General features: G+C 51.4%; 3 protein-coding genes across 8 annotated transcripts in view; 2 read left to right on the forward strand and 1 right to left on the reverse strand.

Moving 5' to 3' along the window:
• Positions 1–12,091: 12,091 nt before the first annotated feature.
• On the reverse strand, positions 12,092–43,344 carry C11H6orf89 (chromosome 11 C6orf89 homolog). Of its 6 annotated transcripts, none has more exons than XM_051153416.1 (10): positions 43,227–43,293; positions 33,200–33,291; positions 31,112–31,340; positions 30,331–30,538; positions 29,715–29,928; positions 20,622–20,776; positions 20,379–20,518; positions 17,916–18,045; positions 15,160–15,283; positions 12,092–12,261 (listed from the first exon to the last, which is right to left on the reverse strand). In XM_051153416.1, exons 4-10 carry the CDS (start codon positions 30,517–30,519, stop codon positions 12,167–12,169), a joined length of 1,047 nt encoding a protein of 348 aa, XP_051009373.1. In that variant the 5' UTR covers positions 30,520–30,538; positions 31,112–31,340; positions 33,200–33,291; positions 43,227–43,293; the 3' UTR covers positions 12,092–12,166. The 6 variants fall into 6 exon arrangements, with proteins under 6 accessions (XP_051009373.1, XP_051009374.1, XP_051009370.1 ...); XM_051153417.1 differs by lacking the exon at positions 43,227–43,293 and adding an exon at positions 42,242–42,343; XM_051153413.1 differs by lacking the exon at positions 31,112–31,340 and having other exon boundaries at positions 43,227–43,299.
• Positions 43,345–47,307: 3,963 nt separating this feature from the next.
• On the forward strand, positions 47,308–65,910 carry Ppil1 (peptidylprolyl isomerase like 1). Its single transcript, XM_051153418.1, has 4 exons — positions 47,308–47,827; positions 50,971–51,125; positions 64,930–64,998; positions 65,522–65,910. The coding sequence occupies exons 1-4, from the start codon at positions 47,772–47,774 to the stop codon at positions 65,740–65,742; spliced, it is 501 nt and encodes a 166-aa protein (XP_051009375.1). The 5' UTR covers positions 47,308–47,771; the 3' UTR covers positions 65,743–65,910.
• Positions 65,911–80,138: 14,228 nt separating this feature from the next.
• Cpne5 (copine 5) overlaps positions 80,139–110,000 on the forward strand; it is an 84,277-nt gene continuing 54,415 nt past the window's right edge. The window contains exons 1-3 of the mRNA XM_051153423.1: positions 80,139–80,414; positions 92,899–92,939; positions 93,807–93,853. Coding sequence (XP_051009380.1) covers positions 80,320–80,414; positions 92,899–92,939; positions 93,807–93,853 — 183 coding nt within the window. The 5' untranslated portion in view covers positions 80,139–80,319. The remainder of the gene's footprint in view (positions 80,415–92,898; positions 92,940–93,806; positions 93,854–110,000) is intronic.

The raw sequence follows: 110,000 nt of genomic DNA on the forward strand, positions 1-110,000 counted from the left end.
AACTAGCTCTGTAGACTCGGCCAGCCTTGAACTCAGAGATCTTCCTGACACTGTCTCTGGCGGGCTTGGATTATAAGTATAAGCCACCATTGATTGCCAGGAGAACAATTTGAATAGATGGCTTGAGATAGTCACAATTTTTTAAAGGCCAGAGTTATAACGCAGAAAATGATCTATATAGATATACTCAAAAGCAGTTGTTCCCATGAAGTTAAAATCAGGACGCATTAAACAAAACAAGACAGGGGGAATGGCTCAGCAGTTGATAACAATTGCTGCTCTTGCAGAGGACCCAAGTCTGGCTCCCAGCATCCACGTCTGGCAGCTCCCAGCCAACTGTAAACCCCAGCTCAAGGGGACCCAGTGCCTTCTTGTGTCCTCTGCAGACACCTGTGACAGACATGTAACATACATGTGTATACAGTAGAGACGGCTGCTGACCGTCTCTGGCAGCCCTGGGTGCTCTTCCAGAGGACCCACATTTGATTCCCAGTACCCAAAAGAGGCACACAAGTGTTTGTAACCACAGTCTCAAGGGCTCCGGTGGCCTCTTTTGGCCTCTGCAGGCACCAGATACTCACGTGGCATGCAGGTATGCGCACAGACAAAACACCACACACACACAAATAACTAAAAATAAAGGAATGTGTGATTTTTGACAAAAATAAGCTATTATGCTGAAAAGAATGACACTTGGTGAAATATCTGTTTTGAGCAGGGTGTCCAGAGGCTCGTCAGTGGGACTATTAGGAAAGCCTAAAGACTGTGTCATGCTGCAGGAATGTGCAGTCGTAAACTAGCTTCAACTGAAGAAAAAAGGACGTACTCAGAGTAAGGTTCAAAAATGTGATCACAGGATGGGAATCCTACCTTCTAATTCAACTGTCCTGGGGATGGCACTCAGTAGTGGTGTGCACGCCTGCCATGTGTGCGGCTATGGGGGTTGACCCTAGCATCACAACCTCTCTCTAATTCAAAAACAATTTTAGACTATTTTATGCATGTGGGTGTTTTGTCTGCACGTACATCTGTGCACCATGCACATGCCTGGTGTCCATGAAGCCAGAAGAGGACTTCAGATGTCCTGGAACTGGCTGTACAATTCTGAGTCTCCATGTGGACGCTAGGAGCTGAACTTGGGTCAGCCAGAGTTCTTAAGCGCCGAGCCACCTCTCTACCCCTCCTTTTTTATTTGAGACCCTCATATATTATAGGCTGACAGCAGCCAAGGACGCCCCTGCATTTCTGGTCCCCCTGCCTCCACCCCGTGCACACTGTGCCGACACCCTGCTGGGACTGAACCCAGGTCCTTGTGTATGCTCGGGTGCCTTAGTTAACTCTACTTCTGTGGCACACACGATGACCCTCCCTACTTGGGGAGGACGGGGTGTAAGTCAGCTTACAGTTGTAGCCCATCATTAGGGACTCTCGACAGGAACCTGGGGACCACGGCGGGGTGCTGCTTATAGCTTGCTTTCATGGCTTTCTCAGCCTGTTTTTTTACAGAACTCAGGACCACCAGCCCAGGGCGGCCCTACCCATAGTCAGCTGGTCCTTCCTCAACAATCATTATTTAAGAAAAATGCCACATAGACTTGCCTACAGGCCAACATGGTGGAGGAATTTTCCCAGTTGACTTTCCCTCTTCCTAAATGTCCTTGCTTGCTAAGTGGAATAAAGCTAGCCAGCACACTGGCCAAGGCCTACATCTCCAGTCCCCTAAAATAACCGTGTGCGGATCCAATTCTACAGCTTCCACGAACTCCCAGCCAAACTTGAGGCACCTGTTTTGTAGATGCCAGCATCTGACTCTCAAGTTCACACTGGGCGAAGTACTCGGAAGACACCACTCAATACAGAAGGAACAGTTGGCACCAGGGTTTTCTGTAGAGCTACGGACGTCAAACAGCACCATCCTTACACAAGATTTCAGAGAGAGCAAGGAGCACAGGAGGGAACCGGAAGGAGACCTGTGTAAACACCATCAGCAGCAGTAGCTGGCAGGGAGCAAAGGCATCTGCTGTGTGGCAAAGATGGTCTTTCCAGAATCAGGGCCAGGAGGACCAGGAAGCCTGACCTGGACCTTTCACCCATCGCAAAAGTGAACTGTTTGCTCCCAAGCACTGAGGAAAACACAAATGGACAAAAACAGGAAACAAAACCCACACAGTGGATTATGCAGAGGGAGACACTTAAAACCAGAAGAAAACCTAGGTGGTCTTGAGTACAGAGGTGATGTTTGAAAATATTTTTATTTGATGTGTGTGGATATTTTGCCTGCATCCATGTCACCACATGTGTGCAGTGCCCATAGAGGCCAAAAGATGTCAGCTCCTCTGGAACTGGGGCTATGGACAGTTATGAGCCAACGAGTGGGTGCTGGGAACTGAACTCTGCAAGGACGTGGAGCCATCTCTCCAGCCCCAGAGGAGACTTTTGAATCCAACAAGAAAGGCTCAATCTATAAGGCAGCCTGACTGAGAACCACAGCTTCTCAGCGGGGTATGGAAGTTCAGACTTGCCTTTCCCATGCTCAGAAAGGCGAGGCAAGAGGGTCAGGAGTTTGAGGCTAACCTGGGCTTCAGTGGGACTTTTCAGGAAAACCACACACAAAAAGGGTAAACCTTTTCTCTAAAAAGACAATATCAAGAGAGTACAACAGGCCACAGGCTGGAAAAAAAAAAACACAGAAAAGCACAGTTAGGGGGCTGGAGAGATGGCTCAGAGGTTAAGATGACTAACTGCTCTTCCAGAGGTCCTGAGTTCAATTCCCGGCAACTACATGGTGGCTCACAACCATCTATGTGATACGATGCCTTCTTCTGGCCTGCAGGTATATATGCAGGTAGAGCACTGTATACATGATAATAAATCTTAAAAAAAAAAAAAAAAAAGACACAGTTAGTATGGAATGATTACCAACACATACAAAGAACTCCTAAACACAACATGAGAAAACAAATAAACTACCTTGAAAATGGCCGAAGACCAGAGGGGACTTCCTAATGAAGACACACAGACAACAAATAGTGACAGTGTTCTTCATCATATGTCATTGAAGATGGTAATACCAGCAATACAGACCAGACAGAAGGGCCAAAATCCAAATGTGAATGTCACCAAATGCTGGCAGAGATTGAGAAGCAGCAAAAACTCTCATTGCAGCCGGGTGTGGTGGTGCACACCTTTAATCCCAGCACTCTAGAAGGCAGAGGCAGGCAGATCTCTGTGAGTCCAAAGCCAGTCTGGTCCACAAAGTGAGCCCAGGACAGCCAAGGCTACACAGGGAAACCCTGTCTCGAAAAAGCCAATAAATAAATAAATAAATAAATAAATAAATAAAATAGCCCCCAAAACAAACAAACCCAAAATCTCTCTCATTGCTTGGGCTGGAGTTAATGCAGAGACTTGTGACTGGTGGGTGCTGAGTCCGCGTGTCCACTGGGGACTGAGCCCCAATTGAGGTTTGTATCATTCATTCCAAGGCTCAGGGGACATTGCAAAAGGAGTGGAAAAAACATAAGAGCTAGCTGGGTGTGGTGGCGCAGGCCTTTAATCCCAGCACTCAGGGAGGCAGAGGCAGGCAGATCTCTGTGAATACTAGGCCAGCCTGGTCTACAAAGCAGTCCAGGACAGGCAAGGCTACACAGAGAGACCCTGTCTCAGACAAAAAAAAAAAAAAAAAGAACATAAGAGCTGGAGTGTGGACAGGAGGGCTGTGAGAAATTGACTTTAGGAACTGACACAGCTATTGCACTTGTGACAGTCAAAACCTGCATAAAGACTGGGGCCTGCCAGTATTCCATCACGGGTGAGAGAGGGGCTAACGTGCCCTACCTGGCTCTGCAGAGCCGTGTTAGCAGTTTCTGGTTGCTGGGGCGGAGTCTGTCATTCCTTATCTGGGTAGCTGATGGTACATGGTCCACATGCCAACACATAACATAACCCAAGCTATGCTTAAGCAGGCAACCCTAACTAAACAACAAAGTACATGAAAACAGGAGGGGGCTCCTTAGGAAGAGCAGATCCAGTGGGAATGGGGGAGGGACAGAGAGAGTAATGGAGTGAAAACAAAAACGCATTATATACATGTATGAAATTGTCAAAGAATTAAAAAACAAAATAACCAACCAACCAACCAACCAACCAACCAACCAGCCAACCAACCAACCAACCAACCAACCAACCAACCAACCAGCCAACCAACCAACCAACCAACCAACCAACCAACCAACCAACCAACCAACCAACCAGCCAACCAACCAACCAACCAACCAACCAACCAACCAACCAGCCAACCAACCAACCAACCAACCAGCCAACCAACCAACCAGCCAACCAGCCAGCCAACCAACCAACCAACCAACCAACCAACCAACCAGCCAGCCAACCAACCAACCAACCAACCAACCAACCAACAGACCCACATCTTGTTGGTGGTGGGAACGCAAGATGGTTACAACCACTCGGTAAGGAAATCTGATGGTTCATAAAAATTAAGTACTTGCCAGGCGTGGTGGCATACATGCCATTAATCCTAACACTTGAGAGGCAGAGGCAGGTGGATCGCTGTGAGTTCGAGGCCAGTCTGGTCTACAAAATGAGTCAAGGCTAGCCAAGGCTACACACAGAGAAACCCTGTCTCGAAAAACAAACAAACAAAAATTAAGTACTTGACTGTAGATCTAGCAATTATATTTCCAAGTGAACTGAAAACGTGTCCCCATAAAGCAGCACACAGCACATTCTAGATTTACAACTGTTCAAACCTAGAAGCAACTAAGAATGCCTGCCAGGGGATGAGTCGGGAAGCCGCGAGAGGACGCGAGCCGTCAGACCAAGACGTGGACAGTCGTGTCTGTGTTTGAAAGCTACCTACTGTACGGCGATGCTACCACAGGGCACTCTGCGATAGGCTAGCCTATGAGGATAGCCTGTTGGGGAGGGGATGACTCCAGGAGCCAGGGAGTGGGGAGGATGGATAGCTAGATCTGACCAGTAAATAGAAAACTACTGCGTGTGCCAGGTGTGCCGATGCAGGCCTGGAGTCCCAGCAGAGGTCAAGGCAGGCAATCTCTGTGATTTAGAGGGCAGCCTCATCTACATAGCGAGTTTCAGGAAAGCCAGGACTATGTAGAGAGACCTTGTCTCAAAACCAACAACAGAAATCCCAACCTACTGCATGCAATACTATCATGATGTGCATGCCACATGCTTGTTCAAGCCATACAGTGTAGGATAGTAAGGGTCAAGTGAAGCTAGGGCAGCAGCCAGTAGGCTGCAGGTGGTAGTGACAGGCCAGCACAGCCTCCTCCTCGTCAGGACACTGGGGTGAGGGAAGGCTGTGCGTGGTAGAGGAGGGTGTGCATCTGTTGGCACTCCCTGTCTTCACTTGATTTTGCTGTGAACCTAAAGGCTGCTCTAAAAGTTTATGAAAGCCAGAACCTCAGCCTGGAATCCCAATGGCCCAGTAGACGTGAGCACAGCAGGTGAGGATGGGAAGTGACGCTGGGGGTGGGGGCGAGGGGAGGAGGCAAATGGAGAGACGACGACGGCTGTGGCAGCTTGCTGGACAACTGGTGTGGAAGGAAGTACACAGTCACAAGCCAGCGATGAAGAGACTGTACAGCAGTGGGGCTGGATTCCTCACAATGGGGTCCTGATCAGTAGAGGATGAGAGAGAAGAGTGGCAGCCAGGGTCACTGTGGATATGGTACAGGAGAGGGCTTCAGAGCATCAGGGATGAGCTCTGGGCACTGGGGTACCCAGGGCCAGCCTTGGGAGAGCTGTGCACTGAGGGGAGCCCTCTCTGGGCAATTTGTGCAGAAGACAGAGTAAGTGCGAGGGTAGAGCAAAGGGAAGGCCATGCTTCCTCAGGTCCTAGAGATAGAGGCAAGGCCTAGTGGTGAGGGTGAGCACCTGAGGGAGGGTGGAAGGAGAGAGTGGGGGCTGTCAAGTCACTCTCCAGTGCTCTCAAGGGCTAAGATTAACACAGAAAACAGGCTACCTCACATCCCTTCAACTTGAACCAAATGCTAACTGGGGGCAGAGGTGTTCCATGTTTAATTCTGAGCAGGCAGATCAGTTATGACTATGGGGTGCAATGACTTCTGAAATGCAAACATTAGAGTGGTAATGACCAGTAACGTCCGTTTTATACAAATAAATACTTAGCACAGGCTGCTCAAGTGTACGATGTGACAGTCGCTCTGCAGGCCATGGCTCACGGCACAGCTGGAGAAACCAGGTATATCCACACCGCAAAGTATCAACCGCGAGAAAGAGCGAGAGGGATCCGTGCTAGCAGCCTGTGGGGAACCCCGTGGGGAGCTGAGCGCTGTAAGGCACAGGGTGCCCCAGGAAGATTCTGAGGGGCTGGTGGTGGGGCTCACCTGGCAAATATGAAGCCTTGGGTTTCATCCCAGGTATCTTCATACCTGAATTAACCCCAGTACCTGAAAGTGGGGGCAGGAGCTTTGAAGTTGAAGATCATTTTTTAGCTACATGAAGAGTTCAAGGCCAGCCTGGGCTACATGAGACCCCTGCTTCAGAATCCATATATGATAAAGCAATACGCCCCTGCCCCCATCCTTATGGTCAGAGCCCGTGAAGGAACTATGAGAAGATGCACAGTGGAGCATGGCTGTGTGCGCACATTAGCAGGGGAAGCAGTAGGGGGAGAGGATGATGTGGGGAAGAGGGAAAAGGACGAAGTAAGTAATAAGATGAATTGATGGCCTTGGAGCTGGGCGTGGTGGTGTGTCGCTATAATCTCAGCACTTGGGAGCCAGACACAGGTAGAGCTTTGTGAGTTAGAGACCAGCCTACATAGTAAGTTCCAGGCCAGCCAGGACCACATAAAGACCTGGTCTCCAAACAACAACAACAAAGAGAGAGAAAAAATATGGCCTGCCCTGCTATACATTTATATATAAAAGAACTCATGATATATAATATATATGTATACATATATGTTTGTGTGTGTGTATATATACACACACATGCACACAAGCACACAATGACTTGACTTAACTTAAAGCCACTTTGAGCTAACAGTGCCACCTGAGCCAGCAGGGGACTTGGGGGCCTCCACTTGTGCCACTGTGAGTGGGGTAACCTAAGGGCTTGTGGTCACAAAAGGTTCTGTGTGGCTGCCTGGTAAGGACAAAGCAATCTTGTCTCATTTGAATTTTGAGTAAAAAGTGCAAGGACAAGGGAGGGAGGGCTCAAAGCACTGGGACTCTGGCCTTCTGGGTTAGCACATGAGAAGCCCTGGGCAAAGGCTGCAGGAGGAGCCAGGGCTGTGAGTACAAGTGCAGCCCTAGGAGAGAGAGACAGAGGAGCAAAGCCAGTCAGACGCCCCTAGGGAGAGTGTCACAGACCTGCTTCAAGAGCCTGCTCACTATCCACCTCCTGGGGAAAAGAGAAAATGGGAAAATTAAAGGACACCGAGAACGGGATAGTCTTCACCAAGCCATATACACACTTTTAATTGCAAAACTTGAGTTTACACCCATTCTCTGCCTTCCTGTGTCCACGGCCTATATGCAACTATATGCAACCACTCCTGTGGCTAGACCCGGTGACTGCCTCCCTCCTCACACCTTGATTTCCTAGACTGCATTGGTCCCTGAGGACAAGACAGCAGGAACAGGCTGTGCTTTGAGCATCCCTGGCTACCTTGTGCCTTTCCCCCCTGCTTTGGGCATCTGTCACTGCTCTTTCCATAGGAGACAGGGAGGGAGGGGTAAAGGCCACTGTTAGCTCCTTTCTGAGGAGAACTACGGGAAGATGTGGAGGGATGCTGCCTTGGTGAGAGAGGCTTCTCTGGAAATGCCCGTGTCCACTGGGTCCTGCACCGAGTGCAGCGTGAGGGAGGGACACGGGAGAGTCAGGATGGCTGCCCAGCAGGACCCCACCCCACAGTGGCTATGCTGGAATGAAGTAAAGCTTGGTGCAAAGCAGATGTTCTGACTCCCCAATTTGTTTGAAACTCAAAACGCAGTGGGTGGGGCCCCTTTCTCTGCAGGGTGCTGGCAGCTGAGGCTCTTGGACTAGTGACCACTGTCTGACTGACAGGCACCGAGCGGAGGCGAAAGGGTCCCTGCTTGGTTACACAACATTCTTTCACCCCAGTTTGCTTCTAGAGTCTGGACATTCCAGTCTCTAGAGGGAGGAAAACGGCAGATGGATTTAGCACTAATGCTGAAATTATGCAGGGCAAGGAAACCAGACACTGAGGGGCCTGGACAGCCGACAAACTGGCTAGAGGGCTTCTCCAGAGCTCAGAACCTGGAAGTCATATGGTGCCCAGGCAAGATGGCTGCCTGTCCATCAGATGAACACCTGTCCATCTCCCTGCTACACTTTTCTGGAGACTAGGTGAGGGCAGGTCGCTGGCCCAGAGCCTTGTTCATTTGCTGCACAGCTGTCTCCATAAGCACTTACTGCTTCCTCGCCGACATGCATGGATTCTGAAGCACCACAGTAAAAGCACAACGCCTCGTCACTGGCTGTGAGCTGGGTGAACTCCCTTCTCCTGACAGCCTGGCCTCAGCTCGGCAAGGAGACACTGACACTTGAAGAGTTGCTGTGGAACACATCCACACCACAGGGACAAGGCTGAGGTCACCTGTGGGGAAGGAACGTGATAACTGGCTTTTGAAGCAACAGTTCCTACACTGAGGCCTCTGCTGGGTTTTGGAAGAAGAGACTAGAAAACCAAGAACTGAAAAACAAGTGATGCAACTCCAAAGGGACCCACAGCTGGAACTGGACACACATCTGGAAATGCAGTGATGGGAAAATGGCTGGATGCAATTGTGCTTCAGCTACATGCTGTGAAAAATAAGCTTTCAAATGGGAGGCGCACAGGGAAAGGATTTTTATCAAGATTGTATGATGAAATCTCTCTCCAGCATGTCGTCCCCATGGAACTCCTGTTTTGCTGACCTTCCCAGTCATAGTCTCCCACCCCTGCGGAACAAGGCCAAGAAGGGCACTCTTCCTGGGTGCAGCTGCCTGCCCACCTGCCAGCAGCTTCCTGTTCTAGCTTCAGTTTCCTTTCTTGTGAAATGGGGATCCGCCCTGACTTCGCAGGACCATGTGATGGTTGAAGAACAGAATGTGTGTCTCGAGATGCACCGGAGGCTAGAGTGACTTGGGATGTTACTCTTTTAGAAAACAGACTCTGCAACCCTGGCACTTGGGAGGCACAGACAGGCAGAGCTCTGTGAGTTGATGCCAGCTTGCTCTACATAGTAAGCTCCAGGCCAGGCAGGGCTATGTAGGGAGATCCTGTCTCAAAGGAACAAATAAACCACACCACCCCCGAACTGGCTCGGAATTGCACCAAATTGGTGGATTCTAATCTCCCAAATCATTGTTTGTCACTCCCTCTCCTCCTTAATAAGATGCAGAGTGGGGTGAGGGCAAGCCCTGCCTCTTCCACTGGCTACAACAGCTGTGGTGTCTATTCAGGAGCTGATTGCTTAAGCAGCGGCCACATGGATTCACACATGGCTTCAAACAGGCTCAGAATATTTGTCTCCTCAGAGAGCTGATTCTAAAGCCTGACTCCCACAGGCAAATGAACCCAGGCCACACACACAGAGGTCACCATGTCACTGCCTAGTAAACACTTCATAAACTTGTGGGCAATGCCATCTTTCTGGAGTCTCCCTGCTAGTTCCCATGGACACTTGAGGTGTCCTGCCCTTCCCAATGCCAGTTCCTCATCTTGTCAGCACCCCCCCCCCCCCGCCTTCCTTTCCAGGCATGCAGAGGGGCCTCAGTCTGCTGGAGAAAGCCCACTGGTAGCCCTCGGCCCTTCCTGAAGAGCGGAGAATGTTGCCTTTACCCCACTCTTGCGAGTATGTGGTCAAGACTCAGCTGAAACTCCCCTCACCCCTCCCCCCAAGCCTGGTCTGGTCTCTGATCCTTCTCTGTGGAATTTCTGAGCGGCCTGGGAAGGTCAGGGCTTCTGAGGTGCCCCCCAAGGCCAACATAGGCAGGGCTTTCTTAGTTTTCAGGTTTTGAGTTTAAACATGGAGTCAAACTGGGAAAGGCACAAGGTGAATCCCAGACTGCGACAGTGGCTCTGCACTTCACCTCTGAGCCTGCTCTCAGAGCCCTCTGGTTAATCCCAAGGATCGAGTTTCAGTGGCCAGGCCCAGGGCATCAGAGCAAGGACACTGGCAGCTCAGAGCTGGCCTCTACATGGTCCTCTGACTTACAACCTCTGAAGTCCTAACTGCTTAGCAGCGGGGCTTCTGTGTGTGCAAAGGTTTGTTTTTCCTCCATCAGCCACACAAAGGGTCCATTCTTTCAGGAAAAGCTCCCCAGGTGCAGTTCCTACTTGAGCCTGAGGAGGCTCTGAGCCATTCCACCCTGAGCTCTGTGAAGGCTTGCCTTTCATAAGCCCACAAAGCACCTCCCGCCGAGCCCTCTTTGGCTAGCCCCACTCGTGCTCCATTGCTGTTCATGAGACACACGGGAATGAGGGCCTAGGAGAAGGTACAGGCCCCTCAGGAGTGGAGAGGACCCCACAGAGGGCCACAGTTTCCTTCCATTACCACTGGCTGCCTTGGCCTATACAGGCCTACTGTGCAGCCATCTGACTGCTGTATGTGGAACCAGACGCCACTCAGCTTGGCTTTTCTTCATCTGTGCCAGGCAGCATCAGAGGCCAACTACCTAATCATGTCAATAAAGGACTAATAAGAGGGTGTAGTGGTGCACACTTTTAATTTCAGCACTTCGGAAGTAGAGACAGGTAGATCTATCTGTGAGTTTGAGGCCAGCCTGACCTAAATGAGTCCGAGGCTAGCCAGAGCTGCACAGCAAGACCCTATCTAAAAAAGAACAAAACAAGAGGGCAGAGGGAGCAAAAGGAGCATCCTTGTCTGCACTGTTTGATGAGGACACCCAAAAAGCACTTGGGAGAGCAATAGCACAGCAGATCACTAGTTAGGATAATCCCATATCCATACCCTGACAAAACCAGCATCTCACCTTGCCTCAGGGTACAAAAACAGGCGCCATGGTGGGGCCAAGCACCGCTGGGAGCTGCACTTTGGCTCTACAGCTCCTCCCTCTACCACATTACATCGACATTACCTCAGCATGAGTCTGCTGACAGTACCTCTGTAGAAAGTCAGGCCTAAAGATCAAACTCAGGGAGGTGCCCTGTCTCCCTCAGGCCAGTTATTCTAACTTATTCTTTCTGAAGGGGGTGGGGCGCAGTAGCAGCTGACAAAGGCTCTGCTGCCTTAGCAATGAGGGTGCTGGCCAGCTAGGGGAGGCTGAACTTCTGAGAAACCCATGTGGTGGGCAGTCGGGGAGGGGCTCAGGATTTAGTCAGATTTACAATTGTGAGCCAGGCCCCAGCATCCATTACAAAACTCCAGGAACCATGGACATTATGAAAGAGGCACACTTTGCTTCCTCTAGGTGATGTTAAGGGCTAAACCCAGGGCTCACACATGCTAGGCAAACAGTCTACCACTGAGCTAACCCTAGATCTAGGAGGTACTTTTTCTTGGGATGTGGGAGGTTGAGACAGGGTCTCACTATGTAACCCTTGGCAAACCTAGGGTTTGCCACTATGCAGACCAGGCTAGCCTACAACTCATAAAGATAAGGGTGGGCCTGCCTCCCGAGTGCTGGGAAGCAAAGGTGTACGCCACCAACCCAGCTGTGGTAGCAGGCACTTTTAAAAATGAAATTCTGGCCATCTGATCCTCCCAACACTGGTTCTAAATTCATTCTCCTTGTCAAACCGTGATGATTTTTAAAGTTAGTCATGGCTTTCCCACAAAGCATAGAGTGATGTGGCCAGAAGAGTTGACAAACAGATGCGACCTGGGGAAGGATGTGGTGTCAGGGCCTACTGCTGCCCTCCACTGCCAAGAAGGCAGCAGAGGAACCATGTCCACACCCACGGAGGGAGCCAGCAGCATTCACCAGAGGCCTGGGGGACCACAAACGTGGGCAGTCTCTGAGGAATCTAGGGCTAGGCCCAAGCCTCTGTCTCCAGCATACAGCTGACAGCCAGGGCATCCAGGACAGGTAACTAAGCAACCAGCCCGTGGAAAGTGTTTCAGTGTTTTATTCCCCGCTCCCCACTCTCTTCAGCCTGGTTTTCAGCTCTTCAAGCAGTTGTTTCCTACAGTTCTGAGAGAGTGGTTCCATCGCAGATGACCAAAGGCTGGACCCCTCTGGCTACAATGTGGACCTTCCAGTGGGCAGCACCGGCATAGCCTTGGAGGAAACAGCAACAGGGAAGCAGTGAACGTCAGGGTGTGGACACTGTGGGCAGAGCCATGGGTCTGCAGTCCAGCTGCTCTTGCAGATGGCGTGCATCTTGCTCTGACGGTCTCTGGGCTCTTTGAACCTTAAGGAAAGATTCCTTGCTCTCCCTAGTTTGCTGACCTGGCATTCAAAGAGACACTCCGAATACAGACATTTTCTCCCCACCATTTTTTCTGGGTAACTGAATCACATTTTGTCTGGTCTCAAAGGCAGCTTGATTTAGATGAGGGGGAAAGCACTAGCCATCCTTCTTTTCGCTTCTGCAGAAGTGGAACATGTATGATAGTTTCCTGCCATGTAGCCTAGGCTGACCTCAAGCTTGACATCCTCCTGCCTCAGCCTCTTTTTGTTTTGTTTTGTTCGTTTTGTTTTTGTTTTTGAAGACAGGGTTTCTCTATGTAATAGCCTTGGCTGTCCTTAAACTCAGAGATCCGCCTGCCTCTGCCTCCCGAGTGCTGGAATTAAAGGTGTGCATCACCAGGCTGAGCTCCCAGCTCTGCCGCCTGATGTTAAGGTTTCAGGTGTGTGTCGCTGTGCCCAGGACTGGCTTTACCTTTCACTTTTTAGCAAGGCAGGGTGGGTTGTATGGGGAACACGAGGCTATTTCTAAGATGACTTTACTATAGCACACACAGATAAACTGAAATCAGCATTTCCCAATACAGGCTCTGTAAACACTGTCCTGAAGGGATTCGGAAGAAAGTGGCTCTCATGGCTCACCCACAACTTCTCAGAGGCTCTGCATAGCGTGCCCACTGGCTGTTGAGAGGGCTGTATATCCAGCCATGAAGACAGCTGCTTCCAAAGTCCTGACTCAGGAAGGCTATTGCCAGGACCTCCTTGGATGCTTCTGTCTCCACCCCGGGGTCATGAGTGATGTGAAGAACTGTTCAGAGAACTCAGACCCAGATGATGTGAGAGGGTGAGGAGGATGCCTTGCCACTCCTGCGCAGCACTGAGCCTGTGCCTTAGAGCGCTGCCCTGCGTGTGGAGCGCGCTGGGTTTCTTGCTGTGTTCCTAGCATGGGTGAGGCTGAGGTGCAAAGACTTTGGGTTTTAGGCCAGCCAGACCTCATCTCAAAAAGACCAAAAATAAGTTAAGTAAATGAAGAGATGCATAAAAGCGGCAGCTGGGGGCGGTGGCACATACTTGGAATGCTAGCATTACTCGAGGCAGAGGGACTACTGCAAGTCTGCAGCCAGCTTAGGCTGCACAATGATGTCTAGGCCAGCCAGAACTACACAGCGACTCTGTCTCAAACAACTGTAATTAAAAGCATCTCAGCCAACTTTTTCTTTTAAACATAATCCAAGACTAAACAGTCTCAATGGGTGCATCTAGAATCTGAAGGCGGACTCCTGTCTAGACACTGACCATTACCTGCTGGCTGAGGAATGGTCACACGCTCTTGCTAGGACTGTGCCATGACAGTTGATGCTGTGCTCGACACTTGTCATCCTTGATAATGTCTTCACCCCAGAATTCCTAGTGATCTAAAATTCCTCCCCTCTACCTCCAGGTTAAACAACGTTGGTAAAAAAAAATAAAATAAAAATAAAGATGAATCATAGAGCAGGCTTCTCCCAGGGCAGCTCTCAAGAGTCCTAAGTGGCCATGGTACCTCCCCCCCCCCCCCCCCCCCCCGCCACATTACTCTTCCTCACCAACAGATCTGACTCCATCTGCAGCAGTGGTGCCACAGCCTCCATCCCCCACCACCCCAGGCTTGCGCTGCCCCTCCTCTGTGCCTGCGTGTAGCTGGCCATTTGGGCTCTCCCAGCCAGGAGACTGCTCTGTGCTTTAGGCTGCTTTTGCTTATCAGTGCTTGCTTGGCAGCTGCTAGACGCCTCTTCATTGCAAACTCTATAACTGTATTCTGGATGTTTGTGGGAACCGGAAATCTATATTTGGGGAAATTTAAGGTGCTTCTATAGTTGGTCTGAACAATGGTATTTGTAAAAGACAAGACTGAGAGACCTGTGCAAGTATGACACAAATTTCAAACCCTGTTTTCCGTAATAGCCACCTTCAACGTGCGGTCATTCCACCACAGGAAATAGGGCCTCCTGTTTCCATGCACACTCCTACTTTCCCATCTCGCATGGCTGGGCCACACCAGCTGGATCTCATCATTACTGCTCAGTTGTGCCATTCTTACGCCCATCCCTAAACTAAAACAAAGGCTCTGGGCGTGGAGCTACACTTGGCACAGCGCCAGCTCCTGGCCCTCACTAGGTGAGAGCTTTCCAGGCATCTTGGGACTTCTGGTGGCCAATGGTAAAAAGACCCAACTGGAAGCTGGCAGCCTAGCAGGGGCTGCAGACCTTACCAGGCCTTGTAAGGCAACACAGATAGGGCAGAGTGGCATTTGCTGCGCCCCCTGCTTCTGCCCGAGAGGCCTCCTGTCAACTGGCTGACTTTGGAATAGAGTCTGAGGCTACACGGTGGGAAACAGGGTGGCTGTGGGACGGACATAGGAGGCTCCCCCTTGTGATGGTGGCCCTTCACTTCATACTGTCTTATTTACACAACAGGTATAAAGGCTTCCTCTGACCTTGCCTTGGCTCTGCCCTGGCTGACCTTTGTCAGGCAGAGACTTGAGGTTGCTGCCCTGATGGTGGGGCACTTCCTCATCTATAAAGTGATGCATTATTTTAAACAGCGTCCAGAATCCCTTCTAAGTTCAAGTAGCCATGACAAGAGACATCATCATGCGCAAGCCCGTTCGTGCCCCCATCTCCCCACGCTGCCTTATCTGTTCTCCTTTTAAGCACTGACTCTGCTAATACAAAGCTACTTTTAATTCATCTGGACAGAGCCTTCTAGAAGGCAGTGTCTGACACTTACCAATATCCCCAGGCTCTATGGGCATGGCCACCGACTGACAGTGTCTCCGGCACTGGAAGGGCGGGATGAGCTGCAGCATGGCCTCCCCGCTGCCAACAGCAAACAGGTCATGTACCTTATGCATCTGGGGTAAAGTGGGTACAAGAGAAAGAAAAGACTGGATGGTCAGCAGACAGAATCCTTCACACGGATGGCCTTGCTCTACTGAGACAGGCTCTGTCTGTCTTGGAACTCTATGCTCATCAGGCTGGCCTTGAACTCACACACATCCACCTCCTCTGCCTCCTGAGTGCTGAGATTAAGGGCGTACACCAAAATGCCTGGCCTTACAAATGGTCTTTAGTTTCCTAGCAGGCTGAACAATGAGGAAAAACATGACCCATAACAACAATTTTTACAAATATGACCAGAAGACAAAACAAACTAGTTTCTCCTAATCATGTTATCTCCTGCAACTCAGACCAGAGCAAAATCTCTTCTATGGGTTATTTATTTTTAATATTTTTATCTTATTATCTATATGTCTATGTGTGGGTACTCTTTTTTAAAAGATTTATTTATTTATTACATATACAGGGTTCTGCCTGCATATATGCCTGAACTCCAGAAGAGGACAGCAGAACTCACTTTAGATAGTTGTAAGCCACCGTGTGGTTGCTGGAACTTGAACTCAGAACCTCTAGAAGAGCAGACAGTGCTCTTAACCTCTGAGCCACCTGGTCAACCTCCTTTGTTTCCTCCCCCCAAAATAGGGTTTCTTTATGTGTATATCCCTGGCTGTCTTGGACTTGCTTTGTAGACCAGGTCAGTCTCGAACTCACAGAGATCTACCTGCCTCTGCCTCCTAAGTGCTGGAATTAAAGGCATGTGCCACCATGCCCAGCATGTGTGGGTACTCTTGGAAGCCAAAGAGGAAGCCAGAATCCTTGGAGCTGGAGTCATAGGAGTTGTGAGCTGCCTGCTGTGGGTGCTGGGAATTGAACCTCGGTTTCCTGCAAGAGCAGAGGTGTTCAGAACCACTGAGCCTCTCCACAGCCACCTGTGGGTTCTTTTCTTTTCTTTCTTTCTTTCTTTTTTTTTTTGTTTTGTTTTTTGGTTTTTTGAGACAAGGTTTCTCTGTGTAGTCTTGGCTGTCCTGGACTCGCTTAGTCCTGACTCGCCTGGTCACAGCAATCCACCTGCCTCTGCTTCCCGAGTGCTGGGATTAAAGGCGTGCGCCCCCACGCCCGGCTTCGCCTGTGGGTTCTTAAGGAGAACTGTGTGATATGCTGCTTTGTGCCCTGCAGTCTTGAAAGGAGGCCCATAAGACCACAGCCAGGTAGGTGCAGCCCTTGCTCACAGGCTCAGAGGCTCAGGCTGTGCCCTTCATGCCCAGGATGGAAAGAAGACTGAGCGACGCCCTAGGCAACAGGGCTCTGTGACGACCAGACCCTTCTTCTTCTCTATCCCAGACTGCTCTGGGATACTGGGCCTCGGCTTTACCAGGGCCTAGGGACCGGGAGGAGGACAGCAGGGTGGAGTAGTAAGGCCTGGTGGAAGGAAAGTTGGGGCCAGGGTGCGGATACACATACTCTAAGAAGTCAGGCTCTCAGGATCCCTCCTCTGGGGCCACTCCTTCCTCAAAACACACCCTCAAGAGGACTTCGATAACCGTCTGAATGGCTGCATTTATTCTTCTGGCTGGATTCTCCTGTATTCAGCAAGCTGATGAAATTCACTTCAGTATTCAAGTGGGAAAATCAAGATAAGGCCCTCGCCCAGAAATCTATCATATTTATGAAAATGAGATCATACTGGGGCCCCAAGTTCTAGCAGAACACAGCAGGCCAAACCAGCGAAGTCTGAGGTGAGAGCCCAGCCCTTCTCCATGCTGCAGGCAGGCGTCCTTACTTCCACATAAAGTGGGTTTTATAGGCTTTTAAATTCCTTCAAGACAGTTCAGCAAGTTTGGAACAAATGAGGAGGCTGCAAACACAAACCAGAGCTGGTAGAGGCTACAGGTGGGAAACTTTATCCCTTTAATTATTTGAATCAATAAAAATTCAGAAACATTCCTCAGCAATGGAATTTAAAAAAAAAAAAAAAAGGCAATTCAGGGCTGGAGAGATGGATCAGAGGTTAAGAGCACTGGCCAGTCTTCCAGGAGGTCCTGAGTTCAATTCCCATAAACCACATGGTAGCTCACAACCATCTATAATGAGATCTGGTGCCCTCTTCTGGCATCTAGGCATACATACAATCAGAGCACTGTATATATAATAAATAAATAAAAATTTAAAAAGTAATTCAGACAAAGCTGGTAGACCCAAACACGTAAAGGCTTCTCCTTACCCACGGCCCTGACCACTGAGAAAGGGCAGGACGGGCAGGTCAGCTGCCTGCCTTCATGTGCCACTCAGATGTCCCTCGTGTTGGCCTTTCCCATTCTCTGCCTTGACTCTCGTTTGTGGGCGGAGTTTTCAACGTTCTGCTAAACTTGGGTAAAAGGTTTCTCTCTCAGGTTCCATTTCTCTATTTACTAAAGAAAGGACTGGGCCTACAGTGTCACACTGTGTCACAGCAACTTCCACTGCTTTAGTGCGGAGAAGCAGCAGGACAAGATCTGCAGGCAGCGAGTCTCTGGGCACGTGCCTGCAGACAAGGCGCTGGCAGCCGTGGGAGAGCCTGCACGCATAGGCCTGCATTCATAAGCCTGCCCAGCATCAGTCCATAGCCAGATGGAAACTTCAGATCCGAGCCCACCCAGCATGGCCTACCTTGCTACCCACCACAGGCTCCGGGGGGATCAGGAAGCATTTGTTTAAGGAGGCGTCTTTTGGAAATGGAAGTTGGGTAAAAACAGGAAAAAGCTCCCGTAAAATTTGTGATCTGTTCAGAGGTCTTCTCCTGAAAAGTGTGAAACAGAAATAAGTCAGCAGCCAGGTTAGCCAGTCCACTGCAGGAGGGACAGAGTAGTAGGGTGGGCGACAACGGCAGGTGCAGAGGGAGAGACCTGGGCTACACTTTTTGTTTTGTCTTTTAATGTTAGCATTTATTTAAAATTTTTATTTATGTAGCTGGGCATGGTAGCACATGCCTTTAATCCCAGCACTCAGGAGGCAGAGGCAGCCTGGTCTACACAGTGAGTTCCAGGCTACATGATGGGGCAGAGTTAACCCCCTGGAGTCAGAGTTAAAGGAGCCCTGCTGTGATGTTGTGAACCAAAGCCTGGTTCTCTAGAGCAGCAAGCACTCCTAACTGCTGTCTCCTCAGACCCTGGTTAGTCTTTTTGGGACAGGTTCTCATGGGTCCCAGCTGGCCTCCTATTCACGCTGTCACTGAGGATCTTTACCTGATCCTCCTGCCTCCACAGCCCAGTGCTGCGATTCCTGCAATTATCACCTCATCCACCAGGACCTTGTCTTAAGCATCAGATCCATAATGACAGGCACGCAGATTGATGAGCTGCACCATATGCGGGGCGGGCGGGGCGGGCGGGGCAGGCGGGCGGCACCGAGAGAAGCCCTAGGGCTATTTGTATGTGTGGGCGGAGTTTAAGTCCCAGCTGAAGCCATACAGAGGACAGGAAGTCTATCTTGGAAAAGAAGCTGAAGCTGATGTGACAGCAGCCTAGATGTAGTGGAAAGAGGCTGGCGAAGGGAGGAGAAAGGGAGCAAAAGAATGGCTTTCCTTTGAGGCAGAATGGGAGGCAGTGAAGAGCCCAAGCCGCCCGTTAAACCAGGCATCCTATCACACAAACAGATGACAGCTTTAAAGGAAGGTGGGGGCAGGGAGGGGGCTCAGCAGGCAGAGGGGCTTAAGTGTGAGCCTGACAACCTGAGCTCGCCCTTGGGTCTCATTAAGTGGTGGGGGAGAACCAACTCCAAGAGCTGCCCTCTGACCCCACAACTGAGGGCCTAGATGGCTCGGAGGTTAAGAGCTTATTTAAGAAAAAAATAGAAAGGTGGAGGCATTAAGAAACTGTCCAGCAAAAGGGCTGGTGAGCCGGCTCGGTGAGTAAGGTGCTGCCGCCACATATGACAACTGAGTCCACCCCAGGACCCATATGATGGAAGGTGAGAACTGACTTTTCCTAGTTGTCCTCTGACCTCCACACATACATGATAGCAGGGCACTCACACACATGCACACAATAAATAAATGAATGTGATAAAATTTTTTTGAATGTAAAAAAATTGTTTTAAGATGTTATCCAACAAAACTCCTAAAGTGCAATTTTAATTTTCCTTTGAACCGGTTCTTCCTTTCCTGCCTTCATGAACGGCCCACGTTTCTGCAGGACAGAAGGACTGGAAAGGAAACTGGTTTTAATTGGCCTGCGTGAGCTAGGACAACTGACTTAAGCTCTCTGAATCTACCCTTCTGCTCTGCGAACTGGCGTGAGAATTCCTACCATGCGCCATGGCCATGGGATGCCCCCAACCCTCCCGGCCCCTCTGTATTAGGTCAGAGGTTACGGGGATGGGCTCAGGTTCACGATGGTATGAATGAGAATGTCCCCATAGCCTCAGCTATTTTCTCCCTTTGGCTTTTCAAGACAAGGTTTGCTTCTCTGTGTAGTCCTGGCTGTCCTGGACTCACTTTGTAGACCAGGCTGGCCTGGAACGCACAGAGATCTGCCTGCCTCTGCCTCCCAAGTGCTGGGATTAAAGGCGTGTGCCTCCACACCTGGCTCAGTTTCAGGTATTTGACTTCTTAGTCTTCAGTTATTGGCACCCTTTGTGGCCTTGCTAGAAATGCGTCACTTTGAGAGTTTAAAGACTGGGCTGGGTATGGTGGCGCACGCCTTTAATCCCAGCACTCGGGAGGCAGAGGCAGGTGGATCGCTGTGAGTTCGAGGCCAGCCTGGTCTACAAAGTGAGTCCAGGATAGTCAAGGCTACACAGAGAAACCCTGTCTCGAAAAAACAAAACAAAAACAAAAACAAAAACAAAAAAAAGAAAGAGAGAGTTTAAAGACTGTTTGTTTAGTGTAGGAGAGCGGCTGCCATTCCTCTGGACATACAAGCACAGATGAATGCTGTGGTCGTGCGTTTTATTCCAGCACTAGAAAAGTACCTGGTGCAGGGCTTCTGCACGCCAGTGTCCTCCCTTAAACGCCCTGCTCCCCTCATGTGCTTCACGCAGGCTGACCTGACTGATGACAGGGAACTGGCTCTCACTGCTTTGACAGCTGGCAGGCCCCTGCCCCACACGGGGCTAAGCACCCTTTGCACTCACCATGGGTAAGAAAACGGGAACCACCTCTCAGGAAAGCAGCGCCACCACTTGGTGAAAAAGCTCTCAGTGAAGCCCTCTGTGGCCTCAGGGTACTGGCATGAGAAACGCTGAATCTCTGCAGACAACAGAGGCTGTCCTGTCTTGGTGAACGAGAAGACAACAGTTAGGTACCACAGCTTTGCAGGGCTTGATCCAGCCTTTCATGGGCAGGCTGTCCACAGGAAAACCTGGCTTCCCGCCTACCTTGATCACCAGAGGACGGAGTCTCTCAAAAGTCTTTGGAGTATCCTCGGGGAGGGTGACCTTGAGGGGCAATATCTGCGCACAGCCGGTGCAGTTGGCAGGGATGGGCTCTGACTTGTTCTGCTCACAATCATTAGATGCCCAGGGGTCAAAGTCTAAGAGGGAGAGGCAGAGGGCAGACAGGAACAGAACAAGTGGTGAGCCTGGCAGCCCCAGGAACAAAAGCAAAAGCAAAGCAGCCATTGCCTCTGGAGACCTCTGTGAGGAGGTATGGATGGCAAGGTTCTGGGAAGGAGAGGCGCTTTTCCTCATTCTATACTTTGTGGGAAGAATCTTTTAACAAGCACATGCATTTCCAAAATCAAACCCCTTAGTAGAGCAGAACAGTTGCAACAAGCACTCAGCTACCCAGCTCCTCTGCTCTCTAAGCTGGACCTGCCTGGCATGTCTGACCATCTCTGGCACAGGGTGGGACAGTACACAGGTGTCCCCACGTCAGGAGGATCCTGAGGCCTAAGCACATGCATGCGTTCTGGTGGGGCCTAGACCCTCAGTTCTTATGCACACCTGTCTGGTGGCCAGGATGACTCAGGGAGGAAAGGTGAGGTAAGGGCTCACTCTAGAAAGAAGGGACAGAGACTTTCTCTGGCCATTTTTGGTACACAGTGAACTGTCTCTGTCTATAAGACAGCACTCAACCTCAACTCAGAAGGGAAGTGCTACTACCGCTTGCTGCTTCTAACCCTGAGGATGGCAATGCAGTCAGAACTGGAGTCCTACCAAGACTCAAGCCTAAGTGCCACCTAGCTAGGGCTGACACTCCTCCTTGGCTTCCCTGAGGAGGTCCGATACCCACAGCCTCTTTTTATCTCATCTTACTCTGCTTCTAACCTATTGCATTATTTCTTGTTACACGGTCTATCTTTTCTAAGAGCTGAGTTTGTTTTCAAAATGTTTCACAAGATGGTTCGGAAGAGAGAGCCTAAAACAAAGAAGCCACAGACAACCAAAGGTGCCTGAGACACAGGTAGCTTTTTTTGCTTGTTTGTTTTTTTGTTTTGTTTTGGTTTGGTTTTTCGAGACAGGGTTTCTCTGTGTAGCCTTGACTGTCCTGGACTCGCTTTGTAGACCAGGCTGGCCTTGAACTCACAGCAATCCATCTGCCTCTGCCTCCCAAGTGCTGGGATTAAAGGCGTGCACCACCACTGCCCGGCTCTTGTTTGTTTTTTTGAGACAGGGTCTCTCTGTGTAGCCTTGACTATCCTGGACTCACTTTGTAGACTAGGCTGGCCTCAAACTCACAGCAATCCACCTGCCTCTGCCTCCCAAGTGCTGGGAATAAAGGCGTATGCCACCCATAGGCAGCTTTTAAATTAATATGCACATATGGAAAATTGTTCCTCAGTCGGTCCGGTGGCATATGACCTCAATCCCAGTGTGAGGCAGGAAGACCTCTGAGTTTCAGAAAGACCTCCTAGTTTGAGGCCAGCCTGGTCTACAGGGAGTCCCAGGACAGCCAGGGCCACATACACAGAGAAATTCCAACTCAAAACAAAACCAGACAGACAAAACAAAACAAAACAGACAAACACAAAAAAGGAAACTCTTCCCCACAGAACACTGAGTCAATCAAGCAGCACACACAGCTTTTCTAAAGGTGGTGGCAGGTGCAGGGATCTCACCTCACCAGGAGGGACTGACTGCATTGTGCACTCCCTGTCCCCTGTGTCAGCCACCATACACAGCACCTATTTTTCCTTGAGAGCTGTCTCTACTTCTAGGACCCTCAGGTAGATGCTACACCTTTCCTGTGAGGAGCCTCTCCCCTTCAGGGCTCTCTAGGGTCAGTTGGAAACCATACAAAGCTACCCGTTCACATGCCTTATAGGGGGCTGCCAAGTTACAGTTTTCTTCCCTTCTGGAATATCTTCAAATGTTTCTTTTGTTTGTTTGTTTTTGTTTTTTGAGACAGGGTTTCTCTGTGTAGCCTTGGCTGTCCTGGAGCTTGCTCTGTACACCGGGCTGGCCTGGAACTCACAGAGATCCTCCTGCCTCTGCCTCCCCAGTGCTGGGATTAAAGGTGTGCGCCACCGCTGCCTGGCCTTCAAATGCTTTTTGTTTTGTTTTGTTTTTTAATGATTCCTTGTCAAAATATAAGAATCCCTCCTAGGCAATACACAGGAAGCATAAATAATAATAAGTTACAATGATAAGAAAAAGGTTAAGGGCTGGAGAGATGGCTCAGCAGTAAGAGCACTCACTGTCTGCCCCTCCAGAGGTCCTGAGTTCAATTCCCAGCAACCACATGGTGGCTCACAACCATCTATAATGTGATCTGATGCCCTCTGCTAGCCTGTGAGTGTATATGCAGGCAGAGCACTGTGTACATAATAAAAAAAATTAAAAAAGAAAAAAAAAGAAGAAAAAGAAAAAGGTTAAGAGCTGGGCACAGTGGCTCAGACATGGAGTGGAAGCCTGTCTCAGCTGCCTGCCAGCGTGAGACTTTCTGTCTCCTTTCACAGAACAGACTTCCTATGGAGGTTAGTGCATAAGAAGTTCCCAGAGCACCTGAGGAAAGGGGCGGTCACTAGAGACACTGAGCAGGGACAAAGGGGACAGAGCTGCAGCAGACCGTGACAAGGGCTTCAAGGGTTCCTCCCACAGGAACAGTCAGTGGCTTTTGAGCACTGGTTTCCCCATGTTTCAGGAAGATAGTCTACGCTGTGACTAGGATGTCCTGGGAGGCCGGCAAGGAGCACCTGAATGGAAGTGAGTGCCTTGAGGAGCCAGGGGTGTGGCAGTCTGGACAGAAAGTACGGGCTCAAGAACCATGAGGAAGACACTGATGGAACTACATGGCATTCCCAGGTGTCTGCAAGGGCTGACACCACCAATGTCCAGGGAGCAGCACCGTGGGAGATCTGCAGATCTCCTCACAGTGAGCACCACATTGCGAACTTGTTCTACAGTAATGTCATCTGGTCGGAATCAATTCATTATGAAAACCTTCCCACGAGGTGAGTGTCGGGACCAAGGGGAATCTTCTAATCTGCACAGATGCTTGGTGGGTAGCAGCTCTGAACCTTTAACTGTAACATGGGGTTTGTTTGGTTTGGGGGTGTTGGAGATGGACTCTCCTGAGAGGTTGAAGCTGTTAGGCAGGCACTCTACTCTAGGCCTGTGACTTGTGAGGTGATGTCCAGGTGACGGCTTTGACCAGTAAGCACTGACAGAAAATTAAGAGACTTGGGAACCAAGAGAAAACCTGGGGTGCCGCACCCTAAGTCTAGCAAGACACACCAGTACTAACAGGGGCTTGACACAGGGGAGCAGTACAAGAGGTAATATCTCAATGTGTACAAGTTATTTGCTTCCTGGTCAGGCAAGGTGGCACACAGCTGTATAATCCAAGCTTCTTGGAAGGCTGAGGCAGGAGGATTATTGAGTTTGAGGCTAGGCAAAGCCACACAGCAAGGCCTCACCTCAAAAATAAAAGTTAAAGGCTGGCCGTGGAGGCACACGCCTTTAATCCCAGCACTTGAGAGGCAGAGGCAGGCAGATCTCTGAGTTCTAGGCCAGCCTGGTAACAGCCAGGGCTACACAGAGAAACTGTCTTGAAAAACCAAAAAACCAACCAAACCAACCAACCAACAGCTTTCTTACTCTTCTAGCCTTAAATCAGCTGAAGCTAAAGTGGAAAATGACCCGATTTCATGATAGCAAACAGGAATTTACCAAGGGGGAAGGACTAAAGCATTTATACAAAAGACAACCGAGTAATAAATACACGTGCTATGATCCTGACGGTAAGTGGAACGCAGTGTGGACAGAAGCTGCTCTCTGTGCTCTCAGCTCCTCCTGGCTGAGCAGGGGACCTCTGTGGAGATGGCCCTGGTGATGCCCTGCTCTTCCTTTCACATGTCACACCATGGTGCCCAGGGAGGCAGCAATGGGTGGCGGCAGAGGCTGTGTGTGTGAGAATTTGCTGTACTTTGCCCACTTAATTTTGCTTTGAACTCAAAACTACTCTACAAGCTAAAGTTGTCTTGTTTTGTTTTGTTTTTCAGAGACAGCGTTTCTCCATGTAGCCTTTGCTGTCCTGGAACTCACTCTGTAGACCAGGCTGGCCTTGATCTCAGAGTTCTGCCTGCTTCTGCCTCCTGAGTGCTGAGATTAAAGACATGCGCCACCACGCCTGGCAGGACATGATTTACTTGTATGGGTGTGTTGCCTGCAGGTATGTTTGTGTACTATGTGCATGCCAGGTTTCTGAAGAGGCCAGAAAAGGGTGACAGATCCCCTGGAACTAAAGTTACAGAGACTGTGAGCAGCTACGTGGGTGCTGGGAATTGAACCTGGGTCCTCTGGAAGAGCAGCAAATGCTCTTAACTACTTTGTTTTTTGCTTTCTTTTGAGATAGGACAGCCCTTTAAATTTATCTTTAAATTAATTTTCTATTATCGTCTCTGTGTGTATGCATGATACGTGTGTGGGCGTGCTTGTCACAGAGAGCACGTGGAGGCCAGAAGACAACTTTATGGAGTCAGTTCTCTCCCTCTACCTTTCCGTGGGTTCTGGGGATCACTCGGGCCGACAGGCCAGCATCTTCACCCACTGAGCTTGTTTGTAGGCCCAAGAGTATTTCAAGACAGGGTCTCTCTGTGTAGCCTTGCCTGTCCTGGACTCACTTTGTACACCAGGCTGGTCTCAAACTCACAGCAATCCACCTGCCTCTGCCTCCCAAGTACTGGGATTAAAGGCGTGCGCCACCATCGCCAGCAAGAGTGTTTTTCTTAAAAACAAAATCTTCTGTCTCTTCACCGAGTTTAGGCTTGCTAAGTGTCTTCCTAGTGAAAATGTCCTTGGAGACCAGGAAAGCTTAAGCCAAGACTATCAACTGAGACAGCTCTAATCTGCCCTAAGACAACCCGCAGAGGCCCTGCAGGAGCAGAGCAGGTGGCCAGCCTGGTGGCTAGCAAAGTGAGGGGAAAGATGACCTGAGGAGCGGGGACACGGCTGCCCAGATGCCTACAGCTCTGAGATCCTTGAGGAGATATAGTCAGCCATGGGTTGTGGTGGTTCATGGAGTTCGGGTTCACCCTCCATAGTATCCCAGCAGTACAGAGGTATGGCCAGACTCCAGCTGGCCTCTTATCTCTACAAAGGTTTTGTGTGATGTGTTCTCTGTAAAAATGGCAGGAGTTGCCATGCCAGCGAACAAAGGCCTATCTGGGAAAACAGCTAGCAGCAGCAGCCAGGGCACCAGGCTCAGAACCTGCCATCAGCTCTATAAAATGCTGCTTCCTGTTTCTGCCCCACCTGCTTCAGCCTGCAGCAGCAAGGGAAAGGCCACCCTGGGAAGGCACTCAGCGACTACTGATCTCTCCCTAACTCAGGCGTCTGCACTCCAGACACCCTCCTCTAACAACTAGTTAGCTTAGAAAACAAAACCTCGCCTGACCCAGAGGAGAAGCCTTGGGAGCCAACTCTCCTGTCAGGCAGTCAGCCCTCAGCCCACCCTCAGGATGCCTTCGCCATGATTTCCCCACATGGTTTTTCATAGTAGAAATATGCTCAATAAAGCTCACAACCTGTATTCCAAGCCCTCCCCAGGGTTGGGATCATTCCACTGTTTGAAATGTCAAAAATCATGTCTCAGACCAAACCCAGCCTTGCAGTGTGTGTGCAGAAACCCGAACCTCCCACCCTTTTTCACAGATTGGGCACCGTGCAGAAGAGTGGGTGGGCTGACCACTGTCAGGAGGCGTCTGGATGACGCCTACGAGTTGTTTACAAAGAAAACTGAGTCAGACTGGCTCCATACGGATAGCCATGGCACAGCCTAGAATTCTCAGCAGGGAAGGCCTTTCACACGCATTATTAACCTGGCAGAAAGCAAGACTAAATCCCCTTCTGGACAAAAGGACACTGAAGAAAACAGAAGCACAAAGCTCTAGCTCTGTGGGCCAGGGACAGCCGGTGCCTGCGGTGCTCAGGGAACAGCGCAGTGTCCTCATATATGGAGGACGAGCGAGCGCCTCTGACTTCAGAAGCTTCCCCTGGAGAAGACCATCAGTGAGCAGGATGGCAGAAACCTCCAAAGAACGCTGATAAGAACAGCCTGGCCCCCACACTTCTTACTCTAGAAATGTGCTCAGAAGGCCCTGCAGAGCCCATGACAAAAGTCCCCTCATTGTCATGGCTGTGTGCTCACTGTTCAATCAGCCTACACTGGCAAGTTCCTGTTGCACAGAGCCGCTCTAGCATCCGGGGCGTGCGGCTGGAGCGAAGCCTGTCGACCTTTTCAAGGTCCCTGCGTGGGAGGCAGCTCACCCAGAGCCACTCTCACACAGCGCGGGAATGGAGAGAGCCCTCTTGCCAGGCAATTTGCTTCAGGAGCACTGCCCTGTCCTCATGAACTCTCACAGGCAGACAAGCTCTCCAGCTTTGGGCAAGCCAGTCAGTCTCCAGCAGGGCACTTTCCTCATTCTGAGGTGGAAACAATCATCTATGAGTCTGTGAAGGCTGAGAGAGGAGCATGGAGTCCACAGCACAGCGCCTAGTACCCAGGAGGTGCTTGTCAGAGCTCAGCACAGGAGACGGGCCTATTTTGCAAGTAGGAGAGTGAGGTGAGGCTGGGGGTGGCTCAATGCTAGGACTTAGCACCACCCCAACTCCCTCCACACCATGAGGAAGAAGGCTTTTTCAAATCCAAATTAATCCCTTAGTTCTGAAGCAATGAAAAGCCTGCTGTTTCCCCAACTCCTCGATGACCCTGGATCCATGCCCTCCTTCCTCTGGAGGTGGACAATGCAAGAAGCTTCACCTGAGGACAGATCCAGCCTCCCTGCAGGAGGGCCAGCCCACGCCTTCACACTGCCAATGTGTTCTGACCGACAGCTGTGCCCTGAGCTTGGTTCACGGGTCCGTATCAGCACAGGGGCACGAGCAGCAGTGGCTGTCCCATTGAGGAAAATGCTGCCCCCGCCCAGCAATAATTCCGTGCCATAGCTTCTCAGGAGCCCCTCATTTATAATGGAATGATGCTGGCTCCATCTTGTGCAGGCAGCCACAAGTGTCTGGTTTTGTTTGTTTTTTAAGACATGGCTTCTCTGTGTACCCTGCTTGTCCTGGAATTTACTCTGTAGATCAGGCTACCCTTGAACTCATAAAGATCCACCTGCCTGTGCCTGCCAAGTGCTGGGATTAAAGGCGTGTGCCACCACTGCCTGACAGCCAAAAGTATCTTTAATGTGAGTGTTTTCAGTAACATCCCAATTCCTGTATGTCAGAAATCTGTGAGAGAAATTGTCAATTTGCAGCCAAGCGTGGTGGTGCACGCCATTAAACACCTTTCTTCCAAGCAGATTAAAGGTGAGCCAGAGGCAAGCAGATATCTATGAGTTCAAGTTTAGGACAGACAAAGCTACACAGAGAAACCCTGTCTCGAAAAACCAAGAAAAGAAAATGTCAATTTATGTACGTTGTGTATAAACTTTCAAATGGAATTGTTAACTGTGGTATTCACTGTATGGCAATAAATAAACATGGTATTTCCAGTCATTTTAAAACCATAGTGTAGCCGGGCGTGGTGGCGCACGCCTTTAATCCCAGCACTCAGGAGGCAGAGGCAGGCGGATCGCTGTGAGTTCGAGGCCAGCCTGGTCTACAAAGTGAGTCCAGGATGGCCAAGGCTACACAGAGAAACCCTGTCTCGAAAAAAAAAAAAAAAAAAAAACAAAACTAAAACCATAGTGTAGAGTTCTTATCATACAATGCTCTCTTTCTCTCGTTTTGGTTTAATTTGGGAAGTCTCTTCACAACTTCCGCAAGTGTACACAGACAGCTTTCAAAGATGACTAATCCAAGAGGCAACTTTTATGACTGATAAAGTCAGACTTTAAGGAATGATATTATGATTTTATAAAAAAAAAGTTGTCTTGAACTAATAAAGCTTTCTTTTGGAAACATTTTCTAAAACTTATTCTGGATTCTTAATTCAGAATTTGTTCTGGATTCTGGATTCAGAACAAAGTTATAAAAAAAAAAGTAGGCAAATGAGATTAATATCACACTCAAAAACAAAAACAAAATAAAAAAACAAAAAAACAAAAAACAGCGCTTGGGCATGCTGGCAAGATGGAACAGTAGGTATAAACACTTGCCAGGCAAGCCTGATGCCTCAAGTTCAATCCCTAGAACCCAGTCAAAAAGGGAAAATTGACTCCTAAAACATGTCTTCTGTCTTGTACCATTGTGAGTGCTGTGGCACACGCGCGTGCGCGCACACACACACAAATACACACATTTTCTCAGAACTTAAGAGGGTTTGGGAGTAAGCTCAGCAGACGGGGCTAGCACAGACTTCTCGCAGTGCTGTGTTTAGTCTGCAGTGTGGAGGGAAAGCGAAAGGGAGGGGAGAGAACTCAGGACTCATTTCCTTCCGTTCTTTCTCAAAAAGTCGCTCTGGCGTAAGCACGTGCTCGCTGTTCTCTAGCAGAGGCTCCTGCCCACCTGTAAGGCTGGGAGGCCCCGCTGTGCTGGCACAACCGCCACGCTCAAGGCCCACAACGCACTGTGGTAGTGGGAAAGAGCGCGGTGAGGGTGACAAATACCAGCCCTTAGGCTCACAGTGGTTCGAGGACTGGTTAGAGCCGCCCACTGTGGGCAGGCTATTCTGTGGACACCCATGCCTAACACGGTGTCCTAACATCAAAGAACTTGAACCTGGCTTCACCAGACATGCTTCTCTGGCAAGCTTAGCTTCTCTGAGCCTCAGTTTCCCTGTCTGTAAAACATGGACAATACAGCTCACCCCACAGTCGTAGCAAGGGCAGTGCTGCTTCAGTCACTACAGTGTAGGCAGGTGTCTCTTATTAGATCCAATAATCCTTTTCCATCAAACACTGTCAAGAAAACCTGTCTCCAGTTGGGCATAGTAGCTCATGCCTGTTATCCCAGCACTAGTGGTTCTGAGGCCAGCCTGAGACACAAATCAAGTTCTAGGACAGCGACGTGAGACCCTATCTCCAACAAACCAAACAAAAATCAAAGCAAACACAGCATCTCTAAGCAGTCGGTGCAGCCTTCTACCTGGGAAGGGTCTGTCCTCCTCTCCTCCTTGCAGAGGAACGCCCTTATTCTCTGGCATATACTTCTTGGTAATAGGCAAGGACATCAGCCGAATGTGATGGATGAGTGAGCGCCAGGTGTGAGCTCCAGAAAGCACGGGCTCAGGTGCTAATGAGCTAAAAGGCTGAATTACAAAGTAGGCAGTGAACAAGAGTAATCCCAGAGTTAGGAGGACCTAGAAGGAAAGACAAGAGTGACATTAAGAGCTGCCCCAACAAAGGAAGTCCCATACCACCTAGGAGAAAAATAAGCCCCTTGGCTATTTCCAGTGTGCCTGGAGCTAACCCACTTTCATAAACGAGCCATTTGCACACACTTCAGAGGCATCTAAAGTCCAAGAACTCTGAGGCCCGCGAGGCTCCCCAAGCTCCCATCCCACAGCCAGGTGCCACCTCCACTGTGCAAACACACAGCTTTCACTTATTGCCAATCGACAACACAGTCACATTTCCTAGTAACACACAACAAGAACAAAGGCCAGCCCATACTAGAAAAGTCCAGTTCAGTACTGAGACCAGTCAGTAGCAACTGGAAGGGTGCTGAAGTTCTGAGATGGGCTCTCCAAGCCACACTTTACCTTATACACGGCTATAAGGAGAGGGTACTGGGGTGGTCCCCTTTGAGGTTCATTCTTTTCCAGGAGCTGTCTGATAAACTTTTCGATTGCCTTCTCTGACATTCCACATTGATGGCCTGTCTGTCTCACCAAATCAACAGTCTCTGAGAGTTTGTCATAGATGCTGATCTCATTAGCAGCAAGATCCATGTCTTCCAAAATGAAATCCCTGAGAACAAAAGTAAAACGATGGGTTCTTTAAAGTTCTTCCTGCACAAGGCTACTCCCTGTCAATAATGTTTCTTGACCCTGAGAGAACAAATGTTTTGGTTTTCCTCCTAGACCATATCAGACAATACAATGAGCTTGTAAACACAACATCAAACTGTATTACAACACTTTTCAAACTGCTGTCTTCTGTTCTGGGCCCAAATCATGCTATGGTACTCAGGGAGTTATGGCTGTGGGGCTTCAGTGACTCTCTTGACTCGGGCTCTCCAATGCTGAGATTACAGCCACAGACGGGCCACTGTGTCCAGTGTATGAATGAGCCGTAGGATGTCACTTAGCTAGGCTGTGCGGGGTTATGTATACTTCAATCCTAGCACTCAGGGGCAGCAACAGGTGGATCTGAATGAATTCAAGGTCAGCCTGGCTACAAAGAGAGACCCAGACTCAAAAACAATGTTTAATTAAATGCCTTCACTATTTTTCTCAAATGGAAAGACTGCTTAGGACCTCCCAACCCCTTAGACACATTGGGTCCTCTTATTTGCCTGCTTCAGTCCTAAGTGTGTCTAACCTTGAAAAGCACTGACACGGTGCCTGTGGAGTCCTCAGGAAGAGATGCTGACTGGTAGGTACATCAGCAGTCAGGCAGCTCCACAGAGAAGCTGTGGCCTGACATGTCACCGCTCAGGGCACACATGGATGCAGCTCCTCTTCCTGCAGTGTGCCTCCTGCCTCCCACGGGCACCTTCTGTTTTGTCTTCTTTCTGCCTAAACACTTGGTCCACTGGTCTGAACACAGCCTGCACATCAGAATCACCGAGAGGTTTTACAAGGTTGTTCCAACTTGCCCACACTTGTGGGCTGCTCATCTACACTACAGCAGCAGGCAGGAGCCCACAGTGAGCTTATAGAGCTCTATTCCTCACACGCGGTGGCTCACCGCGGTTCTGATCGGCATTTCTCTGAAGGCTGGTGATGCTGAGCATCTTCTTGTGTGCCTATAGGCCATTTAGGTCCCACTTCTACAGGAAGGCTGCCTTTTGTGCATTTCTTGATTTGTTTTTGTTGGCTTGTTTTTCAAGACAGGGTTTCTCAGTGTAGCCTTGGCTGTATCTTTTATTTTGTTCTCTGTGTAGCCTTGGCTGTCCTGGACTCGCTTTGTAGACCAGGCTGGCCTAGAACTCACAGGTATCCACCTGCCTCTGCCTCCCGAGTGCTGGGATTAAAGGCGTGCGCCACCACTGCCTGGCTATAAAGGATTCCTTTAGAAATCCACAGGATGTAGCTCCGTTGGCAGGCTGCTTGCCTAGCATCCATGGTGACACACATCTGTAAGGTGGAAGCAGGTGGATTATCAGTTTATCCTCAGCTCATAAAGTCTAGGCTGGCTTAAGATGTCCTGGCAGAAACACCTGGAACTCATGGAGATGCTCCTGTCTCTGTGTGGAATCAAAGGCATGCATGAGGGCTGGAGTAATTGCCTGGTGGCTAAAGCACTGGCTTCTCTTCCAGAGGACACGGGTTTAATTCATAGCACCCTACGGCAGCTCATGGCATCAGTTAACCCAGTCCCAGGAGATCTGATGGCCTCTCTGGCCTTTGAGAACACTGCATGCATAGAGTGCCTACACAGACAAAACACACATACACACTACAAGTGAAACATTTAAAAATAAAGCTATTTTAAAGGTATGCCCCCCCCCCAAGCTTGGCCCCTCTAACACAGATTCTCTCACTGCATGTGTTCCTGGCTGTAAACTGCTTTTGAGCATGTGCGGAACACAACAATCATTTGAAGTTACCCAGGTCAACGTCTTAATTTCTGAGTGAAGAAAAGATAATCTGAGCCAGTTGGCTGCATGGAAACTTCACTGTCCATAAAGCCTTTAACCAGAAGGGACTATAAAACATTAAAAGCCACTCTAAGGACAAACCAAACAAATCAAAACGTATCATTTCTAAGCCAGGTATCGGTGGCATAAACCTTGTGATCCCAGAAAACTGGGAGGGGCTGGGGGCTGGGGATGTAGCTCAGTGGGTAGAGCAATTGCTTGGTTTGCACAAAGCCCAGCACTACAGGAAAGAGCACTTGGGAGGTGCAGGCAGTTCAAGGCCAGCCTGGAATATATAAAGCCCTATCCTCCTTCCCCTAAGAAAAGGACCATTTGCAAAGAACAGCAAGTTAGGGGAGCTCTGTGGTGATTCTGTGACCTTAGAGCCCCTACTGCTACTGTTATGGAGGGGCCGTCACTGGGCACAAAAGCAGTGAGCGTTGTGAAGGACAGCCAGCCAGGGCACGCCACAGCAGACCTGTGACTGCTCTGGGCAAACTCAGGGTGAGAGCCGGGGGACTCAGAGCAGTGGTGGCAAGAACAAGGCTCTGGGCCCAATCCCCAGCACGCACGCAAAAGAGAATAACATCACAAAAACCGAAGACGCCTTTGTGACTAGCAGAGACGTTCTTTTTCTGTTTAAACTGGAGACTTTAACAATTCTCATACAGAGAGAATATTAGTAGCTGGATACAATGTTAATTAGACATCAGCATCAGCAATAACAACACACTTGCCCACTTAAAGCACGGGACACATAGTCACGGCTAGGCACCGAGCAGGGGGTGGGATCCGCTGAGGCTGACGACGACAGACAATTCATTTACCTCCAGAAAGAGGGTCCAGCCTGGCAGAGAGGAGCTTTGCCTCGGAGGGAAGTTCGGAAGAGTGAGCTTGACTCGTTAACAGTGGTTTAACCCTGCAAGGGCACAAGCAGGGTCACCAGGGGAGTTAGGAAGCAAGGCCTCGGTCCCACCCCTGACATACAGCCGTCCTCCATTAGTGATGGGGGACAAGCCTGAACGCACACTGTGCTGCGCTGTTAGACACACCAGGCTTTCCTCATACACAGTCATCAGGGAGTTTACAAATGAAGTGCAGCAACATGACAACACTAATGACAACTAGAACAATGACAATATGCTCTTACAAGTCACAGGATCAAGTCTCACTCTCAGAGGTCGTGCGTGTACTTACCCTCTTATGAGTCTGTGAGGTGCTGAATGCCCACACAGATCACGTGAGAGAAACAGACACCATGACAGCTTTAGGAAGGGCTACCCTTGGGACAAGGCACACACCCAGGAACACTGAACAAGAGATGACTTTGGCCCAGGCAGCTCAGTGTCAGATCAGCATCTCAGAAGGGCACACAACTGACAGTGTACACACTGCTCATTTTTGCAATTGTCCAACGAGCATTCAGAGGCACGGACGGGCAGAGTACCATACTGAGTTCCCACAGGCTCAACACAACACGGAAGCTTTCATGCCTCTCCTCTGCTGAATGAAGGCACACTGGGGCCAGGGGTTTAGCCCAGCATAAGAGCCCTCAGTTCAAGCCCTAGAACTGCAAAAGGAAGGGAACTAACAAAGGCACACCCCCTTAAAACGCAGCTGCTTCAGGGCAGTGCTCTCAACCAAGAGTGCCTGCTCTTTGTGGGGGCATTTGGTGATGTCTGAAGGTTTGGGGGTTATTATTTTTTTTTTTTTTATTGTAAAAATTAAAGGAGACCTATTGGCATCTTGTGGGTAAAGAGCCTACACTGCACAGGGCCCAGGCACTCCTCCACAATGAAAAATTATCTTGCTCAAAGAAACAAGATCTGACCCTGGATTTCAAGAGAGGCCTGTCAGAGGTGAGCCAGGGTGCTGGGTCACAGAGGAGGGACAGAACATGGCCTCAGTCCCTGTGGGAACAGCATAGGAGCATGGCTCATGGAACTGCCGGGACAATACTTGTTAGCAAAAAGGTTTTGGAGGAGCTGAGCATGGTGGCACTATTCCATAATCCCGGAAGATTATGGAAGATCAGGAGTTCCAGGCCACTCTCAGCTATAACTAAAGTTCAGGGCCACCTTGGGCTATGTAAGATCCTGATTCAAAAACTGAACAAACGGGTTGGGGAGAGATGGCTCGGCCATTAAGAACACTTGCGGCTCTTGCTGAGGATCTGGGTTGGCTCGCAGCACCCACGTCATGGTTCACAATCACCTGTAACTCCAACTCCAGGGAATTTAGAACTCTGGAGTACAAGCATATAGTGTACAAACACACACACACACACACACACACACACACACACACACACACATAGAGAGTGAAAGAGGGAGAGGGAGAGAGAGAGAGAGAGAGCACAAATAAATTTTATATAAAAGCCAAACAAATTTGTTGAAAGCAGAAAAGAGGCCAAGAGAGCAGAATAAATTAATTGTCCCTTTTGAGCAGGGCGTGGTGGCGCACGCCTTTAATCCAGCACTCAGGAGGCAGAGGCAGGTGGATCGCTGTGAGTTCGAGGCCAGCCTGGTCTACAAAGTGAGTCCAGGACAGCCAAGGCTACACAGAGAAACCCCGTCTTGAAAAACCAAAACCAACCAAACAAAAAAGTCCCTTTGCACTGGCCCCTCCAGTGACATGACACGAACAGCTGTGGTAATCCAGCGACTCTAAGACACAACGCTGGTGCATTTATTGAAAGCACACGTCCCGCTGCTAAGGTGAGAGGAAGAGTTCTCTCTCCTGCTCAGCTCCCTAGCCAGCTGTGGGGTGTGGTGTGCAGCCTTCATGAATACATTCCATTCAGTGTCATCCCAAGGCTCTCATGACTGAAGACACAGTCTACTAAAAAGAGCGATACATCCATTAGACTGCAATTAAAAACTACCAGGAGCCAAGCAGAGTGGTGTATGACTTTAATCCCAGCACTTGGGAGGCACAGACAGTAAGATCTCTGTGGGTTTGAGGCCAGCATGGTCTACATCTTGAGTTCCAGAACAGCCAGAGCTACATAGAGAAACCTTGTCTCCAAACAAAACAAAACAAAACAAAACACAAATAAACAAAAACTACCAAGAAAAACCAAATATACCTAAGGGAAAATAACTGGTAAAATATTAGAACGATTTATGTGATTCAAACAGAAATAATTTAAAACTGTATTTAAAATTCACAACACTAACCCTTCACTGCTCGTGAACACAAAAGCAGAAATAACACAGACGTGTTGGAAATGAGCAACAGAGCTGTTAGCACCCAGCAACCCTACTCGTGGATACATATTCAGTGGAAAAGAGATGCGGCTTTTGAGGAGAGAGCTGCACTCCCCACCCCCCAAGCTCATTGCAGGATTCAGACAAGAGCAACCTAAAGTCCACTCATAGGCTAGTAGAGTTAATACACACTGGATGAGGAAAGGGTGGAAGTCGGGTTCGGTGGCACGTGCCTGTAATCCCAGCACTCAGGAGGCAGAGTGAGTTTGATCTCTGTGAGTTCGAGGCCAGCCTGGTCTACAAAGTGAGTCTAGGACAGGCAAGACTACACAGAGAAACGCTGTCTCAAAAAACAAATACACAAACAAAAAATTATAGAGATCTACCATGTAACAGACTTAATAATATATACTAAACAATATACTATACTAAAAATATGCTTTAAGGGCTTTGAACAGTGACTAAGTACTTTCCTAGCACATAGAAGGCCCTAGGTTTAATCCTCAAGCCAGAAACAAAAGTAAAACAGGTTTGGGGAGATGGCTCTGAAGGTGAGAATGTTTGCAATACAAACCTGAAGACTCAAGTTCAGTCTCTGGAACCCATAGGGAAGAAAATGCCAGATAGAGTAGTATGCAGTCCTATGGGCAGATGGGAGCCAGGAGCTAGGCTGCTGAGCACAGTGGCTGCCTCCAAGTGGGAGAACCGAACCGACTCCCAGAAAGCCGTCCTCGTCCTCTGACCTCCACATGTGCTCTGTAGCATGTGTGTATCTGCACTCAGACAATACACTAAATAATTAAATATTCAAAAATAATTTTTTAATATGCTAAGATAGATCTTGCAAATAATGAGGCAGGAGAAGGCTTTCTGAGATGATGGACAGGCAAGGGCTGTGTGGCACTGGCAGGGTTTACTTCCTGCCAGGCAGCATGCCTAATATCCCCCCAGGGGGATCTCTGTGAGGTCAAAGCTTGTGTGGTCTACAGAGTGGGTTCACCTATGTACAGAGTCCCAGGACAGCCAGGGCTATACAGAGAGACCCTGCCTCAAAAAAACAAAAGGGAGAAAAAGAAAGAAAAGTAGTTTAACACTACAGAAAAAAAATTACAATCAAGCCGGGCGTGGTGGCGCACGCCTTTAATCCCAGCACTCGGGAGGCAGAGGCAGGCGGATCGCTGTGAGTTCGAGGCCAGCCTGGTCTACAAAGTGAGTCCAGGATGGCCAAGGCTACACAGAGAAACCCTGTCTCGAAAAAACCAAAAAAAAAAAAAAAAAAAAAATTACAATCAAGGAAAGTTTACATTTTTGCACTCTAATGTGTGATCTAATGACCCTCTTTCTATGCATCTCTGTCTGGCAAGACTTGAGGTTTTCTGGTTTTTAAAGATTTATTTATTTATGTATATAGGTGTTTTGTCTGTATGTACAATTTGCACACCAGAGAAGGCATTGGACCCCTGGATCCCACGAGACTATGGTTATAGATGGTTGTGAGCTACTACGTGGATGCTGAGAATTGAACTCAGGGCCTCTAGAAGAGCAACCTGTATTCTTAACTGCTCTCCAGCAAGACTGAAGGGTTTTGTTTTTTTGTTTTTCGAGACAGGGTCTCTCTGTGTACCCTTGACTCGCTTTGTAGACCAGGCTGGCCTCGAATTCACAGCAATCTGCCTGCCTCTGCCTCCCGAGTGCTGGGATTAAAGGCGTGTTCCACCATGCCCGGCTTCAAGACTTGAGTTTTTAAAATCGCTTCTGTATTCTTGGCAGATCTATCCCTTCCTAACTCAGAGCCACCCCATGGATATATCTCAGTTCTTTATTTTTCCAAACTTTTTATTTTGAAAGATTTCAAACTTCTGGAAAACAGAAAGAAAAATAAATATCTACACAGTGCTTTCTCTGCTGTCAACACAGGCCCACCTCTCCCCGCACACCCCGCCCCCTGTTGTTCTGGGGTTTCAAGGCAGGGTCTCTTTGTGTAGTCCTGGTTGTCCTAGAAGTAGCTCTGTAGACCATGCTGGCCTCTAATGTACAGAGATCTGCCTGCCTCTGCTTTCCAAGGGCTGAGATTAAAGGCGTGCCCAGCTCTGTTTCCTTCAGAATCATTTGACACATTATTAAATAACCTCTAAACATTTCAGCATCTCATAAGAATTTCTCACTTAACAACAGATATGCTTCATTATCAAAATGGTAAAATTACTAATTCTCTAACATTACCTAATACTTAGTATGTATTCAAATATCTACACACACCCACTCACACACAATACCTTTTTATAGATCCAAGATCCCAGATAGCTTCGGCTGCTGGCTCTGATCTATTCAACACAGAACATTCCTAGGTTGCCTTGTTTTGCTTTGTGACCTTGCAGAAGTCTGAACATCTTTAAACTTACCTCTCCTCCAAGCCTTGCTTTCCCGTGCTACCATTAAAAAATCTGCCCCCTGCAGCGCTGTAATGCTCAATCTCTCTGGCCTCTCCTTTCAGAGCCAAATCCGGGAGGGGATGGTCCTCTTCCTCAGGCCTCCGCTCCTTCACTGACCTGCTGAATCATATTCCTGCGTTCTCTCTTGACCAAGTTGGCTCTCACTAGTCACCAGTGGTTTTCCTGGTGCCAAGTCCAAAGGGCGTTTTCCAGTGACTGCTTTATCTGACCTCTGCCAAGCACCTGCCATTGCTAGCCATGGTCTCCCTAGTCCTCTCAGTCCCATTCTCATGCCGGAGAGGAACACTCACCAGTTGTCCTTGACCTTCTCACTCCCCCCCCCCCCCCCCCCCCACTCCCGCCCCTCAGGGCTTCAACTACAGCCAATAATGATCCTCCAATCTGCTTCAGGCACAGTGCTTTATAGAGCTCAAGGGCCAAGCATTTACTTACCCACTGGGCTAACCCAAGTTTTCCACTGTGGAAAGTGTCCCTGTCAGCTCCCTTTCCCACATGTCCTTCTGAAATGCTTACTTTCTTTTGTGTGTGGACATGAGGTCGGTTCCACCCTCCTACACATAGGTCCCAGGATGAAGCTCAGGGCATCAGACTCGCTGGTGAGTGCTCTTGGGCCCTCTATTTCTTTCTTCTCTCCTTATTTGAATGAAAACACTAGTCCTCTGAATTTAAATGAACACTTTCCCTTCTGCCTCCTTCGTGCCTGTGAGCTCACCGCTGAATCCTGTGATTCAGGTGTGATGTCCTCAGTGCCAACGCAGAGGAGCAGAGGCAGGAAGATCTCTGCATGTCTGAGGCCAGCTTCAGCTACACAGTGTTTCAAGGCCAGTAAGACTTATAAGACAGAGATTTTAATCTAAGAAAAAGTGAATTAATTAAATTTTTTCTACTGTGAACCATCAGAGAGATAAAGTTGGTCTCTGTACTTCCAGCCTTTCTCTTCAGCCTAGCCTTTTTTTTATTCACAAGCTATTTTCCTGAAACATAATGTGTAGGGTTTAAGCACCTTTGAAGATGCCCGATGCTCTTCTGGGGCACAGTTTAGCATGGCTGCTAAGGGCACAGGAGCTAGAGTAGGAAAAAGCTGGACCCGGCTAGCTTTTTCTTTCTTTCTTTCTTTCTTTCTTTTTTAAGTTTTAGTATTATGTATACACTACTCTGCCTGCACGTACACCTGCATGCCAGAAGAGGGCATCAGATCACATTATAGATGGTTCTGAACCACCATGTGGTTGCTGGGAATTGAACTCAGGATCTCCAGAATAGCAGTCAGTGCTCTTAACCTCTGAGCCATCTCTCTAGCCTCATAGCTTTTTCTATTTATTGATAACCTTAGAATTTTTCACTTATAAAATAGGGATAATAAACCAGATGTGGAATACACACCTGTAATTCCAGCACTCAGGAATTAGAGTCAGGAGGATCATCAGTTCACTGATACAGCAAGTTTCAGGTTAGTCTGGGCTACACTGAAACCTGTCCCCCCCCCCCAAAAAAAAAAAAACAATGGGGATAAGGCCCTGGGCATGGTGGGAGGCAGAGTCAGGCAGATCTCTGTGAGTTCGAGGCCAGCCTGGTCTACAAAGTAAGTCCAAGACAGGCAAGGCTACACAGAGGAACCCTGTCTCGGAAAACAAAACAAAACAAAACAAAGAAAAAACAAAATAAAAACAAAAACAATGGGGAGAGTTATAGCTACTCCAATTGAGGATTATACAATGGTATATATAAAATTTGTTCCAATATCAATGTAAATAAATACTTAATGATAATTGTTATAAGATGAAGTCTAAACTACTTGCCAGAGCCTACTGTGGTCTGGTCACCACCTACTTGATCCACCTTATTTTTCCACTAACCCTTCCTAACCTTCTCCAATGCCATGCTAGTTCACAGCTCTAGGCTTTGAACACATAATTTCCTCTTCCTAAAAAGCCTATTTTCCAGTGCTTTGCCTAATAAATAAACTCTCTAAGCCCTCAACCTGGACTTTGTCCTCTGAACCTCAGACAATTCTATTGCTTTGCACTTTCTTTTCCATCCCCCTCCCAAACTACACTGTGCATTCTTCAAAGCAAATAAATGGAGAAAAATGTAGGCTGCAGAGATGGCTCAGTGATTGAGAGCGCTTACTGATATTTCAGAAGACCGGGGTTGGTTCTCAGTACCCACATGACAACTCACAACTGCCTATGACACCCCCAACTCCAACGCCCACTCCAGGGGACCTGGCACCCTCTTCTGGCCTCATGCACGTTCACGGGAATTAAAAATAATAATAATAATAACTTGGGGCTAGAGGGATCGCTGGGCATTTAAGAGCACTGCCTGCTCTTGCAGAGGAACAGGGTTCAATTCCTAGCACCCACATGGCAGCTCACAACTGTCTGCAACTCTAGTTCCAGGGGACTAACACCCTCACACAGACACACATGCAGGTAAAACACCAATGCACATAATAAAAGTAACTTTTAAAAAGTTTTGTTGTTTTTTTAAGATGGAGAAAATAACAGCACAAGCCCCCCATCCCACCCCCCAAGAGCCCAGTGAAGGACCAGAGTCACAGAAAGGACCCACTGAGCACTGCTTCCGGTGTGCATCTTGCGTTTTCTTCGCTGCACTTCCTGTGATGTGCACCGGCCTGCTGAGGGCAGCTGAGCAGCGGCTTGGAAGCTAGCACCTGTACCTTTCTGGTGTTAGCGAGCGATGGGGAGTACAGGGGCTCAAACAGAGTCATGAAAATTGTTTCAAGGCAGAAAAGAAGCCGTGTCAAAGCAGGCAGATAGGCATGGAAAGTGCGGCCTACCGAGGTAGCTTAGTGGGTTAAGAGCGACTATGGCTGTTGCAGAGGGGCCTGCGGTTTGTTCTCTCTGGTAAACAAGTTGGGGTACATGAACATTCAGCCTGAACTGCAAGGCAGCAAGGGTGAATGTCCACACAAATACACACCTGTCTGTACATGTATACTTGGAGGTCTTGGGCGGTGGGTTGTTTGTTTGAGATAGGTTTCATGTAGTCTAGGCTGGCCTTGAACTCCTGATCCTGCCTCTATCTCCTAAGCACTGGGATTAAAGCCATTCATCACCATCTTGACTTATGTAATCTGTTTTGTTTCCCTTCAGTACTGGGAGCTGCACATAAGGTCGTGTGCATACTAACCCGTCCAGCACGCTACCCCGAGCCAGCCACAGCCCATTCCCAGCATGGTCTTAAGAGAGAAACTGAAGTAATTCAACCTCAAGGTAATGGGGAGAGGGGGGAGAGAGACAGACAGACAGAAGGGGGGGTGGAGACAGACAGACAGACAGAAGGCCAGGGGGGAGGGGGGGGAAACAGAGAAGGGAGGCACGTAAAAAGCTCCACACTGGAGCTACCAAGCGGCCAACAAGAAGGATCAGAACACCAAGATGTGGGGTGTGTGTGATGACCGGGAGAGCGCTCGATACCCAGGTTAAGCGGGCTTTCAGAGGCTGCAATCAGGCTGTCTGCGCCCTGTCGTCTGTTACTATATATTGTGTGAAGCAGCAGTTTCCAGGCTGCGCCTTGCCCTGGATGACTGCACTTTAAGCAGCATCTGGCTGTAGTCTAAGGGAAAATGCACAGGCGAGGACACTGTGCACCTCCCTGTGCATACGACACCATTTGCCGTTAACACCTCTCACATGCACAGACTGACAAATCATTTTTTCTAAAAGTAATAAAACAAACTTTTTCACCTATAAACTTATCAAAGTGGCCAGATGTGGTGGCACAGGCCTTTAATCTCACCCCTTGGGCGGTAGAGGCAGGTCTCTGTGAGTTGGAGGCCATCCTGGTCTACACAGACCAGCCAGGGAGGAAAACCAAAACAAAACCAACAAACAAAAAACCAACCAACAATAACTTACCAAAATAAACTGGGACCCTATGATCTCATATCAGAAAAACCATTATCAGAGACACTAGATAAAAACAACTTATCAGATATGCTAGGATGAGGCAAAGATCCAGCACTCTCACTTGGACCCACGAAGAAGAGGAAGCCCTCTAACACTGTACCGGTGTCACCCCCCCCCCCCCCCCACTGACCTGTCATTTGACCATGAATGCGTTCATGACAGCAGAGAACTCCTACCCATCCCTGCAGCTCACGCCTGGCCAGATCCTCCCTCCGCCCACTGCTGATGGGGCCACCTGCCTGGTTGCCCTTCTGAACGTCTTCCAAGCTCACCTCAATGGTGAGGTGGAGCGCCAGCATCCCTCCAGCCCTAAGGCTTTCTTCACATCTTATCTGAACCCTTGTCTTTTTCTTTCCGTCTGTAACACTCTCTTCTGACTCATGTGAGGCAGCCCTGAACTCCACTTTGGTCTCTTTAGCCTTTTTGTAGCCACTCACTAGCCTGTGTAGACACAGAATTACTGTGGGCTGTGTAGCGTTATGTGAGAGTTAATATCACCAATCAAGATTGGAGGAATACGATCTATTTTTGGAAACTGGCCAGCTGTCAGGGGAAATCTCCAGTTCTTAGCAAAATCGCGGCCAATGAAATCCAGTTTGCGAACCTGTTCTTCGCGGTAAAGCCTGACACTGTGAAAAGACAAACGTGTCCCTTTATGTTTCTGACATGACATACTCATGACACGTGGCCTGCAAGGTTAAGTCTTAAAATGCGATGAAACACCAGGCAGGTGATTTTTCTTGTACTGACAGGCGATTGCAAACAGTTCTTTTACTCAGGTCAGTACACCAAGACACATTTCCTTTCTGACATCTGAGACGCCAGGTTTATCACGTTAAAGTCCTCGTTATAATAAATAAATAAATAAATAAATAAATTCCTCCTTAACAATTAAGGAAAGATGTCTAAGAAGGGGTCAGGGATGGAGTCCGGTGATGCTAAGGTATCCGTGACAGGGTGGCGAGCTGGGTCGGGGCTTTCGAACACGGCCGCGACGCCTGCGAACCACGTTCAAGCAGGGTCGGACCCCGTTTCCCTCTCCTCCGCGGGCCTCCGAGAGATGTCTGAAGGGAATCAACCCCGAGGGAACGGCAGGGGGTGGGGTGGGGGTGGGATGATGTCAGTCAGCAGAATGCCGGAGGCTCTCGCAGAGGGGGAAAGTGGCGACAGCGGCGAGAGGGGCGGCGCGAGGCTGTGGCGGCCACGGAGGGCGGCGGGCCTCCTCCCCCCTCCCGGCCTCGGGCCCCAGTCACTCACATGCGGGCCCGCGCCCTCTCGGGCTCCTCCCGCCTCGGGGACACCAGCCGCCGGGCGAGGAGGATGGGCCAACAACTTCCTGCTTCCGGCAGCTCGACCCGGAAGCGATTCTCACGCCTCCGGTCAGGCCCCGAACACAAAGAAAAAACCTCTTTGCGCCCCACGCTCCAAAACAGATCCGGCAAGGGCTCGGGACCGGGGCAACTCTCGCGGTATCTGGAAAGCTTGTGCTCTTGCGCTCCCTGGCGTCCATATCTCACTACTGCGCCTTCTCAGTCCTAGAATATTCTTTCTCTTTCTCTGTCTCAGTCTCCCTCTATGTCTCTCTCTGTCTTTGTCTCTGTCTCTCTCTCTCTCTCGGTCTGAGCTCACGGACTCAAATCACTTACTTTTACACTCGGCTTACTCGTTTGTATCTACTGCCCGCTGATTCTGTGGTAGGCATTACTAAGCGCTTTACTTTTTAAAAAAAAAATATATTTTATTAATTCATTCATATTACATCTCAATTGTTATCCCATCCCTTGTATCCTCCCATTCCTCCCTCCCTCCCATTTTCCCCTTACTCCCCTCCCCTATGACTGTGACTGCGGGCGACCTCCTCCCGCTGTATATGCTCATAGGGTATCAAGTCTCTTCTTGGTACTTTTTTTTTTTTTAAGCGTTTTACTCTTACGAAACTGCTTAAGCAGTTCTGTTACAACATAAACATTCTCACAACATTTAATCTTGCACCGGCGGAACGGGTTTATGGAGCTAGTTAACTTGGAGATTTCGCTCACAAATAGAGAGTGGCCGTCAGCATTTGATGCCACACTCCTCAGTCCGGAACTGTGTGTAACGTTAGAACTTCAAAAAGAAAACATATATATTACTTTTTACTCTTTTTAATTATGTGTATGTGTTTCTCCATGTAGATATGTGAATGCATGGATCCTCGGAGGCCACGGGCGCGGGTCCCTGGATCCCCGGATCCCATGAATCTGCACTTACAGACAGTTGTGAGCACAATGGGAACTGAGTTCAAATCCTCTGGAAGAGCGGCTTCCCAGGGCTCTTAACAGCTGAGCCATCTCTCCAGCCCCTCTGTCAGAGCCTTGAACTAATGTCCACATGGGACCTGCAAACAAAATACTGGGGCTCAGGCCTGTTGCTGCAACTACAAAGTCATTGTGATTGTGAGTCGGGGTCAGGCAAACCAGAGAAACAGCCACCACCCGACTTTATTCCCTCCCCAGTAAGGACACAATCAAATCCCTCCTGGCACCTGTCATTACCTGTCCCTTTAGTGGACACATCAAGACTGTTGGAGCTGACTCTTTGTCCACTCCTTAAAATCACAGTTACACGGGCTGGAGAGGTGGCTCGGCGGCTATGAACACTGGCTGCTCCTGCAGAGGACCCGAGTTCAGTTCCCAGCACCCACACAATGGCTTAAAACTGTAACAGAGTTTGTCCAGGACTTCCAGCAAGTGGCTCAGACAACATTAACTCTTCAGGGACAAATCGACTCTTTGGCAGCGGTGGTCCTCCAGAATCGACGAGGACTGGACCTCGTTATGGCTGCAGAGGGTGGTCTTTGTCTCTTTCTCCAAGAGGAATGCTGCTTTTATGTCAGCCGGTCCGGTATAGTACAAGATAAGATCCAAGCACTTCAGGCAGAGCTCCAAAGGCGGAGGGAGCAGCTTGCAGCAGCATCTAACTCCTGGACCTTCGAGAATCCCGCATAGGTGTGGGTCTTACCCTGTCGACACCCCCACCCCCACCCCAAAGTGAAAATGTTAGTAATCAGGCAGCAATGCAGCCACCCCCAAAGGCCCTGGGACCATGGAAAAACAGACAACTTCAAAGCCATTCTGGAATACGTCACTGACAGCCGGCAGGATTTACGTCCCCTAACCCACGTCTGCATTTTCTGCATATGCTTTGGGTCATCTTATTAAAAGGAATTCCTCCCATCACCCCCTCCAGAGACCGTCTCTGTACACCCCCTCCCCACAGTAATGAAACCTCTCACATGGATCTGCTGTGTGGGGTGATTTCTCTTTCACCGTAGCACACCGCCCATACATCCTAATATCAACCTGCACAACTACAGGGAAGTCTGACAGGTTGGCTCACACAGCACACCATGTAAAATGTGAGTCAGAAATTACTGTCAATGGTGCTGAGTCGAGGGCCACACTCGACCCTGGGTTTTTAAGTTGACACGGGATCACCTTGGTATAGCACAGTTGTAGAACACACTGAAAATGCCAAAACTTTAAAGATGCTTCAAAACACTTCCCAAAAACTTTTTTTAAAAGATAAAAAGGCCGGGCAGTGGTGGCACACGCCTTTAATCCCAGCGCTCGGGAGACAGAGGCAGGCAGATCTCTGTGAGTTCAAGGCCAGCCAGGTCTACAAAGTGAGTCCAGGACAGCTAAGGCTACACAGAGAAACCCTGTCTCGGAAAAAAAAAAAAAAAAAAAGATTAAAAAGTACCTATGATTTCAGGCTATAGAAGCTAGCCACTTTGATAGTTTAGTGTGAGCTTTTAGCATGCTGGGTAAGTGCTCTACCACTGAGATATAGGCCCTGAACAGAGAGAGAGAAAGAGAGAGAGATTGAGATTGTCTGTCCCGGGTCTCAGTTCTGCTGTGTAGGTCCCAGGTTGAACTCAGGCCATCAGGTAGCAAGCATCCTTGCCCTCTGAGCTAACTCCCTGCCCAAGAGACTTTTTAATCTTTTTCCTTAATCATGAAAAACAACGTTCTTAGGGATGGGGAGATAGCTCGGGTGTTAAAAGCACTTACTGCTTTTGTGGAGGGCGTGGGTTCTGTTTTCTAATGCCATATGCCCGCTCAAAAATCACTTTTGTTCATCTAGCCTTTGACAGAAGAGTTCCCCAGGAACACTTAACCCCAGCTTTGTTGGGCTTGTAAGTCCTGGGCAGGCTAAGTGTTCAGAGCTACCTGTAATATCCTTTGCTCAGTTTTCTTGGGAACCGCGGGTCGTCAGGGTTTGCATTTGTTTTGGTTTTGCCTTGCTGCACAGAAAGTGGGCGGGTGGGAGGGAGGATGCATCTGAGAACTGAAGACGGGGTGTAAACATCCTCTTACTTCTGTGTTGTTAATTATGGGATGTTTAATATAAAACATATATTTCCCAAGTAGCTCACTGATCTTAGAGCCAGCTGTTTGGGCTAGACTGGACAGCCAACCAGCTCCATGGATTCTTCCATCTGTGCTACCCCAATGCTGAAGTCACGGTCACAGGTGCATACAGGTGCATACCTGACATTTGCATGGGTGCTGGGCACTTAAACTCAGATACCTGTGCTTGTACAGCAGGCACTTTACCAACGAAGCCCTATTAGGCAGTCTACCAACAAGCCTACAGCTCCAGCCTCAACAATACTAGTTTATTCACCCTGCTTCTATCTTGTTTTTTGTTTGTTTGTTTGTTTGTTTCAGATTTTTGTTTTATTATGTATACAGCATTCTGCCTGCAGGCCAGAAGAGATGGTTGTGAGCCACCATGTGGTTGCTGGGAATTGAACTCATGACCTTTGGAAGAGCAGTCAATGCTCTTAACCTCTGAGCCATCTCTTCAGCCCCCAGCCTCTATCTTGTCCTCCCACTATACCTCTCCATTCTTTGTTTCTCCTGTCACCCTGAACAACTTTGGGGTGCCAACCTATCATAAGCCAGCCCTTTTGTGTGGGGGGGGAGGGGTGTTTGAGACAGAGTTTTTCTGTGTAGCCCTGGCTGTCCTGGACCTCACTTTGTAAACCAGGCTGGCCTTGAATTCTGAGATTCTCCTGCCTCTATTTCCCCGAGTGCTGGGAGCAAAGGCGTGGACCAGCACCTTCTGGAGGAGTCATTTTAAACCTTGTCGTTCTCTTCCCGCCCTTTCCCTATTTCCACGTAGTCCTTGCTTTGGGAATCTGGAGGATCAGATTTGTCAAGTGACTGTTACGTGACACGTAACTGCGGAGTATCAATTTTCACATCTGAAAACCACGACTACTATTAACAACAGGATTGCTTTATGGAACAGATTAAATAGGAAAGTGTGTTTGGGCGCGCTAGTCCACGTCTTTAGTCCCAGCACTGGGGAGGCAGAAGCAGGAGGATCTCTGAGAGTTCGAGGTCAGCCTGGTCTACATAGTGAGTTGTAAGACAAACACGGCTGCGTAATGAACTTCTGAGACATGCAAGTCAGGGAACTAAGAAAGTCTTTGCTGTTTGGACAACCCTCCAATCAGAGTGAAGAAGGGTGTTCCCGCCTTCCGGGCCGAAACAGACCAATCACCGTTACGGAGCATCGCGCGAAACTCCGCTGAAGGACCTTGCATTTGTTTGCGTCCCTGCACCAGGTATCTCGTCTTGCAATCCCCTTCCCAGCCTCCAAAGAAGAATCCTTCATCTTCCTTGTCCCAGCGCCCTAAATCCTAACACTCAAACCGGCTGGTCGGCGGGAGCCGGAAGTGTGCGCCGCAGGAACGGGTCCCCAGTCAACGCCGCCGGAAGTAGTGATTCCTACGGGATACCTTCACTCAGCATGGCGGCGATTCCCCCTGACACCTGGCAGCCGCCCAACGTCTACCTGGAGACTAGGTGAGGGATGGAGTGGGATGGATTGGCCCGGGAAACGCGGGTTCGTGCCTCAGCGGCCAGGCTAGGAAAGGCCGGTCTGATTCGCAGATGGACCGAACAGAGCCGCGGCCATGAGTTCTGAAGGGAGGGACCTCAGGGGAGCCCCCATCGCGGGAGAGCTCGGCGGCTTCTGTCTGCGGTCCTGTCCCCTCGCCGTTCATTAGTTCATTTATCTATATCCACCTTCGTTCATTCACGCACTCACTTAATCTCAACAATTGAGTGTTGGGTCCACAAGCCATGCACGTGGGACCTGGACTTTTGAGGACACAGATCTAGATAAAACAGTATATTACGGCGAAGGAGACGGACGTGTAAACAAACACTACGAGACATGTAGTCGGACGGTCTGATCAGATTGCTTTGAAAGTAGAGGGAGATTTATTTCCCCCACTATCCAAGGGTGATCTTTGCGCGGGGGACATGGCGCACGCAGTTGGTAGAGTGCCCCGCATATACTCGAGGTGGTTGGCACATGCCTGCAGTCCTAGCACTCTGGAGATGGGAACTGGAGAGTCAGGAAGGCAAGGTCTGGGCTCAGGTGGTAGAAACCTTTCGTGTATCGTATAGTCCCTCGGGTGAACTTCCAGGACCACAAACAAAAGATACGTGTTACCTAGGGTTGTGAGATACGTTTTCAGTCCCAGCACCAGGAAGCAGAGGCAAGTAGATCACTTTTGAGTTCAAAGCCAGCCTGGTCTACATAGCGAGTTCCAGGCCAGTCGGGACGCCATAGTGGGACCCTGTCTCCAAAAGAGAGAGAGAGGTACAGATCATTTTTGGCTATGTATCTAGTTGAAGGCCAGCCTTGGCTACAAGAGACCATGGCTCAAAAAAGGAAATGTGATCTAACGGTATTTATAATTAGTTAAACCCCCCTTCTCCTGGTGCATGCGATTGCATTCTGTTTAAAGTCGTCAGCAGCTCGCCATGAAGGCATTTTTTCGCCATCACTCCCCACTCCAGTTTGAATGAAGAGAAATGCCACCTTTTACAGATTTGCCGGTAACCTGAGTTTCACAGTAAGTGGAGGGAACCTTGCTTGGAGCCTGGTCAGCCTGCTTCTGCCTTCTGAGTGCAGGCATTAAAAAGGCATGTACCACCACGCCCCGCTCTACGTAGAGCCCTCACATTGCCGGGGCCCTCTGAATCTGGGCCTGTACAGACTCAACTCAGTCCTCATGTCCCTAGAGCTCAGTGGGTGATGACATACAGCAGATGACATGCCTTCTCTGTTGCTTCTGTTCTATCCTTAAAGGGACCAGGGAGGAAGAATAAGAGCGCTTGTACTGGGCATATGCAGACATGTGAGGAGACAACCAGTGTTGGCATTTATTTTACACATTCTCTTTAGATTTTAATTATGTGTGTGGATGTGTGAACATGGGTGTAGAGGCCAGATCTATTGAAAACCCTGGAGCTGGAGGTACAAGTGGTTGTGAGCCTCCTGCTAGGACTGCAGGGAACCAAACCCCCATCCTCTGTAAGAGCAATATGCGATCTTAGCAGCTGAGTTATCTCCAGCCCTGTTTGACCCTCTCTTTAACACACAAACTCCTTTCTATCTTTCTATTTAAGTTTTGTTTTGTTGTTGTTGTTGTTATTTGTTTGTTTTTCAAGACAGGGTTTCTCTGTGTAGCCTTGGCTGTCCTGGACTCGCTTTGTAGACCAGGCTGGCCTCGAACTCACAGCGATCCACCTGCCTCTGCCTCCCGAGTGCTAGGATTAAATGCATGCGTGTACCACCACTGCCTGGCTCTTAAGTTTTTTAAAAAATAGGTGATTATATTTACATGATCGAAAATATAAAAGTTAGGGGGCTGGAGATGGCTCGGAGGTTTGCTCTTCCAGAGGTTCTGAGTTCAGTTCCTAGCAATCACATGGTGGTTGGCTCATGACCTTCTGTAATGTGATCTGGTGCCTTCTTCTGGAGGACAGGCATACATGCAGGCAAAACATTGTATATATAATAAATAAATAAATATTAAAAATAAAAAAGTTAGAAGAAGTATTTACTGAACATCTTGCCTCTTCTCTGGTCAGCTGCCCCTCCCCCACCCCAGACTGATACAAATGTATATAAAAGCCCTCGTGCTTTAATGCCCTCCAGGTGGAACGTGAGGTCTTCTTTCTAGTTTGGGGTTGGTGTCAGAGCAGCAGTATATGCTCTGAGAATTTTGCCTGGTCTGTGGTTGTTTCGTTTAGAACGTATGCTGTCCTGCATCACACTTAAGTGATGGGCTTGTTGCCTTGTGGGTTGTTTTCCTTCTGAGTGTGAGGTCTGGTCACAGTGCCTCACAGGGTTGAACAGCAAGAGTCCTTGAGAGCGCTTCTGCGTGCGCGCTCTGACCTTGCTGACTGGCCTGTGCTGCTCACTTCTGCGCGCTCTGACCTTGCTGACTGGCCTGTGCTGCTCGCTTCTGCGCGCTCTGACCTTGCTGACTGGCCTGTGCTGCTCGCTTCTGCGCGCTCTGACCTTGCTGACTGGCCTGTGCTGCTCACTTCTGTGCACTCCGACCTTGCTGACTGGCCTGTGCTGCTCGCTTCTGCCCGCTCTGACCTTGCTGACTGGCCTGTGCTGCTCGCTTCTGTGCACTCCGACCTTGCTGACTGGCCTGTGCTGCTCACTTCTGTGCACTCCGACCTTGCTGACTGGCCTGTGCTGCTCGCTTCTGCGCACTCTGACCTTGCTGACTGGCCTGTGCTGCTCGCTTCTGCGCGCTCTGACCTTGCTGACTGGCCTGTGCTGCTCGCTTCTGCGCGCTCTGACCTTGCTGACTGGCCTGTGCTGCTCACTTCTGTGCACTCCGACCTTGCTGACTGGCCTGTGCTGCTCGCTTCTGCGCGCTCTGACCTTGCTGACTGGCCTGTGCTGCTCGCTTCTGCGCGCTCTGACCTTGCTGACTGGCCTGTGCTGCTCGCTTCTGTGCACTCCGACCTTGCTGACTGGCCTGTGCTGCTCGCTTCTGTGCACTCCGACCTTGCTGACTGGCCTGTGCTGCTCACTTCTGTGCACTCCGACCTTGCTGACTGGCCTGTGCTGCTCACTTCTGTGCACTCCGACCTTGCTGACTGGCCTGTGCTGCCTGCCGTCCTCTCTGCAGCATGGGGATCATAGTGCTGGAGCTGTACTGGAAGCACGCGCCCAAGACCTGCAAGAACTTTGCGGAGCTGGCTCGGCGGGGCTACTACAACGGCACCAAGTTCCACAGGATCATCAAGGACTTCATGATCCAAGGCGGTGACCCGACAGGGACAGGTACAGTGAAGCCACCACATACAGTTTAAGTGTCACTCTGTCGTGACTGGATGGTAAGGCAACCACAGCTTGCTTTCCCATTTGCTGGCTCTGGTTCGTTTTTGTTTTGAGACAGGGTCTCATAGCCCAGGCTAGCCTCTCACTCACTGACTGAGTGGGAGCTAATCCTCTGATCTTCATGCCCTAACTTCCTCAGGGCTGGGATTTCTGTGTGCTGCCGTGCTCAGCGTTTGCTGGGCTGGGGATCGAACCCAGGGCTTGGAGGACACTGGGCAAGCACTCTGCCGATCGGGCTGCATCCGTAGCACCCCATCCCGTGCCCAGCCCTCTGCCAACTGGGCTGCATCAGTAGCCAGCCCCGCCCTCCCCACCAGAGGACCGGTGTAGCTGAGGTTGTGTTGAACCCCTGACCCCCTGCTTCTCTCACATGTTGGCTCATTGCTTCTGCTGACAGTCCTGCTTTCCTCAGAGTCCCGTGTGTAACTAGTTCACTGCAGAATAATAGCCATTCCAGGGCATGATACTTTTCCTAACTTTCCTGTGTCATTCATTAAAAGCAAATGGTAACTGCTGGAATCACAGTGACGTGGAGCTGAACCAGTCCGAAGTCAAATAGAGACAGTCCTGGGTCAGAGACTAGGATATCGGGCTCGCTTGTTTGGTTGGTTGGTTGGTTTTGGTTTTTCAAGACAGGGTTTCTCTGTGTAGCCTTGGCTGTCCTGGACTCCCATTATAGACCAGGCTGGCCTTGAACTCACTGGGATCTACTTGCCTCTGCCTCCCGAGTGCTGGGATTAAAGGCGTGCACCACCACCGCCCAGCATGGGCATGTGAGCCCTGCTTTGGGTGCGAGACTCTGCGCTCTAGGGGTATAGCTGTGAGCAGTGAGACAAACGCCCGCTCTCCAAAGAGTGGGGAAAGGTATGGGGATCCAAACCCGAAAAGGCCCCATGGGATGCTGTTGGAGTGAAGAGCTGACCAGAGAAGCAACTGGAACCTCGGCACTGGGGGTGGGGTGCACGAGGGCCTGAGGGCCTGAGGCAGGAGCCTGTGTAGACGGTACAGAGGGGACAATAGACTGGATGTCCTGAGCAGGACCACAGCCGCTGCTGTGCTTTGAATACCGTGATAGGATTTTGTCTGTGCTTTCAAGGGTCACTCTGTTGCTGCTTGGAGAATGAATAGAAAGGAAAGAAAGCAGGCCTAGGCCAGTCGTGGTGGCGCACGCCTTTAGTCCCAGCACACAGGAGGCAGAAGCAGGCCAATTGCTGTGAGTTCGAGGCCAGCCTGGTCTACAAAGTGAGTCCAGGACAGCCAGGGCTACATAGAGAAACCCTGTCTTGAAAAACCAATTAAAAAAAAAAAAAGATTGTAGGTCTATATCAGGGAGAGTCTGCCATCCCCATGCAGGCTAAAAGTAGGCTGCTGCACCAAAAACTGTTACATGTCCCCTGCTCCCGCCTGGGAGTGCAGGCATGTGCACCAGGTCCTGTTCACATGGTGCCGGGAGTCCGGGGCCTTGCATGTGCTCGACACTCTCCACCTCAGCTGCGCCCCCCGTCCAGCAGGTTACTTGTGTTGAAGATTTGCTGACAGACTTGAAGGGATGGTACGAGAGAGGGCGCTGGGCAAGGGCGTCTGAGGCCTTTGGTGAGGGAGGAGGAAGGCTGAGTGGGGAGCCATATGTGTGGAGCGAGGGCCAGGTCTAGAACAGGAAGTCTTTGTGAAGAGTTTGGTTGAAATTCTTGAGAATCCTTCAGGATAACACGAGGTCGGTATTTGGAAATGACGTGGAGTTATGGGGAGATCTGGCATGGAGGTATGAACTGGGGGTCACAGGTACTTAGATGGCATTTTGTTGTGTGTGTGTGTGAGGGTGTTGTGTGTCTTCATGTGTGCGCATGCCTGTGGAGGTCAGAGGTTGACATCCGGTGTCTTCCTGAATTGCTCACCACTGTCTAAGGGGTTTCTCACTGAACCGGTGCCTTGGCTGGGCAGGGTGACCAGCGAGCTCCAAGGGTCCATCTCCCTCCGTCCTCCCTGTGCTGGAGTGATGGAGGTGTGCCCCCACGCCTGGTTCTTCCCGTGGCCTCCCTGTGCTGGAGTGATGGAGGCTGCCCAGGGCCCCAACTCAGGTCTTCAAGCTTCTTCGGCAGGCATGCTCCTTGCTCAGACACCACCCCTCTTTTATAAGGCTGGGTCTTGTGTAGCCCAGGCTTGCCTTGACTCAGTGTAGCTAATGATGGCTCTGAAGTGTTCTGAACCCCAGCCTCTGCCTTTGGAGTGCTGGGGGTACAGGTGTCCCCCACCATCTAGGCAGGTGAAGGGCTTTTTTCTTGGGGAACCTGGTGGAACACTTACCCTCTCAAGAACCTTTGCTCAGCTCGCCTCTTCTCTTGTAGGTCCGGCTCTTTTTTTTTTTGTTTTGTTTTGTTTTCTAGACAGGGTTTCTCTGTGTAGCCTGGGCTGTCCTGGACTCACTTTGTAGGCCAGGCTAGCCTTGAACTCACAGAGATCCGCCTGCCTCTGCCTCCTGAGTGCTGGGATCAAAGGTGTGTGCCACCACCACCTGACCTAGTTCCGGCTCTTAAACAAGCCTGGTTTTCTCCTTCTCACCCTGACTGCTGTTACCCCGGTTCTCTGAAATATCATTCAGTTATTTCAACCCCCAACGATATTTCAGGAAAGCAAAATGTGGGAAAGAGGGAGGGAATCTCAGAAGTGTCGATCCTGAAGTTTCTTTCCTTTGTTGGCTTATCCACCAGCCCTCCTCTCAAGGAGAACAGAGCTCACTGCAGGAGGACCTCTCTCTAGAGGCCTTTTAGGTACTACACTAAAGCCAGGTTGGATCAATAACTAGACAAATGGAAATACATTGAAAAGAATGGGGTATGATTGGGTGGTGGCCCACACCTTTAATCTCAGCACTTGGGAGGCAGAGACAGGCAGATAGATCTCTGAGTTCGAGGTCAGCCTGGTCTGTAGAGTGAGTCCGGGACAGCCAGGGCTACAAGCAAATAAAAAGGAGTGGTATGTGTCTTATAATTACAGATTTCTGTTCATTTTTATTCTTCCACCCTAAATTTTTTTTTTCCTTTTTTGGTTTTTCAAGACAGGATCTCTGTGTAGCCTTAGCTGTCCTGGACTCACTTTGTAGGCCAGGCTGGCCTCGAACTCACATCAATCTGCCTCCTGAGTGCTGGGATTATAGGCATGCGCCATGACACCCAGCCCTAAATTTATTTTAATGACTTACTTATTTTTATTTTATATTGGTGTCTTGCTTGCATGCATGTTTATGTGAGGGCGTCAGATCTGGAGCTGGATTACAGACAAATTGTGAGCTACCATGTGGGTGCTGGGAATTGAACTCGGGTCCTCTAGAAGAGCAGCCAGAGCTCTTAACCGCTAAGCCATCTCTCCAGACCGCACCTTAAGTTTTTTAAAGTTAAAAAAAAAAATTATGGTAGTTTTAAAAATATTATTTTTTATGTGTATGAGTTTTGCCTTCATGCATATTTCTGCACCGTGTGCATGCTTGGTGCTCATGAGGGCCAGAAGAGGCATCCGATCCCCTGGGACTGGAGTTACACACAGTTGTGAGCTGCCATGTGACTACCAGGACCCAAACCCAGGTCCTCTGCGAGAGACGCAGTGCTCTTAATGGCTGATACATTTCTCCAGCCACAAAGGGGTTTGTTTTTTTTTTTTTTTTTTTTTTTTCTTTTAATGTGTATGTATGTACACTATTTGAATAGTGCCCACAGAGCCCAGAAGGGATGTCAGATCCCTTGGAACTGGAGTTACAGGCAGTTGTGAGCCACCTGATGGGGTACTGAGAACTGAACCCAGGTCCTCTGGAAGAGCAGCTGTTATTCCTAACCACTGAGCTGCACTTCCTTCCGCACACCCTAATTTTTGTTAGTTTTATTGTTTTCTCATCTTTACCCAATACAAACCTGTGGGGTCTGCATTTGGGTGGACGTGGTACTCAACCACTCAGTTATCAGAACAAGGGCTGAGGGCAACGTTCCTCTTTTCAGATATTTACTGGGCACATGCGTGCGTGCTACACTGCTCATGATGGAGTCCAAGGACTTCTGGAGTTGGTGCCCATCTTCTCACTTGGGCAGCTCTGCTTACTCCAGGCTAGCTGACTTAGAAGCTTCTAGCAGATTTTTCTACTCTGTCCCATCCTGCGTGGGAGGGTTGGCTTTACAGGCGTGTGCCACCACGCCTGGCTTTGAACTCGGGTCTTCAGGTGCACAGCAAGCCCTTTCCCAGCCAGACTGTGTCCCCACCAGAGGTCCTCCCTCTTGCTTTCTGTTGCAGGTGTTATATTTTTAGGTTCCTGTTTCAGACTTCCTGCCTGTTGCCTTTGTACTTTAAAAAAAGACCATGAGTAGATAGCGTATCTGTTGGAGCCACCGCATTCATCCCTTCAGCGCCTTTAGAAAATTCTGCTCAGTGCCTTCTAGTTTGAACACCATCTCAGGAAATCCAGATGTGTTCCCCTCCGGCCCAGTGAGTCAGAGAAGCCTGCGGGAGCCTTGCCCTGGCTAGCCAAGCTTACCAGGAAGCTGCTGGGCCCTGCCCTTTCTCGTCCCTGTCTGTCATGGTTCCTGCGGATGTGAGATGGTTTTCTTCCTTTTCCCTCTCAGACTCTGGCTTACTCCATTTTCAGCTGTGTCTGTTCTAGAAGGTTTCGCTGTTCATCAGCTGTGTTACTCTTTTATTAGTGCCATGTGGCTCCTGGTGTGTGTCCTCAGCCCAGCTGTGTCCTCTCCCCTCAGTGTGTTCACCATCTGTGTCTGAGCTGCTGACATACTGGGGCCTCACCTCTGCTGAGCCCTTCATGTTTGAGGGCCTCAGAGATGGTGCCCCCCCCTCCATGCCCCCATCCCCTGCCATCCTTCCATCGGCTGTGGCCTGCCCCATACTGCCCAGGACATTTCTGTGACATTGGTATCAGCACCTGTGTGTCCCTCTCTTGGTTTTGGTCAGGTACAACGGAACAGATTCCTGTCAATTTTCAAACTTATCTGGGGCCACGTGTCTTCTCCGCTGCATATTCACGGTTGCTGGCTCTCCACTGCCTCCCAGCCTGAACAGGAACTGAGGAGCTCACGTGGGATGCCAGTGAATTCAGTCATCCCTCCAAGTCCAACCCTGGAAGATAGACAGCCCTCCACACACACTGTGTGCAGTGTGTGGGCTTTTGCCCCTGGGCTGCTCGATGGCGCCCTCTGTTGGCTTTTCAGAATTGCAGGGTGTGTGGCTCAGCCTGGCTCTGCTCTAGTCCCCCTCAGTGCGGGAGAAGAGTCTTTGCTTGGCCAGTTCTTCAGAATTTAAAAAAATACTTGTTTCCCATTATTTAACAGGGTCTCATGGTGTAGCCCTGGCTGGCCTGGAACTCACAGATCGGTCTGCCTCTGCCTCCCAAATGCTGAGGTTGGAGATGTGTGCCACACCAAGCTGTTTGTTTCCCTTGATTTTTGCCTTTGAAAAATCGTTGTGAGGCCAGGCGTGGTGGCGCACGCCTTTAATCCAGCACTTCGGAGACATAGGCGGGTGGATCCCTGTGAGTTCAAGGCCAGCCTGGTCTACAAAGAGAGTCCAGGACAGCCAAGGCTACACAGAGAAACCCTGTCTCAAAAAACAACAACAACAACAAAAAATCATTGTGATTTGTTCGTTTCACTGGATATTGAGGCAAGGCAGGGTTATGCTGATATTCAAGGCTGCCCTTCCTGACCTTTTATTTTATTATTATTATTTTTTTAACAGGATTTTACTGTGTAGGCTTGGCTATCCTGAAACTCACTTTGTAGAAAGGCTGGCCTTGAACTCACAGAGAAGCACCTGCTTCTTACTCCCAAGATGTGGGATTAAAGGCGTGTGCCCTGCTTCTCCCTCTCATTGCTATAATGAAATGAATTTTAATCTGTAACACTGGTGTGCTGACAGCCAGCGCTCGGGGAACGGGACGTGACTCTGAGGTGACCTGTTGGCACAGTGCCTCCCCGGTCTCTGTAGTTACTTTGCTGTCTTTCCTAATGTCACATTTCCATGATGTACTTTAGATGAAATTGAAGCACTCAAAAGATTTCCAATAACGTCGCAGCCTCAAGTATAACAAATGTTTGCACAGCCTGCCAGCAGGTCTGTGAGAAAAGCAAGCAGGACCCCCCCCCCAGCCCCTCCCCCAGGCAGTAGATCACGCCTGCCAGCCAATGAAGAGAAAGGTTTGGCTAAATGTCTCAGGCGGGTAGCAGGTAACATTGCAAGTTCTCTGTCAGTTGGGTGTTTCTTCCCCACTTCCGCTCCCTGCCGCCGCCTAGCTGCTTGGGAGCCTTTCTTCCCACAGCCCCCTGGCACCCATCCTTGGCAGACTCACTCTCAGGTCAGATGCCTTCTGGCTTCCTGCGTTTCACTCTGAGCATAGCCTCTCCCTCACACTGCCCACCCTGAAATGACCACGGCAGCCCTTTCGTTTCTGCTTAGCCACGCTCGCTCGCCTCCAATTAGAACCCCACACCCTGTCGCGCTCCTGTGAAGTCGGCTAGCTCTGTTCTTGGCCCTGATTAGTTGCACATGGTTACCTTTCGTGGCCGCTTCCCTCCTTCATCTCTCCTCTTGGTAGCCCCAGGAACACCTGTCATTTGTCTTGTGGAACAGCAAGCCATTAGTAATTTTACTCATTTAGTGAGTATTTGCTAAGAATCTGCTGGGTGCCCTGCGCTGTTGCAGAGCCTGTGAAGAGTGTCAAGGCTCGGAAGCTGGGGCATTCTCTTTCCTCACGGAGATCCCAGCTCCACAGGAAAGAAGCCGCTCCTTTTAAGACACAGGAGAGGGCCTGGAGAGATGGCTCAGCGGTTAAGAGCATTGGATGCTCCTCCAGAGGACCCTGGTTCAATTCCCAGCACCCCCATGACAGCTGACTACTGTCTGGTTTGTAACTCAAATTCCAGTGGGTCCTACTCTCTCACTCAGACCTATATGTATGCCAAACACCAAATGTACATATACCAAACAACAAATGTACATATAAGTAAATAAAATTAAACACACACACACACACACACACACACAGAGGAGAGTAGTGAGGCTATGAGTGTGTATCCTGGGCAGGTTGGGTAGTTCATGAGAGGACTGGTCCCATGGGGTGTGATTTACTGGAGAGGAGGCTTGTGGATGGGCCTTGAAGGAATTGTAGAAGCCAAGGGCATGGCCCTTTGGTATATCTGCAGGGACACATAGGGAACCTGCTGTCCTGGGAACCCGTGCTGATTTGCGTCACTGGTCCTGTGAAGGAACCCCACCATCGTTTGCTCCTGAGATTGTAGTTGAATGCCTGAGGCCTCAGTCACACATCTCTGAACTGCATATGCAGGGGACAAGAGAGGAGCCGTTTGGTCACATGGACACCAGTGAGGAAACACACCAGTGGGATGAGGGTAAGATGGGTGCGGCTTATGCAGGTCCCGCCGACCCAGGGTGCAGGGTGCTCCAGTGTGGGCACTAGGGACCCTTGTGACTGGAGGAAAGACAAGTATCTGAGAAGCTGAGCCCTGCTGGCATCCATGGCAAGGTCAGGTCAGGACCAGGTGCCTGGCAGGGATGGGGCCCAGTGTCCTGGCCTCACATGGTCACTCGTCACACACACAGGTTAGGTCACTTTGTAGAGCGCTCTTGTCAGGAGGTGGGGAGCATAGCCGTCCGTTCCTCCCAGGGTTATTGTGGCAGCTAAGTGTGCTCCTATTGGAAAAATGGCTGGCAAAGGCTCGGCACAGAAACAGTTCAAAAGATTTTGTTGTTGTTTGGTTTGGTTTGGTTTGGTTTTTCAAGACAGGGTTTCTCTGTGTAATAGCTCCAGCTGTCTTGGACTTGCTTTGCAGACCAGGCTGGCCTCGAACTCACAGCAATCTGCCTGTCTCTGCCTCCCAAGTGCTGGGAATAAAGGTGTGCACCACCATGCCCTGCTTAAAAGATTGGTTTTTTTTTATGGTTAATTACTTAGCTTGTCACAGGTTCCTGCTAGGCTCACTCTCTCTGCTGCCTGGCGCTACAGGCTGGAGTCCAGCAGGGAGAAAGTCCAATGAGAAGGCAGAAGGTGAGCTATTCTGTGTGTACTGTCAAGTGACTTGAAAGATGGCTGTGGGAAGAGCGGGGCGTCTCCACCTTGGCATTATCAGTCGAGGCTAGATAGTTCTGGGGTGGGCTGCATTGGCATCGAGGGGTGGTTAGCAGCCGGCATGGCGTAGTATAGCATCTGCCTGCTAGATAGTAGACTCTTCAGTTATGACAACCAAAACTGTTCCTGACATTAACCAGCATCCCCAGGGCCACAGCCAACCCTGTTGACAACTGCTGGGCTAGAGGATGGAGTGGTGCTGTTAGGGATGACGAATGTAGGAAAGGCCTCTCTGATAAGATGGAGTAGAGAGAGCTCTGAGTGCCAGGGTGGGGCAGCGAGCGAGGGAGGCAAAGAGGGAGAGGGGAGCACCAGCGTCCCTGGTTCCTGAGCTGTGTCTTGGCAAGCACCCTGGTTTAAGGCCTCCGACTACTGTTCTCTTTGGAGTGTTTCTGCCCCGACCCTGGTACTCAGAGCTCTACTGGACCTTATCAGAGAGGCCTTTTGTACATGTATCATACCAATCCAGAGCGGCCTCTGCATGGTGGAGCTGGAGAGTTGTGGCTTGCACCAGGGGTAGTGTGATCCCTGGGAAGCAAGCACACAGGCGGGTTCAGATGTTCCGAGCTTTACAGGGAGAGAGAGAGCTGGAGGGGAAGAGGTGAGCTCTCAGGGCACCATCGGCCAGGGCTCAGTGGAGCAGTGGGACAAGGTGTGTGGAGGCCTCAGGATGGAACACGGACGGTGCTTCTTATCCTGCGCCAGTCAGAGTGAGGGAGCGACAGGAGATAAGCCAGGTTCCTGTGAAGGGGACACAGGACATAGAGGGACTGTGGAGCCGGGGTTGTTTTCTGAATAATAATAATAGGAAATAATAATGAAGTGCTGACAGGAAGAGGAAAGCTGAGACAGTTGTCGCTGCAGCTTCCTTACAGCTGTGGCCTCGGGTACATGGGGGTGGGTATCCAGTGGTTCATAGGGAGCATCAGTGACAGGAGGAAGTGAGGGAGGAAGGACCCTAGGTTCTGGAATAATCTCCAGGCTAACTGAAGATCAAGGAGAGCCAGGAGTGGTGGAAGAGGGGAGTGGGCCAGGCTGACTGCTGGCCTCTGTGGATGGTGACTGTGTCTGCTGTTCCAGGGGAGGCACATGGCACCCTTGGTTAGTGAGCTCAGCATCCCTGGTGCCCTCTGTGCTCGCTTCCTGTGTACCTGCATGACTCCTGAGATGGGCTCTGGGCTGCTGTCACTAAGCGGGTGTGTCGTTGGGTAATACTTTGGGCTCTAACAAACATGGCAGCCATCATGGCTGTGCTGTTTCTCCCACAGTATAAAACACCCTGAGGAAAGCCGTTGCTCCTGCTGCCTCACTTCCTGGCACAGTTAATGAGGGCAGAGCTCACTCTATCTTTTTCTGCACCACTCCTAGCTTTTGGCCTTTGATCTTGGGCTCGTGTCTTCTGGTTGCACAACGGCTGCAGCTGCTTTTGAAGGAAGATGAGAAAAGGCTACGGGGAAAAGCAAAGGAGGCGCTGTCTGTGTGTATACGGAAACCGCTGGCTTCTTGAAAGAGTGACCTAGCAGGCTTGTTTATGTTGTAAGACAGAACTGGGCCATTGGCCCCAGCTGGCCACAAGTGCCCTGTACATGTCTTTGAGGCCAGGGAAGGTGGGGACAAAGCACTGGGAATGCCCAGGGGACAGTGTCCTGAGGTGCCTGTTGGAGGTTTTGTCACCAGAGCAGAGGAGAGGCTTTTGTTGGTCAGCTGACCTGGTGTCCAGTGCCCATGTGGCCCTCCTTATGGGCTACTGCCCACCGTGGTTCCTTTAGGCCTGGTTATCAATCTGCTCCCTGTCATGGGCTGGATGGGGACAAGTCACACTAAGCACAGTAACCGTGTGTCAGCCCACGCTTCATGTGTCACGCCTTAGACGTCAGTCTGTTCCTCCTGGGAGTTTTGGGGGGTGGGGGACGTAAGGAAGATGCTGGGGAGTCTTGGATAGCTGTATTTGTTGTTTTCACTCTTCAGCTGAGAACAATGATTTATTGTACATGAGTTACAGCTGGCCAGAGGTGCGGCTAGACCTGGTCCAGAGCTTAGGGCCAGCAGCTGTTCTGGTTGTCAGGCAGTTAGTCTCTCAGGTGGTCTTGGCAAGCAGATGGTGAAGTTCTAGGTCTGTTGAGACTTCTAACCAATGGTCGGACACAGTCCAGTAACTTGTGCAGCGCCCCAGCCGCCAGCATCCCTTTTCCATCTGTTTGGTTGGTTGGTTTTTGGTTTTTTTTGAGACAGGGTCTCTCTGTGTGGTCCTGACTGTCCTGTACTCGTTTTGTAGACCAGCCTGGCCTTGAACTCACAGTGTTCTGCCTGCGTCTGCCTCCTGAGTGCTGGGATTAAAGGTGTGCGTCACCATGTCCGGCCTGGTAGCTTTATCTTTAAGAACAGCACAGATCATCTGTAAACACCTCCATTCCTGGTGACCAATCCTTGGGACCTACAAGGTGAAGGGAAAAACAGACTCCTCTGATGTCCACTTGGGCACCATGGTAGGCATGCACACACACTCAGGAACAACACATAAATAAGTGTAATTAAACATCACCCAGAAGACATTGCAGGGCTTTGACTGACAAGGGGCCAGTCACGGAAGCCTGATGACGGCTTCAGAGAAGCCTCAACCCACCACGAAGGGCTGCGGCCCAGCACGTGCAGCACTGGGGTTCATGGCCCCTCCCCCAAACCCAAGTGTCCCCAACATGGCAAAGTGTGAGGGGACCTTGGGTGAGGCGAGTGAGCAGCACACTAACATGGTGTGCCATGCACACACACCCTTTGAAAAAAGATTTATTTGATATTATGGTGTTTGATCTGCGTGCTTGTCTGTGCACTGCAGGCCTGGTTTAGGGATATGAGTATCTCAGTGACCAAAGAAACTGGAGCTTGATGCGCCCCTGGTGGAATAGAGGTCGCTGCTGAGGAAATGTCGGCCTCTAAAGCAGCTGCTGACATTTGGGAGAGGCCTCTGGGGCTGGCGACTGGAGAATGGCATCTCGATGGGCTTTGGCATAGCGGTTCCTTGGTCAGAGGAGGCTCCTGACTTTGTCATGTGTCGTGTGTCTGAGATCTGTATTGGATACGTGTTCCACAGAGGCCAGAAGCCTGTCCTTCAGCCGGCAGCCTGGGCCCAGGGACTGTGGAGCCTGTGTGGGCCTGTGTCTGTGTGCAGGGGTGCACTCTGCTGAGGTCGCTTGTCCTTCCTGCCTGGCCACCTCGCCCCAGCTCTCTGTGCCACACTGGGATGTCCTGAGGGCCTTTTCCTCAAACCCCTCAGAGTTGAACTTAGTTATGAAAGGAGAGCAAGTTAATGCTGTTCTGGAAAGGCCAGCTCATAGTTCCCAAGATGCCTAGTGATTAAAAGGGCCTCCGCCCGCTGTCCTTTTGTCTCCTTGGTTATTTAAAGTCTCCACTGTGTCGCTGACTCTTGATTAGCCTGTATCTTAATGTTTGCGGTGGCATTTATGTGGCAGCTTTCAGGTCCCTGTGTTGGCTAGTTTTATGTCAATTTGACACAAGCCAGAGGTATTTGAGAGGAGGGAACGGAGTTGAGAAACTGCCTCTATAAGATGAGGCTGTAGGCGAGCCTGTAGGTACTTTTTAAAATTAGAGATTGATGTGGGTGAGGCCATCCCTAGGCTGGTGGTCCTGTGAGAGAGCAGGCTGAGCAAGCCAGTGTGCAGCCATCTTCCATGGGCTGTGCATCAGCTCCTGCCTTTAGCTTTCTCCCCTGTTTGAGTTCCTGTCCTGACGGCTTCAGTGAGGAGCTGTGATACAGAAGCATAAAGCAACACAAACCCTTTCACCCCCAAGTTATTTTGGGCCTTGGTGTTTCATGTTAGCAATAGAAACCCTCACTAGGCCGGGCGTGGTGGCGCACGCCTTTAATCCCAGCACTCGGGAGGCAGAGGCAGGCGGATCGCTGTGAATTCGAGGCCAGCCTGGTCTACAAAGCGAGTCCAGGACAGCCAAGGCTACACAGAGAGACCCTGTCTCAAAAAACCAAAAAATAATAAATAAATAAAAGAAACCCTCACTAGGACAGTTCCCCAAGAACCTTGGCGTGCAAGCTGCACTTTGTAGGTGCAGCCCTCATTCTGGGCAGAGGAAGTGAGTTAGGGAGCACACTGGGGGCCGCAGTGCTGTTGGAAATGCACTGAGGGGCTGCCACTGTGAGGACAAGCTCGGACATGGTGGGGTTTAGTTCCCTCATCTTCCAGAAGTGGATCGACCCTGGCCCAGGTGGGAGGCTTCCCCTACCTGCTGGGTCTGACAACCTAGAGGGGAAAGCAAAGGACTTAAAAACAAAGCTGGGTGTGGGGTGCACGCCCCGATCCTGGCACTCAGGAGGCAGAGACAGATAAATCTCTGTGAGATTCAAGGGTAGTTACATGGAGAGACCCTGTCTCGAAAATTAACAAACAGACACATGGTAGCTGTGGTGCCCAGGAGCCTGCTGGGCGAACACGTGCTATAGCCTTCTCCTTTACAGCAGGCTGTTTGGGGAGAGCAGACCCTGCTTCCGCTGGTTTCTGCTATAAGTGGACTCTACGTCAGAGCTCACTTACTCACTTGGACAAACCCGTAACTCAGCCAGACCCGTGGCCAGCGTGTAGTCTGTAAGCACTGATGAGAGCCTGCCTCCCGTCAGGTTTTCCTGTGTAGACACCATATTTCCTTTCTTTTCTGAGACAAGCTCTTCTCACTGGAGCTCAGATTAGTCTTGACCTCCAGCCTCCTGCCTCAGCCTCCTGAATGTCTACCCTTTTCCTGTAGAAGGAGATCCTGCCCGAGCTTAGGTGCCCGGCACCTCCCCTACCATACTGGACCTGGTGGTGGTGTGGCTAGCCGGCCACACGTCTGTCTCCCCATTACCCCCCACCCCTGGCTTCTCTGCGCACTCTGCATGTGTTCTGCTGTTGCCCTGTGCTTGTCTCTCAGCACCATCGCTGTCCCTCCCTAAGCTGATGGCTTTCCTTTCCCATCGCCTGGCTTAGGGGAGGCAACAGCCATCTCAGTGCCTTCCACAGCAGGCGCCTGGGGTGGTGGGTCAGTAGGATTCGCGGGCAGAGGCTAAGTGCAGCAGAGAAGGGGTTGGTTAGCAGTGTCTGTGGTGGGCGCTGGGCGCAGGGGCTGGGCACTCAGAGCCATGGTCCCTGGTGGTCACGTTGGAGGTTTTCTGTAGAGGGCAGATACCCAGTGCCACTGCCCTTTCGGATACTGTTCTGGCTTCCCGCACATTGACAGTGAACATTAATTTAACATGGTATTGTCTTACCCAAATGAAGCCAGTGACTGGTATATCTAATGTGTCTACCGACCTAACCCTAAGCCAGGAGTGGTGTTGCACGCCTTTAATCCTAGCACTTGGGAGGCAGAGGCAGGCGGATCTCAGTGAGTTTAAGGCCAGCCTGGTCTATAAAGCAAGTCCAAGACAGCCAGGGCTACATAGAGAAACTCTGTCTCGAAAAACCCAAAATAAATAAATGTGTCTACAAGGGGCTGCGGTGCTCGCTGCCTTGTCCGTCCCTGTACTCCGAAGTGTCCTTTGACCTCAGGCTGTTCATCTGTGGTGAGGTAGCTGGTTCACTGCTTGCTTGTCTTCTGATTGGATAGGTCGAGGTGGCGCATCTATCTACGGCAAACAGTTTGAAGATGAACTTCATCCGGACCTGAAGTTCACTGGTGAGAGTGTGATCTGGCTGGATGGACAGGAGAGGGGGGCATATTGAAAGCTTGCTCATTTGGCAGTGATTCAAGGTGACTGCCTGACACCATGGCATGGCGCCAGACAGCTGCCCAGCCATGGCGCCACAGAGTGCCCTGGCAGATGAAAGAAAACAGTGCCTCTTGAGAGTCCTTAGCAGTTCTGAGCACTGCTCTGTGTTCTGGGCTCTACCCACTTGTTAAATGTCATAAAGTGAAGGCTGTTTGAAGCTTTCTCAAAAGAAAGCAAGGCCTGCTGGGCTCTCAGAGGATGGAGTAAGGTGGGCTAGTGGTTAGTGCCGAGCAACACGAGTGAAGCTGGAGTGAGTTGGAGGCCCCTGGGGTGTGTAGGGAGAGTCCGCCCCGCGCCTTGGAAGGGATGCTGTGGTCCTGATGCTGGGGATAGAGAGGTGCATGCAGCTTTCTGCATCCTCGGACAGTGCTGCCTCTGCTGGTCTGAGGGGTCATTGTTCACGCTCTTCTCACTTCTTATCTCCCCCAGGGGCTGGGATTCTCGCAATGGCCAATGCAGGACCAGATACCAACGGCAGCCAGTTCTTTGTGACCCTGGCCCCTACCCAGTGGCTGGATGGCAAACATACCATTTTTGGCCGAGTGTGCCAGGGTATAGGAATGGTGAATCGAGTGGGCATGGTAGAAACAAACTCGCAGGACCGTCCTGTGGATGACGTGAAGATCCTTAAGGCATACCCTTCTGGGTAGGTAGGATGCTGCCTCGGGCACACCCAGGTCCTGGTGAGCCATCTTCTGGATGACAGAGTGCCGTGCCATTCAGCGGTGTGCGGACCCACTCTGAAGCGGAAGGGTCGTCTTCGGGGACATTTGTATTCCAGCCAACAGTCTCAGACTTGACAAGCAGGCTGTGTGGACGAGGCACGCTAACCTTAGCACAGCCCCTTTCAGCCTCTGCGTGCGTTCTTCCAGGAATACACACATCTCTCTCGGTTTCCCTCTCAGAACCTGAGCGTCAACACTGCTGCTCTGAATCTAAACATCCCACGCAAAGCCATATTGAGTTTTTGCCAAATGAAAAATGCATCCAGCAATCAAGTTGCTGAGAAGGTTGTCAGTGAGGGATACTAATGTGTGTGGCAATCAAGCCGCAGGCTGAATCTCTAAGAAGAAAGCGGGAGCCCTGGCCAGCTTTCCCCTGGGAGGGCGTGGCAGGTGAGTGAGCGCAAGGCCAGGCCTTCACACGCCTCCCCACAGGAAATGGGGCTTCTTAGGGCTTTAGAGAAAGTAGGTACGAAGTTTTTATACATGACACATTTGGGTTTTTCTAATCTTTGCAGAATAAAGCATCCTTGGTGGTTGAAATCACTGCTGTGGTCTGATCTCAACTCTTGGCCTTTTTGTTGTTGTTGGGTTTTTTGTTTTGTTTTTCTTTTGAGACAAGGTGTCACTGTGTGGCACTTGCTGGCCTTAACTTATACAGGCCAGGCTGACCTCAGGCTCGAGAGTGCTGCAGCCTCAGGTGCGGCTAAAGGCATGCACCACCACGCCACCTTCTGGTGGAGGTAAGGACGCTGCAGCATTCCTGACTTGAGGATTCACACTGCTGGGCCTGGGAGTCTCCATCCAATTCGCCCCACTCAAGAGCTGCTCCTACTTGAAAGAGGCAGAACCAAAGAAAACCTCAAGTGCTGTGCACTAGTGCTCTGAGGGAGGGGAGGAGCTAAGGTTCTCTAGTTGCTGCATGACAGACCGAGAGAAACGAGAGCTCCCTGGGGAGGAAAGGGTTTATTTCATCTCCCAGGTCAAAATCTTCCATCTAGGAAAGACAAGGCAGGAGGAACTCAGGCAAAAGCTAAACTGGAGACCACAGAGAGACCTGCCCACGGGCTTGCTTCCTTGACTTGCTCAGCTACCTTTCTTAAACAACCCAGCCTAGGAATGGCGCTGCCCACAGTGGCAGTGGGCTCTACCTCTATCAATTAGCAATCAAGAAAATGCCTCCCAGGCAGGATGAAAGCAGTTCCTCAGCCGCAGTCTCCCCCCCCCCCCCCCCAGTGTGTGGAATTGGAAGAGACCCCCTGGGTTGCCAGGGGCCGGAGGCAGCATACCGCATGGCTTCGCTTCCTTACCCTGGGAGCCTCTTCTTTTCTTTTTTTTTTGAGACAGGGTTTCTCTGTGTAGCCTTGACTATTCTGGACTTGCTTTGTAGACCAGGCTGGCCTCGAACTCAGAACAGTCCACCTGCCTCTGCCTCCCAAGTACTAGGATTAAAGGCGTGCGCCACCCCCGCCTGGCCCTTACTGGGAGCTTCTTAAGTTATGGTGTGCCTGTGTGTCATTGGGTGTGCATTTTGGAACGTGATCAAAGTTCTCTTCCACAAGCCTTCAGCTTCCAGCTCTTTCTTCTCTCAGCAGTGAAAAAAAAAACCCTTACATTGTACAGAAGTTAGCCATATAGGTCCAGGAAAGGTTCGACTTAATTGTCTTCCATTTGCCCAGGGTTATGGCACTGTATTAAATGTCTTAGGGTCTCATCTGCATAGGTTTGAGTACAGAAACTAAGTATTCTGTCAGTGATGAAGACAAAGGAACACCCACTAACAAGCCCTGAAAAAGGCGTTGGTGTGCAGAGTCCCACACTCACCTGGAGCTGCCACACAAAGCACAAGACACCCACCCGCCACCTTCCAGAACTGTAACCTGTCCCCGTGTCCACACACAGGCTCCGGGCATGGTGGGAGCACCAGTGGCTCCTGGGAAGTTAAGGTTCCGCATACTCTGGGCAAGAGAGCAGCCCAGGTGCGGCTCCTGGCCCCTGGTTTCTGGAAAGGTCTCCACACACCTACCATGGCAGCTGCTCATGGGCACAGGCCTGTTAGCCATGCAACACAAGGTCGCGAAAGAGAGAGGCTGGGTATTTCACAATTTCTAGTGACTGCTAGGAAGCCAGTTCGGGAGCCCATTTAACAGCTGGTTATCTATGTCACACTGCCAGGGTAAGAGCCATTAGGCCGTTGGTGTGACAGCGGGGTACAGGTGGCTCATTTCCACCTTAGGCAGAGGGGAAGGGACCTTACAGTAAACCAGCTTATGGCTGAGGTAGAAGTCTGCATGTAAGTCTGTATCTAAGATAGATTGATGAAGCTGGCTGTGGGACTTCGGGGCTCAACAAAGGACAGGAAAGGTAGCCTTTGTGGGAAGACTCTAAACTTGGAGAAAAGGCCCGAGATTGCAAGTAAATGAACAATGCATGAAGCCGTCAAACAGATGTCCCAAGTACGGTGCCCAGGCTGTAAGGTGTGCGGCCTGGTTGTGGCAGGCCAACCCTCTGCCCTCAGGCCGTGCCCATTCACGTTCAGTCCCCTGCAGATGGTGACTGCTGGCCTAGATGCCACACTCCGAGTAGCAAGGTCTGAGATCATATTTGCCTAACAGGACTCCGAAGAGGGAATTTTTGCAACAGTGCAGGGTGGGCAGATCCTTGGCCCCATGGTCTGCCTCCTAGGACCTCCTCTGCCTCTCCTGGCCTGGGGAGAACAGAGAGAGCCCGGGCTGAGTTCAGCGTTCCTTGGTTTGGCCGCTGAGCTAAATGTGAGAGGACGGCGCCATGCTATACCCCCTTAAGTAGACCAGGTCCCAGGCCCTGCTGTGTGAGCCCCATAGTGCCCGGGGTAGTGCAGCCAGTGGTGCAAGCAACAGTGAAGGGTGGGGGCTCCGGAACCATAGGACGCCTGTGAAGCGACCTGGAAACACATCTTACAGTTCTTGTTATTTTTGACAGGTTCTCGTGTGTCCCAGGCAGCCCTTAGCTCGCTGGAACTTCAGATCTTCCTATCCAAATATTGGGGGCAGAGGCTGGCCTTGAACTCACAGCAGTCCTCTGTGATGGGATCACAGTACTGCTTATGGCAGAACAGGTGTTCAGAGCAGGGTCTGGTACTGGAAACACTTAAAAGCCAGCTTCTGGTACCGGTAGATCTTAAAGCCACTACACACCTCTTCAGCCTCTGTGCGTGCGTGCGTGTGTGCGTGCGTGCATGTGTGCGTGCATGAGTGTGTGCGTGTGTTCATTCCTTTCCAGTGTTGGGTAGAACCCAGGACTTTCTATTTCCTGGGCAAGTGCCCTACCACCACACCACACCTGTCTGCCCTCACAGCCTCTCCCCTCCCAGTCTGCCCTCACAACCTCTCTCCTCCCTGTACTGACCTCAGAGCAAGGCCAGCTCTTATTCTTGTCCCATGCTGTCTTCCCAGCCAGCACCTTTGCAGTGCTAAGCGACTCAAATAAAATATCCTCCATGGCGGAAAAGACGGAGGCCCGTTGGCAGAAATCGCTGCGCTCAGAGTCACGGACCCCGGCTTTGGCTGGCAGGACAGCAAAGCCTTCCACTCAGCCCTCCGGAAGCCCTCAGCTTCGTTTATTTTTGGATTGTGTCTCCCGAATATGTCAAAATAGCTTTTCCCACAAATGGCACGTGGCTCCTACCCCTAGAACCTCGAGCCAATCTGAGCCTCCCCGTGGCCCCTCTGGCACCACACTGCAGGGTGTGGAGGAGGACGCATCGACCAGTAAGTACATCTGTTCAAACTGGGCGCTTCCTACCACAAAGCATTCTGTGCCCTCAGAGCTCAGTTCCCTAGCATGGGGAGACAGTGCAGGGGGCAAGCGTGGGGGGTAAGGCTGGTTTGGTCTCAGGGAGAAATTCCTGTTTGTTCTTCCAAGCTGGTGATTGATTTAGAACGTCTACCTGCGGGTGGGAAGTCTGAGACCAGCCTGTCCTAAGAGTCCTATCTGGGTGGGAGAGATGCATTTGCTTCCCTTGCAGAGGACCAGTGCTCAGCGACCGGTACACACACACACACACACACACACACACACACACGGTGGTGATTCACAACTCTCTCACGCCAATCCCAGGGCACTCTCTTCTGCCCCAAGGGCTCCTGCACTCACACAGTGCACATAAATTCATGCAAGCACACTCACATATTAAAATGATAAATCTTTATTTTAAGACCCCTGTCTGAAACCACAGGGCAAAATGTGTGGACCCAGGAGTATGGGGACTTTGTGTCACCTTGGAGAACCACATGACATCTGGAATTTAGTTTCCTTGTTCCTCAGGCTAAGACATAGGCTCTTTGAGCTTCAAGTCTTAATGTAGGTCAATTGGAGACGATTCTGCCAGCGGCCAAGTGTGCATTTAGCATGCTATTTTGGAAGTCTGTCACTAGAGGCCACTATAAATACAGTTTAGCCTTGCAGTTGTTTCAAGAGGCAGAGACACTTTGCATGATTTTACTAAGCCGAGCCAGCCGCTCATGGGATGTGGAAAACCAAGGACTGCTCAGATTGCGACCAACTAGAATTGAGATGTGAGCCCAGCAGAGTAAACTTGGGTTAAGGTGTTCCATTTTAGGCCAGGCGTGGTGTCGCACGCCTTTAATCCCAGCACTCGGGAGGTAGAGGCAGGCGGATTGCTGTGAGTTCAAAGCCAGCCTGGTCTACAAAGTGAGTCCAGGACAGACAAGGCTAATATGGAGAAACCCTGTCTCAAACAAAACAAAAAGAAAATGATGCTCCATCTTCTATCACCTGGTCTGGGCAGACACTCCCACATCTGGGTTGCAGAAGGTCGGCCTGAGCCTGTGCCTGGTAGTACCTGGTCCTAAACAGCTGGTTTCTCCTTTCTTTTTAGTCCTTTCCTGTGCAATGAAGTCCTTCTTGCTCCAGTAATCTGGAGTCCTTGAGTGACATCAGCCAGAAAATAACTTCACTTGAGAAAACAGTTCAGTGCAGCATGGTGGTGCACGCCTTTAATCCCTGCACTCGGACACAGAGGCAGGCAGATTGCTGTGAGTTCGAGGCCAGCCTGGTCTACAAAGTGAGTCCAGGGCAGGTAGGGCTACACAGAAAAAAATCCTGTCTCAGAAAAACCGAGAGAGAGAGAGAGAGAGAGAGAGAGAGAGAGAGAGAGAGAGAGAGAGAGAGAGAGAGAGAGAGAGAGAGAGAGAACAGTTCAACTTTGTATGTATTTCTCTTTTTTTCTTTTTGTTTGTTTTGTTTTGTTTAGAAAGAGTTTCTCTGCAGCCCTGGCTATCCTGGAACTCTCTGTAGATCAGGCTGCCCTGGAACTCAGAGCTCCACCTGCCTCTGCCTCCCGGGGGATTAAAGGCATGTGCCACCACTGCCCGGTGTGTCTTTCTGTCTTTAACCCACAAGCCTACCTCTGAGGCTGGCTTATTGCACCCATTTCCAGATGAGCAAACTGAGAACCAAAGCCCAGTAGAGCGAGTAAACAGATGGAAAAGTGGGCCCAGAGCCACTAGCTAGCATCAGACTTGGAGATTTCTGGCCATGGGTAGGTTCAGCTCTTTTTCAGTTGTCCCCACCCTTGATACATGGAAGGGAAGAAGACCTTGAAGGTAGGGACATCTACCTTGCCTGCGACATCTCCAGCCCAGTTTCAGAAGCTGGCTGCTAGGGACCAGGACGTACATGACCCTAATCAGTGTGTTTATTGGGTCAAAAGTGTAATGGCTGCACCACTCGCCTCAGCTCCTGGAAATCATTTTCCTCTCCATGACGGTCTGGCCAGGCTCCATTAAGAGTTTTGCCCTCTGTACTTAGTACAGGCAGAGGCGGCGGGGGAGGAGGGGGGAATGCGGGGGGGGGGGCAGGCAACGGCTCTGCTTCCTCATTAACTTGACAGGGGAAGTAACCATTCTGGGGTGGGCATTTAAGAAAAGCCACCAAAGGGAATCAGAGTTCACAGTTGTCCCCAGCCACGCTCAATCCTCACGACTTTGCTTTTGTGGTTCCCTTTTGGGAAGCAGGAGTGAGGTGGGAATTGATTGGTTGCTCCGGTGGTGGAAGTCTGCACCTCCTGGTTCCAATGGACCCCAGGTGCAGGTGGTAAAATTCCCTTCCTCACTGGCCTGCTCTGTCCCTCTGTCACACTGGAAATTCATGCGTGTGTGTGTGTGTGTGTGTGTGTGTGTGTGTGTGTGTGACTTCGTGTGACTTCTTTGCTCCCTCAGTGCTTGACTGTGGGAAGGACCTTTCCTAGCCTCAGGCCATCTGCAAAGTGAGAGGCCCACACTCATGCTGAGCCCCCGTGCTCTAAATGCCTGTGGTCATGCATTTATTATTTATGTATTTATTTTATTGTGTGCATGTATGTGTGTGGGTGTCAGAGGGCAACTATGGGTTCTGAGGGATTGAACTCAGATCCTCGGACTTGGTGCCCAGTGCTTTTACCCGCTGAGCCATCTCGGGATGCTTCTATGGTCCATGCTCCTCTAGGGAGCTCCCAGCAGATCCTCTTAATGGAATCTCCCGCAGACCAGACGCTGGAGGACCAGACACTGGAGGAAACGGTGGGGGCAGGGGGGGGCACACTGAGTATTTTATCAGTGCGAATGTGCGTTTGCATATGGTGTGTGTGTGTACACACACGCTGTGCATACCACCCAGCGCCTGGTACATACTAAAGAAGAGCTGTGACACGGAGCTATCGTGCTGACCCATTTTAAGCTGGGGTAAACCTAAAGAACAGCAATCCTAGGAGAGAGGGTGGTGAGAAGGCTGCCTTGCTCTCAGCTGGCTGGCGGCAGCCCCTAAGCCTGACACTGGAGCCTCACCTAGCCGCTGATGGAATTATCAGAGAACCTGAGAACAGACATTTCCCTCAATCGGGACAGCTGTTCCTGGCCAAAGGTGGAGGAGGCAGGCCACTAGATGTACCTGATGAGCTTCGGGGGTGGGAACAGAGCTCATAAACTCAGTGAAGGCACTGGCAGGCCGACAGTTGAAGACTCCAGCAGGCACGCCAGGGCAGGGCCTCCGGGACCTCGGCTTGCATGCAAAGCCGGACGCGAGTGTTTTGTGCACATTTCAGTTACCTCCGCAGCCAGGCAAGCAAATATGAGTGGCTTGGCATGAAAATCAATTTAGAGCTTAAGGGAGGAGAAGGATATTTCATCCTCAGTAGCTTTGCAGGCTGCCCTCAAACAGGTATAGCTAAGAGAGATGCTAATGGCGCAGGGCTGTCTGAGCATCAGGGCTAGCCCTCTCCTCTCTCCCATTTTTAGGTACCCGAGGGAGTGAGTGTCAGGGTCTCTTGAGCCAGTCAGGGGAGATGGGGGACTTCCAGGAATGGAATTGGCCAAGAGGCTGTGTCTCCCTGCTCTTCCTTGGCTTGAGCGTGCCAGTCAGGAAGACATCACGCTGGCTGGTGGGAGGCTGGCGGCACGGGGAGGGGCTGAGTCTGCTCTTAAGCTGGAGAGCAAATGTGAGGAGGAGTCAGTCTTCCATTTCTCAAGATGCTCAGGGAAGGGGTGATGGAGTTCAGCAAACCCCAGAGCAGGCCAGCCCGCCACGTGAAGGAGGAGGCTGTTTTCGAATGGAATTAGGAGCTAGGGGCGTAGCTCAGTGGCAGAGCGTTTGCTGGCACGGACAAGGCCTTAGCTTCCATCCCCAGCACTGCCTAGGGAGTCGGGAGGGAGGAGAAGGATGAAAACTTAGACCCAGCAACAAAAGAGGGAGGGCTGAGGCTGGGCAAGGCCAGGCTGTGGACTGGAGGTAAGACCAGGAGCTCTCCCCCCACCCCCACCCCCACCCTCACCCCACCTACCCACCTCCCACCCACTCCCACCCCCCCCTGATGTGCACAAAGCCTAAGAAGAGAGAAGCATCTACTGCATAGAGAAGGCCTCCGCCAGATCATGGAGTCCAGGCTCATCCGGAAGAGAAAAGGCTGCGGGCGATCCAAGCTAGCCAGTGTGGAGCCTGTTAGCAGGGATGAGGAGATGGACTCCATTGTGGAGTCAGAAATGGTACATTTGAGTGTGAATGGGATGGAAGTTAATGCAACCAACCTTGCTAGAAGGAGCTGAGGCAAAGTGATTCATACCTAAAATCCCAGTGCTTATGACATTGAGGCAGGGGGAGAGCCGATGCGTTCGGGGCCAACCAGGGCTATGGTTAGATCAAGTCCAGCTTGGACCTAGACTGGGACTATAGCTCAGCAATACATAAAACCGAATGCCTGGGTCAGGTGCCGTGGCACACACCTTTAATCCCAGCACTCCGGAGGCAGAGGCAGGCGGATTGCTGTGAGTTCGAGGCCAGCCTGGTCTACAAAGTGAGTCCAGGACAGCCAAGGCTACACAGAGAAACCCTGTCTCGAGAAAAAAAAAAAAAAAATAACAAAACAATAACACAACAAACCCAAGTGCCTGTAATCACATCACCAGATGGGAGGGCTACGTGAGATCCTGCCTGCAAAAGGAACAACACTACCAACAAAACAAAACAAAACAAAACACACCCCACCACCAATAAAAACAAAAACCGAGACTCTTAATTTGAATCTGAGCACTTATTAGCGTTTGTTGCTAATTACCACTAACTGGCAAACAGCGCTGAAGGGATTTCTTCCCCTCTCTCCGTGGGCCTCAGTTTCCAGATCTGCAGAGCCATCTCTTAAGTCCTTTGCAGCACTGAGGTCTGCCGGCGGTGACTAACCACACCAAGCTGATACTGGGCTAAGTTTGTGAGGGAGGAGAATCAAGGTGGCAGGCGTGATGTTTACGATGTTTACACTGGGATGTAGTGAAACCTGGAGACTTTCGTTGCTCTCAGGACCAGGAAGAAGTCTGCATGACGACAGAGCTTCCGCCTGCTCGACCTTAGGCTCACATCCTGTCTGGGCCTCTTAGCTCTGGGAGCTTGGGAGAATGAAATTGCTAAATAGATCCAGTTTCCTCACCTGAGGAAGTGCAGCTGATGGCGCCCACTCCTCAGGAAGGGAACTCTGGGATGGCACGTCTGAGCTGCCCTGCACCGGAGCTGGATGCTGTGGCCACCTCAGCCCTCCACCCTAGAGAGGGTTTGGTGCAGCAAGCGATGCAGGTTTGTTAAGTGGGCCGGCAGTAGTGCCGCTTGTGAGGATTGAGTGGGCGGCAGATGTGAGATTCTCGCTGCTGTGTTCATAGAGGGTTCTCGGTAAATAAGATAGAGACATCCAAATCCCTTTCTTTCCAGAGAAAGGCTCTGGCCCCCAGACCCTGACAGTGTCAGCTGGATTGTCGGCACATAGTTCTCTCGATGCGTTCCTGACACATCGTAGAGTGAATGTTTAATGACGCGTGTGACGGGCAGTCTTCTGCTGGTACTGATGAGTGACTCTGGGGGTCTCTGTGGAGGACTCAGTGCTTCCAGGAGCAAGAGTGGGCTTTGCAATCAGCCATCTGATGAAACAAGCACCCACCGCGTGTGATCTCTTTGTGACTGCACTGTCCTCAACAGTGAGCAAGATAGCCCTCGTCTGTGTAAAGCTTTTCCTAGTGGAAAAACAGACAAGAGGAAGGGAGATGGAGGTGGGCAAGAGTGAGTGACAAGCTCCTCTGGCAGGGAGTGCTCTGAGGAGGTCTCTGGGAAGGGCTGGAGCCATTGAAGCACACTGCGGACACTTTTCCAGGCCAGGGAAACAAAACAGAAGATGCAAAGGCCTAGGTTGTGAACTGCAGGCCCAGGAAGGAGGCCCACATGGCTGGCTGTGGTCACTGAGGTGATGAAGAAGAGGCAGCAGGCCAGGCCATGGGATGTTCCAGGGTGGATGACAACCAGGGAGGGTCTTGAGCAGAAAGGTGACACGTGTTACACGGGTCAGCATACCCCCTGCTTGTGAAGACTCCAGGTCCTGGACCATAAGGGCAGGAGGCCTCCATCTTCTGGAGAGAGGAAGGCTAAAGGTAGGCAGCTGGTAGAGGGACAGCCAGGCTTGGGAACTGGTCCCAAGAGAAGGGCTACAGCAAGCAGGATGGGGCGGGAAGATGGTCCTGGCCAGCGGCGCGCATTTCTCACGGAGTCCAGCATCCTTCTTGCCCCTCTAACCCCAGTGGAAATGGCTCTGCCCCACCCTATCTGAGGCAGGTCCTCGATGCTCTTGGGTACCCAGCCTCACTGTTATTTGTGGGGTTTCTCATAGGGGAAGACTCTGATGACCCTGAGCTCATACTCTACTCTAAGCTTTTCAGTAACCAAAGGGGGTTTACCCTACTCAGTCTCCGACCCAAGCCCCTTCTAGTATTTCTATTAATGGACGGAGTCTCCTTCCCACTGCTGTGGTGGTTTCAAGTTTCCCTTCTCCCCCTGGGGCTGCGAGGTAACAGCAATCAGTACAGGGTGTTTACCACACAAGAACTTCCAAATAAGCAGGTAAATGGTGGTGGTTGTGAGGCGTCATCCATGCCTCTAAGTTAAGGCTATGTGCCTTGCTGTGTCCAAGGCTGTGTTCACCCAGCAGACAGTGATCTCAGGTAAAGTGTGGGCACCCACCACCACCACCACCACCGTCCCCTTGCACACTCCTGCGCCAACTCTCACATCAGCTTTCTCCTGTCGCAACAGGGCAGATCCCAGGGCGGCAGCACTTACTCAAAGTGTCTGTGGAGGGGAGGAGAGGGGAGGACTGCAGGCAACAGCTGCCTCTTCTGCAAGGAGCTGGGCCCCAGCCCTCAGTGCTTTCCCCTCCTTATTGATGCTGCGAGTTGCCTCTCAAAATTGCTCCGCCGTCATTAACACCACGGATGAGGTCAGATGAAGGCCGTCTGCAGTCTTGGACGGCAAAGGCAAAGTGCTGATGCTGACTTTTCTAGATCTTCGGGGGCACGGCCCAGTCCGTGCTCGTAGTTGTTAATCAGAGGGGTGACAGTGCTTACGTGGTGGGCGGGCCAGGGTCAAGGTTGCTTCTGGTACGTGTTCTAGGCCCACAGAGGCAGTCTACAGCACGTGTTGGGTCACCAGAGGGTTTGTCTGGGTGTTGCAGGTGGCCCGGTGACCCCGGCACTGTCACCCTTTCTAGAGAGTAAATCCATCCAAAGGTAACACTGTGTGGGTTGGCTTTGAGCTGTCGGTGAGTGAGTCGTTTGAGCAAAGGCCAGGAGTCACACTCCTGACACCAGCTAGCTTTGTGTCCTGGGCCTCACTGGTTGGTTGGCCATAGGGCAGACCACCTCTCCACTGGTGCTCCCTTTTGGACAGACTGGTGGCAGCCGGAGCCTGGCATTGTGTCCTCTCACCTGCCTCCTGGCCTCATCTTCTACCTCCACCAACCTTTAGCCTCTACTCCAGACACACGCATTATGGTTGCCAGGCACAGATCTTTGGGCAAGGTTCTTCGGGTCTCCCTGAAGAAAACAGCTCAGCCTTGCTGCCGCCAGCGGCGGTGGAACAAAAGTTAAGTCAAATACACGTGTGCTCATGGCCACCTGCTGGAGTCTGTGACTCAGGCTGAGACCTTCCCTGGCTCTGGGACAGACAAGCACTGCCACTCTGTGTGTCAGGCTAGCAGTGTCAGAAGCCGAGCCCCTCTGGAACAGTGTCACTGCGGTGCTGGCAGCTGGCAGAAGCTGCATAAACATTCCTGTATGGAGCCGGGCGTGGTGGCACACTTCCTTAAGCCCAGCACTTGGGAGGCAGAGGCAGGCGGATCGCTGTAAGTTCGAGGCCAGCCAGGTCTACAAAGCGAGTCCAGGACAGCCAAAGCTAACAAAGAGAAACTCTGTCTCAAAAACCACAAAAAACAAAAACAAACAAACAACAACAACAAAAACTTCATCCTGTTTGGGCAGATGGAGAGTGAGAAGAGGGCTAGGGTCCGGTCCGTGCACTGGCTCAGGTGTCTACCCAGCTGCCTTGCTTCCCCTGACATCTGAAACACTTCCACGCCATCTGTTTCAGGGTTGGTTCTAGCACCCGTACGAAGGCCTCATTCTCAGTGTCATCTCATTGTCACCTTCTTCGTCCCCTGACTGCAGGCCCTTTATACCACCTTCCACTGCATGTCCCAAAACCCCACTAGCCTGGGACTTTTAGGGACAGATACTGTATCTTTTTTGCTCTTCGTTGTGATTTTTTTTTTTTTTTTTTTGAGACAGGGTGTCTCTCTATAGCCCTGTGTGTCCTGGCACTAGCCTGGAACTCACACAGATCCTCCTGCCTCTGCTTCTGCAGTGCCAGGATTAAAGGTGTGTGCCACCGCGCCAGGTTATTTTATTTGCCTTTTTATCCAAGCCTAGGACAGGACTAGACAAAGAAGCTACCCAATAAAATTTGTTCTGTTTTGCCAACGAGCCACAAAGAAAGTGCAACAACTAGGGGTGTGGGGTGGGTGGGGACAATACAGACTACATGCTTCTGCAAAGAGACCCTAGAGCCGCCACTCCAAATGCTGTCACTTTTCAAGGCCATCAGCAGAGCAACCTCCCTGCCTCCCTATAGCTGTCACCCCAAACAGGACATCAGAGAGGGAGGAGGAGGCCACCTGGTGAACCCCACTGCCCTTGCTCCATGCTCACAGCATGCCTGTGGTGGAGGGCTAACCCAATCTTTGCCCAATCATTTAGATTGTCTTTTAAAGCATATTCCTGCCAGGCTGTGGTGGCACACGCCTATAAATCCAGCGTTCAGGGAGGCAAAAGCAGATGGATCTCTGTGAGTTTGAGGCCAGCCTGTCTCAAAAAAACAAAAAACAGAAAACAAAAAACAAACAAACAAAAAAATGAAATAAAAACACACTTCCAGTCATAAATTTTGGCAAGCCACTTCAAATCTTTGTGCTTTGGTGCCATCCTGCTATACAACACTGGAAGCTAGATTCACTCTAAGGACACAGACAGAGCCCTGGGCTGGAAGGAACGTCTTAGGTTCCACTCATCTGTCTCATTACCATATTGAACGACGGTTTTAGACATACGCTGACTAGTAGCTCACTTGTGGCTCAGACTGCATTTTGTTCTAAATTTGAAATCAATTGAAAATTGAAAAACAATTAAAGCAAAGCAAAACACAAAAAAATAAGCGGGAGACTGACTTGTTCTTTGTACAGGGAGGGCCCCAGGCCCAACCCCAAAGTGAATTGTTCTGGTTTTTACTTCCTGGGGAATTCCAGTGACCCCCCCCCCCACAGCCCCCATCCCCCCACCCCCAGGTGACAGAACTGAGTCCAGCTGATCTGGAGCCATAGGTAAACAAAAAACACTTGTGCAAAACTAAGGAAGGTGTTCTGTTTGTCCTCAGCTCTGGCTGATTTCAAATAGCATTCGTGTGCACCTGCTCAGAACGCCCAGCTGCCAGAAGCCTACCCCTGGTGTGTGAAGAAGTGGAAGCTACCCTGAGGCTGAGGAGGGGCCGTGGTGGGTTTGCTGGAGAGGAAACTGCTGGGCACAGCCTCGAGGAGCCAGCTTGGCGGCTTGGCGCTGCAACCCCAGGGCCAGAGGGCAGGCTGAGCAGGGCAGGAGGCTCCAGGCTTGGCTGGGAAGACACTGCCTGAGAGATGCTTTGACCCTCCCCTCGCTTCCCAATGCCCTGAGCTTGGTAGACTGGGAGCTGGCTCAAATCTCTGAGGCCATCCTTCCAGTCTAGTGGAGGAAGCTTCCAGACCTGGGGGTTGGTTCAGCCCTTACGGTCACGACGAGAGGAGGAGGAGAACGAAGAATCTGGGTAAAGGTTCTGGCGACTGGCCAAGACCAAGGTTGGCGGGCACCAGAGGCGGATAAGCAAGTGTCCACAGACCCCACCCTACGTGGGAAACCGGACCTGCCCTCCTGGCACAAGGGGAGATGGAGACCTTGCTCTAGGCTTAGACCCTCCCGTGGTGGCGCGCACACTCAGCAAAGCCCGCCTCGATGCTGCCCAAACTGGTGTCCCTTGCACCGTTCCCCTCCCAACGTCTCTGGCTGTCCCCAGCCCTGTCCCTGTCATCCAGAGCTGCGTCCCCACGCCCGCCACGCGCGTGCACATACACACACGCGCGCACACTCATACACACACACACACACCGCTCCCACACTCGCCCCGCGCAGACCCCGCCCCGGCCCCGCCCCGGCCCCTGCAGGCGGCCCCTCCGGCGCCCGCGGACCCCGCACGTTGCGCGCGCGACTGGCGGGAGGCGGTGGCGACTACGGGCACATTTGATTTTCCCGCAGTCCCGGCGCCCCGAAGCTGGAGCCCTAGCAGAGGACGTGGCGCTGCGCCCCAAACCCGAGGCGGCGCAGTTCTCGCCCCCCGAGTCCCCACGCCCCTCTCCGCTGCGCCCCAGCTCCATTGCCGCTGCCCCCGCCTCCCCGCAGCAGCTCCCGCGCCCCCTTCTCCGCGGCCCCCGCTCTCCGCCCCCTTCCCTCTCGCACTTCCCACGCCCCCTCTTCGCGCTCCTCTCCTCCCTTGGCCGCCCAGCCCAGGGCTCCAGCCGCTCCGGAGGAGGCGTGAATCGCGCAGGAATATTGACTAATTTGGGGTGGGGTGGGGGTACGGTGGGCGATGGAGCAGCCCGAGGACATGGCGTCGCTCAGCGAGTTCGACTCCTTGGCGGGCAGCATCCCGGCTACCAAGGTGGAGATCACCGTATCGTGCAGGTGAGCTGCCCGCCGGCTGGGTGTCCCCCCTGCCCCGCCCCTGGGCCGGAATCCCTTCCCTTTTCTCCTTAGCTTCTTCCATCCATTGCTTAGCGAGCCCGCTTTTCAGTGTCCTCGCCTCCGAGGTGCCCCGCTGCCGGTCTTCAGAGACCCTCCTGCCCTGCGGCGGGTGGCGACGGCTAAATGGGCAGCCAAGCAAGGGTCAGGTTCCCAGAAAGTTTGCCTTAGGAGCATTTGCTTCCAGGACAGCAGGAAGAAACAGTAACAAGGGTCCCAACGCCTGAGTGGGGAGGGGAGGAGCTGCCCCCGGGGTCTCGCTTAGGCTCTCTCTGATTCACCCTCTCCAAAATGCGAAGCGAGAGTGGCTAGCACCATCCCCCCTCAGGCATAACCCACTGTGCCTCCTGTGACCTCGCCCCCACCCTCAGATCTACGCCCCAGCCTCCTTCCCCTCCTCCACTGTCTTAGAACCCAGAATTTGAAAGCCTTCTTTCGATTTCACCTCCAGTGAGAAGGATGAGCTGGGACACTCTCAGAGTGCGGGGAAGCCCCAACGAACTTAAGAGTGGCGCCATTAAAAACCAGTAACTCGGATGGAAAAAAATCTTACACCAAAGGAGTAAAGGGCTGATGGTGAACCGTCAGAATCCCCAGGTGGGAGAAGGAGGGAGTTTGTTTTTTTTGGTAGGCTGCCACCCTACAAGGCCCCTGCAATGCCATACAGGTTGGAGATGACTTCTCTGAGAAGCTGGGCCTCTCAGGTTCTCCAAACAGGATGCCCCAAGGGTGGACGGGCAGGTGACCGGGCACCCCGCCCCCCCCCCACCGGGCTGGCTGCTTTGATAGGTCTGTGAGGTACACTGGGGTCCAGATAGAGCTCACCTTGAGGTTCTGGCAATGATGGCCCATGGGCGTTTCCGGAGCCCTGAAAGCACTCACCTCTGCTTCATGCGGGTTACTGTTGGGTGAGACTTTGTCTACCTCGTGTCCCCTCAGCTCTGAGTTACTGAGTTGAAACACTGGGGAAGTGTAGGTAGGGTCTGAGGAATGAAGGAGGAAGGCTTCCAGGAGTTTCTTCCTGAGGACTTGAGGTGAGGGGTGTCCCCAGCCAGGCTTTCCAAGGGGTTACTGTGGTGATTCCCAAACCTGTGTCTGTCCCCTCCCCCCCACCTCAGTCCCACACAGAGACAATTCGGATCTGCCTTTACTTTGCTGGGAGGTTCCTTGGTGGCCCATTAGCTCTAGTGTCACCTCCGCAGCTGTCAGCAGCTGCTAGCTTGCCCTCCTTCTGCACACAGCCCTGCCTCCCCGCCTTCAATCATTCCAGATCCCTCAGGCTCTTCAGTTGTCTCTCAGAGCCTTCCCACCTCTGAGCTTCTGAACAGCCTGTTCCCTACCCGGAAAGGCTTTGTGCTTTCCGCTTCCCAGGGATATCATTTCGTCCCTAAAGCACTGGCTTCTACATCTCTGGGACCCTGGGTTCAGAGCCTCTGAGTGAGCATGGTGGGCAGCAATGCTCCTGTGACAGGCCCCAGAGACACCCCAGTACATGGAGGGGAAGAGTGAGAACAGTGAGACTTGGGGAGAGGGTCAGACATCTTGTGAGGGATCCCTGGCTTGCCACTTGAGGCGAACTTCCAAGCTTCAGTTTCCTAGTTGTCAAGTCTGTCTCCTCCCAGGGAAGCCCGGCTCCAAGGTAACTCACCTGCTTGTCCCACATGAGTACCAACGCTGCAGGCGGATGGAGCCGTGGGTACAGAGGGGCGTGCCGCACTGAGCAGCGGGTGGCCACAGGGATCAGCCCGAGACAGAAACCCTTGGTCCCTCACTGTGGTTTCTGGAAACTTCCAAAGGGCACAGATAACCACCACGTATGAGAGGTACCTGCTGCAGCAGAGTTGCTAGAGGTCGGGGCTCTAGGTTGACCCTAATGTCCAGCCCTCTGAAGGGACAATGTCCACATTTTGTAGAAGGCCTGGCCAAGCCCTACTTCTGCTCCTCTGAGATAACAATGAGGGAGATACGGTTTCGGTGAAGAGAGAGGAGGATGGAATGGTCACTTGGGACAAAGGGGAGGTGACAAAGCAACCTGGCTGGCCTTGACTCTGTAGGCCCATCTCTGCTTTAGCTAGGGCCAGTGATCCAGGTTCTGGGGAGGGCAAAGACCTGAGGCGCCCACATCGCCAGACGAGGGTGCCCTACCATGAGCACCTCAGTGACCCCTGCTGACCACTTCCTCCAAGTGGGCAGCTGGGTGCAGTGCTTCAGGGCGTTTAATGAGCTAGTTCTCTGGCTCCCTTGATCTAGGCCCAGAAACTCTGCCTTGCCCTAGGGACTGTTCTAGATACACGCTGAGCCTGACCTGGGCACTTCAGCAGAACACAGCTGCCTGATGCAGGGGCAGGGTCCCGGACCTTGCCCAGAACCTCACTGGTGCTTAGTGTGCGTACAGAAAACAAACGGTACCACGGGATGGACGCATTAGGACCTCTGCCTCTGTAGAGAACATCTCGGGCCAATCTGTGGTCCCACTCCCAAATGAATCACTGCTGTCACTCTGGTAGACCCAAGACTGAGGGTGAGCCAGCCTTGCGCTGTTTGACACATTGTCAAGAATGTGAGCTTGGCCGAGCACGGTGGTACACGCCTGTAATCCCAGCACTATGGGAGGCAGAGGCAGGCAGATCTCCGTGACTTCGAGGCCAGCTGGGTCTACAAAGCACAGTGAAGGCCACACAGAAAACCCTTTATAGAAAAAACAAAAACAGGCCGAGCGGTGGTGGTCCATGCCTTTAATTCCTGCACTTGGGAGGCAGAGGCAGGTGGATCATTGTGAGTTCGAGGCCAGCCTGGTAAGTCCAGGACAGCCAGGGCTACACAGAGAAACCCTGTCTAGAAAAAACAAAACAAAAGCAAAAACAAAAAACAACAACAACAAAAAAAAAAAAAAAAAAAAAAAAAAAAAAAAGGAAAAGAAAAGGAAAGGAAAAAAACAAAATAAAAAACAAAGACCAATGTGGTCTACATAGCCAGTTCCAGGATAACCAGGGCTACAGAGAGAAAGAGAGACCGATCTTGCCTCCAACTAACCAACCAACCTCAACAACAACAGCAAAAACTGTGAGCTTGGCTTAATTCCCAGCACCCAGGAGGTAGAGGCAGACATAGCTCTGTTAGTTCCAGGCCAGCCTGGTCTACATAGTAAGACTCTCCAGAACCTCCTGTGATATTCTCTCTCTCTCTCTCTCTCTCTCTCTCTCTCTCTCTCTCTCTCTCTCTGTCTCTCTCTCTGTCTCTCTCTCTCTCTCTGGGTGTGTGTGTGTGTGTGTATGTGTGTATGTGTGTATGTGCAATTGAGACTGTTGGGAAATCAAATCCATGTTAGGCAAATACACTACCACTGAGGCACACCCCAGCTCTGTGCCTGGGTGTCTGGTGAGCTGCTGCTTCTCTGTGGCCTCAGCTTCCTCCTCTGTGAAAGGAGCCTAGTGATCCCTGTCCATTACAGGGATTCAATGACTTAGTCTGAGAACAGCGGCCGCTTTCATCACTTGACCTCACACAGTAACAAAGGTCTGTGTCTAGTGTTGGATGCCAGGGTTGGGTAGAGCCCCGGAGATGACTCGATGTGGTGTGGTGATTCCTGGAGGGAAGGTGGTTCGTGGAACTAGATTCCGGCAGACATGGTATATGATGTGACTTCAAACGCCCCTGAGCCTTGTGCCCTTCCTTACTGACAGACCTTTCTTGACTAGGAATATTAGCCATTCTGTAGATCCATTCAAAGCTTGCCTGTGGCCGGGCGGTGGTGGTGCACTCCTTTAATCCCAGCACTCGGGAGGCAGAGGCAGGTGGGTCCCTGTGAGTTCGAGGCCAGCCTGGTCTCCAATGAGAGTCCAGGACAGCCAAGGCTACACAGAGAAACCCTGTCTCAACCAGCCAACAACAACAAAGCTTACCTGTGTCCTGTGGCCCCATCTTCCTCCAGAGGCCCTGGCAGCCGGACATCCTTGCCCAATGCTAGTAGCTGTTATCAGCTCTGTGCTTGGGAAGAGTGACTTGCGTTTTCATATTACAGGGAGCCTTTGTGCTTGGGCAGGGTCATGTTGGAGAGGCATACGAGGGCTCCTGAGGCCAGGGCAGGCTGGATGCCTCCTCAGAATCTACCAAGCTTTCCTTCCCCACCAGATGGTAGGGGTTGGTGGCTGGCTGGGTTTCTGCCCTTAGAGGTTGGTTACTGCTGTCTGTTCAAGCTAACACACAGCACGCTAGGGAGAGAGACACTGTGTCCTGGGCCTTGTAGACAGGTGTGAGTTCACTCTGAGCACACACAGGGGAGATGACAGCGGGGACAGGGTGGACCTGGGGGCCATGGTGGCAGCTGTGAGAGCCAGCATTACGGAAAGGAGAGCTGTTTAACCACCAACCACACCCAGATATTCAACAAAGCCAGAGGAGGGTCACCATGGCACTTTTGGACGCTTACTCCAGCTGAGCAGTTGGCGTCCTTGTTAGACAGACACATACCTGTTGCCTCTCTACTGGTGGTGGCCTTCTAAGCTAGCCCTCAGATGGCCGTTAGTTTCCAGCTGCTGTGGAACAAATGGCTACAGTTTCCCGAACATCTGACTTTGTCCCCTCCCCAACTCGGTGTCTTGGGGCTAGGACTTCACCCGAAGTGTGGGCCCTGTCCAAGCATGCTACCTGCAAGCAGCTGCAAAATCCAGTCTCTGGGAAGGCTGGCTCCTCTAAGGGCTGTGACAGGCAAAGAGATCTCTCTAGCCTGGTTGCTCTGGAGAGATTCACTATCTCTGTCTCCTGAGGACACAATTAGAGGCTATCATCCCCACCCAGCATTTCTGTGGGTTTCTGGGGTCCCCAGCTACAGTCTTCATATTAACAGAACAAGCGTTTCAACTGCTAAGCCATCCAGCCCCCCAACTGTGGCTTTTTAGCTCCCCGACAATCCTCCGCAGTAAATTGCCATGTTTCCTTTTTGTCTGCCTAGGAAATCAAGGCCCAGAGAGGTAAAAGCATAGGTCTGAGGTTAGGAGAGAGGTGGGTGCACAGCTTGTGACCTCAGAGGGCAAGGCTCCATAGGGATCCTGGTAGCACTTGGGTAGCAGCTAGTGGAGGTGAGACAGAGGCAAGTGGTCCTCCGTCAGGCATGGCTAGGCTGCTGACTCTGAGAGGCAGAGCACAGACTTCTGCGATGGAGGTGTCCAGACCCAGACCATAGGGCAGTAGCTCCTTACCCTCTCCAGCCTTCTCCTGCTCAGACTCAGGGCATGAGGGAGGCGAGGGAGATGGCAGAGGGAGGGGGGAGGCCGACGGGCTCCTCAGGAAGCCCTTGCCTGTGTGTACGGAACAGGAAATCTGGCTGTTAGTAACCTGAACCTGAAATAACCTGTGTTTCTGAGGTGGTAGTGAGTCTAGAGGTTAGCCATCGTGGGGCTGGTTTATTAGCCACTTTGCCATGAAGATCCACATTATCATTTCAAACGGCAAGCTTCGCTGTTGCAAAGCCGCTGCCTTCTATACCAGGCGTCGCAACTGCATCTAAAGACAGAAAGCAAACCGTGCAGCCAAGGGTCTTTCTGGGAAGGGGCTTTGATCTGAAAAATCACAATCTTGAACAAATCCTCAGCAATCCCAGAGAGTGGTCAGAGCCGGACTGCATGTTCACCGCCGCCCCCATCTTTGACATAAGGGAGTCTCTGTCACATTAGAACCTGCGTGGATTCTGTTTCTGGAGGGGCACTCCCGCCTGCCAAAGGCTACCGGCTCCTTGAAATTACAGGTGGCCTACTGTTGACTTCTTGAGGTCTGGATCCTCACATTTTTAGGCCAGAGGACAGCCAGTGTTGGGGACAGAGATCAATTTTCCAAGGAGCCATCCAGACTCCTGACTGCCTCTGCTCCTCCTTAGCGTGACAGGCAGCAAGCCAAGGTCCTGGGCCCTTGCCGAGTGCTGCCGGGTGTCTCCACCCCCCCACCCCCCACCCCCGCTTTCTTCTGCCCACCCATGCGGTTCCCCCCCGGTCTCAGAGCAGCAGTGTGGCCTTTAGGGCTACCTGCTCCTGGATGTCCACTGGCCTGAAAATGTGAGGAGTCAGAACTTGAGGCCAACATTAGGCCCCTTATGAGAACATGTGTCCATTGTGTCCCTTGGAGCCGGAGTTACAGAAGCTCAGGAAACACTTGATAAGGGTTCTGGGAACTGAACGGTCTTCTGCACAGGCAGCAAGTGCTTTTAATTGTGCAACCATTTCTCAAGCTCAAATAACCATCATTAAAAAAACAGAGACACAGCCAGGTGTGGTGGCACACACCTGTAATCCCAGCACTTGGAAGGCAGAGGCAAGTGGATCTCCTTGAGTTCGAGGCCAGCATGGTCTACAAAGGAGTCCAGGCCAGCCAGGGCTACACAGAGAAACCATGTCTCGAAAAAAACAAACAAACAAACAAAAACAGAAACTTATAAAATTCACAAGAGATGAGAGAGAGAGAGAGAGTGTGTGTGTATATGTACCTGCATACACACATGCGTGAGCTCTGCACAATGCCGACAATGGAACCTAGGGCCTGACAGTTCCCCTAGCAAGTGCTCTGCCATTGGGGACCATGTCCTTTTTGCTTTCGTGAGACAGTCTCAGTGTGTACGTGCAGCTGGCCTTGGGAGTACACCATGTCCGGCTGTGCATATTTTTGTTTTGTTTTGTTCTTTGAGACAGGGTCTTACTCTGTAGCCCAGGCTGGCCTCAAACTCTTAGAGACCTGCTTGCCTCTGCCTCCCAAGTGCTGGAATTAAAGGGCTAGCCTATGCACATTTTTATTATGCAAATAACATCCCTGAACTTATCAGCAAGTGAGTTCATTCCCTTCAGATGGTGAGGCAGGTGGCATGAAGGGAAGAGAAGAGACCGTGCTCGGAGCAGGAGAGCGAGCGCAAAGGCACTGGGGCAGAAAGGGCCCTGGCTCTGCTTGTAGAAGCACAGGGGTCAGTGTGACTGGAACAATATGAGCAATTGCGGTCCCCGCTGAGATCAGAGAGGAGGGGGGCCTGTAACCATAGCTTTGGGGCCCACAGGAAGGAAATTTTTTTTGGGGGGTGGCAGGGTTTCTTTGTGTATCCCTGGCTGTCCTGGACTCACTTTGTAGACCAGGCTGGCCTCGAACTCACAGCGATCCGCCTGCCTCTGCCTCCTGAGTGCTGGGATTAAAGGCGTGCGCCACCACGCCGGGCAGGAATGAGTTTTGATTTACTGTTCTCACATCATTGGTGGGGGGGGGGGGGGGGGGGTGGATCTTGTTAAGCAAGAGTTATGGCTAACCTCTGGTTACTGAGCACGCTAGGCTGGTGGGGAGTGGGGCGCATCAGGAAGTCCATGCGTTGCTAGGCAGGCCAAGCAGAGGATGGGGAGGGCAGCATGGACAGGCTGTGGACGTGACACAGGTCGGGGTATTTGGGGGGAGAGCAACAAGATCACTTCCTGTTTCCAGTTTAAGCTGCAACAAGAGGCTGAGGTGTGAGGAGACTGTCCAGGGTGACAGACTGCTATGTGGCCACGCAGGATCCCAACCTGGCTGCTTCCGAGGCCACGGCTTTCTCCCCTGACCCTGCCACTTGGCAGGGACAATTATGCCAGTGTCTTATAGCAATAAAAACGTCGCCAGCCCTAGAAGGCTCGCTGGACACCCTGTGAGAGCTGCTCATTAGGCCTGGTAAGGTTGTTTGGCAGGGAGACAGCACGGCCAGGCAGGGAAAGAGTAGGATGTGACAGGGTGGTGGGTGGCAGATGCGCAGGTTCTTCCTCCTGGCCTGTGTCCCTTGATGACTTCCTCCTGTGACAGTGGAGGAGATGGATGCCCTTCTGTCCCTTTTGGTTGTGCCAGCGGAAATGGAAGGGGCACAGGTGTCCCTTCCTGTGACCTTGGGACAGCCCAGGCTCTGTGACTTAGGTGCTCCTGGACAACCCCAGTAACGCACTTCAGAGGTCAGATCGGTCCCTTCTAGGGATGTGAACTGGCACCTGCTTGGAATGAAGGGTCAGTTGAGTGTCCCAGGTTAGACCTGACAAGGGACCTGGCCCATGGTGTGAGTAGTCATCCCTCATGTACTCCGTTGACCAGATGTGTGGCATGATGTTGATTTTGAAAAATGAGATGACGCCAATGTGCTTTCGGGTCCTGGGGCTCTGTCATTGCTGTGTCAGGTCATCTCTCCCTAGCACCAGAGGCTAGTCTCATAACAGCTGCTCTCCTGCCCCAGCCTCCCAAATGCTAGGCTGCTCGGTGTGTGCCACCATTCCCAGTTCAGAGAAACCTTCCTCCCTCGCTCCCTTCCTCCCTTCCCCCTCTTTTCCTCCCTTCCTCCCTTCCCCCTCCCTTCTTTCCTTCCCCCATCCTTTCCTCCCTTCCTCCCTGTGCTGGGGATTGAACCTGGGGCCTTCTGCATGCTAAGTGAGTGCCCTACCACTGAGCTACAACCCTTTTGATTTGTGTTCTTCTGAGATAGCTAGGTTGCCACTGAACTCACTGTTAGCCCAAGCAGGCTTTGAAGTTGTGTTTCTCCTGCCTCAGACTCACAGTGGCTGGGATGGCAGGCTTTGCCTTGTCCTGACCTTTGCAGCCTGGTGGTTTTCTTTGAGAATGGGATGAGGACAGACAGACAAACCTGCATCCAGCGCACGCGCGCGCGCGCACACACGCACACACACACACACACCAGCGTCAATCTGCTTAGTTTCAGGGATCCATGGTCCCTGCTGAGGACCCCTGGGCCTGGAATCACTCAAGTACAAGCTCATAAGGGACTTTCTCAGCCACAGCCCAGTGCAAGCTCGGCAGGCACATCTGTGAGAGGGGGGGGGGGTTGGGGGTGTTAGCGTGTGTTAGCTCACCCATAGTTCAGGCAAGGGCAGGGTATTCCCTCAGACTGGGTGGGGCTCTATCCCAGCCCCAGGCCCACTTCCCAGGGCCTCTCTGCTGGGAAGCATCCCCCTCAGGCCCCTGGCCCCACAGCCTGGTAATGTCTCTCCCAGCCTCCCACGTTGGAAATGAGTCCTTGGGGGTGGCAGGAAGCAAAGGGCCTTGGCTCTGCTTTCCCAGCCTCGGTTTTAGGAACAAAAGAAGCGAAGCTCCAGGCTGCAGAGCAGACAGATAAAGGGTTTTATGCTCTTTTTTTGGGGGGGGGGGGGTGAAACGTTTTGACTGTTAGGGGAATTTTATTTTTTTCCTCTTTGAGCTTTCCCAAAGTAGAAAGCAGAGGAGAACCATGTATGGTCTGGTTTAGACTGGCCTGGTCAGTGCCCTGGTGGCTGGAGCCTTGATTGGAGTTGAAGGCCTGGTCTCGCTGGCTGTGTGCCTCTGTCTGAGCCTGGAGTGCTCAGTGGGGCAGGTGAGGGACCTGGCGACTGTGAGGGAGTCTCAGGGACCTTTGGCATCCAGTGGGAGGCTGAGAGACTCTGGGAAGGGCCCTAAGAACCTGCCTTTTTATCCCTGGAAACTGAAGTGAGCCCCAAAGAATGAGGGACCCATTGCCAAGCAGTGATGCAGGCATCTCGGGAGCCCCATGCACCCCGTTTCTATCAAGTAAGGAGTTGGGTTGAAAGACACAAGGACAAAACAGGGCGTCAGAGAAGGAATGAAGATGGAAACCCAGGCAAGGGTCCTCACAGCCAATGGGGTGGTCAGAGTAGGGCCTGGCTCCTTGGACCAGGAAGGGTAGAGGTGGCTTGTGGCTCTCTTCTTACCATTGAGCCTGAACTTCCTCAGAAGAGTGCTCTGGCCAGCACAGACCGGTGGGGACTGGCCTGTAGGTGCCAGTTAACACACATTTATCCATCTAAGCAGCCCTGGACTGTACGGAGCCCCATTTTACAAATGGGGAAACTGAGGCATGAGATAGCCACGTCACCTGTGCAGAGCCGGGATGTGAGGCAGTTGGTCCCGTCTGTAGCTATGGGGGAACATGAAAGCTCTGAGTGTCGCCCCGGACAACCCATGCTATCCTGTCCTGGTTTTGTGATTGCTTTAAACACAAGGTTTCACGATGTAGCCCAGGATTGCCTATAGTTTGTGGAAATCCTCTTGCCTCAGCTTCCGATGAGCTGGTACTACCCTTGTGCAACACCGAAACCCAGAGCTTTGTGTGTGCTGAGCAAACACTACCCGCTGGGCTACATCCTCAGCCACTGGTCATTTGTTAGGGTCTTCCTCTGTGTTCTGCCTGCACGCTGATGACTCAGGGGCTGGGTGGGTTGAGACAGACGGTAGAAGTGCCTTTCCTGAAGGGGCAGGAATAGCCGTGGACTCTGTGGCCATGGTATCCTGTGTGTTCCAGGCCAGAGAGAGTTGGAGGAGGGGGGCGAGGTGGTGGGTCCAGGTTCAGTATTGCAGCATTAAGAAGAAAGGACAGCAGCATGGAGGACGGAGGGCTGCATTATCTTTGGGTGATGGCTGCCAGGGTGACTCTTGTCCTGAGTTATTGAGAGTCTGAAGTGTATGGGCTAGGAGCCGCTGGAGCCTGGAGCCAGGAGCCATAGGCTGGGTCTTTCTTTGTTCAGTGCTGTACTGTTGGTTGAACACAGAGCCTTATGCAGACTGGGAAAGCGTTCTATGACTGATTTACATCTCCAACCTGGACTCCGATTCTTAGTCTAGCTGTGTGCCTATGGCCTGGCTACAAAGTGGATAACTGCATTTGTTTTTTTTTTTTTAAGATTTATTTATTATATATATAGTGTTCTGCCTGACCCCCAGGAGAGCATACCAGATCTCATTTATAGATGATGGCTATGAACTACCATGTGGGAATTGAACTCGGGACCTTTGGAAGAGCAGGCAGTGCTCTTAACCTCTGAGCCATCTCTCCAGCCCCAACTGCACTCATTGATCCTTACTCTCCTCTCCCTCTCTCTTGCCCTCCCTCCATCCCTCCCTCCCCACCTAGGGGCTCCCTTTTTTCCTCACTTGGAGGGGACCCCGACCTTGGAGGAATCTGTTTAAGCTCTCTCCCCTCAGGCTCAAGGAGGGGACAGTGGAGGGTGGGCATGTATTCCCCAGAGATTGCTGTCTTTGGCTGTGCTGTCCCTGGAAGCAGGACTTCTGTCTGCTACTGTCTGGAACACAGGTACAGAGCGTGGAGGACAGCCCCGGCCTCCGAGAGCTCCAGGGGCTCTGGGGACAGGTGATGTTGACAGCCTCTAAGACAGAAAGGATAGGCCTGCCCCACTGGAGACAGTCTGCACTGGGCTGTGTGGCACCCCAATGACATATGTGGAGGGACAACAATCTACAGGACATGGCTCCCCAAGCCACACCCACCCAGGGCTGAGCTGGCAGTGTTCGGGCATCTGAGTGGCACTAACGGACTTACCCACCACATTGAGCAGGAGGCTCCCAAGGCCACTCAGGGACCTTTGTCCCTATTCCTCCTTAGCCAACTACTCCTCTTCCAGCCCAAGTCTTGGATCCATGCGTGAACTCTCTCTTGTTTGTTGGAAGCTGGGTCCCAGGTAGCCCAGGCTACCTCAAACTCACCATGTGACTGAGGATGACCTTGAACTCATGAACCTCCTGCCTCAGCCTCCTGAGTTCTGAGATTACAGGACTGCTACACCATGTCTGGATGTGTTTGGGGTTTTGGAAACAGCATTCACCCCATCCCCTAGACTGGCCTTGAACTCCATCCTCCTGCCTCAGCCTCCCAAATATTTGGGATTGTAGATGTGGGTCACTACACCTGACCTCAGCTCTGGTCTTCTTCACCTTAGAGAGATCTTGTTCAGTTGAGTTCATGTCCCCTTTGAGGAGGCATTCATTTATTCCTCAATGAGGAATCATTCATTAATTCCTCCATATGCCCCAGACAAGGGAATCAGCAGGCTGTGATAAGTGTCCTGGGAGACCAGAGGCTAAACAGATACTTTCCGGTGGGTCATACTTATCAGTCATCCATCCATTCCTTATTTTTGAGTGACGGAAGTGATAGAAGGAGAGGTTTAAGAAGGGCTTGCTAGCTGAGGCTCACTAAGATTTGGCTTATGAGAAGTACCAGGGTCCAGGGCACCACGGTGCCAATCTGAAGAAGCTGTGGCTATGGTGTGGGCAGGAGAGCACTTCAAATCTTAGGAGGCTTCAGGGCCTCCCAGGAATATATATAAATATATATAATATAATAATAATAATATATATATATATACTATTTCTATTCACTATTCTAATTCACTATAGAGCCCCAGGGTAGGTAGCCTTGAACTCCTTAGTCTCCTGTCTCACTCTCCTTTACCTGGGTGCTAGGGTGACAGATATGTGGCATCCTGTGTGGTTCCTGGTATTTGTGAAGTTGGTCAAGTGTGCTGAGGAAACTGTCTTTCCTTTCTATTGTGTCCGAGGCCGTCCCCAGGCTCTGCATCAGGCTTAGGCCCTGACACCCTGTTCCCCTCCATCCTGCTAATTTCTCTTCTCTTCCCTCTTTCAGGAACCTCTTGGACAAAGACATGTTTTCCAAGTCTGACCCATGTAAGTCCTGCTCTGACAGAAACAACTATCCCAGTGACAGGAGCAGCCCTGATGACTAGTGACAGCAGCCAACAGCCACCCTCACTAAGTGCTAGAGCTGTGCAGGCACAGGGCCAGTCAGTCAAGGTTGGCAAGCATTGCATTGATGGTGTCCAGAGAAGAACTGGGGAATTGGCTCCACTTGGGGCCCCGTACTTGTGAGGTCTCAGCACCTCAGAGTAGTTTGGGAGGTGTTGGAGTGTCTGGGACAAGAGGGCCTCTGTCCTGTGAGCCCCAGTTGCCTGTGGCCTGGGCTCAGTTGGCTAAGCATGACCTTGGCTAGCTCATTGGCCTTTTCAGAGCCTCAGTTTACCCACCAGTAAACAGGATCTGGTGATACTAATAGGCCTCATGGGATTGTTTAGGCTCTGAAGGGACAAAGTGTTTCAGATGCCATTGTCACCATACCTGCCCCTCAGTCCTTTGTCATGCCTGCCTGCCTCACACCTGGGACCTTTCTATGCCATAGAAATGAACAGCCCTGGAGTTCCTGCCTAAAAGACATATCGAGGTCTCAGGCCCCTTTCCCAAGCTGACTTCCAGGTGGCGCTGTGTAAGCAGAGACCCATTGTGGGGCTGGAGGTGTAACTCCGTGGCAGGGTGCTTGCTTGTCCAAGGATCTGGGGCCAGTCTTAGTGCTACAAAAACAACAGACCAACTGTGGTCTAGGCTTGGAGGCCAGGCTCTTACCCTCGCTCACCAAGACCGCAGCGTGTTTGCACTCTTTTCTCAAACCCAGCCTAGCAATCTAGGGTGAGGCTGTTGACCCTCTACCTTCCCCTTGGCCTAAGATATTAACCCACATTTCTTTTCTTTCTTTCCCCCCAGTGTGTGTCATGTACACTCAAGGGATGGAGAACAAGCAATGGCGGGAGGTAGGTGCCGCCCCCCTTTTTTCTACCCAGGAAGCACCAGGGTGTTGTTGGGTCCTCTGTAGGTACCGGCCTGTAGTACCAAAGGCTGGAAAAGCAAGCAGAGCGAGTGGAGACTGAAGACAGAGCAGGCTGCGCTTATGCTCCAGGAACTCTGGGCAGAGGGGGAGGTGCGACTATGTCGCTCGCTTTGTGTAACTGAGACAACAGTTTAAAGGAAGGAAGGTTGACTTTGGTTTTACATTTCGGGGTGGGTGGTCTAGCGATGGTTGCGTGGCCCCGTGCACTCAGTTGGGGGAGCATGTGGTAAGGGAAGCTATTCATGGGAGACGGGAAGAGGATGGAGGAAAGTGCCCGGGAAGGAGGAGGCCCTTTGGGCCACAGCTGCAGTGGGCTCTGGGTGAGTGGGTAACCATAGAAACAGCCTCCTAGCTGGCCCCATTCCATGCCTCAGAGGACCTCTTTCTCGTGGGTTTACTGGTTCATAAACTGCTATGGCTGGGGTCTGGTTAATGGCCAACACACTCCTTGAGACACCTCCCTGTTGTCCCCGTTGCTGGCTGTGTGGCTTCTTAGTAGTGACCTATTGGAATCTCTTTAACACTCAACCCTCCTAGGCCACAGCCTCAAACATGCTCCTTTTCTGGACATGCTGTGGCTTTCAGGACTTTGTGCCTGCTTCTTGCTTCTAGCCCTCACTGTAAACTTGGCTAAATGCAGCCAGCAGTGTCCTTGCTGTTGCCCGGATATGATGCTGCCTTGATATTTCCTCCATTCCATTAACAAGTCTATAACCTTTGACCTCAGCCTTTCCTGGGACATTTCTCAGGACGTGGGCAAGATATACAGTGTCCTTGCCAGAATAGGCTGCAGATAGCTTTCACCTGAAATCCCATGAGCCTGGCCCTGACGTCTACATTGCTGCTGCTCTTCCAGGCTCCCACCAGAGTCATCAGTTAAGCTCTGTTTGTAGCATCCCTAAGGCTTCTCGTGCCTCTCGTGACTGTATTTCCAGCTCCTTCCGCAAGCCATGAGAGGGTCATTAAGTCACAGAGGGGACCCCAGGTCTCTGCTGACAATCTTCTGTGTTGGTTCCTGCTGCGTAGCTGTCACACACACATGAGGAAGTTAACTTACAGGGAGGAACCATTCCTCTTCGCTCATGGCTTTAGAGGGATGCCAGCTTGGCCCCCTGAACTTGGGTAGGTTGAGGAGCTTGTGAAGGGAGAGGCAGGTCACCTCATGGTGGACGGGAAACCAGGGGAAGGAGGAAAGGCCGCATGGGCAAGACACAAGCCAGGGCTGGGGAGACGGCTGAGCAGTTAGGAACCCTTGCTACTCTTGCAGAGGACCTGAGTTCAGTTCTCAGCACCCATACCAGGCAGCTCGCAGCTATCTGTAACTCTGTCTTCAGGGGATGAGGATGTCCTCTTCTATCCTATGTGGGTCTTACACATGCCCCCCCCCAACAGATACACACATGTACATAACTAAAAATAAAATAAAAAATTTTTAAATAAAAAAAATTTTTTTTGGTTTTTCGAGACAGGGTTTTTCTGTGTATCCTTGGCTGTCCTGGACTCACTTTGTAGACCAGGCTGGCCTCGAACTCACAGCGATCCACCCACCTCTGCCTCCTGAGTGCTGGGATTAAAGGCGTGCACTACCATGCCCGGCATACATTTTAAAATATTTTTTAAAAATATAGCTTCCCCTCAAAGGCATGCCTTCCAGTGACTTCTTCTTCCAGCCAGGGCCCACTTTCCACGGTCCTTACTCAAAGTTTGGACCCATCAGTGGCCTAAACCGTCCAATTACGCCTCTAGAAATGAACCTAACGGGCACCCAGAGCTGGACTTCTCCGCTCTCCTAGGCTGTTCCCAGCCCATGCTGACAAAATTAGCCGTCACAGTGGTCCTGTCCTCAAGGACCCCAGTGTGAGAAGGCATTCCCAGGGACGCCCCCAGACACAAAGGGGGTAGTCCACGCTCACACTGCCCGCCCCCCACTTGGTGCCTGGGGCTGGCCTCCCTTGTTCACCTTGCGACTCCCCAGCTGACTCCCCTCCTATGTTTCTGGCCAACATGAGCATGGCTTCAGGGAAGGGATTTCCTGCTCAGAAACCTTCCCGGCTCTCCTCTGCTTGCATCAAGCCCCAGCTCCCCAGCCTGGCTTCGGCACTCCACTGACAGCCACACTTTTCCAGCCAGGGCCATTTCAAGTGCTTATGTGCCTCTGTCCCTTGTCACAGAGGTGTATGTGCAGAAGCCAATGTGACCTCAGGAGGTGCATGAGGAGGAGACGCCTCTGTCTCCTCCCGTGAAGCCCCTGGAAGGATCCTGCTGAAAGCTCATCAGATTATGTTTTATTTTTGTGTCCAGTAGGTCCGACTAGGGCAAACACCAGACGTTCCAGGCCTGCCTGTCCTGATGTGTTTTTTGTTTGTTTTGGTTTTTCTTTTTTTTTTTCTTTTTTCTTTCTTTTTTTTTTTTAAGACAGGGTTTCTCTGTGTAGCCTTGGCTGTGCTGGACTTGTTTTGTAGACTAGGCTGGCCTCGAACTCACAGCGATCTGCCTGCCTGCCTCTGCCTCCCGAGTGCTGGGATTACAGGTGTGCGCCACCCCTGCCTAGTTTGTCCTGACGTTCTTTATCTGGCTGGCTGACCTCTCTTCCTTTCACTTGTTCCCTCCATCTCCCTGCCACCCCAGCCAATGCACACAGGACTCCTCCTGCCTCAGAGCCTGTGCACATGCTACCCCCAGGCTCTTTTCTACATCCCTATTTCCCCTCCAGAATTTCTTCAGATTCTGACACCTATGCCACCCATCATAAGAAGGCCTTCCCAGTGTAAGGCACCCCATCGCTGTCTCACACACACCCTGTTCTGTCTCCTTGTCACTTTTTTTTTTAAACCATCGACCAGACTCTGATATCAGTATTTATCTTGACACACGTCAGCTCCACAGGGCAGGGGACCGGTACGCCCAGCATGGGGCGGGCATATCCTAACTGGTGGCAATGGGATTGGGACCTATGCAAGCTGATAAGAAATGGCCGCCTCTGGGGAGGCAGAGGCAGGCGGGTCTCTGAGTTCGAGGCCAGCCTGGTCTACAAGGTGAGTCTAGGACAGCCATAGTGACCCAGAGAAACCCTGTCTCAAAAACAACAACAACCAAAAAAAAAAAAAACAAAAAACCAAAAACAACAACAAAACAAAAGAAATGGTAGCTGCTGTCTTGCCCCCCGCCCCCTGCTCCTCACTGAGCTCCCAGAATCCTCGTGTGTAGAGAATGAACTAGGGAAATAGGATAGTGGACATGAGGGACCCTGGGAAGCCTTGTCTTCCTTGTGTGACACAGAGCTGTCCCTCCTGACTCTTGAAGACAGGGCCCAATGGAGGCGGGGGGGGGGGGGGGAAGCAGGGGGAGGGACATGGAAGGGAGAGTTCTTCCATGGTAAAACATGCAGTTTCTTTGGCCTGTTGATGCTGACTTCCTGTGGCTGTCCAGGCTGCCTGAGGTGCCTGGAGGTTGAGTGTGCTGTCTTAAGCAGGCTAATGAACAAGACAGGAAAGGCTGCGGACTCATGGCCTTGACAATCTCACCTCATTCCTCATCCTGTCCCCCATCAACTCCTGAGAGAGGGGCATGGGGGGGCGGGACGGGGGAGGCTCTGCATAGATAGGGATCCCCAGGCTCCCAAGGTCCTAACATGCCCCCTCAGGGAAGGGCCATCGTGAAGCTGGGAAGAGTAGGACACAGGCCGAGTCGCCAGACTTAGTGGAAGCAAAGGGCGGAGGGTGTACACGGAATCTGGGGAGCTGAGTTCCTTCTTCCACCGAGGCTTGCTGATGGGACTTTTCACTTCCTAAGACTTGGAAGCCATTGAAGCGTAAACCAGATTGCTAGGAAACCGTTTAGCCTGCTTAAGTGGACTAATTGCTTCCGAGGCCCTTTGGCCGAGCTTCCAGAGTTGAGCACCGAGAATACACACTAGTGGCTTGGTGATTCGTTAGAGCAAGTCTGTAAGGACCTCTTCAGAAGGGCTCTGCTTTGGTGGGCTGTTAATTACACTCTATAATTGAAAATAGTCTCCATTAGGTCCAGGGCCTCCAGTTGTCCAAGCTTCTGTCGGTCATGTTCCCTGGCCCCTATTCTTGCCCCAAAACACATGCAGGGCACACTTGCGCCTTTGTGGGGGTGGGGACCAGGATTGGATTCCACACAGAGAAAGATGAGGATGTGGCCTGTGATGAGGGAACAAGATGTCAGGTGTAAAGATCCCTTGTGCCTTACACATAGCAGCAGGCACCTAGACCATTGGTCTGAGTTCAGGCCTTGCTGATGGCTCTCCCCGTTAGACAACATTTGCAACACACAGCATGTGCAGATGCCACCCAGCAACGTACTGAGGAGTAGGAAAGCAAGTGTGAGTGGGGACCAAGGCATTTGCCGTGTGTGTGTGTGTGTGTGTGTGTGTGTGTGTGTGTGTGTGTGTGTGTCTGGAGTTTGAGGCCAGCCTAGTCTACATAGTTCCAGGACAACCAGGGCTGCATGGTAGAATGAATGACCCTTGTCTAAAATAAAAACAAGAAAAGATCATACTAATTTGGGCTGGGGGTGGACATGTGTCACATCATGCTTGTGGAGGTACATAGGACAACTTTCACCATGTAGGTCCTGGGCTAGAACTCCACTTAGACATGCTGGTGAGCCGCCTCTCTGGCTCCCGCCCCATTGGTATTTTTTTAAAGTCCTTTTTAAGTCGTGGTTATTTACATGTGTGGGTATGTGCACACATATGTATTCATGTTGGGGTGGAGGGTATGTGTACACCATTACGCACACGGAAGTCAGAGGTCCACTTGGAATTGGTTCTCTTCATTCACCAAGTGTAGGTATGAGGAATCGAACTTGGGTAGTCAGGCTTGGCGGTAGGCGCCTTTACCTAAGCAGCCCGGTGTTTGGATGTTTTTAGATACCATTTGAATCTAATGTACAAGACTCACGGTCCAAGGAACAGAGCCGGATGTGAGCCACAGAGCCTTAGGCTCCCTCTGGCTCCTCCCCTTGGCCGGCCTCAGGCTGAGCTTTGCCCTGCCTTCGTGGGAGGGGGCACTTAGGTTTGCTCAGGAACACTGGGTTGCAAGGACATAACGCAAGCACACAGTAGCCGAAATGGTTGTGGGGGGTGAGGAGGAGAAGGACAAACAGATCCACCCAGGCCTTGTGTCCTTGGGGGATGTAGTAAAGGGATGGGGCGCTGAAGAGCTGCTGCTGCTGGCTGCCCTTGAAGAGGACTGGGGCTCAGTTCTCAGCACCCACACAGCACCCACAGCCACCCCTGTTTGTCACTCGTTGGGGAATCCAATGCTGTCTTAGCTTCTGTGGGCTCCTGCCCATGGGCAGTACACATAAACTCACAGAGGTACAACCCCCCCCCCCCCCCCAGCCCTGCTCCATAGGCTCCCTGTGTGACGTCACAGTGGAAAACCCCCGTCCATCAATGCCCTAGGAAGGGGGTGGCCCTTTCCAGCAGGCAGGAGCCATGTTGGCCACTGCACCTTCGTTGCCTGGAGGGGGCAAGCCACTCTCTACCATACTGGAAGCTTTGGTGTGAGCTAATCCTACTGCGCCTGGGGAGTCAAGGGAGGAGCCCCATCTTGAACCTGCCCACCAGCAGCAGGGAAGAAGGAGACTGTTGTCACAGGCCCTGCCTGTCAGCTTTCTGCTGATTTTTACCATTTGGGTCATTTTTTATGCCTTCTGAGAAAGCCCGTCTTCTCAGCACCTAAATGTGTCACCACGTTTTATGAGAATTGACTCTAATATGTAATTTTAGCCTAGGAAATTGAGTGCTATCTGCATCAAGCCTTGCCCGGGCCTCCTGCGTGTCCTCAGGTGGCCAGCGGGGCAGAGTCTCAGAATGGATCATTTGAGAAGAGGGCCGTTGCAGGGGCCCTGAATTTGAAAGTGTGTGTGTGGGGTCCTGCCTCTCCCTCACCACCCAGCTGAAGTCCCCATGGAAAGGAAAAGATAAGAGGCAAAGCCTGGGTGTTCTGATAGCCCCATACACCTGCAGGGCCTGCAGCCCCAGCCTTACCACAGCCACTCATAGCTTCCTCCAGAACACCACATAGTGAGCATTTAATGTCTGAACATGGGCTGGGACATGTGCCAGGGACATGTGCCCTCACATGGCCATGCTGCCACACACACACATGTAGTGGGCACTGATTTAGTCTGTTGAAGCTGCTATAACAAAAATGTTACATAGATGGTGTCCTGGTTTTGTTTTTCTTGCTGTGATAAAATATCCCTACAAAAAGCAATTTAGAAGCCGGGGCGGTAGTGGCACACACACCTTTAACCCTAGCACTAGGGAGGCAGAGGCAGGCGGATCTCTGAGTTCCAGGACAGCCAAGGCTACACAGAGAAACCCTGTCTCAAAAAATCAAACAAGAAAAGGGGAAAAGGCAAGTTAGGGGAGGGGGAGTTCACTTCAGCTCACAAGTTACAGTCCATCCCTGTCCCTGCCGTCCCTACCCCCTGCCGGGAGGTCAAGGGGGCCAGAACTTCAAAGAGCTGGTCTTGTCACACCCACAGTACAGAGCAGAGAGAAAGAGAAAGGAGTGCAGCGAGCTTTGGCTCAGCCAGCGTCCCCCCAAGGACCCCAAGCCAGGGATGGTGCCTCTCACTGCAGGCTGACCTTTGTGGCAGGCATTTTCTGCTTCCTTCGTATTAGCTTGGAAAGGCTGGCGTGTCTCTCACCAGACTTCCCTCAGCTCAGAGTTGGCGATGAGTTGGTTTTGTTGTTGTTTGTTTTTGTTTTTAACCTAAGCATGTGGTTTTATCTCCATTGTGTGTCCCCGCTGGAGTCCCGTCTTCTGTTCGGCGCAGGGTGATCACTGCTACAGTTCGACGTCAGCATCTTGGCTGTCTCCCCATCCTGGGTCAGCTGCAGTCACTGTCCATGTGGGTGGCGAGGAGTTGGGAAGGAGGGACTGCTGCGGCCCCACGGTAGAGATCTCAGATGAGCACCCACGCTGAGCCCCGTCTGATGAATTATGCTTTAAACCTTTTTGGCCAGTGAGATGGCTCAGTGGGGAAAGGTGTCTGCGCTATGCCTCAATGCCTGAGTTCAGTCTCTGGGACCCACAGTGGTAGAAGGATATAACTGACTCCAAGTTATCCTCTGACTGCTATATGCACCGTGACACACACACTCCTTCACACACCAACTACATGAATGTAATAAATCAAACAAACAGAACCACCAAACCTGTTCTGGCCTGACACGGCCCAGTCCTGGATATCCCTTCACACTCTGTCTTTGCCACTTAACTCACTATTTCTGGGCCTTAGTTTTTATCATTAATAAAATGGCACCCTGGTGCCAGCTCCCTTAGCAGAGATTAAATGGCAGGATCCGTGGCACAGTGCCTGTTTCTGCTCAGCTCTTTGTCCTGTGACAGGCAGAGAAAAGGCTCTGTCCCCTTGTCTTCCCCTTTTGTAAACAGGGACGGCTGACAGACCTGCTGCACCCCTGTGCACACTCCATAGCAGGAGTGTCCCTACACCTCCCTTGGCCCTCACTGCACCAGGGAGGGACACGAGGCTCAGAGGGTTCTCGCTCCTCCCTGCAACCTCGCTAGAATGTGGGTTGGTCCGCTGAGCTGGGATTCCTGGCCAGGCCACTGAGTTTCAAAGTGGACTTTCCTGTCCCCCTTTGAACGTATGTGTGTGGGTGGGGGAGGGGGAACTCCTGTTCCTCCTTCAGCCTGAGGCAGCCATTATTTCTGGGTGGTACAGTAGACAGGCACCCAGGCTCTCGTCTGCAGAGTGAGTGGAGCTTGTGTTTCTGGTAGGCTAGAGGTCCTAAGCCTACTTTCTTGATGAGCCTCTGTCCTCTGTGGCGTTAGCTTCCCTGTGCGACTGTGGCTGAGCTGTTCAGAGTGTAGCTCCAAGCTGTCGTGGTGGTGCATGTTTTAATCCTAGCACTCGGGAGGTTAGGCAGAGGCAGGCGGATATGGTGAGTTCGAGGCCAGCCTAATCTACAGAGCAAGTCTGGGCCAGCCAAGGCTAGACAGGGAAACCCTGTCTCGAAAAACCAAAAAGGGGGAAAAAAAAAGAGGGTGAAGCTCCAGAGTCCAATCCTAAACCAGCTTCCACCTGCCCAGCAGGGAGCGCTCAGGCGAGAATTCAGGGAGGTCCTCCCTCGGCTCACACTCTGCTGTGAGGATTACATGAGTTCACCTGTGGAAGGTTCGCAGCGTACACACACAGCCAGCAACGGTTCTTCCCCCTTAAGGGAGAAGCTAAGCTTCACCCAGGAGGGATGCTGATAGCACACTTGTCCACCCAGGGTCCACTTGTCCACTTGTCCAGCTTAGGGTGAGCTGGAGGATGGTGGTCCTGGGGACCTGGCCTCAGCTGCCCTTCGGACTGGGCTTGCTCGCCCTCATCCTTTTCCACAGCCTGAGGAGGCCAAGGAAGGTGGAGCGGGGTGGGAGGACTGGTTTGCTGGTGGCTTGGCAGCCGAGTTGTTTGGCAAATGGCTATTCCCCCAGGGAGCCTGGGACCATTTAGCAGATTATGTGGAACAATGGCTAATTAGAAGCTGAGGGTTTGTTTTTTTGGGTGGGGGGCAGGAAGTCTTTCATTATAAACTGCACAGAATTTCTAATCCTGGCTAGAGAGGGCACCTCCTCTATTCTGCTCTAGAGGCGGGAAGGCCTTTGAGTCTGGGTCATCTCACCCAGTCAGGTGTGCCAGTCACATCCCTGCCCTCCATCCCCTTATGCCCAAACAGAGCAGGATGTGGTGAGGGAGGGAGGGAGGTGCTGAGCCCAGAACACCGTGACTTCTTCTGTTGGGAGTTCTGTCCTCTGAGCTCAGTTTGCCTTATGCTACCAAGAGGGGGTTGGCCATAGTATTCTGGATTCTTCTAGTGAGAGAACTTATCAGACTCAAAATGCTAGCAGGCCTGGGACAGAACCGCAACCTCGTGTCCTTCCATGCTGCCAGGTCAGCTGTCGGGCACACAGCAGGGCCCAGCTCCTAGCCTTGGAAAGCACCCTTGCCTTTTCTACTCTGAGGCAAACATGGTTCTTGGCCTCTAATCTTAATCCCAGTGAACGTGATTCATGAATGGCCAGGGCTGGACTTGGCAGTCAGGCTTTCCAATTCCCTGTTTAGGAGCCAGATAGAAAATTGCAGCCGGGTGTGGTGGTGCACGCCTTTAATCCCAGCACTTGGGAGGCAGAGGCAGGCAAACCACTGTGAGTTTGAGGCCAGCCTGGTCTACAAAGTGAGTCCAGGACAGCCAGGGCTACATAGAGAAACCCTGTCTTGAAAACAAAAAACAAAAACAGAAAAAGAAAGAAAGAAAGAAAGAAATTTGCAGAGGAGCCGGATGGAGAACAGCTCAGGATGGCCCTGGCCTCCTGTCCCAGCCAGCACAGCCACTGCGGCTCTACAGCAGGGGTGGGGTGGGGGGCAGGTGTCTCAGAAGGTCCAGCTGCAGTTTGTGGAAGGCAAGCATTGCCTCTTGGGGTGAGGGGAGGCCCACTTACCGCTGTTCAGGCTTACAGACAGCCCCCCACTCATTACTGAGGCAAGGGGCCAGCAGTGGAGATGCCACAGGATGCTGTGCCTCGTCTCTTACCTTTGTGTTCCCTTCTGTGTGAGACAGGGACCATAATGGCGTGTCTTCCTGGGGTCCCTGGGGAAACTAAATGGTGTCGTGGTAGTGGAGGGGTTGCAATACAGAGCTGAAGGAAGAGGATTTGACAGAAGCGAGGAACCTGAGTGAGGGGTATTGACAGGGCCGCGTGGGCTGGTGGCTGGCCGACCTGGGCCTCTGTCTGGGGTCATTTCCTAATTGGCCGTGTGAGCCTGACCAGAATGGCCAGGCGCTTCTCCCTCCTTTTCTTCCTCACTGGGTAACTGAAAGCATTTGGTCTCTTCCAGCTATGAAGCCTTTAGACCCTAGGGTCAACCTGTCAGTCGACCACAGGAGAATCCAGGGGCGTGTGTGCTTGTGCGTGTCTGTGTGTAAAGGCAAGGCTGCCCACGCAGCAGTGTTCCCATGGAGGTCAGAAGCCAACCTCCACTTTGCCACAGGGAACCACACCCTCTGTGGTACAGAGTTTTTAAAAAACAAAACAAAACAAAACAAATCTGCAAACCGCAGAATAACCATCCTGGACTCATGGCCTGGCCATGCTGCGGCGCTGTTGTGGGTCTCCTGGCCTACAAAGTGAATCTAGGCCAGCCAGGGTTACAAGAGAAACCCTGTCTTGAAAAAACAAAAACCAAAAAAAAAAAAAAAAAAAAAAAGAAAAAAAAAAGAAAAAGAAAAAGAAAAAAAACTCATGGCTCAGCCGGGCATGGTGGCGCACACCTTTAATGCCAGCACTCGGGAGGCAGAGGCAGGCAGACTGCTGTGTGAGTTCAAGGCCAGCCTGGTCCACACAGAGAAACCCTGTCTCAGAAAAAAAAAAAAACCAAAAACCACCACCAACAACATAATAAAACAAAACAAAAAACCATGGCTCTTCTCCCCAGAAGATGCGGGCGTGACTCCACAGACCCACTCAGAGCCAGGAGAGGGGCATCGGCCTCTGACACCAAGTGGACCACTGCCATTTCCCACTGGCCCTCACTCCAGCACTCAAGTAGATGGGGCCAGCAGGGCCCTCCACAAAGTAGGGGAGGCTGGTCCCTTGGTGTCCCCCATGGAAGCCCTTAGATGGGACAAGAGCATTGAGAAAGAGGGACCCTCATGTTAAACAGGGACTCACCATGTAGCCATGGCTGTCCTGGAACTCTGTGCTCTATGTAGACCAAAGTAACCTCAGACTCACAGAGATCCACCCCTGTCTTCTTCCTGAGTGCCAGGACTAAAGATATGTGCCACTATGTAAATTATGTTTACTTATTTGTGTGGGGGGGTGCGGGACATGGCACATATCCCATGGTGAGCTTGCAGAGGTCAGAGTACAACTTTAAAGGTGTCAATTTTCATTTACCCCATGGGCCCTGGGGCTTGAAGTCAGGTCATCAGGCTTGGCAGCAAGCACCTTTCCAAGCTAGCCATCTTAGGCGGCACAAGCGTGAAGGCAACAGATTTGAGCAGAGCAGAGGAGTGAGGATAAAGTCTGTTCTTATAATCAAATGGTCTCGAGATTGTGATAGAAAAATCCATACTAGCACCCCAGCAGGAAGGACTTTGCCTCTGCCTCGTCATCTACCGAGAAAGTTTTCATAAGGAGTTTCTGTCAAAGGCATGGGCTGTACTGGGGCAGGCCACAGTAGGGGGCTGCTCCCATCCTGGCCCTGCAGGGACGGTGAGGATACCGCTGTGTCTGGTGGAGGGGAAAGAGCATGCCTCGAGAAAGCCTTCCCAGTGCCTATCTGCCTGTGTTTCCCAGGGTTTTCCATAGCCAAACCCTGGTAGCAGCCACAGGACAGTCTCCCATCAGGCCAGCCCTTTGTCCTGACAGCCTGGTCCCTCAAGCCTCAGGGCCTCACATGGGAGCATTAAAGGAGGCTTTGCTCTGACTTATTCTGAGGACAGGTGAGCATGGGGCACACCTGTCCTCAGAATGCCACTTCTTCTGTGTGGCAGAGCCCCTTGGGAGCCACTTAATTCAGTCCCTGAAGAAGTTTCAAGGCTTGCCGGTTCTCTGAGGGTCTCTCTGAACTGGATGATCTGCGGTTAATGCCGCTTAATTGATGTTCTCGGGGCTTAGTCATCGGAGCCCTTGGGAGCGGCTTCGTCGAGAAGCTTCCCTGGGTCTGTTGCTAGGGGGCAAAGCCTCTCAGAGGGTAAATACATTTCCAGAGTCCTTTTGCCTTTTTTTTTTTTTTTTAATTCTTTTCTCCCATAGGAAGCATGCCAGTCCTGAGGTCAGGAAGGCCCCCTCCCCGCTGCCGCCCTTGCTCATGCATCTGGGAATATTCTGGAAGGGTCTCTAAGTCTTCTACATCCTATGCTGATTTCCTGGCTTGGACACAGCCCCGGTTCACTTGGGCCTCTGTGCTTTCCTGGGGTTTGCTTTGGGGTTCCTGGGGGTTTGCTTTGGGGCTCCTGGGGGTTTGCTTTGGGACTCCTGGGGGTTTGCTTTGGGGCTCCTGGGGGTTTGCTTTGGGGTTCCTGGGGGTTTGCTTTGGGGTTCCTGGGGGTTTGCTTTGGGGCTCCTGGGGGTTTGCTTTGGGGTTCCTGGGGGTTTGCTTTGGGGCTCCTGGGGGTTTGCTTTGGGGGTCCTGGGGGTTTGCTTTGGGGCTCCTGGGGGTTTGCTTTGGGGCTCCTGGGGGTTTGCTTTGGGGCTCCTGGGGGTTTGCTTTGGGGCTCCTGGGGGTTTGCTTTGGGTTCCTGGGGGTTTGCTTTGGGGTTCCTGGGGGTTTGTTTTGGGGCTCCTGGGGGTTTGCTTTTGGGTTCCTGGGGGTTTGCTTTGGGGCTCCTGGGGTTTGCTTTGGGGTTCCTGGGGGTTTGCTTTGGGGCTCCTGGGGGTTTGCTTTGGGGTTCCTGGGGGTTTGCTTTGGGGCTCCTGGGGGTTTGCTTTGGGGCTCCTGGGGGTTTGCTTTGGGGTTCCTGGCACTCATCGTGCCTCACAAGCAGCCTTCTCACCGGTCGCAGAGCTTGGACCAAGTCTATTCAGAGTAGAACGGAGGGACGAACAGGGGACTCTGAGAAAGTGTCCGGGCTCCATGTTCAGGATGGTGAGGGGCCTGGCCTCTTCCCCTGCCCCCCTATGATGGGGTGCACCAGCCATCAGGATGTAGGCAGGCTCTGGCGCTCATACTTTATCTCCCCACATTCTGCCTGGAGAAGCCTGAAATCCAGCGCCCAGGTTGACTCCCCAACCCTCACCGCCGTCAGTTCAGTTGCATCCCTGCCTTCCTTAGCAAGGGTATATACATGGAGCCTGACAGGGGCCCGTTGGCCTCTTAGAATTTTAAAATCAGAGTTTCAGCACGCGCCGCCCCCCTGTCCCCCCACCACCACTGTTATTAGTCCAACTAATGAAAACCCGTAAAGCTTCCTCAGCAGGCCCCCTGGGCTGTGGGTTTCACAGTTATGATGTTCGTATGTTAATTACGCCTGAGTCCTGGTAATCCTTCAAGCCCCTCTGCTGTTCCAGGGGCCTCCAGAGCCCCCCTCCATCCTGTTTCCAGGGGAACCCCATCTCCTTCTCCAGCACTAAGCAGTCTCCAGGGAATGCCCTCTTTGTCGAACCTTCAAGTGCCACTTTCAGAGCAACCGCTCTGGTCTTCCCTGACGAGGGTTTTCTGTGGAGTGTGGGCTGGGAGCTGGGCTGTGGAAGGGGGTGTCTGCCGGCCCTGGGGGCGGGGGCGGTGCTTCAGGCTAGAGGTGTTGAAGGTGAGCAGCAGGAAGTCTGATGTTTCCAGAGAGTTCTCCAAAACACAAGTGTTTACCTGCAAAAACTCCTGCAAGGAAGCCATTAGGAGAAATTTTCCTTTTGTCTGAAGACAGGAGGTTCACTTAGAAGGGGTAGGGGTGGGGGGTGGGGGGGCGTAGGAAATCCTTTGCAGTGGGCGCCATGTTTGTGAGATTGTTATGGAATGTAAGAGAGACAGGAGCCCGGGTTTATTAAACCCAAGTGTCGTGTGTGTGTGTGTGTGTGTGTGTGTGTGTGTGTGTGTGTGTGTGTGTGTGTGTGTGTGTGTGTGTGTCCTTCCCCCAACCCCTCTGTGGCTGGCACACAGCAGGGGCATCCACGGTGCTTGGAAAATAAACCACCTTGTCTCATTTCCATCAGTTCAGATGGCTCCCTCCAATGAGAAGTATAAAAATATCATGAGTTCCATGCTGTGTGGCCATGGGCAGGTTACTTAACCTTGCTGATTTGTTTCTGCGCTTGGTGAATAGCCCTCAGAATTTTTACAAGAATGAAATGAGATAGCTTAATGACGCACTTGATCTAGGAAACATTCAGTGGAGGCTGCTCAGTAAATGTTAGTTTTCTTCCTCCCTCCCGCTGCCTTCCTTCATCAGTGGCTCTCAACCCCACCCGCTTGTTAGCAGGGTCTAGAGACCCTCCAGGACAGACGCACAGTTGTTGGGGCCCCACACACTTCGATTCCGCCTTAATTGGTCTGTGGAGGGGCTGAGTGTGGGTGGTTTGTTTTGTTTTTGTTTTTTTTTTTTTTTTAAGCATCTGCTAAAGCATGTATTAATGAAATGAGCACAAGACAAAAAATCATGTAGTTTGTCACACCCCACTGAGACAGCAAAAACAACACCCAGCTAGGCACACAGTGATGGGAGGGGATGCGAGGGGGCGGGGTGCAGGCACCCAATCTGACACTGCATGCGATAAGCTCACTTGTCTATGCAGGCTGGGTAGGAGGTATTTGCACTGTTCACTTGTCTATGCAGGCTGGTGAGTAACCCACACTGGGCACTGAGCTCACTTCTTGCCTGCATTTTGCAGAGTAGCCCAGAAAAGACACTGAAAGGGATGGGGGCCTACACTGGAGAAAAAAATATATATATGGTGGGCAAGGCCCTGGGGTGACCCCCAAGCTCTGCCAAAGCAAGCAACCGGTGTGCAATACAGACTGAGCTTGCATAAGGCTGGGAAGTTACAGGGTGGGGGTGGGAGGCAGATCAGTCTCCGTCCTCTGATGGCACCTCACAGCCAGCTTGTGATGGTACTGAGACCCTCTGCTCTAGAGTGTCTGCCAGGAGCCAGCCTTAGTGCAGGTTTCATCTCCCCCATAATACCTGTGGCACCACATGACCCAGGCCTGGCTTGTGCCTTCGGGTGAGCAAGTCTTGGGTGTGTGTTAGGATAAGTAGTGAAAGGTACCTTGGCAGATTGGAGGCCAAGGTGTGCTTCTAAGAGATCACGCCAAGCAACAGGTCTGACACAAGAGGTTTTTATTGGGGAAGAGGGGAGAGCGAAAGGCCGTCTCAAGTGGGGACAGAGAGAGACAGACAGACAGACAGAGAGACAGAGACAGTGACACAGACAGACAGACAGGGACAGATCAGGAGTCAAAGAGAACCAACAAGACAGACACAGAGATCTGGGGTGGCCAGGATCTTTTAAAGGGTACACATGTTGCATAGGAAAATGTACCCAACCTGGTGTCAAGCAGGTGATGACATAAGCTGTTGGTGCTCCGCCCTTGAGAAGCAGGCTGGTGGAGCCTGCCTAATTTAGGACAGTGTGCTCCTAGACAAATTTTGTTGTTGTTGTTTTTTGGTTTTTCGAGACAGGGTTTCTCTGTGTAGAGTTGGCTGTCCTGGACTCGCTTTGTAGAGCAGGCTGGCCTCGAACTCACAGAGATCCACCTGCCTCTGCCCCCGAGTGCTGGGATCAAAGGCATGCGCCACCACCATGCCCGGCTGTCTTGAAGGACATCTTGTACCTTGTGTATATTCTGCTGTCCAGGAGTGTGTTATTAAACTGGGTCATGTGGCACACACCTGTAATCCAGGCACTTGGGAGGCAGAGGCAGGAGGTCAGTGCCACCCTATGTAATTCGGCTATGCAGTGAATTTGAGATTAGCCCTGGCTACATAGTGAGCCCTTGTCTCAAAAAGAAAAAAGAGGGAAGGAAGGAAGGAAGGAAAAAACCCAGGAGGAGAGAGATGCGTCCTCTCCTCCTACCATCGAGGATCAGGTGGGGCGTCACCTGACATACACACCTGATCCAGGTGGTGCTCTTGGGAGGTAGAAGCAGGAGGATCGGCTGCTACATAGAGAATTTGAGGCTAACCTGGGGTACGAGAGACCATGTCACGCACACTGAAAAGGTACACCCCTAATTGTGGAGCCTGTCATAGGGTTGGTACAAGTTCAGTGGTGGCTCGGATACCTAGAAAGGTTCCTAGAGGAGGTGGCATCAGCAGTGGGCACTGAGGGATTGGAGAACCTGTGTACTGGCTACTTTCATGTCAGTTTGACACCGATGTCATCCTTAGAGAGAAAGGAGCCTCAGTTGAGAAAATGCCTCCATAAGATAAAGCTGCAGGCAAGCCTGTAGGGCATTTTCTTAATTAGCGATTGATGAGGGAGGGCCCAGCCTGTTGTGGGTGGGGCCATCCCTGGGCTGGTGGTCCCAAGTTCTATAAGGATGCAGGTTAAGCACGCTATGGGGAGCAAGCCAGTGAG

This window comes from Acomys russatus, chromosome 11 (assembly GCF_903995435.1).
Source record: "Acomys russatus chromosome 11, mAcoRus1.1, whole genome shotgun sequence".
NCBI lineage: Eukaryota > Metazoa > Chordata > Mammalia > Rodentia > Muridae > Acomys > Acomys russatus.

Bases quoted from the DNA above. Each gene is read 5' to 3' on its own strand.
- C11H6orf89 (XM_051153412.1), bottom strand. The intron at 29,929-30,330 runs GTAAAGTGTGGC...CTTTCCTTCTAG, and splicing joins TCCTTATAGCCGTGTATAAG to GTCCTCCTAACTCTGGGATT. The intron at 20,777-29,714 runs GTAGAAGGCTGC...TCTCCCTCTTAG, and splicing joins GGAGGACAGACCCTTCCCAG to ACTTTGACCCCTGGGCATCT.
- Ppil1 (XM_051153418.1), top strand. From the start codon at position 47,772: ATGGCGGCGATTCCCCCTGACACCTGGCAGCCGCCCAACGTCTACCTG. The intron at 47,828-50,970 runs GTGAGGGATGGA...TCCTCTCTGCAG, and splicing joins AACGTCTACCTGGAGACTAG to CATGGGGATCATAGTGCTGG. The intron at 64,999-65,521 runs GTGAGAGTGTGA...TATCTCCCCCAG, and splicing joins TCCGGACCTGAAGTTCACTG to GGGCTGGGATTCTCGCAATG.